This window comes from Motacilla alba, chromosome 1, assembly GCF_015832195.1.
Source record: "Motacilla alba alba isolate MOTALB_02 chromosome 1, Motacilla_alba_V1.0_pri, whole genome shotgun sequence".
NCBI lineage: Eukaryota > Metazoa > Chordata > Aves > Passeriformes > Motacillidae > Motacilla > Motacilla alba.
In genome coordinates this window covers 5596873-5741051 of record NC_052016.1, presented here as the reverse complement: position 1 = coordinate 5741051, position 144179 = coordinate 5596873, and the positions used below count along the sequence as shown (strand labels likewise).

Here is a 144179-nt window from a genome sequence, read left to right as displayed (position 1 = left end):
TAAACAATTTTTAAATTCAAAAAATAAAGAAAACAGCAGATAGTACATTTCTGGATCATTCAGTCTTCAGTTTTCATGTTCAAGGAGTCTTCCTAATTGTCTGATTTTGCAAAGCAGAGTGTAAGAACAGAACATGTACTGTATCTGTCACATCTTTATAACCCAGAGGAATGAGAACAAGACTAAGAGGAGGCATTTCAGAGCCTCCCTCATGGGTCTGACAATGCCTGTATCATCAGGGACAAGTGTCATTCCTTCTCTTTTCTCCTTTCTCATTTCCAAAATTAAGGCAATAATACAAAGCTGTAGATATCTGCATTAGAAGGGGGAAAAAAATTCAAATGGAGGTGATCGAGCTGCTTTTCACCAGCAGTAATTGGCTGCATTCAAAGCTATGGGTAAAACTGAAATAACTGTGACAGCATCGTGGTACCTTGTGCTTTTACCTGCCCTATTTTTACCCAGCAGGGAGCTCGTCCTGCATTCCCATGGCTGAGCTGGCAGCTGCATGTTGCTGGCTTGGTCACTCAAGCTCAGAAAATGTGCTCCAAAAACACTCAAACCCACAGGCCAGACAAGAGCTCGACACACCCCGAGTAAAATCCTGGTCTGAGTGAAATCTGTGGCAAACTTTCTGTGGGTGAAGGGATGTTCCTTACTGCCCTGCTTAGCATGGGGTCACCAGGAAACACCGCCTGTCCCTGCACTATCAGCTCTCAAGCTGTCCTGGGAAACAAAGGCATGGAAAATAGAAACCTTGGACACTGCAGAGAGGTGTTGGCTCTTTGTATGGGTGCTCCAGAGACGCAGGGAGAAGGAATTCTATGTGTAATGCCTTTGTTAGCTAATTATCTGGAAATGATCGGGAAATGAACTGTGATTCTAAGTTCATTAAAATACTTACCTGGGAAAAAAAATCTGGAACAGATAACAGGAATTTCAAAGGTTCATAAAGACATGAGTGATAAAGAAATTAAAGTAAATTACACCCCATTGTCTTCCAAGGAGCTCAAAGTCACAGGGCCTTCTTGCTAAATCATGCTAACCTGCATTTACACCATGTTCCTTTGGTGCCTCCTACAGCTGTTTCTTTTCAAATCCAAATCTTCTCGCCCCCTCCCCAAAGGTTGCTGATCTCTAACTTCATTTAAGAGGCAGTTTCAACACTCCTATCCACAAATTATTGACAGCCCTCTTCTTCCCTCAAATGGCGATGCCTCTTCACTTAACCAGGTACCCCCTGATGGACTGGGCTGGGCAATTAAAAAACCACTGATGTGGCAAGGAATAAAACTTCTCTTTTCCTCACCTCATCTACTTCTGATGAAGCAGTGAATATCAGCATGAAGCTGTTCAGCATTTAAACTTCATCCCCTATCAATGTGAAAATGGACAGCAGCTCCTGCTACAGGCATACAAGAGAGATTTATAGATACAGCTTGTTACTGGCCCCTGACTGAGACCAAATACAGCAATAAGGGGTCTGAGGCCACTGGATCTCAACCCCTCCTTTCATGGGGTGCTGTGAACAATGTGAAGGGCAGAAAAGGTGAAAAAATTTGAATTAATTGTATTTTCCTCTAAAAGTGATCATAGGGCAGATCAGTTCCTGAGGGTAAGGAGTCATATATTCCTTTTGATAAAGCCCATCTGAGGTTACTGTTTCCAAATGCAGGCCCTAACAATGATTTAACTCAGATGTAGGAAAAAAAAGAGAAAAATTGTACAGCTACCTATCCATCTCTGTTGGGGAAAATCCTCAGTTAAAGTCTCAAGCAGCGGAGATCATGTGTCTTTCACAGCTTGAAATCCTGGCAAAAAGGAACTTGAGGAATTTCAGCTATTCCACATGACACTGGGCTCGCCTTGCTACTTCCTTCTGAGCAATCTGCCCCTCCAAAGGAAAATCTGAAGCAGTGTGGCAATGGTGATTTTGGTGTTGCAGAGGTGGATTTGCACCAGAGAGCTGCTCCTTTTTTAGGGAGCAATGCCAGCTGTCCTGGCTATTGTTCCCACCAAGCAGGACAATGTGCAGCCTGCAGCAGGGACAGTGTTGCCTTGCATTATTGTTTTCCCTGAGAGAACACCACAACCAGGATATGTGCTACTCTTTCCTGCTCTCCACAGACATATCTGCCTCCAAAAAAAAAAAAAAAAAAAAAAAAAAAAAAAGTGGCCATTCTGGTTCAAATCCAAGAGGTTTGGCCTGCAACATAAACAGAAAAGTCTCACAGCTTGAAGCACTTCACTTGGCTGCTGCCCCCAACCCCCTCCCACCCTCACCAGAGACCTGACAGGCATTGAGTGCAGCCAGAGGTGAGGGAGGTCCCTGGTGCAGTGCCAGTGGCCATTTTCTGTAAAATCCAGAAATTCACCTGCCTTGATTTGCTGGTACAGAGTAGCAGGAGAGGAAGGAATTGACAGGGGGAGGGAAGGAAAAGCAAACCAGATCTGGGACTGATGACCAGGTGACAGGGAGGAGCCAGGGCAGGGAGGGAGGGAAGAATCTGGCACAAACTGTGGAGGAACCACAGCATCATCCTCTGCCTAAGTGACAGGCACCTCCCCAACAGGGCTGCAGACAACCCTCACTGGAGTTATTTTCTCCAGCAAATATTACTTTAGGCGATTTAAACCAGAGCTGTTTCCATCCACATTCCCCTTATGCCAGAAACATCCCTTTGGGAAAATACCCACCACCCTGACTCTCTGCCTGGTAAAGCTCAGCACTTGCTGTGGGCCAGAGACAACTTTTTGTGAGGGCTGGTGTCTGTGTGGGTACTGTGCTGCCAGGTGCTGTCTCAAAGCCACTGAACACAGAAAAATCTGCACTCGCTCCTCACTCCTCAACATTTCCTCTACAGGGCTGGTGGAGCAGTGGCCGAAGGGATTGGCTGTGGCAGCCCCATGTGGAGCCTGTTCCAGGGCCACATCACCCAACCACTGCTGCTCCTCTTGCTCCTGTCACCGGCAAACTGGCCCCAGAGACAAAGAAATAGCTCAAGTATTTGGCAAACTTGGGATGAATCTGAAAATCAAACATTTCTAGACACCTGAGGGTGATGTGTGGACCTCAGGCATAGCTGACCCCTCGGAGCTGTCCTCTTTGGAGGCCAGCTTCTCTTTTTTGTGGTCCTCTGAGGGAGAATGCCTTGGAACAGCCTGCACCTGCTGGCTGGCACCTGGCAAACAGGGCCATTTCTGCTGCCATGGGACGAGTTGAGCTCTGAAGAGACTCACCTTTCCCATTAGTTGCTGGGTGTCCACGCTGTCCACCTTTTTATCGGTTTACAAAATTGAGACGTGGAATAGTTTAGTTGAAAAACAGCTTTTCCCCCTTTTCCTGAAGGCTTTCTTCCTCTTTATGGAAAGATTTTCTATTGTCAGTCACACCTTCAGGGTGAATAGATACATATATTTTGCCAAGGTGCAAACTAGAGCACCCAGAGCTGTTGGGGTTTTATGGAGCTCTTTACCTAGTACTGAACAATTTGTCTTACATGTGTCTGTTGCCAAGCCTGAGCAGCTCCTTGTGTGTAGGAAGGGGTCTGGGTAAATATAAAGCAGCATAAAAATGAGGTCTTGAGAAAGAATGAGACACTTGACCCTGCTGGAGAACTGGTTCAAGGATCCTGATGCTGGAAAAGCTGCATCCTCTGTCCCTTCCCTCCCCTTCTCCCCTCCAAAGACTCAGAAACATTTTTCAGCCTTCTGTTTTTCAATGGAAGACAGATGTCCAAAAACATGTGTTCAGGTGTAACGTGACTGAAGCTTCATATGGAGAAGCTTTCACTGGACGTTTAAGGACTTCTGGTGTCCCCCTGCAGCCAGAGGAGGCTCCCCTGGAAGACGAAGGGAAACATGACCCATCCTGGGTGCTCTGGGGCTCAGAGCTCACCCAGCATTAAGGATGCTTTTCCCAGATCACCGAGGACATGATGTGGAGCTATTCAGTGATTCTCATCAGCACAGGGCAGAAAGAGGATTTTGTCTTTTTTCCCCACTAGTTCCTCTGTTACAGCTAAGCCAAATGAATTCCTGTGCGATCCAATATTCTCAACTGATTTTGAAACCACCATTCTTACTGCTTTTAATGATGCTCCTTCAGTCACAGGAGGTTCTTTGTGTTTCCAGGAATGTCATCTGCCTTCATCCTGCTACATTCACCTGTTGTTATGTAGAATACTGAATTAAGGAATCTTTTTCCTTTTATTTGGTAATAGGAACAAAAAGCTCCTAATTAAGACTAGATCTGAGCAGTAAATAGGCCTGACTTTGCTCAGTGTTCCACAGCCTCTGTGTTGCCCTTTCCCAAGAATGGTATCAACCTGTAGGAGCAATCTCAAGAAAAATTGCTTAATTCATCAAGACATGAGGTTACATACTGATCTCTTCTGCAGATTCAGCTCAAGTTGAGCTATTTCTTTGTCTCTGGGACCAGTTTGCTACTGACAGGATCAAGAGGTGCATGAAGTCCTGCTGAGGTCAGCAGTGTTCCTCACATCCATGAAACGAAGAGCTGACTTCAGTCCTTCACTGAACCACCACCGGGCCAGAGCTGCCACAACCATCCTATCCATCAGAGGGAACATTCCCTGATCCTCTCAAGCAATGATCATCCAAAACCGGCTTTCAGTCTGCTGGAAGAAAGAGGAAAATTCAGCAGTACAAATATTCCCTCTTTTAGAAAGGTCAAACGCACAAAAAAGACATTTTTGAAGGAATGTCGGATGACCCCCAGAGCCTCTGACAGGCAATTTTCCTGTCCCTGCACTGCTTGGAGTTTTAATTGCCTCTTTGGGGAGGTGCTAGAAGCCGCCTGAGAGTGCAGTCACAATCCAGCAATTTGGCACACGTGACTTCTTCAAATATGGGAGCAATTAGCAAAAAGTGATATGGTGAATGGTAGCATAAGCACTGGATTCTGGACAGCATTCAGACAAGAAATCTAAGCCAGAGCAGAGTGGGGCAGACAGAAATCCAAACAAGCTTTCACAGAAATAAAAAAGCATTGGCTACACTTAGATAATGAGAGCCCAACATCAGGAGATTGAATTCAAAGTCACCATTGCACTCCGAAAACTCGCTGACTGAACGGGTTGGAGGAGAAAGTGCAAGTTCACTAAAGCAGTTTGTGAGAAAAAAAAAATCCAAAAATGTTTAGTAGAAATAGCTTTAAAGACTTCTGGGAGAATTAAGTGAACTCAGATTGGACAATGAGCACAGCAGTTCACAGAGGAGAGAGGAAACAAATCTGTATTCTAGGCATCAGCTAAGATTTGTGTGTACCCACAGGAGCTAATTTCCTAGATAATTTTTTCTTATATTGTTCATACAGCATTCTTTTTAGTAACCTGCAGGATGCCATGAAGCATTAGCAGTGGGTTTAAGACATCAGCTAGTGAGCAGTTCCTGTCTTAGGAACAGAAAATCCCCAAGTCATCAAACCCTTCCCTTTTCAAACAACTCCAAGCAGCATTTGTCCTAAATAATGTCTCCCCAGTCCAGCTATGTTTGCTTTAACAACTGGAAATTAATCATTTGCAGCCAGGACGATGCTATGCCCTGGGAATCATCACACTTCAAACAGGTTTTGCTCTGTCAGTGAGGTCCCCACTCTGTCCAGCACCTGAACGTGGTGCCCAGCTGGGTCCCCTCTGTCTGGGGGCAGTGGCTGTGCCCCAGTGGGGACTGGGCTGCTCCACTGCTGAGACAAAGAGTGAGCAACAGCTGAGAAAGGACAGAAAGAGAAATGGAAATTGGGCAGGAACAAAAAAGGGAGGAGGGCTGATATAACGAAGAAGAAGGTAAATATGGTAGCTGGAAAAGCAAGAAATGTGCAAGAAATTTCTATGAGTAGCTGATCGATGAAATAGCAAGAAATAATTAATTAGTGAGCAAAACCAGAGGGCAATGAAATTAAATGGTTAATTATGCAATGGAGCAAACAGCAAATTAATTAAATGTGTGTGGATCTACCAGGTGCTCTGATTATTTAAGGCAAAACATGGTTAGTGAAACTATTCATTCTCTGGTATTTCAGTTATTCATGGTATCTCTGGCCATGGGGATTAGAGCCTGTTTAAATGCAAGGTCCAGCCTTGTATATCTAAAAATCATTTATCTTGATAGTGCAAGTGAGATGAACAGGACAGTGATGGAAAGGAGCAGGGACACAGCTGTTCTGAATAAAACTTTAAAGAAGATGCCTTTAAACAAGAAAATATATAATGTGTTGCTTTATTTTTATTTTCTTTTTAAAATTCTTTGGACTAATCAATTTGAATTGTTACAGCCGAGAACAGAAGCTGGAAATGTTTGGCTCTTGCTGCCCTGACAATGGAAACTCGACTATGTCTGAAGCAAGGTAATTCAAATAGATACAATTGCTTATTCTTTGGTTAACTTTAAACTGCTGGAGGAAGCCAGGATTTTTGAAAATGAATGATTAACAAGCTATTACAATAATGTCTAATGATTTAAAAAAAATCATCTCCTGCTTACCTGTTGATTAAAGTCTTGATAAACCTACTGTACTGTCTAAAATAATTCTGGGTTACTTTGTAACTTCTCTTCTCAGGTATGGCAATGTTCTCCTACAGTCTGATCTGCTTGTATTGCCTGGTTGGTTTTTTTGTTGTTTTTTTTTTTTTCCCCCCAGTGGGAGTTTCCTCTTTATTTTTGGAATTTTGGTTGGGTAAATATTTTCTAATTTCCTCTCTGTTAAGTAGATTTTGATCTCAGGTGTGATTGTGTAAAATTGAAGTCATTCCTTTTCTCTTATAAAGTGTTCCTGATGAACACAATCGGCCCATGTGATCGTTCTTGGGAATATTTATAAGTGGTATGAAGAATTTTCTTGCATGAATAGCCAGAACACACACTGAATACTTTGAGGACTCCGCCAGGAGTTCCTCACAGCATTTAAAAGTGGTTTTCTGACCTAGGAGGTCATGGGTAGCAGTTGTCTGTATTTGGAAAGTAATAGAAAATGTAGTAGTGCCTGTATCGTTCATTTATTCCCATCACCTGCACATAAATGTTTCCCTCACCTAGTACTTCATAGCTCTACAGGACACATTTATTGTCTCAAATGTGTAGAGCTGTAGCAGAATAAGGACTTAAATAAACCACAGGTGTGAAAAATTCCAACTGGCAACTTCAAACTAAACACCATGAAGCATAAAAAGGCGCTTGTCAGAGGTGGAAGGAGCACTTTGATTAAATCATTGCTTCAGCCCAGACATGTTGGGCCTAATTCTCCCCTCCCACAGCTGACTCACATGGAGCGTGGGCAGTGGCACTGCTGTAAGACTGGAGTGGTGGCACTTGGACTCTGGAGCTCTCATTATGCCTGTCTGACACCACAGAGCTGAAGTGTGCAGCAGAACAGATTTATGCTGCTACACTCGTCAGAGGTGAAGGACTGCTCCTACTCATGGTCTGGGATCACTAAACTGAGGTGGGGAGAATTTTAGTAGCCAACTTTGTCCCAGTACTGAAAGCAACAAAACCTGGCTGAGCTGCTGGTGAGGCAGGCAAGAGATGGATCTTCCTTTTACTGTGTTTTTCTTGCTGCCAGTTGCCAGGGAGGAGCCAGCGTGGCATCATTGTGAAGTACTGCAATTGAAAGCTCCACTGCCATCAAATTTTATGGCCCCATCCTCTGCTCCCTGTCACTTTGGCAAGTGTCCTCACCTGGAATCCCCTCCTGGCAAGAGCCTCTCATCGTTTGGAGCAGGGCAGGACCAGGCAATTGCAAAGCAAGCACCTCCCTCTCCTGATTTGACTTTTAGGGAAGAGAAGGTATGGCAGCCGTATTAGGCGTGCCAAGCACAGTGCCTCCAGCGATCAGGTTGGAGAACTGAATCCTCCTTAGAATTGCTTTTAAAGATCATGGCAAATGGGGGTGACCAGAGCCCTTTCTAGCCTCAGCACAGCAGTGGCCAGCTGGAGAATACGGGTGCTGCATTGCTGCCCACATGAGCAGGGAAAAGAGGGATTTGTTTTTTAAAGTGTGAAATGCACCAGTGCATAAGTGTTAGCTTATTTGAAAACCATCAGCATGAATAGTTAGGATTACATTGCTTTGAGTACTAATGAGGAAAGTGTTTGCCATTTTTCCGTGTTAGTGAAAACCACACGATCCACTTTATTCTTATGTTCGTATTATTGCAGTTACAAGAGACAATTTGCAAATGCCTGGCTGCTTCATAAGAGCTAAAGTACTTGGATTCACAGCAGGTACTAATTTTGTGTGCATCTGCTGAGCTGTGCATGGCATCAACCTGTTTTTAATTACACCTGCATGTCAGGCTCAAAATGCATCTGCGAACAGGAAAGATGAAAGGTAGACAGAACAGGATGTCATGTATTTCCCATCACCTTTCACTGGCTGGCTGCCCACAGAAGTAAGAGGAAATTCCCTTCTTTCATAGTGAAAATGTAAAGATTTACTAAGCTTTGCACTGCCAACAGCAAGGTGTAATCACTCCTTTAAGGAAGCATGCATGTGTTAACAGGGGTGAGCAGGGGGAGCTCCAAATAGCTTTCCACACCTTCCCTACCACTGATCTGTAAAGGGCAATAAGTAGCTCTTGCTTTGTTATATTTTGTTTGCATTAAAATGTGTAAGTTGGTTGATTTAATATCCCAACTTCATTGTGAAATAAAATATGTGAAAGCAGGAGTGACCAGGGCCTTTCAATGGCTGGAGTAACAAAGACAAAAGTTAACACTTCTGTCTCCTGTTATTTCACCCAAGAGTAGAAAAAAAATTGGTTTTAGAAATAAAATAATTCTGACTACAGCTAGGGATGGCCATGACTCTTGAAACACTGGACAAGGTGATTCAAAAACTGCTAGATAGTCAGAAGAAATGTTTTTCATGAAGAAATTCCCTCTAAATAAGAAGTACTAAGCCATTTGTGATTGCACCTTCAAGCCATTCCTTTAATTTATTCCTGTCATTTGGAATTGTTTCTTTTTCTAATTGCATTAAAAATTGTGCACTTTAAAGGCTGCAGTGTGTGCCAAGAATGTGTATGTGTAGTCAGTGCATAAAACAGGGGAACAGGGAAAGAACAATTGCAATTTTTATTCTGGAATCCAGTCAGACTTTAAAAGCCACTGCAACTACTTTGCTTCAAAAAACAGCAATGAAAATCAATAATGGTAACACAAGTTTAAAAGATAAAGAAGTTATTCACAGCCCCCTTGTATTTTAACATAAGTGCAAGTTGTTGAAACTTTTTGATCCTATTGCTTGTTCCTGCAGTATTTCTTGGCAAATTGGGGAGTCTCAATAGACCCTACATGAATTAACCAGTGATAAAAAGCACCCATGAGCTCAGTCCATCTGGCAGGCTGGTGTGCAGGTAGCCCCGAGCCCCTGGCTTTGGTAACCAGGTCTGGGCTCTGCATAGTCCAGGTTGATGCAGGAGGGCATCCCTGCCTCATGCCCAGGGTGGTCACCCCTCTGGCAGCCCCAGGGGCTGGGGGAACTCCCTGATGTCTGCCAGAGTTAGGGGAGGAGAAGGGAACAGGGCCAATGCATCTCCCTGCTTAATTTTTGTGTCCAAGTTTTAATGAGTTTAGTCAGAGGCCTTGGAAACCGTAGACCTGAATTCCTGCTTTCCTCAGTCAGGCACTGATCCAGTAGAAGCTGTGGTTGTAACTGCCCTGGCACCATCTTTGCTCTCCTGGAGTGTGATATGAAAAACAAAACAAAACAACTCTTTTTCAGTAGAGGGAAGGGACTTTCAGTATATTTCAAACTTGAGGTGAGAGAAAGCAAAATAAACCAGAAATGAGGCTGACATCCAAAGACTCCAGAAGGTCTCTGCCCCCAAGCTTTCCCTCCTTTGCAGCCCCATGATCCAAATATTCCCTGGATTTTTTGCATGCCTTTTCCATTTATGCCACCAGCTGTAATTCCAGTTTCATGGTAACCAGGAAAAATCTCACCATTTTCAGCAGGGCCCTGCCAGGTTCTACTCTTTATGAGCCCTAAAGTTCACAGAGGTGGTACCTTTACCTCCTTCCATGGCTGCTGAGCAGATGCATTTGTTTCTGAAGGGTAAAAGCTCATTGCTGGTTTTAAAGTTGTATCCTATTAACTTATTTCATCTGTCAGTGGCTGTAAGTCTTACATAACACAACACCTTTTTTCTTCCTTTAGTGAAACCACAGTTTTAATACAACACTTTCTTTGTTACCTGAATACACTTTTCTTTCTGTGCACTTTTGTGCAGGCTGCAGGAATCCAGACAAACAAGTGTTAATTCCCCATGATGTTTTCCAGCTGACAGGCCTAATTGATTTGATTTCCACTGTTTTCACAAGTGACCCCCCTCAACCCGTCATCACCACTTCTTTTGATACCTGAGCTTTACTTTCTACTCTCACATTCCACTTCAACAACTAATAAAGAGCTTATTAGGAAGGAAGAAACTCATTACTTGTTTTCCAAACTCTGCTTCTTGCAGCAGATTCAGTGGGTTATAGCCCTGTATTATTAATCAATACAGAACATTTGCTTCCATTAGGTTACCAGCATCTTTTATCATCAGGCTGAGGGCAGGAACCTGTTTCTTTGTATTCTGCTACCCACGCTCCAGCTAGACTAGACAGAGATAAAAGACAGCTGAGTAATATTTTCCTGAGATCCCTGATGATGCACACAGATGGCCTGTAACAAATGAAATATGCAAGGTGACGGCTGGAGTTCTCCTCACTCCAAGTTCAACTTTTACGGCTTAGAGAGTATTTCAGTCCCTACACCACAGCTTCATGGTAGAGAGAGATTTATTTTCTTATCTGTAACAGGGTTTGTGAGTCTTTGCCTACCATGGCCATTAATGGTTGCAGTAGGAAGTAGCCAAGTGCTCTTACTGTACTTCTTGCCTTATTAAAAAACAGCTGGGGAAAAAATGTATTGAAAAAAGCAGTGCAGCCGTGTGGAGCTTGAGAAATCTAAAGGGAAGCATTGGAGAACTTTGTTATCTACATGGAATGAAATACAAGGCTGAAGAATCCCATTAAGGGATGTAGCATATGTAAAAGCAAACAAACAAACAATATCAAACACATATTAAGTCAAGTGAAAGATTACATGTGGGTAGCACAGGAAAAAAAAGCCCTTTGCAATAAAGTAAACACAGATCTGTTTACAGTGCCTGAAAGAAACAATTTTTTTTTTTTGGCCTGTTACTGTGTCTTCTCTGTGACTGCCTTATCAGATCACAGTCCAGCTGGTGGCTGTGTCCATCAAATTCACTTTTGCTAATGTATGAAATAATCTGACCATAATGCCTGACTGTGGATCATAGTCTGGTGAGCAGGAATTCATCCAATTTGAACTGAACGCAGTTTTAAACACGTAGCTCCTAACCTTCCTGACTCCTGGAGTCCCAGCTTAGTGGAAGATCATCTTAAAACAATCCAAATATCTTCTGCAAGATTTTCGAGTCCAAAAGTGACTTAGCTCTGTTGAACTGCAGAACAGCTCTGATAAAGCAGGGATTCCTTGACTTCTTAAGCAGCCTGGACTGAGCTGCTGCCTGGGAACTGTGCCCCTCTCAGGAAAGGTTTTTTTTTGTGTGTGTTGTTCCCCTGGGGAAGGGGTGGCTACAGACAATACGTGGCTGTGCAGAAAAGTGCTCTGCTATGGACACACCCCACTCCTGAGGAATGTAGAGCACCTTCTTCCAATCCAGAGGCAGAAGAGGACAGTGGACAGCTCCAGCCAAAAGGGGTGGCAGGTAGCCAGGGAATATGGGACTGGAGAACTCCACAGCCCTGAGCCAGAATGGGAGCCAGCCCCCCTGGTTTTGGTGCCAGTAAGAACAAAAACTGCTGTCCCATTAGGAGCTGTGGGATGAAGGGGTGGTGAGAAGATACAACTGTGAGAAGATACTGTAGGAATCAACTAGGACTGTAAGCTGGGACACACAGATGCTGAACAGAGCAGATTTGGTGGCTCTGAGCGACTGCTGAATGGCACATGACCCTCACACCATGCGTGTCATGCCCTCAGTCTGATGGCAAGGAATCCCACTTAAAGTTTCCAGATTTGTCTTTTCTGGGCTGCACTGAAGTATTTACATAGGTGTGTATCAATTTTGCAGCTTCAGCCAATTATGGTGACAGTTTTTTAATAAATCAATACATTATGTATGCATATAAAATAGACTGTATTTCTATATATAAACCTAAGCCATTTCCTGTCTATGTGGAAAGTATGGGTATTGTCTGCTGTGTGAAAAAAGAAAAGAAAAAAGGATATGCTCCACTTTTTCCATTTATCGTCCAGAACATACCCTCATATCAAATGGTTTCTGATTGAAAACAGCCTCTTAATGCATTACAAGTAAAAATAACCCATTATTGTGTAATATATGATATACCCTTTCCTCTTTTAGGCAAAGCAGTCCCTGCAAATATGTCTAGACAGAGTGATGGAAAAGCACAAATTGGCCTCTAACTGTTGCCACCCACTTATCAGACAAACCTGCAAAAAAAATTTAAGATATTGCAGTCTCACTCGTTGCACGACACCCATAAGGCAGAAAGTCTCTCTGAGGCTTCGTGGCTTTCTGCAAAGCAGAAGTGTCAGAAACTTTGTGAACAGGAGCATGACTAACTTGCCTTCATGGCCTGATGAGAATTGCCAAGTGACTGAAGTAGGCCAGGGTGTCCTGTGAGCAGTGGAATATCCCTTGTCTGGACGGTGTTAAAAGTCTTCTTCCCATGCTGCAGATCAATCAGTCACCTGCTGACACTGCAGACACGATCAGAATTCAGAATCTATTTGCCACATTTTGGAGGAAAGCTTTTAAGTCCTGACCTAATCCTTCTGCCCTGCACCTGATCATTTTTTTAAAAGCAGCTTTTAAACTCTCTTGAGTTTATGTCTGGTAATAAAGTTGTCTTGGACAAGGTTCTCTTTGTAAAAAGATCATTTTCCTCCTCTGGCACACCTCCCTACTACCTTGTTGTGGCAGGAAATCAACATTGTTTGTACTTGTGGTGAGGACTCTCAGGATGCAGTGTACATAGTGGATAACTGTCTTTGCGTTTGGCTGTTCTTCTGTTCTCCTCCTCACCTTTAAAAAGAATGACAGGGTGGCAATGCTAATGGAAAGAAAGAATTGCAGAAGGACAAGAGAAATCAATTGTTCAAGAGTTTTCATCTGATGCCACTTGTTTCCCACTTGCAAAATACTTGTGTCTTGTTATTCAGAAAGTGTTAGTCTTCCCTGTGGTGAAAAGAGAAATGGTGAATCAACAAAGTGGGTGATTTTTGTATAAAGGGTGTGCAGGATGATGTTTGCAAGCACCTGCATGTTTTCATCTGTGTATGTATAAAGTGTTGGTGTGTAGGAAAATGATTGACTCTGGTCCCAGAGAAGTTACAGAAGCCTTGGCACATTCTCATGTTTGAAAACACCATGATGGTGAAAGCCAGGCATGGGTTGGGATGTACAAGCCCTATGTAGGAGTGGGGCACTGTAATAACACACTGCTACTTGCTTTAGGGCCCTGTTCTTTAGTGTTTTGGCTTCTTCATCTCCACAATTGTGGAATTCCAGAAGGTAAGGGGCTAATGTGGATGTCTCAAACATTGAGGGAGAATCCAAGCTTGGCAGGTGGTTTGTCTGGATGGAAGAAACACCAAATAACTTTGCAGTCACCTGTAATCTCTGAGTCAGCTCTGAAGAAAAGGCTCTCCTATACACACATGAGCACACTCCCCCTATACCATATACCTGCAGACATGCACACAGCTGAGATGTAGCCTAAACAGCTCCTTTTTTCCCTTTTATTTTGGGAAGCCAATATAAGGTTTCTCCTCATGGCATAAACAAGGAAAACAGCACACACAAAACTACCATCTTCACCCAGACAAGCAAAATGCTGATGGGCTTTGCAAACATCACAACAGTTTTGACACAGATGTCCCCATAAATTGAGCCAAGCTGTTCCCTGTGCACCAGAAATGGTCTTGTGTTTGAGCTTCAAATTCACCTCTTTGTGTAAGTGAGGTTGCAGCTGCAGCTTTGCTGCAGAGACAGGCAGAAACTCAACCCAGGCAGTAATCTGCAAGACAAACATCAGGAGGAAGCACTTTCCAGTCGAGCTTTGAAGTTACAGCCTTTCTACCAATGTGCTTTGGATTTGCTCCGCTATTTTTAAACCAGAAGAGATGTCCAAGCCTCTGCCCAGCCCTCCCCTTATGTTTGGTGCACTTATCGAGGTTGGCATCCTGTCTGAGGCAGCAGATCAGTCAGGAAGTTAACCAGGAGTCCAGATGCTGGTCTTGGAAAGGCTCCTGCCAGAGCCAGGCTTCCACGGGTTTCAGCTGCCAAATTCCCTCCACACAAATGTCCACAGTTCCTGGCTCTCACACTGGGGTAGTTAGAGGAAAAGCTTGAAGAAGAATGTTTTCTACTCTACAATTAATGGGGAGGAGCCGTGCCAGGGGAGAAATACTGCTGACATAGGTTGGCATGCCTTGCATTTCAAGTTACTGTTTTCCAGCCAGAGAAAGTTCTTGTCCATGAAGATTTGCACACGTGATGGGACAGGCAGCAGACTCCTGCTCTGCCCTGAGGCTGGACTGCTTTCCCCTTACAGGTTGCACTGAGATATAAATGTCTACACAAGTTTATATGATAGATAAATATTGCAGTCCCTATCTCCCCACACCATCCTAGGAAAGACACCAATTTTTCAATAGCTGCTTACACTGTAGACCATGGCTTCTACAAAGCCATGACTTCATTTTCCTTCAGGCTTCTGAAATCCCAATCCCATAGAAAGTTAGGACTGTACCTCAGGCTCTGTATAACAGAAAATTTCACATGCTAGTAATGTGTTTTTTTTCCTAAATGGGGTTTTGGTTAAGCAGATCTGTCTGTGATGCTCTTGCTGACATCTCTGTGGTGGGGAGCACACCCACCTTTTACTGAAGGTCTGGCTCTGCAGGTACTGAAAGGGTTTTTCTTCAGACACCCTGCTTGAAGGCTGGAGCTGCTTTTGGTGAGCATACACTACACTACCAGCTCATAAAAAACAGCAGTGGAAAGCCAAACCTGCAAACAGGTGTACATGGTGATTTCAAGTCATGATTCATCATCATGCTTCAACTAATTTGTCCCCTAATTTTATACCACTGACATGAAGGTGTCTGAGACTGCAGGATCCACGAGCACTGTCAGAATGGGGCATCATTTCCTTGGACCAAACCTAAGGGTCAGTAGAGAGCACACATGCATGTGTCCCTCCTGGGACAAGAGAGTGTGAGATTTCAAATCCACAGTCACATTAGCACTTTCCAGGATGTTAATGCTTTTAACACGCTGAACCTGGGAGTTTTTTCCTTCCAATTTTAGATTACTCATTGAAATCTCTATTGCAACTGTGGACCATGAGTCCATAAAAGGTGATGTGGGTAATGAACCCTTATAGATTCAGTTGTTGCCTGAGGCTTGATTTTGTTTCACAGGTCTTGCTCGCATACCTCTGGGCTGTGTAGTTTGTTAGTTTTAAGCTAGGCTAGGGCTGAGTTTCAAATTACAGCTTAGGGATATCCAAACAAGTAGGAAAAACAAAAAAACCCCACGATTATTCAATCTAACATGGATTCTTTTACCAGGAAGTGATAAAAGCAAACGTGACAATTGTAATCACAAAAGGAATTGCTTCCAAAAGTTTTGAGCAGCTAAAAATATAGCAGAGAGGAGAAGGAGGAAGGATTTAGGACAAAAGCTGGAATTCAGCCTTAAGTATAACAATGAGTATCTACATTTACTGTCATAAAGATCTCATCAAAAGCATGTGCTAAAAGTGCCTGGGCACACAGCAAACTGCACTATTTTAACTGGTCTATTTTGGGCCCACTTCATAAGGACCCATTGGTCACAGTTGCAGGACTCACTTTTTGCTCATATCTCTATATGAAGAGACAGCAGTTCTCACAAATGACAGTAAAGGCCAGGGTATTTCATCCAAGATTTTATCTTTTGTTTAGTGGCATTTTGGCTTCAGTTTCACTATGCTGTTGACAGAGACATTTGAACATTTTTATTGATTCAGAAATCTGGGCATTAAGACTCATCTTTATAGTTCACTTAAAAGTAAATGTTTCAAAATGTAAAACTCCTCATGCAGCTTTTAAACTTTATTGGCTGAAGACTGAGTGCTGTAAAATGATTTTTTCTTCAGTAATGGAAGTTCTATTTTACAGAAACTGGTAACCATTAACTCTGCTTGCTGGGAGCAAATGAACAAAATCAGACCTGCTCTATGGAAAAGGAGAATCTGGTCACCATAATAAAAGTATAAATTTTTCATATCCTCTGTTTTTTCAAGACCTGCTCATTCCTAACTCCTGGGTTTTACTACACAGTCATTTGTTAACAGAGGAATCATTTTGCTCATTTTAAATGCAGCTGGAATGAAAAGTGATACAGGCAGAAACAGGAATGAACGAAGGACAACTTGGAAAATAGTTCCTTCCTCTTCAGCTTGTGTACTACGTGGAAGGAACTCAGGAGGTTATCCATGGTAGCATCAGCTACATCCTTGTTCTTCCTGGCTGCTTTTTTTCTACTCTTAAAAGCATCCAGTCTGGAGACCCAGAATTTCTCCAGTCAATCCATCACAGGGATTCATAATCTTACTATCACAAAGATTGTTTTTTTTTTTCCTTGGTGTCTAATAAGAATCTTCCCTATTCCAGCTGAAGCCTCTCCTTACCTCTCTATCTCACCACAGGATCTGTGTTTGCTAATAGTAGTAACCCTTCAGATATTTAAAAACATTCTCAACATTCACTCCTATCTTTTTTTTTTTTTTTTTTTTTTTTTTACAGTAAGCAGATGCAGTTTGTTCAGTCCTTCCCCCACAGGTAATTTTTGTTGTGCCTGTGGGGATTGCAACAGTGCTCTGGATCCTCATCAGATTATCAGCATCTTTCTTATGTGCTGTGACCAAACTGAACTAAATGGGGCTGGATTCATAGATGGACAACATACCTGCAGCACCCAGGGTCCCGTGGCTCCTGAGTGTCTTTTCTAGCATGGGTACTGGGCACACCACAGTGCCCAGACTCTGTGACCTGCATTTGGCATCTGCATGATCCCAGACATGCTCCAACAGCTCCTAGCACATACCTGGCATCCCTTCAAAGAGAACTAAAGGCATCTTGCCTCCACTTTTTATAATGATGGTGTTTTCAGTGAGAACCAGGACCTGAATTAATCTTTGTTCACCTTTTCAGTCCCAAACCTCACAAGAATGTGCCTTGTCACTTCTTGAGCTCTCCTTGTCTGCAGAACACAAAATTCTTCACATGAGGGAACAGCATGTGGGAAGGTTTGAGAATTTAGCAAGTTCTCCTCACATAAATCATCTAACATCTCTCACAGTGCCCTTCAGATGCTCAAGAAGTTATTATCCCCGTCCTGCTTTACGTCATGCTATTCCTACAGCTTTCTTGAGAAATTTCCTATACTGAACACCTATGAAGTAGCTGCTTGGTCATCTGTGTCATCTTTGCCTCTGTCTCTAGACTTGATGGAATCGTTGAGAAAATGGTTTTTGGCAGTGGCTTCTTGTAACAGACTTGAGCCTCATCACAAAACAAAACAGCATGGGCACTATCAGACACATGCAATCACTAGAAGAAGGGAAAACAGTTGTGCACTGTCCCCCAATGACAGCTCTTCACATGTGTCTGTTCTTTCTCTCTGGCTGTAAAGTTTGGCTGCAGGAATTGCTTGAAGGACTGGGAGAGAGCTGGTTGTGGCTGATGGAAGCTTTTGCAGGGGTAACAAAGTTGTGCTGTTCTGCGTGGGTGCAGCTGCAGAAAGCTCAGGGTTCAGGACTTCAGGTTAGGGTGAGCTAGACACATATACAACTTCTCAGAGGGCAAGGTATAGGAAAAGGTAAATAAATTTCTTTGGACCGTTTAGTAATAGTTGAACTTGTGTGAACATGGAACAAAGGCAGGGCAGACAGGGTCTGAGACTGCTCACACATGGGATGCTCCAGAATGCCTCTAAATCCACATGGGGTTGGCATTTTTGTGGCTGTACCCACCACTGACTGTCAAATGGCCTGAACTCAGCCCTTCTCTGACATTCAGGCTGTTCTTCAGCATGGACATGGCCTAAAAGCATCTTTCATTGCTTCAGACTTCCCTTAATCTTGCTCAGTCCTGGAGGTTAAGTAACCAGGATGGCCAGAGCTCAGCTCATGGTGTGCTGAACACACAAGCAGACTTGTGCAAGTAGACCAGACAGGCACAAGAGCACAGAGCTGGGACAGGATGAGTTGTCAAAATACTTATCCAACATGCTGGCAGGAGTTTTCAGCTATTGCTGGTGTTCGCACAGATGAATTTAATGCTAGTTTAGAAATTCCTTCCAGAGCAGCACTCACACCCATGAAGCAGAGACGTGTTTTGGGAGGGAATAAGACACTCGAGTGGTACCTCCCTCTTTTTCCTCAGGGATATGCTGCTTCCAGCTCACCCTGGCCCTCCCTCAGATGGCAGTCCTTGTTCCTGCTGTGCAAACCTACCCAGCATGTCCCTTCAAAGCCCCAACACTGCCACAGGAAGGGATGTCAAAGCCAATATTCTCTTCCCAGGATAATAGGAAAAACAACAGCCCTTCACCTTGCATTTAAACTCCCTAAAATAAGTGCTAAATAAGCTTGAAGCTTCCTGGTTCATGGAGCCCATCTGGGAGCAGGGAGCTGCCGGGGGAGGTCTGGCTGACACAGGGGAGCACCTCCCTTCCTGGGCTGACCTGGCCAGTCCTCCCAGGGATCTCCCAGCACCCGCTCCCTGGCGGGATGGCATTCCCTCATGAAGGAGTGATCGCATTACCCAGGCCCCTTGTGTAATTCTGGTTCCCAGCAATTGTTTTCTGGTGACCTTTTATTGTTAACAATTAGCGCTGGACCTGGAGCACGACTGGTGTAAGCATATTTTACATCCTCCTCAAGCAAACAAAAAAGCTGGGTGGGCACGGTCTTGTTTCCTGGTTCACACCCATGACTCCTTTGTGTCTCAGATCTCCTCCCACCATGTGTCATAGTCAGCAAACCCACTCCCTTACCTTTTGGCTCCCAGATAGAGTGACGTCTTCGAGGGATGCGTAGGCATGCTCAGTGTATCCCATTATTTCCTTTCACATCCTATAAGAACACTGCCTCTCCCTACTACTCAGTCTTTCCTTATCCATGAGGCCAGAAATGTAAATCCCTATGCAACAGAGTGCAAAAAGTGAGTTTGAAGGATGGTTTCTATTTATTTAAATGTACAGGCTATAAACACCGCCCTCCTACACTATGTTTTGGGTTCTTGCATGTATTTCCATACAGTAAATATCTTGACAGTTCCCTCTGCTCGACCTCAGTGATATACACACATCCCTGGAGGCACAAACACATCAACAGTCTGCTAATCTTCACAAGTAATAGCATCGATTTTTCTTCTCTCTCTTCACTTTATTAAACTACATTTGGGGAGAAAAGGCGCAGTCGGCCACCTGCTCCAAACCAGTCGTGGTAGCCCAGGAATATGCCCAGTTCCTGAGCTGAGGACTCTTCCCAGATGGGTACTTTGCCAGTAAGTCTTTGTCTTTCCTGTGGGGAAGAAGGGAAGATGGGAAGGCAGAAGATCAGGGAAAGACACTCCAAACTGATCTTGTTTCCTGCATCACGGTTTGTGCGTGTGAGGGGGTGTGCGGTGGGCAGAGGGGGGACACTGCATTAATCAAATCAGGATTCTTTTAGGGTACAATAGGCAATTAAAAACAACAACTTGAATTTCTCCTGCAGCCTGCTGGCAGCTAACACACAACTCATTCTTTCTGCGGATAGCTTTACTTAGCAGCTCTGTGCCATGACTAATGAAGCCATCTCTCCGCTAGCGCGCTAATTCCAGACCTTTTGGGAAGGAGCCCGGCTGCAGCTCGCTGCGTGGCCCTCCCCTCCTCGCAGGCTCCTTATGGCCACCCTGCAGGTCCCTCCCACTGCCTGCGCTGCGCTCGGGAAAAGTGTGAGAAAATATTTCTCCCTCAAATCTGCTTTCAGGAGAGCACTGCCTCGCGATGACATTTAAGGACAGATTTTTCTGGGGCGCTTCTCGTTTTATCCGAAACATTTGAAAGCCGCTTCCTTGGCAATCTTGCCTGCTCCTCGGTGGCATGTTATCTGATCTCTCCATCCCCACTGGCTGTGGGGAGAGGCACGCGTTTCACCGGTAAAGTCATAGTTAAACTAAACAGTAAACTGTCCAAGAACTGACTTCCTCGACAGCTCTGATTCAGGCTCCCAAAAATGCTCTGCGCAGTGAATCATGCTTCCTTCTGGAAATGACAGAACTTCCTCATCATGGTGTTCTAACTTGCCCTCTCCTTGTCTCCGGTGCTATCAGGAAAGGATTGAATTGCATGCCACATTTTTTCCGTGGTCGGCAGGGAGATGCATCCTTTTTGAAGGGGAAGAATTCCTATGAGTCAAAGGATGACAAACTGAAAATTAGTACCAGCCGCAGAAATAAATGACAAACAACAACATAAAGCCCTGTAGAGGTGGCCAGTGGGTGTTTATTGGCTATTTGCCTTTCTAGCAACTTGAGTAGCCTAATTGTTGAGAGGCAAACTTGCTTTTCGCCACTGAAAGCAGGAGCAAAGTTGAAACCACCAGGATTAGCTCTCTGATTGTCTTTCCTGTGCTTGGTTTGACAGGTCTTGTCTACTCAAAAGTCAGGTAAGGTGGGGCAGTCCATGAAAGGTCCGAGAGTCCATCCCAGCTCTGAAGGACACACAGCAAGAGTGTAGGAAGGGGGAGGATCAAGGACAGTGTTTTTGGGGGCTTGTTCCAATCAGACTCCCACAGCAGACTGGTTCACAGGCATTGTGGTGACAGCAATTTAGAGACAGTTTGATGCACAGGACTTTGAAATCAAAACAACAACCCCCTGCTTCAGCCCCACCCCACACAAACCTCTAGGATTGCTGAACAACATGGAGTAGAGGTAAATACCTGACCATATGGTAAATGATGACTTGCACTGGAAATCAAAATTTTCACAGCTCTTTTTGCTTTGTATACAAAATTTTAACTCCTGCAGAACCGGAGCAGGTGGAAGCCCAAGATGCACAGTCATTATTAGTTGCCAGGATCTGGGCATTTCTGGGATGAAATCCTGTTCCAAACCAAATCACTAGCAAATTCCCAAAGGAATAGATTTTCAGCCTCATTTAGACATAATATAGTAGGAGGGCCTGGACACTAAAAACTGGAGAGTGGTTGAATGGAAATAGAGGGGCAATTACTGTGCTTCCCTTAGAACAAATTTACTTTCTTTCCCTAGACATAGTCCATAATCAGAAAAGAACTATGTATTCAATAGGGAAGAAGAGTAAATAATACCAAAATATGTAAACTTTCATGCATTTTAGGCAGATGAAATGCATTTTTTCAATACTAATTTAGGAGCATTTATTGCCTTTGAGACTTCAGTTTATATTCCTGCCCTTTACATTGTCCCTGAGAAATGGTATTGTTTGTGTATTGACATTTCATTATTTCAATGTGATTCACTCTTGCTGTTCATAGCAGATGAAATACATCAGAAAGAGGCATGAAAAAAAGGAAACAAAATTAATGCTTAATGCATCTGAGCCTGTTTGTGGCTCCCTGTTGCACCAAGTAGGGCTAAAGCACACCTAAGGTGGAAGTCAGGGAGTGCAGAAGTGGAAGAAAACTCCTGAACCACCATATTCAGTCACAGGCAGGACAGACATAGGGTGCTGTTCATCAATGGGTCAAGTTCTACCCTGAAAAGAACACAACTTATTGCTTCTTGAAAGGCTACCCCACATCTTACTCCTCCAGGTTATCTTTTATGATTTCCTCCACATGCTTCTTTGTGGCCAGAACAATCTTGGTGGCATCTGTTTTAGCTCAAGACCCACTAGTGACAACAATCCATTACTTAAATATAACACTTCCAGGCAGCAGCTTATTCAATCACAGGAATAAAAAAATACGCTTAATAATAACTAACAGTCAGGTCCTTCAAATGCATGTATTAGAGACCAGGATAGAACACAGAATAAAAGTACCCACTCATTCTTGACCCTGAAACCATGATCCCTTAGCAGACTGATCTGGAGCTGCAAGGCAGGGGGTAAGTATTGAATCCCAAGGACTGATCATGCTCAGCAGTTTTGCAATCAGATAGGACCTTGCCAATTTGCTGACTCATTTCCTTTGGTCCCTCAGATGAAAAAATGAGAGGTCTCATCCCACTGCCACTGTATGCCTCATTGATGGAGTCCAAACCAAAGCAATCTGAACCTAATGGGAAAATTCACACATCAAAAGTATGTAGACTCATGGAAATGTAATTGCAACAACACTCAGAAAGAACATTTCAGGGTTTTTTTAAATTTCGTTAGTTTAAAAACTGTAGTCTTAATGCAGAAAGGCTTATTTTAAACCACAAAGAGAGCTGTGGGAATTAGAAATTATCTATTTTCAGCAGCAGTGTCTGTTGCATTTTTTATTCATCTGTCTTTCAGATGAGAGTTTGAGCCCAATTTTGTACAGCTGTTGGCAAATCTCCCCTTGACTGCAGTGGAAGTGGCCAATTGTTCATGTTTGGAAGATGCTTCAGATGTCTTCTGTCACACAACAAACACATGCAAGAAGAACTTGTTCAAGTTGGATAGGCTGCAACTCCAAGGTCTCATACCCAGGAAAGGGAAGACTTGGTTTACAGGAGGGTGCAAGGTTTCAATGGACAGGAGAAGAACACCAAGGTTAAAGGGGCATTTTGAACAGGGGAAAAAGCAACAGATCTGTATCAGGTCCTGTCTCTATGGCTGCAAACCGACAACCTGAAGGAAATAGTGGTGGCCAGAAGTTTTGGAGTTGGAGAAGTCAGGCTGGAGTGGAGTGGAGGACATACTCCTGGCATCAAAATGTCTCCTTATAGCTCTGATGGGTCATATGAAAATGCTCTGTGTTTGGGTAACACTTGGTTGGTTGTACAACGCACTGTACTTATCAATGGTGACATTCATGAATGTAATTGCTCAGAGTGATTATGGATTTAGGGGGCCTGTTCGCTCTGCTCCCACCTCCCTTCATATCTGTGAATACCACAGTGAGCAGAAAAATACCATAAAAATTCACAGAAAGGCTTTTCTCAAAGTTCTAGCCTGGAAAAGAAATAATGCAGCTCCTCTGTGAACAGCACAAGAAGCCATAAGCTATCTTCAGAAAAACTGTCAAAAACAAAACTGCAAAACTTTCCCATCACTTCCAGTCCACAAGCTGGTCTCTTTTTTCTACCCATGTGTACAAACACATAACCATGGTTATGAGCTCTCTTTCCAAACAACTCTGCCCCCTACTCACCCCCTTTTCTTCTGCCCTGTCCACATGCACAAGATCTGGCTCTTTGCTCTTGTGCTCACAGACAGACTGCCCGCCCTTGCACACTCACAGGTGGAAAACAAAGTGAAAACCCAGGGCCAGCAGGGCTTCTCCATGCCCAGCCAGCTTCTGCCACCCAAGGTGACTCAGGGAAGAAGCTCCTGCCATCCCTCAGCTCCTCCTGGCTATCAGGGTGCTGCTGACCCCTTGGCTGTGGACTCATCCACTGCAGTCCTGTCATTCCCCACTGGCTCTGCAGGGCTGGAGCAGCTCACCACGTGCCTTCAGAGGGCTGTGGCCGTGACTGTGTGCTCCTGGTGACTCACTAGGAGGTCACCAAATGAGCCGGATCCTGAACACTGAGAAACTCTGCCAGCCCTGTGTGAATGGGAGAAAAAGAAGGAAGGAAGTTCTGTTCTTGCATTTTTTCGTGGTGATCAGTGCTGAGTCAAAAAAAGGGCTCCAGGATTAGAGGGGAGAAAAGCTAAAATCATTAGAGAAATAGAATTTAAAAGGATAAGCTAGCTGGATAGGAGTGGGAGCCCAAAAGATACCATATTCTTCTCACTGTAGATGATGGCTGTGAGAAAAATCAGAGAAGGGAGTGACAAGTGGGTGGTGATAATCTTCACTGCTAGAGTATGACCTGATTTTTTTCTCATCCTGGTCTCTCACTAATCCAACCAATTATTCCCTGTGGGAAGACAGAGGGAGAAGGCAACATTGGGCAGGTCCAGTTGAGTCTGCTCTCCCTAAGGAATGTCTCTGGAGCACTGAGGTTGATTTCTGCTCAGCCTTCCATGAGCTGTTCTCAGTCACTTGTACTGACATGGAGCTGGTGACCAGGGTGTTCCCCATATTAAGCAGAGCTAAAGCTCACACAGACTGCAAGCTTGGGTGAACTCTTAGCCCTTTGCCAAGGTAAAGTTGCCAGGTTTTACACACTAGAACTGAGGAAAAATAACTCTAGTACAGCATGATTGCCCTTCTAATAGTGTGGGCTAACTACTTTGCTGGAGAAGTGAGCACTGTTCCAAAAGTACCAGAAAATTACTGGCTACATGGTTTTTCACAGAGGATGCAGGACATGCTCATATTATATAGGATGTTCACCAATTCCAGTAATACACCAAATATATGCCCAGAATTTAGTTTCTGAGATATTTACATTTTAAGCAAGAATCCTTTCAAAATATTTCCTCAGGCACCCAGTAGTGTAGGGCTGAAGAGTTTATCTTGGTTAATTCCAACTGATTTAAAAGGAAAAAGATTGTGGGGATCAGCTCATTAGCAGTTGTAAACTGGCACTGGTCCAGCAACCTAAGTAAACTTCTGAGTTCATAAACTGGCTGGAGAGAGTCTGGCCCTATTCTGCAACTATTTAATCCCTTAGTATAACCCTTAGTATGGCAAGGGTTTTACCCCACTGTACTGGCAAGAACCAGGTTGGTTGGAATGAAGAAATACTTCATGTTTTTCAGCTCTCTCTTATTGTCAAGCTGCTGAAATCTGAACACTGCTTGTGATCCTCTGTATGGTCAGTGCTTGACATCTACTAGAATGGATTTCTCAAGCTGATAGATGAGACTGATGTAGAAATGTTAATTTTTGTGTCTACACCTATTAAATAAATGTCCTGCTTCTGGGCAACAGCTTGGCCCTGTGTACATTCTTTATGGATATTATTTTCTGCACCTTTTCCAAATCTATTAATATGGTGGAAACTATGTAAGATCTTTAATGCCAAATGCTTTGCTTAGGCTGTGTTTCCTCCAGTTGACTGGGAAAGAAAAAGTGGGATAAAGAGCTGCTAGTAAAACAATTTCCAGGATTGCCTGTTTTCCTTGCTTGTAAAAAGGTTCACTTCAATTTAATGTTAGTTACTAATGAATGCTCAGCATAGAAGACTAGTGCCTTGATTTATGCTCCCTTGGGATATACTTTTGGCAATTGTCCAAAATGCTTTTTTTCCTTAGGGTTTCATTGATTAATAAGGATGCAAATTGGTAAAATAAGTGAATTGATACTGAGAAGTCAGAAATGCTGCATTTGGTGTCTTCAGTTTGCACTTGCAAATTTGTATTCCTGAAATGCATCATCCTTTTGAAAGCCAGCCTTGCTAAGTCTGTATTTATTAATGTTAATTATAGAGGCAAAGCTCATGACTTTGAAGCCTGATGTGATTTTGGTGCTTTAAAAAGGAATTAAACCATTTAATTATTTTTGAAGAATGTAAAACAACCCTCCATAATCTGCAGCACTTGTTATATACAGAATAAATCTTCTGAAAATTGGTATAGCAAAGTATGAATTAGTGTGATTAAAAAAATTAATAAAGACAGACTTTAATAACTTTTTTTCCATCTCCATCAACCTGTGAGAACCTGACTCATATAATTCACTCAGAACTACCATATGGTTGTAACTCTTTCAAAAGCCATTCCTTCTTTTATTGGAAGGTGTCTCTTCCCAAAGAGTTAAATATGCCAGAGATTGCCACAAATATCCTTCCTCTTTGCAAATAGCTGTTGCTACTATTATTGCCAATGCCAGCACAGCAGAGGAAACTACCCTCTGTCACAATGATCCCTATTCAGAGTCCAGTGGAAACCAAACTGCCCCAGGAGGACGCTGCCATTAGGGACCACATTCTCAAGAAGACCAAAATGGTGTGCTCTTTGGGAGCTATGCAAAACGAAAAAGTTGTGGATATTTTATATACAGCCCCATATGTGCAGTGGAGGGGCTGGCTGGCTGGGAAGATGCCTAAGTAGATTTGCAAGGAATTGTGGAATTAACATTAAAAGAAAAGACTGCTGTCTGGACAGCACTAAAGTTACAGGACACTGCTGCATGATGAGGCAACAAGGATGGCCACAGAGGAGTCTGTGTTTGGGGATGCAGAAGTAGGGTATGGACTCCTAAATGCCTGGACTCTTCATGGCTTTGTTTTTATTTTCAGTTTTCATGCTAACTGTGGCACATATAGAATTATTTTAACATACAACATAAGAATTTTTATTTGTCTGAATAATAAAGCACCATATGTGAATGCATCTGTTCTTCACTGTGTTACATTTATTATTTGTACTATGGTGGGGCCTCAAGTTTCCACCTCAGATCAGAGTTCCAACTTGCTAGGCAATGCACAAACACATAATGGGAAACACTCCCTGCCTTGAGAAAAACATATTCTAAATTGACAAAAACAGCTCAGGGTGGGAAAGGAAAACAGCCGGAGCACCGTTCCAATGGCAGCTTAACCTCATCTAAACTGAAGCTGCCACAGTCCCGCACCTCCAACCCAGAACTCAAATTGTCCATTCAGTGACTTCAACTGGCTCACAATTTGAGTAGCTCCACTCCAGTAAGGAGAAAAGCAACTCTTATCTGAAATTAGTCCTCTTTTTCCCTTGGTAAGGTTGGTGTAGCAGAGTTAGCTCCCTGAAGTTTTTCCCAGTGCTGCACTACAGGCACCAGTGCTGGCACGAGGGAAGGGCCATGGCAGGACAGTGGAAGAGCAAAAGCCATCCCCTAGGCTGGTGTAAGCTGCTGTGGAAGCTCCCAAAAAGAAGTGGGACACCCAGGATTGGAGAGGTCAGGCACGGAGTAAAAGCTCTGGCACTTGCTAGAAAGTGGAGTTTTCTCAACTTTTCCCACTTTGTCCAATTTTTCCCACTTCTTCTCTCCTGTGTGGGCATTTTTGCACACACACAGGCTCACACAATGGTCCAGAGGGTGAGGAGCAGCATAGGATGGTCAGCACTTCTGGATCTTCAGAGCAGAAGGCTCCTGGGGCTATGCTGAGTTTGCCAGGACATGGTCAGGAGATCCTGTGTATGAACCCTTTGATGTCAAGTGATATGCCACTAACAAGCAGTGTGCATTACATATGCTCACGTCACAAAAAACCAATAGGAATGGTTTTCATCCTCGGATCCGTGTGTGCTTTCTGCTCCTTTCATTTTCAATTTGCACTTTTGTTTTTAAAAGTCCACTGGGGCTTGCTCCATCTCAGCATTTGGTTTCTTTCTTTGTCCTCCTACTGCAATCTGTTACCTCTTGTTATCTACCATTATGCCTTTCTTTACTCCTTTATGTGGTTTTACATGGTTGCTGCTGCCTCTAGGAACAAGCTGCCTGCCTCTGAGGGCATATCTTATTTATTTATTTTTTTTAAAAAACTTCTCATTTGAAAACACATGTTTTTCCTGTATTTATGATGCAAAATTGTTCTGTCCTTCTCTGCTATGGGCCATGAAGAATGCCTGCTTTAATTTACCCTACATGCTGTGCTGTTCATTCTTCTTGTCTGTAATTTATGCCACATACTGTGCACTCCCTTGTATTATACAACATAAAGTTGCCAGATGGGTGAGTGCAATGCATGCTTTACAATGAAGGCTTTTAGGCAACTGCTTAATCCGAAGCTGCAGAAGAAGCCAACTTGAAAAAAAGAAAGAGCATTTGAAAATATACCCAAACAGGTCAGTGGTTATTATGTGGGGCTAACACTCTGAGAACACTTGCTAATTAGCATATCATGTTTTTAACTTATCCTTGACATTTATTTTTTTCCTGCTTGGTTTTCATGGTGTGTGATGGCAGAAGATGGAGCCAAGAGCAGAGCATTAATGGGAAAGAAGGATATTTGGTCCTAAAACAGGAGCAGCCACTCTTCAGAATGAATTGGTGCCCAGCACCTGGAGACTTGTCTGGCTGTGGCCAGTGGGTCAGCATGGCAGCACATTTTGCCAGGCTATGGGGGATTCTGTAGAAGATGCTCAGCATATGGGAGGGGTTGTTGCTCTTGATGTCTTGCATTCCTTTCCTGGCAAAGGCCATGTTATATCTCCTTAGGGTTTATTTTATGCACTGTGGGCTGAATAAAAGGAGCTCCACCTGCCAGGCACCACTGCTGTACACCCTGCATGGTTCCTGGGGCATGGGCTGCAATGGCCCTCACCTTCCTTGCTTAGCCCTCATCTTCCTTCCCCCAGTCCTATCACCAGGAGGGCCACATCCAGCTGCTGATCTGCAAAATTTGCTGTGCTGTTGCTGCCCTGAACCACTGTACTGGGTTTGTGTGGCCAGGTTTTGGTAGTGGAGGGGGGTACAGAGGTGGTTTCTGTGAGAAGCTGCTGCAAACTTCCCCCATGTCCAGCAGATCCAATCCCTGGCAGCTCCAGGACGGACCCACTGCTGGCCAGGGCTGGGCTGGTTGGAAAAGGTGGCAACACCTCTGGGATAACAAATTTAGGAAGGAAAAAAAGCTACAGTGCAGATGTAATTGCAGCCAGAGAAGAACAGGGTGAGAATGTGTGAGAGGCAGAGCCCTGCAGACACCAAGGTCAGGGCAGGGGAGGGGCAGGAGCTGCTCCAGGGGCTGGAGCTGGGATTCCCCTGCAGCCCATGGTGAGACCCTGGTGGGGCAGGAGCAGCCCAGGAGGGCACAGGGGTGCAGAGATCACCTGCAGCCCAGGGAGGAGACCCAAAACGGGGCACAGGACTGACCCTGTGGAAGAATAACCCACAGTGAAGCAATTTCTAGAGAACTGTTTCCCATGGGATCAACACACCTTGGAGAAGTTCATGCCTTCTCCAGTCTCCTCTGGGAAGGATCCCATGCTGGAGCAGTGGCAGAAATAATGTGTGATAACCTGACTGTAAACCCCAGTCCACATCTCCCTGTACTACTGGAGGGGAGAAGGTAGAGCTGGGAAGGAGGGAGGGATGGGGGCAAAGTCTTATTTTCTTATTTTCAAAGAAAAATGTCAAGGTCTTATTTTACTTCTCATTATACTGCTCTGATTTTTGTGAGTAATAAATTCAAGTAATATCTCTAATTTGAGTCTGTTTTGGCCATGATGGTAATTGGTGAGTGATCTCTCCCTGTCCTTATCTCAACTCATCAACCTTCATTATATTTTCTCTCCCCTGTCCAGCTGCAGAGAGGGGTGACAGAGTGGCTTTGGTGGGTGTCTGGCATCCAGCCAGGGTCAACTTTCCACAACCAGGCAACTCAAGACTTGGGTGCAGTGCTTGAGGACTGGTTTGTGCCTGGAGACAGCTGGTGTGGTCATGGAGGGCCAGTCCTACCACCTACCAAGGGATTACATGAGCACTTATGCAACCCTTTGTGGGGGAAGCAGGGATATCCTGGGTGACGTCTGGGCTCTGTGGAAGCTGACAGAAACTCTGCAAGCTTTGGCTGTGAAACAAGACCTTCTCCCCACACCCTGATGTGCTCAGAGAGGCTGTGGTTGCTGACACCAGCACGAAGCGAGGTGGCTCGCTCAGGCAGCACTCCAGCAAAAGGAAAGGGTGGAAGTAACCATGCATTTCAGGTGGGCTATTGGAAACCAGGCTGGGATTGCTAAACAGATGGTGCAACACTGGGCTTCAGCACCACCACTCCCTGCAATGAGTGTTTTCAAAGAAAAACGTGAGGATGGGGAGAAAAATATGTTAGGGTGTGACAGAATCCTACTGTGTTATGGAAGGGCCAGTGGGAGGAAGGGAGATGTGGAATGAATCTATCTACATTTAAAGTGAAGGCACAGCATGTCTGTGCCAGCCAGCACTGAAGGCAGCAATGAAGATGTACCAGCATGGGTTTTTAACACACTCTTCACCACCACAATGCAAGTTCTCATCATTCTGCTCTGATGGCAGCTTGTGCCGTAGCCTGTGTGCCTCATCCTGGTGTCCTTGCAGCTCTGGGTAGGGAGCTTCAGCTACGTGGCCAAGCTAATGCACACCCCAGTAACACCTCAGCAGGAAACGTGCTGCATGGAGCAAGGGCAAAAAGCTGCCAAGAGGAGCTGTGCTCTCTAAGTCTAGACAAAAAATTGTTCTGTGAGCTCACAGCTAAGAAATGAAGGTGCCAGGACCATGATTTGGCTTCTGCTTTATCTGTCCACTTACCAAGGCTGAAGCTGATAAATGCAGCTGTTGCATACCCAGAGCTAGATTCTATTTTTCAAATGGTTCCTCCAGTCCCACCTGGTGTAGCCTTAATTGCTTTAACTATGAAATTGGCACCAGAAAGATGAGGAATGAAAAAAAAAATCATATTGCTTACACTGAGAGAGCAAATGTAGCATTACAGGGCAAGGTTGGTGCTGTGAACTACTTCTATGCTCTCCTACACAGAGTGACACATCATCAGGCACACATTTTCTAAGGACACATATCTCTAGAGGACACTGAGGTGCTTAGAGGTATTCCAAGACCATTTCATTATCATTTACATTCAAATGTTTTAATTGTAAGTCACAGAGCAAAGCTCACTAACATAGGTATTTGGCATTTCAAGTTTCCTTCTCAATTTTTAAAAAGTTCTTCACCTCTCTGGAAGATGATGGATCGTGGTTTTACTCCAGATTACTAAAAAAACCAAAAACATGAAGAGTTTGTCTCTGATACAATGAACTTCCTATTGACACTAAACTGGCAGTGCAATGTAACTGATAAGTGCATTTCACACTTAGTTTAACATGCCTTAAAACAATCAGGTTAAAGGACCTAGAGTAAGCACGGATGTCTAAAATAGCTGCTGATATTTCCCTTTGCTTTCTATAAGGCTTGACTTTCTAATAATCAACCCATTTCTCCCATGCGTTTTCATGTGCTTCAGTGAGTTGGACACAATCCAGGCATTGACTGACTGCTTTGCAGCACTTGCTAAGTTTCTATTTCTTCTAGAGGAAAAAGAAACTCAAGAAAGAGAAACTTTGTGCGATAATGCCTGAAAAAGGTATTACATCACGGGGCCTGAAAATAACCAATATGAGCCTGTTTGTCATGGGTTTGTTTCCCCTTTCTGTTTGACTGCCATTAATGGGCCATGCCAGTACAGCCAGAACAGGAGCTTCCTCTCTGAGGTTATGTATACATGTCATGTATCTGCACACATATTTAGCTTCTATTCAGGGCTTAGTCTTTATCAGTCCATCCTTTCTGTTGCAACTCAGTTGTGTTATTTGGGAATCAGACGCCACTGGACTGATTTGTTGTTATTGAACCTCTGATTCTCATCTCACAGCACAAGGCTTCAAGAGCAAGAAATCAGAGCAGTGTTTGCCAAGTCCCAAAATAATTTTTCCGGGCTTCTCTAAACACTTTATTGCCTCTCACAGTCAAAAATTCTGCACTGTGTCAGATGCTCCAGAATTGGCATTTCCCAGCGTGAAGCATGCTGGAAGACCTCAGACACTCCAGAGCAGAGAGAACAAAACCTTCTCTTTGGAGCTCCTGGCTCCCTTCACCAGGCCTGCTCTGACATCCCATGCAATGTTTTTCTTCTCTGTTGTAGTGGTCTGAGGATAGTGTGTGTTTCCTCCAAACTTTTCATTCTTTTGGTTTGGGTGTTTGCACTGTCATCAAGAAGGATTGAGGTTGATATGTTCATTTTCATATCACTAGGACATAGTTTTCAAGAGACAGATCTGTCATATGGTGGGAGAGGGAAGGACACAAACTGCCTTATTCAAGATTAAAAACTTCTGTTAATGTGACTAAGAGTTAGTCACATACCTGGGACACGGTTCTACATTAGACTTAAAATTCATGTGAAGGGAACGTCCATAGTTTTGGCAGGGCTGGGTATTCACTGCATTTTTCAGGGATGAAACTTAGAAGAACAAAGAAGGTCAGTTTAACCTTGTGGTTGTGGTTATGAATGAGCAAGGAAGTTTAAATTACACTGAAGGACAGCTCCTTTAGTCACAGGAGCCCATAGTGCACTCTAGATCCTACACGAGTAAATATGAGCACTTTTGTGTTTTTACAGCAATAAGCAAAATGCTAAGACACAATGATTAGATTGTTCTTATTTAACTTTGCTGATGGTGAAGTTCCTTATTGGCTGCTGAAGATTACAGCTATGGAGCAGGCTATAAACAGAACAGCCAGGCATTTTTCACAAGTGTAACACAGTGGGCTTTTAGCAGAGCTCTCTCCTGCTTCCTCATCATTTTAAATGACAGGCATCAAGCACAAGAGAAAAAGCTAATTACATTTGTGTTTAATCCATCCAACCACTCATTTGGAATAGGATGGATTGTTTCACATGTCTGGCTGAATTCAGCAAAAGAAGTGGGTTCCTTCATAAGTCCCTGATACATCATGCACAGGATTGCTTGGGCATTGATCTCTGCAATTTTTCCTGTGACCTTTTCTATTTCAGATGTGTGAACACTGATGGCTGAGATTCCTTGCTGCACTGCTCCTGGTTCACTTTGGGATCAGCTACACTTCTGATTGTTCCTGCTGCTTCCAAAGCCCATCTCTTGCCCCATAGCCAAGACTGCAGTTCTGTCTCACAAAATGCCTGTTCAGAGAAATCCCCAGATGTGGTTTAGAGCTACTCCTGCCACTGTGGTGCTTTTCTGGCTGATGCAGGTTGGCTGTATGTGCTTGCTCAGCCATAGTGGGACCATCCAAACCTCCTGGGGTTCCTCCGTCAACTTTTTCTAAATTGCTCCAGGAGCCTTTGACTGACTCACTGAAGGCCTGTTTAGTGAATAATAGGACATTTCCCACTGCTTTACCTGGCATCTGCTTTCATTAGGTAATATTAAATTTTTCCTAAGTAATTTAATCAGAGTTTTAAAAAGCCCGAAGTCAGTAATGCTCCTACTGATTTATGTCACCAGTTGTAACAAAGATCTGAATCAGACCTTTAATCTTTATTAGCCAGGTGATTAAGTACAAAATTACCTTCTGGGACTAAGAGCAGATGTCCAAGACACATTTACCAAAACTTAGGAAGAAAACACACTTCTGTTTCAAATGGCACCTCATATTATAGGTGGAAATTTACCAAAACATGTAACTGTACAACATTGAAATGATGGGGCCACCCTTTAATAAATAATGTGCAAAAAAAGGCCTTTTGTGAAGAGAAACTGCACTTTGGGCATATTCTTATTATTACTTAAACCTGAAGTCAACCAAAAGAGAAAACTCTTGCTGCCAACTGTGACAGACTGCAGCACTGCACTAACAGGAAGGCTATTTTAGGTCTGAATTGGGAACTGAATTGGGATTACTTATTCAAATAGTAGTTTTCAAAACTGCAAGACTGTGTTCTTGTTCCCTTTGCAGCACGTTTCCAACTGTATTCTATTCATTTCACAGTTTCAAAGGACTGTACCTTTGCTGTATATATATATATACACACAGCACCTTGGCTTCTGAAATTGGTTTCCCCCAGTTTCTGGCTGGTTTGAACAACCATGACTTGTTTCCCATGCATCTATTTCAATAACATCCCAGCAGATGACAGCAGGCAGCTTGGACCAGGCTTCAGATCAGCCTTCGGAACAGCTGCCAGGAAAAGGACAATATTTCTGAGCTACAGATGGGTACACTTAGCATGTGTGTCACAGTTAGGTTCATGCTACAGTACCACAGATACCTTTGGAGATTTCCACGAGCTTTGGGTTTCCTATCTGGGTTTGCTGAAGTCACTGGGAGTTGTGCTACCAACTTCCTAATGAGTGGTGTATCTTGGATTACCAGTACAGACATTCCTTCTTTTGTGGAGAAGGAAAGTATTCTGCTGCTGAAGAAAATCCTTTAGTAAAAGGATCTCTGTCTATGGGGAAAATAAAATTGCAATAGGGCATAAGCTAATCAATAGAGAGGTAATTTAGATGCTGCTTTACAAGGCAAATATTAAAGGGGCTTTTGCCATTTGAGCTGCAGTTGGGAGCAGAATGAGGTGTGGGGGTAGTGAGACAGAGTCTACTTTGAACCTCTTGGATGGCAAGGGCAGCCAGCCAGTTCCTCCCAGCTGCTGGAGAGGTATAGGTGCTTCCTCTCCATAGGGAGGATGTATTCTCCCACATCAGGAGAAACATGGTCAGGTCCTTGAAGAGCAACAGAAAAAATTCCACTCACATAACACAACATAGAGTTGTGTTACACAATATAGAGTGAAGGTTGCTGCCATTTGTATTTCAGTGTCTCTAGAACAGCGGGCACTGAAGCTGAGCAGCCTTGGCATGATGGAAATTGTCTGTTTGAGAGGCTGTCTGTTCATGGCTGTCTGTCCATGGCTGCAGATCCAAAGCACTCCTCAGTCTTCCACTGCCCTGCCTTGTGAGGATAATCCTTGGGGGAAAGTTCTGCTGCACTTAAATGAAACTTGACTTGCACATTACTTGTTCAGACAAACTACAAGTACAAATGACTCATCATTTCCCTACTTTGTTTTGCCTGTTAGGCAGCCATCAACATTTACATCACAATTGATCATAAAAGAGTAGAAGCAAAGTAGCAGTTCCAGCTTCGCCCCTTGTGAGTTACTACAGGAAATTTGCAGCCCTCCCCAAAATTCTCCACCTTAATGTCCTCACTTTGATTATTCAAGGAGAAATTATATTTTGAGAGCTCTACATTTCTAGGCATTTCTTGCCTGTGACTTTTTCTCTGTTCTGTGGTATTCTTTGGCTTACAGTCCTTATTCTCACAGTTTTGGGGGAATAACAAACATGATGATGTGCTGTGATGGGCAGACTAGCACAAAAGAAAAAAGTTTATAAAACTTAAACCAATGTTGAAGCGGACAGAAACCTCAATGCACACACACAAATGCTCTTTCATGCGGCTTCAACCTGACCCAAGAGCTCCAAGTACAGCATCATTCTGCAGCCAAGTGGCACCGTGATACAAAGATGGCACAGAGGAGTGAGACAACAAATTAGCTTTAATTGCAGCAGTTCACCAAGGTCAGCTGTGTAACCCTGGCAGCATTTCACCTTGTTTTTGTCCTGTCTGCTAGAACCATCCTGTTCAGTGAACTGCAGCCAAAGCACAACCACAGTAAGGCTGAGACATGAGAGCCCATTCTGGGTTTGGCAGTGCAAGAGCTGGCGCCGCAGAACACTCTGAGCACAGACTGCTGTAGTTCTGCCTCTTTTTTGGGAAAAGAAAATTCACTGGTAAACACAACCTAAACAACTTGGATGCGAACTCAGATTGGAGTGGCAGGAGGCAGGGGATGAGGGACTGATTTGCAACCTGCAGACACAAGGAGCCCTGTATGCATTTCACACTGCGCAGTACAAATGGTCTGACTGCAGCCCTCTTTGTAGAAATCTTGATTCATTTATTTGCCTCCCTGTGTTTCTCAATACATTTTAAGATAAATTGTTATAATTTGAAGGGGGTTTTTCTGGTTTCATGTCTCAGAAGGACAAAAAAAAAAAAAAAAAAAAAAAAAAAAAAAAAAAAAGCTTGTTCCTGGTTTACAATCCCAAGGGCTCAAAGCATGATTTTCTTCAAAATTTTGATTTGAGAGATTTTATGTTAAGACAACTACAGGTGCCAGACTTTTAATGCACATACTGTACAGGAATTAAGTGCTGGCTATCCTGTGCAGATGCTCCTCAGCTTCCGCTGTCACACAGCACACATGCATTGGTGATACCTGGATGGATAAATATATGCACACCCACACCACTGGAGCACTGCGCCTGATTTGCACCCAATTTGTCAAGAAACCCAGAAAAAAAGCTGACAGAAAGTGCCAGCATCTTGCCACAAACAGCAGCTGAGGAGGGAAAGAGAAGCTCTGGTCACAAATGAGAAATCCCAGCAGTGGCTTCGCTTTCTGTTGACAATGAGTTGGTGCCTTAAGAATATCCCTGTGCAGGGGAGGCACAGGTGAGAGATTAAAAGGGACAGAAGGCATCAGACCTGAAAGACGAAAAGTAGATGTCACAGAAACTGGAGATGTCTGGAAATCATACGATTTATTAATTTTAAAGCCAGGTCTAGAGCAGAGTTGAGTGGACTGTGAGTTCCTGTTATGGACTGTGTCACAGTCCATGTCTTTGTTAAACTCTGACTTAGGACGCCTTGCTAGGAGGCAGCTGTCTCAGCAGGCTCCTGCAGCCTTAGGAGTGTCCATCCCCACCTGCTTCCTCCTTCCATCTCACCTCAAGCCAGCATCCCTCTCTCCCAGGGGCAGGTTGGGAGGGTATCCCCTGGGCTGACTCACTGCCGTGTCTCTGCAGTGCTCTAGCAAAACGTTTGGGAGCTACTGAACAAAACAGAAGTGCAAGTGAAACACCAGGAGCATGTTCCTGACTTTAGTGACTGTGAGCAGTAAAATATGATAATGCTATCAGTGACAATGCATTTCTGTGCATTTGCTACTGTAATTTTTCCTAATTAAACAAGTTAATTAAATGTGCAAAAAAAAAAAAAGGCATTTTACTCATTTTCCATCACAAATGATCATTGCCCGTACTGAATGGCCTTGGAAAAAAGCCACTAAAGAAAAGAAGAAAATTGTGTGTGGGCAATGCTGTAATATTCCATCCCTGGGTTTGCTTCCTCTTCTTTTTTTTAAATTTTTTTTTCTCTGAACAGCAAAAATTTAGCATTTTCATTTCTTTAAATAATCCTTCTCGCTGTTGGGACAACTCCCTTTTAAGGCCAGCTTTTTGCTCAGAGGGAATGTTGACTGCACTTATAAACACCCACTTCCTAGGGTTTAGAATAGTAACAGCAACATAACCTGAACTATAGTTTCAGCAGCATGCAGCAAACACATTCAGGCTAAGGCTGGCCTACCAGCTTTTCCAGAAACGCTTCAGAAGTGTTGGCAATGCCACTGGGGTTTTATTTGCTATCCTCACAAATTCACATCTTTGAAAAACTCCTATATTTCTCCTTTCTTCTTTGAAAGTGTAACCTTGTGGTTCTTCCAGCTCCCAAATACACAGTGAGAGTTTTTGGATGGGGCAGTAAACACTGAGGCAGGAAAATGCTGCCCTCTTTATAACTCAGGAGTTTTAGGTGGGTGCAAACTGTGATCATCAGGAAGATTTCCAAGAACTACACTGAGGACCAGATTTCACCATATGTGTATTCTTCCCAAAATAACCATTTTATCTCCAGGGAAGGTTGCAAAAAAGCCTAATGACTTTTCAGCTGCTAGACTGTCATCCCCAGTGTAATTCACTGAAACCTGGTTAATTAGCCTTGTACTTTGGAAAAAGATCTGGTTTAACATCATAAAAATAATTTCCACTTCAACACTGCAGTTAAAAAAAAAAAAAAAGTCCAAGAAGATCAGACATCAGAAATACAACCTCCAGAAGTACCAGTGACTTCCAAATATACCCTGGGCTTATATGGCATTAACACTGAGCCAGGGAACAAAACTGGTGTCTGATCTTCCCTGGCCCCACAGGTTACTGCAGATACCTCAACCTTTCCAGTCACGCAGGTTTGGAATTGCTACGTGGTATTTAAGCTGTTGCCTGTGGATTTGTGCCACCTCTCCATATTTCACACCATGATTCCCCTTTGCCTGGAGCAGGATGTGTAATTCCAGTGCTGCACCAGCTGAGCAGATCCCAGGGGACTGATGCTGAACTTGTTTCACGTGGTGATAAATTAGGAGCAACTCCACTGCTGGTGGTGACACTGAAACACACAAGCCTGGACTCGGGTTCTTCATACCTATTGCAGGGTTTGGTTTCCCAGTGGATGGCTGGAAGGCTAAATGTAAAATGATCCACCCTCACCCTCCTGAAAAAAAAAAAAACACAAAAAAAATTTAAAAAACCAAAACAAAACCCCAACACATGGAAACACATCAAAAACGTGTAGGGATAGGGGGGAGGGGGAATCCTTGCTGAACACAAAACAATCTTGTGCCAAATGAGTTGTCATGGCTTTACTATAACATTCCCACAAAAAGGAACAGAATTTTCTTTATTGTGAAATCTTCGTTGTGAGTCTTGCTGCTCCTGGGAAAAGTCATATGTCAGAATAGAACAGTGTTTCCAAATATGACTAGTCTGAACAGATAAACAATGAATGTCAACACAGCACTCAAGGAAGTATCTAACTGTGGTTAAATCCCTTTCTGAGAGTTTATATTCCTGTTCTGAGAGTATTACACATAATGAACACCCATAGAGGTGCTTGTCTTTGTACACCAGATCCTAATAAACTCCAATTAGAGTTCCTGGAGTCCCACTTATGGACAGCCAAAGCACCAGCTGTGTCCGAGAGCACGCTGCAGCATTATCTGCTGAGGTCTGAACTTTATATTCCATTTTCTTGAGGCTGTGTGGTGTGTAAGAGTTGGACAAAATTAATACTGTTGTCACTTAGGTTTTTTAACTGACTAAAAATCTGATGAATTTTCAGGTTTAGTCTCTTGTACCTCCCACATTTGGAGGGGAGAGGGGAACAGTCCTACTCCCACTTTGGTTGTTCTGGGGCAGGGAGTAAGTAGCAAAGTTCAGAGAACCATGAGAAAGCAGAAGGAAAGATTCCAGTCCTGTGCCCTCTCATTACAAACACTGGGACCAAGTTCATCTTGTCCTTTAACAGGGGTGAAAACAAAATGCACTGTTAGGAGGAGGTCCTTGAGAAGCAAAACACCACTGTAACAGCCCTGCTCCTAGGTCTGCTGCAGCCAGGAGCTCTTTAATAAACATTTAAGGAGCAGGTTTCCTACCTCAAGCCACCCTTTATTTCAGTCCTGTCTGTTTGACCACTAAATCACAAATGTGTTTCTACTTTTTGGGTGTATGAACTTCCACTTCTTTGAAGCAGAGCAATGTTACTTTATTAGGGGAATGCACCCCCCTGCTGCCCATCAGTCTAAAACTTAGGGGTCAGGACAATCCACAGGTAATAAATTTGGGTCTGCCACTTCCTTGGGTTATATTCATATTTATATAGGCTGTGTCAGTAAAGACAAGAACTCTCTCTTCTGATCAGCATTCAAAGCCTTCCAAAGCTCAGATCCTCTCCTCTGCCTTCCAACTTCTCTTAAATAAAAACAGCAAAGACTTTCGGTTCTCTGCAGGTTTTTCCCTCAGGGCTGAGAAGCTACTCAGGAGATGCAGCATTTCAGACTTCATTCAAACCTGATTTTCACATGAAGAAGGAGGGAGAAAGACTGGCTTTTAATTTCACTATGCCCAAACTCTGCATCTGAGAAACAGGGATGTTACAGGGCAGATGAAGATCTGACACACTTAAAACATGCATTCTTGGACAGCAAATTTCTTTTGTGGTCCCACAACACAGCAGAAGTTTGAATCCAAGAGAACACATTAAATCACACTGTCCTTGTTGTTAGGGGAGAACTGAAGGGAGTTTGGCCACTGGAATGGTTTTGTTTTTCGTAACACTGCTAAACACAAAGAAACCCAGGATCTTGGCAGCCTATTCCACCATGTAAATCCATGTCTTTCTAAATTACCAGAAAGTTCACTTGAGGTCAAAATCCTCCATGAAAATTTGGCTTCTGAAATACCTCCTACATCAGTACCTCAAATCCTTCTTTTAGCATTATTCACAACAGGTGAAGGAAAAAATTGAGTACACCAGCCTTTGAGAAGGGTATAAAAGTTTCAGGGGACTGATAATGAGGCCAGTGTAGCAATAAGTGAGAGCTGTTAAAACATCCATCAGCAGCAAGTCACACCCGGGGTGGCTGTCACAGCCAGGAGGAATTGGGTGGCAGAGAGGATCAAGAACCTTCTGCAGAGCACTGCAGATTTTGGCCATTCAACAACAGGTAGGGCTCACTCTCACATCTTTAGCCAGCTAATCTGTCTGTAAGTAAATAGAGGGAGACATTAGGAAGGGTTTTTGCAATTCCTAATCCTACACCTCCTGAGTCAGTTCTGTCGTAACCATGACAAACGCTGCCACGGTGCTTTGCAGCAGTTGCCTGGGCTCACAGAGGTTACAAAACACAGTGGCAGGTTTGTTTATGTTCACATTCATTCATTTTTGGCTTATTTGTTGCTGCAGCTACAAAGTTCTGGTAGTTTTGGCTGTGCTGCTGTGATTATAATGTCTTTTATGTGGATGTTTTGCATGTAATTGCAGTTATCTAGAGTTCTCCATGGAAGGGTACAGGACACTGCTGTGTGAAGTCCATGAAACAGAGAAGGTGTACTCAAGGAAAGAACAGCAGCTCCTGGCCTCAGCATAATCAGTGCCCTGTTCAGGTGTTGATATTCTTCTCAAAACTGGCTCAGCCCACCTGCCTAGACTATACAAGCAACCAGGGAACACTCACAGGCAAACAGGAAGAAAAATACTTGAAGCGTCTGGTATAGCACACATGTCCAGTGGAACAGTATACTGAATTCCTAGAGGTGGGGAAAGAGAAAGCGCAGAGCCAATCCTTCCTTCTACAAGATAAAACAGGTTAAAAGAAAGGGAAAGTTTCCTACACTCTCCATCTTCCCTCACATCTTCATGATGCCTGCCCCCTCTAAAGTCCTCAGCACCTGCCAGTCAGTGGTCAGCCAGCCTTGGAGCACAGGAAATTACCTACCTAATGATTCAGTCCAGGTCCCTTCTGACCTCCACACTCTAAAAATCTTCAGCTTTAAATGATATGTTATCACCATAATGAATAAATTGATAAAAGTGGGCCCCCTGCAATTTACTTCTCTTTCTGGAATTAGTGTGCAAGTATTTCAGAAGATACTGTTTTCTTGCAGCTGAAAGGAACTGGAGATTCACCATATTAGTGATTCTGCAAGTGCCTTTAGATGGGAGAATTAACACCTACAGCAGGCAACATGATTGACTTGTATCACGGCACCACTACCTTTCAGGAGCTTGACAGACACTAATTTTGGAAAGGTGTTTTGCATGGAAGACTGGCATTCAGAGCACATGGAAAATTAAATACGTGCGGGTGTTACTTAGCAACCCACAGAACAAGACTTTCAGAGTGGATAGAAAAATCACCAACTTGAAAGGATAAAGTTTGCTAACGTGTAGGAGCAGCAACTGCTCTTCAAAGCCTTTGAACTAAAACTCGCTGCTGTACACAGGGACAGCCAGTCAGAGCCACCCCACTGCCTTGGAGCAGTCTCCTAAAACAATTCAGCATTTTCTGTGGGCTACAACTAGGAACTGTAAAGCACACAGTAGGAGAAAAATGTCAGCATTGAACTGGATTCTCAAGGCTTTCCACAGTTTTGGAAAGCTGCTTTTACAAGGAGCTGGCTAGCCAGGGACAGGACAGATTCAGAAATTGCAGGGCTCTCCAATGCCAAGGACCACTTGAGCTAAACACCTCTTCAGCAGAGGTTTGTTTTGCAAACACCCACAACCAAGGTCTCGTTTTTCAGTTTATTGTACAAAGCAACACATCACAGCACAAACAACCCCACAGGCAGAGAGGCTCTGCAGCACTGCACACAAGCAGTTCTATGCCACAGGATTTGTGCCACGACCGTCCATGAGAGGCCCAGAGACACGCGATCGAGGAGCCAGGGCTGTTCATCTTGCCTGGAACACCACTTCAGGAGACCGGTGGGAGATTTACAGAGTAAAAATGCATGAGCACACAGACATCATTCAAGTCAGACACCAAAGCACATTGTGAAGAGGGCACTTCTGGTGAGGAGTCCCAGGTGTGTTTATGCCTTTGGAAAATGCTCGCTCATGCTGAGGGAAAGAAAATGTGCCTGCTGGAAGGTCTCCAAAAGACCGCTCTAAAACCCTCAACACCTTCCTTCTGCCCTGACCTTCCATAGGAAACTCCTCAGGGAATTCCTTCGTGCTGAGTGGAGCTGGGAAAAGAGCCACAGCCACACAGTCCCCAAAAGCAGCAGCACACAAGACACAAAATCTGCTCAATTACCCAGGACAGCAACAGAAGTCCAAATTACAGGTTTCCATAGTTTAATTACAAGCCACATATTCAACGGATGGAGCTCTCCCATTAGGAATGGCTGTTCACACTTTTGGGCAATTAAAGCAGCCCAGTCATTATTCTGTTCTACAAAAATCATAGTTTTGAGTTTTGGCGTCCCTGTCTCAGGTTTTATACTGGTTATTGCCATTTCAGAAACTTAATGACTGCAGGGTTGTTTGGATTTTTTTCTTTAAGAAACTTACAGAATGTATTTTTGCTGCCATGTACTGATATGGAAGGATATGCTGCAAGTACAGCAAGGTTGGGCTAAATGTACCCTCTTGATTTGCATAGAAAGAATAAACATAGCCAAGAAAACAAAGCTTAGAGTTCTGTATTTGTCACAGAATGGAGAAATAGTAGGCAGCAAGGCTTTCCTAGCAGTTATCTGGAGCCAGAAAGTAAAAATATTGTTCTTCCTGCTGTTAAGATTTAAATAGATATTCAAGTCAATTCTAAAAGCGAGTCAGAGGATGGGAAGAAATATCAGTGTGGGAAGATATTACATAAACTGAGATGCAACTGAAAGTGGAAAATTAGGAAAGTACTGTGATCCTCTTTGATCTACAGGTCAAACAGACCCAACTGCCACTATTATCTTAGTTCCCATTATTTGCTTGGGCAGGAAAGAGGGGGCATTTGGGGGAAATCAAGTCTGAATGCCAAACTCCAAGCTCTGCATTTTGAAGGGAGATAACCAAGATTTTTAGCAGTTGTGTTCTCACTATTTACTACCTCAAATATCATCCTAATCCACCCCCTGACCGTGGGCAGGGACACCTTCCCCTATCCTAGGTGGCTCAGAGCTTCTTCCAACCTGGCTTTGAACACTTCCAGGGATGGGGAACCCAAAACTTGTCTCACCCACCTATGCCAGGGCCTCACCCTCCTCACAGCAAACAGAGGGACAGCTCTGGCCGGGCAAGAGCCTTGGTCTCACTTTCCTGTCTGAGGAACAACCTTCACCTTAGTCAGGTCTCACACTGGTGAGCATCGCAGCAGAGAAACATCGTGAAAATATTGCCATGGGTGTTGTCGGGAGTGAAAGCACAAAGAAAATGCAAACTCTGAGAATCTCACTAAGGTTGAACAGGTGGAAAAATGTTATGTCACAGGATCCAGTTTCTTTCATTGAAGCTGAAGAAGGCCTTGTGGCTACCATCAGCAGCAGTTTAACCAGGAGTAGTAAAGGCACCCTCAGCAGGGGAGAGGAAGGAAGAGTCATGCATTTCTGCCAGTTTCACTGAAATCCATACAGAAGGAACAAAGAACTAAAAACAGAAAAAAAATAAATATCACCGTAGGAAGAATAACCACTTTTACATGCTTCCATTAGCAATGCTAGACACTGAAAACAAAGAACATTAGGGTAAGGTAACAGAGCAAAGTGTGGGTTTTTTTTTCCTTTTTTAAAAATTTATTTTAAAGGTGTCCATATACAAAACCAAGTAGCATGACAGAAAAATAAGAGGAACCAGAAGTACCTGCCCACAAAGGGGATTTCAACATGGTAAAGTTTAACTGAAACACAGTGGGGAACTGAAACTGAATAGGAGAGGGGCTTGATGCTAAACATTATGTTGATTTGCTCTCCAATCCTTTATGGTGCTTGTCATACACACAGTTGGGGCAGACATACCTTATTCTGACACAAGTCCTTAAGGGTCGAGGTGAACAACCATCAACAGAGGAACAAAGCTATGCTATAAAAGCTGCTGATACCTTAATGCTGCTGAAGCTAAATGAGCCACAAAACCACCGCAGAGAGTAACTTATTACCACTTTTAGGAACAGTTGTGCATATGCTGCTCAGGACTCGGGAGGTTCTATGGAATGAAACATCACTAACACCTCTGAGAATGTGCCAGGTAATTTAAGAAAAACACTCAACTCTATCAAAGTCCCTACCAATTCTGCAATATCAGATGCAGATGCCAACAGGCTGGCACCGAGGAAAACAACATAAAGCAAAGGATAAATAGTTGTTCAGCCATAACGAGCAGTTTTCAAGCTATCTAGACAATCCACAGTTATTTCAATAGGGAGTGATTAGTTGTGCCAAGTACTGGCTGTTGGTAATTGTCTGTACATTTTAACTTAAAGTACAAATCCATAAGTGAATGTGTATTTTTTGAGAACAGTCAGGCTGACAAGTATTGAGGGGCTGTCTACATTAGTCATTGTAATGAAAAGCTTTGTAGTCCCTTTACAGGTCTGAACAACCTAGTGAAAACCTAAGTTTGATATAAAAAACAAGAAAAGGCACACAGTTCTTTGCATGAGAATTTTTATTTGTTTTAATAAAACACACAGTTTTTAGCAGGAACAATCACTCAGGAGCCCTTCAGCCTCCTGAGTATTGCCCTTCCAGAGGAAGGGTTTTGGATACCTGCTGATCTAAAACCACATTTTGTAAAGTCCAGACAAGCTTAGCCAAACCATCCATTCCTTCACACCAAGCAGCCATCACAACTGTCCTGATTTCCATGGGGAAATGGCCCAGAGCTCACCAGTGAAGGGTTAACAGCACAGACATGTGATGTACAAGCTTCCCCATTTACTGCTGTGACTGCAGACTAGGTCTGGAAGGACAAGAGTCCCCTGCTATTCCAGGCTAATGTTCTCAAACTGAAACTGCCCTTTTCTCACTGTGTGGTGGATATGATGCACAAGCGAAGCATATTAGGTTTGGTACCACTAAATGACAAGAGATCCAGCTGGAATCAGCACTCAAGACATTGTCTTATTCCTCCCCAATTATTTCTAGGCACTTTCTGTGTATAAGTCACACTATACACAGCATACTTCCAAAAAAAAAAAAAAAAAAAAAAAAAGTCAGGCCTATAAATAGCTCCCCACTACTCCCTTCTTCAAAAAGCATTCCACAACTGCACAGCACACACATATATAGCTTTCCATCTGAAGATTTTTGAAAGAAAAAAAGTGAAGCACCATTACCAAGGGAAACTAATGGTTACTCAGAAAGCAGGCATTAGCTTCTGCCTGACATCTACTCATGCTCAGGTGCCTCCACACTTCAATTCCTTCAGGTTTTATCCTCTTAACTAATTTCAGATCTACCCTGTCTCCAAGTTCTAGTTGACACCAGCTGGATCCCTTTTGTGAGAAGAGAGGGGAGGCAGCAACTGGACATGAATTGCACTGTCTTCCTCAGAGACATAAGGGAGGTAACTTGACCAAAAAAAGAAAAAAATTGTAGATGACCCTCCACTTTGTATTTCCAGGCAGCTGGAAACCCAGCAGACAATGTAGCTGTTGCTTAACAAACACAGAAATCTACATTGTATGCCAGGTTCATGCCCCAAACCTGGACAGTCTTCACACAGAACTGATAAAAACCAGCTGTGCACACCCAGTTCACAGTACAGATTCCTCCCCTAGCACATGGGAGGTATGCAATCAGCAAAGGTGTTTCAATATCTTCCCTTTGCAGGAGAGGCTACAGATCCTTCACTGAAAAAAAGTGAAGTGCATCTATCTTCTTAGCTCAAATTTGCAAATATTCTCATGGGTTTTGACTACTGTAACCCCCAGGACTAGGCTACAGAAAAGGCTGTTGCTTTCCAAGCCACAACATCCAGGTATTTAATCTGATTCCCACTGTGAAGCAGATCCAACAGATATCCAATCCTTTATTTGGGGCCACACCTCAGGCGTTAGCTTGTTTGCACTGTGAACTTGCTCTGCACCCAGGAGAGAAGACACAAATCCAACAAAAAGTCTAGACAGGAGGTAGGAGATGTCATCAGAGACCCAGTAGCCAGATGTAGCTGCTGATTGTAAAGACAGAATCTACACTGACTACTGAGCGACTGATGGGCAACTACAAGTTCTGGGTTGATTGATCCACAGCATTTAATCCAAAACGACCTGCAGAAACAATCAGGAAAAGAAATTAAGATCAGTATGTGAAAGAGTTCTATAGATTAGCCTTCATAAATAAAGAATTTTCCACCATTGGTATCACACAGACTTCTTGTGGACAGCAAACAGAAAAGTGTGTTGCCAGAGCAGTGACCTCAGGTATGCAGTCATTGGCTTTTAAACACTACTCAGAGTGTTCTTACACCATTATTCTGAAATAAACTGTTTCATCCCCATGTATTACTAAAGACCTGCCCCCAAAAAGCAAATAATAAGAACTGCTCACAAACATGAAGTAGAATAATAGCAGAACCAATGTCACGTTAAGTTTCTTCTTAATCCTCCAACAATATTGTACAAAATGACATGAAAAAACCCATGAATTATGCAAAACCAGCCTGTTCTTAGTCTGTCAGAAAGGGCATTCGGTAAATAAAAGTAAATTTATAGGCATGGAGGCAATTCTAGAATGAGAAAACATATCCCACGTGGCAGTGGGGAAATAAGTACAACTCTAGAAGACTCTTAGAGTCGGTTTCCATTAGAAATCAGTCCAGCTCATCAAGTGTTTGCATAAAAATCTCCCATTCATGGTGGTTGGAAATTCTTCTATCTCTGTTGTTAAATGAAGAAATCCTGGCTCCTCTCTGCGAGCTCAGGAACTGCCCCAGCACAGTGCAGCACATCTGAGACAAACCCCAGTGGATTCATGCCCAGCTTGGCCTTTCAGTGGTGGCTGAAATGTACTCCAGGTAACTCCTTGAACTCTTGCCCATGTTAAGATTTCCATTGCAAGAAATGTCATTATTGGTAAAAACAAACAAAAAATGCCCACCCAATTACAACTGCTCATTAAATATTTCAAGTATTTGTTTAAATAAAACATTTATCTGGGAACTGGGAAGACTTTCAACTTCAATGACAGAGTATTTTAATAGCCATCAGCCTGCCAAGCATTTTTTCCCCTTCTTTTTAAGCACAGAACCAAAATTGACTGTAAGAATTTTCATGTATATTTAATAATTTTTGAGCACTTTTACCACTAATGTTTGATTAGATTATAGCAATATCAGCAGTGATTCAAGACTGGTCAATTGCAAAGGAAATAAGAGAACAGCTTGCTGTCAGATACTTCTGGAAAAGAGTGGTAGTCACTACACCCCCATTGTAATACAACCATGCAGGCACTGCTGAACTCTTTTCCACAATAGGGTTTCACAAACAGCATTTATTAATGATGAACAAACATTATTCAGCCATATGTACCAATGCCAACCTCTGGAGCTTGCAGAACAGGGAGGTGTCCCAGGAAAAGATACCAGAGGCACAAGAGCAGTGGCACTCAAGCTGGGAATTGGAAACTTCTCTGCTGGAGCAGAGATTTGCACAACTCATTCACTGCAACCTGTCTACTTCTCCCTCCTTCTGCAGGCAATAATCCCACCCTTCCCTGGCTTCAGTTCTCCTCAAGAGAAGCCAACATAACCCACTCAGAACTGCCACCATGCTACAAGCTCAGCTAAAGTCATTTCCAACCCCCAGCTTCCCTCTCAGCCAGGGCCCAGCAGCATCCAGGAGGCAAAGGATCATCCCTCCTGGAACAAGGAGACACAGCTTTTCCTCCACAGGCACTTTGGGCTTGGAGCCACTCAGCAGAAATATCTCCCCTCCCATCCTCAGTCAAGCAGGTTCTGGAACAAGCCAGAACAGCACAGTCACTGTGTCTTCAAGGAGAGGCCAAGAGGCTCAGACAGCAGCTTTGAAAGACTTCTGGTGGTACAAGTGTTATTTTTAAATTAGAAATTTTTATTTTAATGAAAAAAACTTTTGATTTGTTACATTATTCTGTCATTTGTGAGTTTTAGCCAGAGCCCCTGCAACTGTAAGAGGAAAAGTGAGGTGAGGGAATGGGCAGAGCCTTGAACCCAGGTATCACCCTCTGTTTTAGGACAGGTGATGCTGAGGGGCAGCTGCTGAGTAGTTTTGAAAGGACCTCCAGACTTCTGAAGTTCCCCCAGTGCACTGCACTCAACTTTATCCCACAACTACCCAGGCCAGCAGGAAAAAGTCCAGACCCCTCAGGTGACAAAGGGCTGGGCCACTTCAAATTCACAGCTCCTGCAGGAAGGGAAAGGGGGGAGGTCTGTGAACATCTCAGAGATGCAGGAGCTCTGTGCACATATGTAACCTGAAGCCTCGAGCTGTACCATAATCCTGAGCAGTGCCTGGGTTTGGGATTTGTGCAGACAGGAGTCTCGCTGCTTCATGAAAGCAAAAAATACCAAGTTGCTGAAAAAAGCCCACCATCTGTCATCATCCAAACCCAACAGGCAAAGCTTTTGACACTGGTGAACTGTTCTAATATAAAGGTTTATTGCCAAAAAAAGCAAGACACAACTGAGCCCGTCACCAGATCATGCTAAAATTAGAAAAAACCAACTGGATGTGTGTTGTGCATTAAACACAAAGGCATGTGATCAGAAAACTTGTGAATTACCTCCTAACAGACTCACACCTTTACTTGCTGAATCCAGGTATGTTTAATGTCATTGAATGATCTTCAAGTGCATCAGTCAGGGCTGGAAACACAACAGATGCTTAGGCCACCGTTGTTTTTCTGGTTTGGATTAAACATGTAACTTTTAAACATGTAAAATCAAAGGTCTAGATGTGGAATTGATAGGAAAGGGAACAGTCAGGCTCTCGTCAAACAGCTCTGCTGTGAGACTCACATCATGGGCTAATACATTGTAAGCATAGGGATGGCACTGACAAGCATTAAAATCTGTAATGAAGCAGGGGAAAGCTATTCAGTACAAATATTTTGGTGGGTGGGGAAAGGAAGAAGGGAAATACCAATTACTTGTGTTTGGACAATAGCTCTTCCCATGAAGCTACTGAATCTGGTAAAATGCTTTTGTCCTGGACAGCACAGCCACTGGTGTCAAGCGAACTGAACACAAAGAAATAGGTGCCATTTTACTGGTTTGTTTAGAATCTATACTGTGATATTTATAAGTGGGGAAGCTGGATACTTTCAATAAAAATAGTTTTTTAAAAATCATTACCTGGATGCCAGCTTCAGTAACTTCCCAAACAAAAGCAAGGCAGCATCCCTGCGAGTCCAGAGCTGACAGTTTCACTGAGATTTAATAAAGACATCACCAATGACAGCCAAAATACATAATTTAGTGCACTGGCACTGCAGTTGAAGAAATATTTCCCCATGCCTAATGCACAACACAATGGAATTTCAGCATTTACCAAGCATGCCAAGAACTTCTAATTACCTAATATGAACTTAGGCAAAGAGCCATTCTGTCTTAAGTTCTGAATTCAGTGAAACAGATCAGTGCATTGTTTCAAGCGAGTAGGCACAGAGTTTATAAAGGAGATGCATAATCGTGGAGCTCAGCTCTGCACTGCAATACACTCCACTTAACAAAATGGCAAAGTTAATCAAGGCAGCAACTTTTCTTTCTTAAAAGCCCACAGTAATGAAACAGAAGGTGAAACATTAAATACAGGTGTCCAATTAAAACTCATTCTCACACACATGAATTCCTCTGCAGTTACATAATTACAGCGGAGCCAAGATATCTCTGCAGCAAAGCATGTTTTCAGTGATCCCAGCTCCTGCATACCTCAGACCCTGTGACTGTAGTGGTCAAACCCATTCAGACCAGCTGATGGTCACTTGACTCTCTGCACTATTTATACATTGCTCTATTAAGTGAAGCTTCTGATTGGGCTGAATGGATTTATGAAAATCCTGCCCAAGACACTTCTTAAATTGCTTTGCCAGAGAGCACTAGTATGAGCAAGCCTAGGAAGGTACAGAGTTGGCACAGCCTTCTAAAACAGCTTCCTAAAGGCAAAACCACTCTCATTCTCAAATAACTTGTTTTTAAATTTTGATTGCTGATAAATGCAAACAGTTACCTTTAACCAGGACCTAATTTTTGCATTGACCTCACAGACATGGTTCTTTGAAGGATTTGATACACATAACAAACTGACTTAGCTGCAAAAATCCATAAAGGATGCTGTAAATAATTACTTATTTGAGCATGCAAAAAATGACCAAGCCAAGCTGTAATTCAACATACATTAGTTCAACATACGTTTTACAGCCATAATAAAATAGGTCTCATAAGGAGTTAAGCAAACTGTTCACGAAATTGATGGAATTATGAAACCTGCAGCTTTGAAGAGTGGCACAAAACTTCCATGGAAGGGTATAAGCATGAGTTAAGGTCCCTCAGCTAACTGCTTCTGTATGCTAGGATGTAATGAGCTAAATTTCTATAATGCCTGCATTAGGACCACACTGTTCTGCAAGTGAGCAACATTCAGTTGTCAGCTATTGTTAGTGCATGCTCATACCCCAGTGTATTGTAACTGTCCTCTGGATGGCAATAGAATGTGAGAAACTGAATTAACTTATTCATCAAACCACGATTTTATGAGCAGTAAGGTAGAATTTTATATAAAGGCAGCAAACAGTGCCAGTGAAGTTTCTGTTTAGGCACACAGTGTTAAACAAACACCTTGCCAGAGGATTCCAGCTCTGTTTTTTACAAGACATATGGAAGGTAGCACTGTGCACACGAAAGGTATTAGAGAAACACCCACAGCCAGACCTGCTTGCATGGACACAAACCAAACATTTCTAAGCATGAGGCAGGGTTACAGTGCAGGAGGCTGCCGAAGCACAGAAAGGTGAAAAAAGAGTGAAAAAACCTGTGCGTCCTGGATTCCTCTCAGCAGTCACAGCCCCTGTGCCACTAGGGTTTGCCAGACTCACTGCCCAGGAGCATTTTGGGCACACATCAGGGTGTAGAACATGTGCAGAACAGACCCACCCAGCCATTCAAGAAGCAAACAGCTGGTACTCACAGCACATCAATATTGTTGTAGTAGAGATGTCAAGGATTCAACAGCAATCAAAGAATTATTTTATCAGTTTCTTAGCTAGCTTGATTCTCTTTTTCTAAACAGCATGCATGCACCTTGCGACAGCACATCCCCAGCCAAATATCAACAATTTGACTAGCAGTGCAGCTGAAACATGAGCAGAAACTAAATGGGTAATCACAAAAGATTGTATTTTAGTGCAGATATTATTCAGCTGAAGTTAGGACTAAATACTAATAAATTCTGATGCTGGGTAAAATTACTCATGCAAGCCTCTCTCAATACCCCTACAGCACATAATCTTTGATGGCTGGGCTCTGAAAGCCCTGCTATGTCCTTGCCATGCAATTCAATTCAAGCTATCACACAGTTCCACCCTCTATAGTACCCAGTCTATGTGGAAAACAGGGGCCCTCATCTTTAATAACACTTATTTATTCATGCTGGATGCTTAATGTGCAGAAAATACCAGGGAAAGAAAATATCAGCATGAAATGGCAAGCACCTAGTAAACAAGTGAAAGCATACCAGGGATGAGACCAGTTTGATCCAGAAGTTGGGTTACAAGCCAAGTGCCAGCAATTTCTAAGACTAACTCTCAGCACTGAAGTGTAATCCTTCTGTATCCTTCTCAAGGACCTACTTAAAAGATAATTACTCTTTTAAGTGCAGTTAGTACTTATTTCAGAGGAGAACAGCATTTGTGTTACTTGAACTTCACAAAACAAGGCACTTAATTAGTCAATTATGAAGGTGATGTTACAAAGCCACCTGGTCCTGTATCACACTCTAACATGCAACAGGAGGGTGGTGAATAAAAATTCATCCACTGTCCTGTTGCCCACCATCTCCTACCTTTCTTCCTGTGAATTCAGCTAGGGGAGGTAAACACACCCTCTCTCCCCCCCACTTTCAGCCAAGTGTGATATGAAACTTAAAACAAACTTAAAACGTCTATGCTGTGAACTTAAAATGTTTCTAATCCTAAAATCCTTAAAAAGTTCCCTGTGCTATAGGGAAAGTAACTCTGGCCTCCAGGCAGACCTGGGCAAGTGGGGAAAGAAAATAAAGTAACTGCCTAGATAAGTGTTTTAAACCATTTTATCCTGTAGGATTATGAATCTGGACTAGAAGCATGGTTTGGGCATTGTTCTGCCTTATGACTCAGAGATAACCCAATTTATCCCTCCAAGCCATGCAGTTTAGATGACAGCCACCTTTCTTCCCTTGGTAGGTGCAAGAACCACCCCAAAAAACAGAGCAAGTCCACACAAGGTATCCCAGTTATCTTACACAGCAGCAACCTTTACCCTGGAAACACAAGGGGGCAAATTACAAGCGTGTCAAAGAAAATGCAGAGTCTACAACTTCAACAAAAATGCACATGTAGTCTTAAGGTGGAGGCCAAAAAAATCATCAGGGGACATTAAAGCACTCAGAAGTTTGGAAATCTGAACATAATGCCCAGACTACAGCACAGATACAGTTAGGGTCTTCAAAAAAATTTGAAACTAAAACAGAATTGGTGTTTTAGATAAGTGTTCTGCAAATTACTTAGAAGATGAAGCACCTTTCAACAACCAAAAATGAAGTTTGCAACCCTTCAAGTGTTAAGAAAGATTTGCAAGAGACATCTGAAAGCCAAGGACACATTTTATCTTGCCTGAAGATTATCACATGACAACAGCATGCTACTGTGCCACAGAGACCTAAATGTGTGTTTATCCCACAGCTCACATGACTTTGCTTCCTTTAGACCATAAACAGTGAAGAGAAATAGGTTTAGCAGAAAAGCAACAGGTACAATGTACTAAGAAGTTTCCTAAAATAGGCATCTATTCTATAGGACCCAGGGTAGTATTTACTGGTATTAAATCTGCATAAAGTAATGGTCACCAGCAAGTCACACACAGGTTACAAACACCAATTCATGCAGCTCCAGATAGGCAATATTCTACATTTAACTGAGGAGAAAGCAGGAATAGTGATGTGTAAGGGACAGTGGCATCAATGATTTCAAAGTTAGTAAGATTCTTACTCCAAACTGGTGCTCCCAGGAACTGTGGGAGAAGTCACACAGTTCTAGCTTTACAAGTTGACCAACAGAGGAGTTTTAAAGTATACAGAGAATTAAGGTTCCCTAGGGAAAAAAAGATTATTGTGTTCTACTGAAACAACCATTTAAATGAAGATCCCCTGCTCCTTCCACATAAATACACACCCACGCTTCACTGGAGTATTCAGGTAAATAAGGACACAAGTGCCTTGGCAGGGGAGATGGATGGCTGTCAGTGCTGCTTTACCTTTATTTAAGCATTTCAGCAGAAATTCCTGTTTGCATCTGGGACTGTACGACATGGGCCACCAGCTGAGCTGTGTCATAAGGCCACTAACTGAGTGACACATGTAAGTCAAAGCCAGGCTGCCCTCTCAGGCTTGGCATCATACAGATAATTAAGAGGGAGCCAAAACACGGGGCTGCATCCATCAGTGCAAAAGCAGTTTGTACACAGTGAGAGCTAAATCACTAAACTTCTAGAAAATATCACAGTAACCATGCTAAAAAGGCACAAAACTCTGGGGAAGGTTTTAAATGGGATCCTGAAGAAAAACCACAAACCCACAACCTTAGTAGGTCAAAAAATTCATGTGAACACACTATGATATTAAAATTTAACTTTGACTTTATCCCTTTTTTCAAAAGGGGAAATACAGAACTTGGAAGAGAAGACTGAACTTTTAGAAATATTTTGTGCAAGTGATGTAACTCCCACAAAACAGAATAGAGGAGGCACCAGCTGGAGAAGCATCTTCTCTCATGGTAGATACAATCTCTGGGCTGTTTTACCCACTCAGAATCTTGCCAAGATTATCTTTTAGTTTTTCCATAACATGGACTGTTTTTAGACCATCTCCAAGAAAAAGACAAAAAATTAGCCCAGGACTGTTGTGGAAGATGTGACTGGAAAGAACAGAAAAGTAACTCACTCAAGTATCCAATTAATTGGGATACCTCAAGAATCTCAGGAATACTCAAAAAAATCAAAAGTATATCCAGGACAAACAGGAAGAAATATTGTCCTTCACCAAGGAGACCTTAAAATGAAGAAGGCAGATTTATTCAGGGCAGGCAGTGACTATGGTGACAGGAGTTCAAAATACTGAGAAAAAGAATAAGAACAAGAATACCAGTGGGTTTCAGCAAGGCCTCTTGAAGGGAAATTCTGGCTAGTATGGAATATCAGTAATATCTAATCTTGTGTGGATTGCTAATAGATTCAGGCTATGACAAAACAGCAGACCACAGCAATCATAAGGTGGTCTCAACTTTTGAGCTGTGCATTAAGCAGTATCTGCTACCAAAGCTTTGAGATTAACACCCCACTACAACAGTGTGTAGCAGTGGACAGTGATTAAACTCATCCTGCAATTTGAGAAGGTCTCTTGGAGAGTTATGGACACTGTGTTACAACAGCAGATTTAACTGGAGCTTCTCATGACATTCCTGATGTGGCCTGAACAAGTGCTGCTTCAGGAGTATGTTATTACAGGTTCCAAGTGGGGAACTCCACTGAAAAGCCATTATTCCTGGTTCCCAACATCTTAAAACACCAACTCAAAGCAGACTGAATCACAGAAACCCAGGCTATACCTGCCCTATTTCACCCAGTTTGACTTACTGCAATGCCCACTCATTAGCCACTGTTAAATTCAGCTAATTAATAGGACATCTATTCTAAATGCAAGCATTATCTATTCTAACTCCTAGAAACAACTTTGCAGAGCAGGAGCAAGTCCTAGTTATTCCTCTGAGAAGTTTACAGGATTCTGTGGGGTTGTTTGCTTTTTTTATTCCAAGTAATTTTAAGGTATTCAAGTACTGAATTAGCCACAGTACACTAGAATAAACAAGAGCATTTTTGAATCAGATCTACTCCAACTCAACTTTCTTCCCAAAAGGGTTTTTTCATAATCAGAGATGCAGCATGAACAGATGACAGCAGAATATTCTCTTAAAGGTAGGGTTTTAAACACCAGGACAGCAACGATGATCAAAGAACCCAAAGACTTAGGGTACATCAGAACACTCACTACAAGCATTTCAAAAGGGCAAAACTCAAAGCCAACTTAACTATGAATCAGCAAGAAGAGGATGCAGCCCAACCATTTCAGGTGGTTGCATCAGTGTTGTAAATGAAGACTTGCACTGCAGAAAGGGGATTTGTTTCACAAGTGAAGTGGTCTCCATCTCTCTACAGCTGCAAGACACACTGACATAAATGTGTCACTCTGTGTTTTATTGGTCTAAAAAGAGAAATATCAGCAGCAATCTCTGCAATAAGCACAGAGGATAAGTGGCAGAGAGTTCTATATTTATGCACAGTAGTTTATCTAAATGCAAGGTTACCTGGACAAGGAAAGTAACATTCACTGCAAAGTACTGTACAACAGTCAGGAATGTGTCAGATGCATTGCTGCAATTAACTTTAATCTTTGAAGCAAAGCCTTTAGAACTGGATTCCTACTACAGGTCAAGATGACATTGAGAAAACTTAAATTTAACAGAACTGAAACGTGGCCATATCAAATTCAAATCACACACTGTATACTTTTATTCTTAATATCAGATGAAGGAAATATTGCCTTTGTAGCATAACAGCTGTTAAAAATTCTAAATATTAACAAAACATATTTAAAAGACATCAGGTTAATTTATACTGATAAATCATTAGGTAAAGTCTAGTTAAGCCTGATAGCTTGTAAGGCATAACAGTAACACAAGAACAACTATCCAAAAGCCAGTCTCATTCATCCTCACTCCTTTCTGTGGGGAGTGAGGATGAATGAGATGGGGATGAGTGGGGAAACCCAAACAAAAACACATGCATGAATATTTCTGATAGGCAGCAAGGATGACAGGCACTCTTGACTGTCCATTCTGTGTCTGCTAATGGCATGGTCAGCTTCAAAGTCTTTTTATCTCTCTGCCCATAAGAGATTCAAAACTACTGATATGAACACCAAGTAATGCAACAAAATTCCTTTTTCCTGTCAAATGTAAGGAAGGCTCAATGCTTTACTAATAAAGCAGAGTCACTCACAAGCTCTAGGGTTATGGATAACCCAGCCTTTCCACTCTAATTGTTTTGTACCTATACAGCACAGTCAGCACTGTAAATATTGCACAGATTTCCAAAGAGACCTGAGAATTCTACACTCCAGCACAGGTTCAAAGCATTTTCCCATCATCTGGTAGCAGTATTTTCCTCTAAATGAAGAGTATGTTCCCATTTGGAGACTTGCTTTGCCATCCCACTGTAGCAGCCTTCCAAAGGCTCCCAGGGGAAGCATCTCCCTGCTCTTGGCAGAATGCCTCACACAGCATTACTGGATAGCTGGGAAATCCAGTGCACTGCAAGAGCACAAACCTCAGCACAAGGTGACAATTAGATGGCAGAGCTGCACTTATCAGCAAATTAAGGGAAGTACATTAAAACAGTAATTTTGGAGATAATGCCATTCAGAGCCTAGATCCTGGTGCACATAAACACAAACATTATATGTAAAAAAAAACAAAACAAAAAAACCCTCCAAAAACAACCACAAAAAAAAACAAGCAAAAAAATCCCCACCAAAACAAAACCACAAGAAAAACCAAGAAATCCATGGCATAAGGCAAGAAGACTCTGGTAAAGTTGTTTAAAGAGAAGTCATTCTAAATAGACAGAGATTCATAGTACAAGGCAGATATTTTCAGTGAAAAGTAATCCCTCTGACATTTCAAAAAAGAGACTCTTAATAATTGATGCCTTCAAGAGAACTTACTTAGCTGAAGCTATATATTAAACCCCAGGAGATGCAGTACAAGTGTTTTTCACCACATTCTGCCTTAAGAACTAAGAAATAACACTACAGGTTCTAATGACTTTAACTGCTTTCAATGCTAAAATGTGGTGAAGAACTAAATATGACCCAAAGTTTGTCAGAAGCTGTTTCTAACTACACGTGTAGTGCCACCAGTGATCAGTCATACACAGATATGCTATAGGAAATGCTCCTGAAGAATAATCAGGCACTTAATCTAAATGGCAAGAAGTGCAAATTGTGAGGAAAGATGTAGTTGGAAGCAAACCAGCCTTCCTATCCAGCACTGCCTGAGCTCTGACAGTGGCAGGACAGAGGAGTTAAAAGGTCACTTTCGCAGTTGATGTGGGTTTCCTTTAAGATGCCTGGAAAATGACTGTGTTGACCACATCCACATTCTGAAATACTTTTTTGAGAACTCCTAACGAAGCTCCAGCCAAAGGAACAGGAACTGACTCATTTGTACAGTACCCATGCAGTGCACAGTCACACTCAGATGTGTGCCCGAGGTGCACGTGGGCAGGGAGAAAGCAGGCAAAGTTCACATGGAATTTGAGAGACTCCAGCCTGGGATTCTGCCTTGACACACCAGCGCTCAGCATGAAGGTGTGCTCACACACATCTTTATCACTGCAGCCTGCCACTCACTGTCAGCCTCAGCTCTACTGTTCCTGCTTCTGAACACAAATTTATGCACAGAACTGAAGGACTGCAAGCTGAGCTCCAGACCGGGAGCTGCCCGCAGTATTTTACTGTTTGCAACTCAAACTAGCCATGAACAAGGAGATAAAGATAAATAAGCTGTTATGCTATTACAGCCTGTGTGTAGGGCAGGGAAAAAAGAAAAAAAAACAACCTAAACCAAGTGTATCTTTTAAAATGGACTTGGCTGTGTATACTGTGTGTGAATCAACTCAGCCCTAGCCACGTCTTACTGCAAGATTCTTACTGTGAATCAACCCAGCCCTAGCCATGTCTTACAGTTCTGAAAGCGAAACTTGAAGGATCCAACAAATCATTTCAATATTACCAATTCACTTGGCAGCTTTCAAAGCATGGGAAAATAGAATGCAGTGAGGGGAGCTCTGTACAGGACATATATACTACTGAGTATCACCTTGCAGCTGTTAGCTATGTATAGACTTGTAGAAAACAGGCATCCCATTTAAAACTCTCCTTTTACAAAATAGGTGTGCCACTAGGCCATTGTTTAAACCCACTGAAACTGCACTGAATCATTTCCCTGAATAGCATCACAATGAAGTGGGTGTGTTGTTTTTGAATCAAGGTGTCTGCTAAGCAAGTTCTTTTAACAATTTTTGATTATCAGCACATCCCAGAAGCATAAGACCCATCTCTGAAATTCCATAGAAATTACACTTACAAGCATAAGATGCCAAAGAAGCAATTCTGCACCAAATATATCAGGGAAAGTAAAGGTGGGATTCCAGGAAGAAAACACCTTTGGTCTAACTACAGAACTGTGCTGCTCAGGATATCCATCAGAACCTTCACTGCTCCACTGAATGCAACCCTTTAAAAGCAGATTTACCTGACATCCCAGGAATAGCCTGGAGAGCCAAACCCATGGGGAAAACTATCACAAAGAAGCAATTTTATCTACAACATACAAACTTTTTGTTTGGGGTTTCCCCCCCCCCCTCCCCTAAATGAATATTTGACTAAGCATCCTTGCCCATATCTAGGCACCTTTTAATTGAAGTGTATTTCTGTGGTATTGAATTGCACACTGCTCCTCCACAACAGCACTTCTTTTAACCTCAGCCACAAAATAAGAAAGCTACAGTAGGCAAATTTATCAGGCAGCAAAAGCATATTGGAAGTGTTCAAAGCAAACAAGTCAATCCCTAAGGTTACAAATTATTGAGGGGCATTCTGCCTATAATATGCAGAAAATCCTGGGGAAAATACAGCACTCATCTTGCTAATACAGTTTTTTTTCCCTCCCTCTCCCTACCAGATCAGGTAACCAAGAAGATGAATCCTAACAGAAAAGCAAGACATGCCATGGTACTCCAAACTTAAGAGGCAGTTAAAGACTTCTAATTAAAATATATTTCCACCTTCTGTACTCATTTTCTAGAGTATGATCCACATATGTTTTCAGGGGAATTTTTGTTATATAATAATGATACTAAAACACATCATTAAGAGACACCTAGATAGGATAACAGTCATAAGAGCTTTCTTTTGTGGTGTAAGAAACAAGTGGTACATTTCAGTTTCTTCTTACATAAAGGCTTCTCCTACCTTGCTGCTATTACTGACACAGCTAGTGGAAGACATCACCTTCCACATTCAGGAAAGAGCCATTCCTCCCCATCATTCAGCCTACTGAAAAACAGCTGAACAAAACAAATAAGGCAGCTGCAATCTGGAGCATCACCCTGACACCAGCACACCTTCAGTAAGTTTGTACATGGATTTCAGAGCCTCAAAGCTTCATTCTTCCTACAGCCATAAGCCAGTGGGGAAGAAAGCACTTTGATTTTCTGAATGTGGCAGAAGATTTTTGCCTTCTCCAGCTGCAGTACTAAAGAAGGTTTTAGTGAGACCTGCCTGATATTGCTCAACAGTTTCTGAGCAGTTCCAGACAGTCAGGAGATCTCCCAGGTAAAGTGGTGCCACTAGTAAGAGACAAGCTCACACTACACCTGCCTGACAAAGGGCAGCATTTTAATGTTCTGTATGTGAAGATTGGGTATCATGAGTCATTTCAACTTCTCAGCCATCTGAGCATCACAAAGCAGAGCCACACTCCTGCAGCTGACACAGTGGAGGAGACTGGACCACTACAGCACTCAAGCGAGCAACTCCTCTACAAGACACATAAATCACAGACAGCTTCCGCCAAAAGATTGCCTGGGCTAAGCAGCAGAGTGGAAACAAAGCAGCCACTCAACTTCCAGTTCCTCTCCCCAGCCACAAGGCACATCCTCCTGTCTGCTTGCACCAACAGATGCTCCCAAGACACTGCACTGCAGCTCAGTTGAGCTGGCACCTACTAAAGGAAGGCCAAAAATCTTCTAAGGATGCTCAGAATATCTTAAGCAAGGATCAGTTCCCTGATAAAGCAGCTTAATACCTTCACAGTCCATACTGTGGTTGCTCCTGAGAGCACTGAGTTTCCAACACCTCACTCTCCTCGTGCCCTACTCAGGCTTTCCCTATCACAACTGCAAACACTATTATGCAATGTACGTGAGTGCTACATTTCCTATAGTTTCCGGGAGAAAGAATAAACATTGGATTTCATCCTCATTCCACAGCTGCTTGTGGGGAGGGAGGCCTCCCGTCCACTCCTTCCTCCCCTGAGGAATTTCGGAGGAGGCGCGGAGCTCTCCCGGCCGGGGCTCCAGCTCAGCCCCTGCTTCAGCTGCTGCCCACCAAACCCTGGCACTTCATCCCTGTGCCACTGCTCAGGGCAAAATACCTGCCTGCTTAGGGAGCTGGCACCCTGGAGGCTGATCTTGCTGTTAGAGGTAAATTGGAAGCACTAATTATTGATGGTAATCTCATTTTTTTCACTCACTAGGGACTATGTCAAGAGCAGGCTCCCAAAAAGAACTCTATTTGTAAACACAGTGCAAATTGATTACTATTAGCACACATAAAACACGTCCAGCAGAACACTTTTACCCTCATTTATTTATTGAGAAGTCAGTGCTTTATCAGGCACCTAAACATGCTCAAGCTTTACAAGAGACATGCTAAACTGATTCTAAAAGACTTGTGCACTGATAAGTAATTAGTGATGCTACAAACATAAGTCATTAATGATGAATATTTACATATTCATTTATTCATTCAGAAGATTAACCAAAGCCATAGGTCTGAGGAGTTAAATATTTGCTGATGCTACATGAGGATCTCCTCCATTCAAAGGCTGTCATCTTACTAATTAGTGAATTTGGATACCACTTGCAAGATTTGCCTGAAAGTTGACCCTTCCCACATGTTAAATGAATGAAGGAAATAGTTCAAAACCCATCAATTTTTCAATTCCTTTAATTTCCACAGATTCCTCCTGAAACAATCAGAATGGTCAACTCTCATCTCCTCATATTCCCAAATTTTTCACCCATTTTTTCCCTAACTTGCTAGCACACAAGCTTCCCCTTTGTATCTGCAGGTAGATACTGGCAAATACATCCAGTTTTTACACAAAACCAAGAATGATATCACATGATCACATTCACATGACCATCTCCCATTCAAAGCACTCAAATCCCATTCAGTAAAAGCACACCTCCAAATGCTGAGCCCTCCTTATCACAATATCATCATTCTTAACTCAACCTGAAATTTAAAGTAGTATTGGGTATAAGCATTATAATTGTCTGCTCTTTTAAAGGTTTTATTCAAGGTTTTAATATCTGTTCCCTCCCTCCCCAAATAAAGATTAAAAGGACAAAGCAAAATGGGTCTCTCAAATGAACAGCTACTCCAAGTATTTGCAACGAAGGTAGAGAATAGAAACTGTTGTCAATAGAGATAATTTCAGGTGTATTGCCCAACCCCACACTTGTTAGACAAGGGCACCAAAAGATTAGTAAAATACAAATATTGAATTATTCACAAGCCATCCAGACTTGCGATGTTTTCCTTAAGGTGTGAACAGCTGGCTACAAAATTTAGACCAGATGTTGCTCTTAAAATGAGCACTGATTTATAAACACACAGTTTCACCATGACCAAGACAGCTACAAAACTGTACTACAGCACTATGCACATATTTATAGGAGATATTTCTGATGGTGAAGAAAAGTGAAACATCTGGTTCAAGATGATTGTAAAACAGACAAATCTCATCACATAATAACTACAGAGCATAACTTTTCAAGAGCACAAACTGATGTGCAAAAAGGAACCCAAAATTCTGCAGAAAGGTACTTGCACATGTAGTAGGCAGAAATATTGTAAGGATGGAGTGCAGAGTGACCATTAGAAGGCCAAAATAATTTTTTCAGGATGCTGACTTTGATACCTCATTATGCGGGGAATATCTCCAGTCTGCAGATTCACTAGGAGGCTTGCATCACTGTCTAGTACTAAAAGCAAACATGTACTGTTGTAACACAAGTAAAAGCTGACATACTCAAAATGAAGGGGGTTTTGTTCTCCCTCATCTACAAAAATCTTTGGGGACAGCCAGAAACTTTCAACATAGACACAGCCACAAGTAAGAGCTTGGCCTAGAAAACTTACTTCTTGACGGCTGAGATGTTCTAGAGTTCACTTGTGCTCTCACAGAGAAATAAAGCACATTTTAGAAGTAGGGAAGAATCTGAACAGGGCTATACAAAAAGTCAGCGAGTATTTCCATTTGAGAAACACGCTGCTTGTGCAGTGTTTCCAGGCAATAATTCTGTCAGATCATTAGTTTCCCTGGCTCAATACCTCATCTTATAATACATACTATGAGCTGTGCCAATGTAGTATATTTTTTTAAAAGAACAGCTACAGCTTCTTCCCCAAACTTGGACGCTTACAACAGCATATTACAATGTTGCATATTATAGTCAAAGACAGACGTTTTTACCTTTTTAAAAAAAACAGACTCAAAAAAAGAATAATTTCTAGGAGAGCGTGTTCTCCTGTGCACCACACCCAGTCCCACCTTTTCAAATCTCTGTTTAGGCAACACAATGATGTGACTTTTGAGATACTGTGGGGGTATAATAGTACACAAACTTGAAAAGGAGGTTTAAACTGTTCTTCTTGGACAAATAGTTTCAGTTCAAATTTATCGCCAGGAATAGTCAGATTCAGCAGCATCTGTATTGTTAGGCAAGCCTAGACAAGGCAAGCTTTTCTGCTGGGAGTTGCACAACAGGGCCGTGTCAGTTATCTCTGAGAACAAGTCAGAAGCACAGCTATCAGGATCTGCTTGAAAACTGTCAGCCTAACCATTTGGGCAGGATGCTGGTCCAGAGAATCTCCTATGTGCCAGACAGAAGGTGCGAAAGTGAAAGAACAATTTGTGGGTCATCACTCCATCATCATCAACTTCAAAGTCATCCAGCAACTCCGTAAGGTTGCTTGAGTCAATTCATTCTTGAACTTTACATCATCCAGCTGAACCATAAAAGCAGATTTTCTGTCCCGGGACTGTTGAACTTTTAAGATACTGCTATTTGTACCAGTAAATCACTTATTTAAATCTCTATTGCTCATCAGCCTTTATGAGCAATACTAGATCTTCACAGAAATGAGTTGATGATGATGTTCTGGCATTATGAACTGAAACCCATGATAAATCATATTTATCATATGTGGGAGACAGGAGAATTTAGATATGCACTCCACCTCTGTCTGTCCATGCAGCAGCTTAGGTTTAAGTTATTTTTATTGGTGTTGAGGATTTTCAACAGGACATTTAAAGAAATATTAACAGCCTATCACAAGCCTATAAAATTTCTACATCTCTTACACATATCTTTTTAAAGATGTCTCACCTTTCTCACAAATCCCAAGCAAATAAGTAATACCAACTCAACTTTTCAGCTGTGTCAAGTAATTTGTAAGAACAAATCAAACATAACCCCCAAAGAAAACTACTTCAATCACGTTACACTGCATTTCTAACAAGTATAGGGCCAGAAGAACTATCTGCAGTACTAATATTACAGAGAGATGAACTAAGTGTTTCTGCATTTGTAGAGAACAGATTCTACATAATGAAACCAGTTTTCAAACTTCAATACAACTAGAATATAAAGGGGGAAAATTTGCTCAAAGGACTGCAGTGAAGAAAAATAATGTAAAGGGCAACTCCTTCCTTTGCCACGTAATAAATGTAATGTATCTTCAGGGACTGGAAACAAGCATCCTTGCCTATTAAAATCTTTCCCTTGCCTATTAAAATCTTTCCCTAAGTTAAGGCTAACTAGAAGTGCAGTAGTTAACCCAGCCCTCAATTCCTGGGCAGGGGAAAAAGTAATGTCTAAGAGACAGGGAACCATGGTACTGCCAGGAGCAATGCCTCGCTGCCACACTTGGGAGTGTGGATGTGTGCTATTCAGACACTGAAATGACCCACGGAATCCAACCTGTTCAAGATGCTACAGCATGAGGGTGGTACACACCACACATGTGAAGTTTCCATGGCTCACTGTAGCTATTATAACAATTTCTGATCTCTCACTCAAAAAATCCGTTTAGTCTCAAAAGGTTATTGATATCCAGGAGGTCGGTGTGTGTTATGTGTGAGAGAGGAGAGGAATGTGACAGGCACCAGCACATGGTCTAAGAACATCCAAATTAATGAGTCTGGAAGTTGCTGCTGTCTAACAAGCCTGGGCATCACCATGCAGTGCTGCTCTACCACACACGTGGAGGTATCTCCACACTGTCTTGCTGTCCACATAATCAAAATATTGTACAGAATCCACACACTGCTGAAGTGCTACCAAACAACTGAATAAATCAGGGAAGGAGGAGAACCAGCCATCTAACCTTTTCAGCATCTAAGCTGACACAGAACTACAACAATCCCTCCCCCCCAGAAAAGCTAATTTTATGCATTCCTCATGTTTCCCATGTTTGCCCTTCTCTACATCAGTCAGGCAACACCACTAGCAATAATCAGTAAGAACTGTTATTATGACACATAACAAAACTTACTTGTTGCAGTTAAAATTTCAGATTCCCCCAAAGCATTTTGTAATTCCAGGCATTTTCTTTTTTAAAACAAATATTTTCATTACATATGCTCACAGAAATCAGACAGCAAAAACTTACTAACAGAATGGGAGTAAAATGTGGTTTTGCATGAGATCATATACTACAAAATGTAAGGGGTTTTTTTAATGAATAAACTGGAACAGTCAACAGTATGACACAAACCAAAGTACAAGTAACAGACATGATCTAAACAGAATTTGACTGGAACATGTTTATTTAATTCTCAAAATTTCAGCTTATGCTTAAATCAGTCAGCCCTCACCTCATACAAGTATTTCAAAATAGGTGAGCGAAATCCAGTGGGAGGGGACTGATCATTTTAATAATAGACAACAAATCGACTAGAGTTAAGGTTTTTTTCAAGCACTGACTACTTAAACAGAGTAGTATGTGCTTTTTATTTTTGGGAGAGTGGGGGGAAGGGAGCAGGGGGACCTCTGGGAAGAATGCTAACCTTATGAATTCTTCCTCTGGAATTTTAATTGGTAAATCTATAAGTAAAAACGTACCCAGCTGCAGGGAGCTGCTCCCCAGCCCCAGCTCAATCCCAGAACCTCAGAGCCGTGTGCTCAAGCCTGAAAACAGAACATTTCCCTCAGATGGTGCCCAGTCACACCTGAGCTGAGGAGATTCCGACAGCACAAGCTGGATTACGCTCTTCTCGAATGGTGCAGCCAGAGTGCCTCTGGAAGACACGCTTATCTCACCATCTATTCTTTTTATTGCTGCTCTTATTAGACATTTCCTACTCGTTTTTGCAATAAATTTAGCTACACAACAACCTTGAGCTCTATTTTTATACACGGCATTGTTCAAAGAGCTTCCGAAAATTGTATTAGGAAAGAGAGAAAGGCCTTTGAACAACTAAGACAAGCTTCATAACAGAAATGTAATCTCAACACGAGCTAGTTTCTTTTTCCCCTTTTTGGAAAAATCTTCACATAGGGATCCCAGACAGATGAAAGCAAGAGATTTAGAATAAGAAGTAGCGTTTTATGCATCAGAACCAACAGGGAAGACCATACTCTGCACGACACCTTTTAACCTGTAACCAAAGAGCTTCCCAAGTGCATGTTGAATAAGTTACAGCTCAAAAAGAAAGTAAAAATAAAGCTTACAAAGTTTTCACAGCAAATTTGAAACACAGGTTACAACTTCCACATAATATATCCATTCTTTACTTATTGACCTAACGCAAGGTCTACAATGTATTACAGGCACTACTGTTTCCCATCTGACTTGCAGGCAGTTTTCAATGTAGCAATTAGTGTTCAGCATTTAAAAATAATGGAAATAAAGGGTTTTTTATACGCACTCACACAGTAACATGGTTCTTAGGATCACACTATATTCGGAAGTCTTGTAAAAACCAACATTCGGAACGTCTATATGTATCTATACACCACTATATTTCAGCTTGTATCTCTGAAGTCCATTACTTTTTTCCCCCCCCTCTAAACACCGAGAGGATATTAAGTAACAGGCACGTGGGAAGTTATATCTAGTTTTAACACGCAGAACGCAACGCGATCACGCTTAGCTCGTGATTTAAAGCCACTTCAGTTTCCACACGCGAAAAACAATGGCAAAGCAAACTTCCAGCGCCCGCAGCCCCAGCCTCCCCCTGCGGCAGGACCCCCGCACCCCGGGGACCCCCCTTCGCCCGCCACCACCCGCACCTGAACGCCGCGCTCCAGCTCCCACCCCGGCCAAGGAGAAAGGAGTTCCCCCGCCACAAGGAAGTCGCAGACACACGTGCTAGGGGTACTTTTATCCAGGCGGCGTTCCGAGAAACCTCCGAGGAACTTCCCCCTCGGCCACAGCGGGAGGGGAGGAGGAGGGGGGGAGAGCAGCCGGCAGCACCCGCGGCGCTCCCCCCGCGCCCCACAGGTGCGCCCCTTCCTTCCCCAGCACTCACCGAGCCCGGCGGCGCTCCCCGCTGACAGGCGGCTCCCGGCAGCCCGGGGGCGGTGAGGGAGGGAAGAAGGAGGGAAGGAAGGAGGGAGGGAGGGAGGGAGGGAGGGAGGGAGGCCGGGCGGCCGCAGCGCGGGGCCCGGCGGGGCCGCGGGAGCGGCGCGGAGCAGCGCCCGCCGCCGCCGCGCTCCGCTCTTATAGCGACCCGCCAATTAAGGGCGGCCAATCGGCGGGCGGCGGCCACGTGACGGGGCAGTTCCAATTACGGCGGAGAATTTTCTGAATTAGCGGGGTTACACAAAGGACACTCATTGAGGGGGAAGGAAAAAAAAAAAAAAAGAAAAAAAAAAAAAAAAAAAAAAAAGGGCAGCGAGCGGGAGCGGGAACGCCCAGCCGGAGCCTGCTCGGTGATTTAAAGCAGGAAACTCCCTCGCCTCACACAGACACGGCCGCATTCAGCACCGGCCAGCATCTCCGCGGGAGGAATGTCTGGCGCACATTACGCTAATCCTCGCCCCCGAGCTGGGGTTTACACAGCCACCGCGGCCATCGCCTCGCCCGCTTCCCCCTCGCCCAGGGCAGAGGCGCAAAGCGGCACCTCCCGCCTCTCCGGGAAAGAAGCCCTGTCTGTTACCTATACACACACACACACACATATATACAGATATATTTTCTAGGATAAGCTGGAAGCGGCTCGCAAAGCAGAGGCTGATGGTGAGCGATGTGCCGGCGCTGCCCTGAAAAACTTCTGCGCGCGGCGGATGACACGAGTCAATAAAAACCGGAATTAGTGAAAGGCATTACCGAGCGATTAGCAATTAACAGCCCCCCGTGCCAGAAAAGGCTCCCGCAAGAGAAACGCGCCCGTGCTAATTAGTGCTTTACGTTTTAATCGTGAGGAACTGCTGCGAGAAGAGACGAACGGCGTGTAAAACCAGGCTCGCTCAAAAGCAATGCTGAAAACCTCACCTGCCCGCGAACCCGTATGGAAGACAGGCCAACACCTCCTGGCGCCCGCCCGAGATGCCACCGAGCCACGCCGCATCCTCGCTTTCCTGCCCTGCAGAAACACGTGCGGCCGCGGGCATCGCACCGCAGCAAACGCCGTCCGAGGCACAGCCGGAACAACGGCCAGGCTGCCTGCCACCGACAGACCCTGCCAATCCCAATTTATGGGCAGGAAACGTATGCCAGGACAAACCAGCCGAGATGACTCAAGTCGCCTCTCCCCCACCCTCCTGTTCCGCAGAACAACAGCCCTCTTTAGCAGCGGGGAGTAGGATCTCTTAGAGGAATGACTCAAAGTTGCTCTCAGGGGTAGGGGAAAAACCCCCACAGAACAGAAAACACCCAATTGCCTCCCCACCCCCTCCTCTTTTTCACATTGTATTAATTAAACGCACAACAACTGTCTTGAGGTAACAAATACACTAAAGAGAAATCTAGTTGGACCACAAGATAAGTTTACTGAGGTCAAACCCAAAGGAAAACTAATCTAACCACATTTTCAAATTTTTTGGACTATTCCATAGACCAATAAAACCATAAAATGACAAAAACATCCTATCCTAGAATAGCATGAGGATAGCAAAAAATGTTATGTTTAATTAAAGGCAGATGACTTAATAAAAATTTCACACTGTGTACATACAAAACTCAGTATCACTTTTTCATCTACTGTAATTTTTTTTAAAGAAAATGATCACATGTTTTAGGCTTTTGGGGGGAACTTTTTATCTTTGATTTAAAGTTATTTGATTAGAATAAAGAGATCAGAATACTTGTCTATGCACATTACGCCAGTAAGTAATTTTAAATAATGGATAGATCAGTTTAGGGAGAATAACATGTTCCATCTTCTTAGCAGACAGTGAATAAATCTCTCTTAAAATAGCCATGGGTTTTCTATTAACATAAAAAATGGGAGAGGCACTGTCCACCTTCATTGGAAGTTTAGTGATAGATCTCAGCATTGAATATGAGAGCTAAGAAAACAGGTGGAGATGCAGAAATCAGGAACTGGAAAGCAAACCAGCCAACACCTCCCTGAGGACTCTAGAAATGTGACTGTATCCCCATCTTGAAAAATATTCCAGCTTCCTCACAGCTCCTGCAATTGAAATGTTGTTCCAGAAGTCGCTTCTGATGGTTTGGACCTTCATTTTTTTTCAAAATTTCCATCTTAAACTTATTCGGGGCCAGCTGCTGGCACACCATGAAGTGATCTGCATTGTCCTCTCTTTGCTAGAACAGTGCTTTTCCTTTTCCTGTGCTGTACCACAAATGCCCCCATTCTTCCATTCTGCAGCTCGCTGGTAGGCAGCAGTCATATCTGCCTTCGACTCTGATGAGATATTTTATGCTAACAATTTTATCATGCTCCATCTCTGAGTTCTCCCCAAAGCATTTATTATGAGGTTCTTCATGAAAATAATTTAGATTTAAACAATCAGTCCTTTTTGAATGGAAACCATGACTCAGATGAGCCAAACACAGAATATTCCACCAAAGTATTCTATATATAGCATTTGTGTGAATTCGTGTGGCTGAAGCCAGCCAAATAACATAAGTACTCCATAATGGAAAAGCTGATTAACCATTATAAATACTTCAGAAGTACATTTTAAGGTAAATCCTCATAATATCCCTGTGAAATGGTAGTCTTTAGTCTCCTTTTGAAAATGAGAGGCATTAAATACTTAAAATGTCTTGACCAACATCACAGAAGTTTCCATCAGGAAGTGAGCTGCACCTAAGGAGCTCTTGGCTGCCTGTGCCATGCCACATCTCCTGGAGCACACTGTGCATCTCATTCCAACCTAGTGCTGAGCTGGATCACCTACAGTCACCTTCTATGTGGCAAAAACAGAACACTGAAAAATTATAGCAGCTGGTCTCTAATGGGGTAAGATGTGCTTTCATCATTGTCCTCATTGTTGAGAAATACTCTTTTTGGTAAAGTCAGTATAATTGGTGGTGGTGGCATTTTTTGGGTGTTTTTTTTTTTGAGGGTCAGAGGCTGAGACTTTTGTCCTACTGCAGAGTGAGAATGCAGAAAGGTGCATCACTGAGTTGCTGGCAGTGATGGTGTAATTCCAGCAGCTTGGCCGTTCAGACATGACTGAAGTTCATCTGGATTCCCTGCGGTGTTCTCTGGGTGTTTTAACACAGAAACCCAACTAGAGCAGGAAGGCAGAGAGTAAGGAATGTGCAAGGGAAGGCACTGTTTTCTTCACCCTGCTCTGTGCACCCTCACAGACAAAATCTCCCACCTATTCTCCCTCTCCTGACCATTCCCTCAGGAGACCTGTTTCCCTTTTGTTTGGCCAGTGATGTTTCCTACTGTAGTCAGCAATTGTCCTCTCCCAAATATTTTTCTCTTCTGACTTTCTCACCTTTGTGTCTGGGTCCAAACACGATGGATAAATTGCCTGATTGCTTTTGAGATGTTTATCATTGGTGTTGGACACGGGCAAGACAACACTGGTAGTGGACACTGGTCACTGGTACTGGACACAGGGGCAGAACAGCACTGGTATTGGATAGTGGTCATTGGTGTTAGACACGGGCAGGACAACACTGCTACTGGACATTGGTCACTGGTATTGGACACAGGCGACATCCAGCTGACAACATGGGCGAGAGGGACTGATCCTGTCAAGATTTCAGCACTCCACAGTGCTGCCAGAGGCCACCACCCACCGCACCTCAGGGACTCCTGCTCCCCAGGGGAGTTACACAGCCCAAGCTAGACAGTTCCCATCTCACATAAAGCCATGAGGCAGGAGAGGGAGAGGAAAAGGCAGCACAGGGACCACATGTGCAAAACCACTTGTCACTCTAGGTCAGCTTTATTTGCAGCAGTACTTTGTGACCAGGACTGAAGATGTGGAAGATCTGAAGATCTCAGGACTGGGGAAAAAGCAGACACTTGTGTTTCCCTGAGGAAGGGCGGGAGGTCCCCAGTAAAGTGACACCACCCTCAATGCTAATTGCACTGAAGGCCCTCCTTTGCTGGAGGGGAAGAGCCCGGCCCACGGGGAAGCTCCCAGCACCACTGGGACGTGTGAACCAGGAAAAGTCACAGACCACACATGCATGTAAATGTATGTATCATTTCTTTATAGCGCCATGCAGAAGCAGAGGATGTTAGGAAGAAGAGAAATAAATGAATTTTCCCTTTTCTCTCCTAAAGATCCCTTTCCCTGTCGATATTATTGAAAAAATAAAGCTTGTAAGCACAGATACAAAGAAACATGCATCATTTAACTAGAAAGTGAGCAAGTCCATGTTTGTTTATTTTTCCTTTGGGTAAACAAGTGATCTAGGCTCTGAGAACCTTTTCATTTAAAAAAGCCAAACAAAACACACACACAAACAAACAAACAAACAAACAAACAGCTCCTAAAATTGAATCCTCTTTGTTATTCACCCTTAAGGTATCCCTTATTTGTCTGTTTCAGTGAAAGTGGAAGGGCTGTATTAGCATGCTTGGCTGAAAATGTACTTTTTCCCACCAGCTTATGCAAGTTATGGTACCTGCTGTGAGTGATTCACAGCATCAGTGTGCAGGAAGTCCCTCCGTGCTCAGTGTTATATACATAACACACGTCAGTTTTCAGAGGCACTGAGCCGCTCCTAATTTCCACTGGGATTGTTGGACTGCATCACCTCTACATTCCAGCTCTCTGTAAACATCTCTTTTTCATGTATAAAACATCTCCTTTGAATGCTGGCAGTGTCTGATCACAGAACCTGAGCTGCGCTCAGCATTCAGCTCTCAGGGAACACGGCTTGTCAGATACGTTGATGGGCAGAACTGTAACATTTGTGTTTCCAGCGGTGGGTGAGGACAGGAGCTTTCCACCACCCATCCACAATGGAATCTGGCACAAGCCTGTAGGAAACACGGCACGCTGCTCCACGTTTGTGTAATGAAAGAGCTGCAGCTTTTATCTCTTCTTGGGGAAAAGCTTGTTAAGGATACAAAATTAAGACTAATTAAGGAACAAATAATATTAAAGTAAGGTCTTCTGGTGTTCCACTTCAACAAAGAAATCCCTATATATGGTTTTCTCAAATAAATACTTTTTTTCAAAGATAGACTCACAAGTACAAGAACCTGACCAGTTTTAGCATCGCTTGCTGCAGCTCTGCTGAGCTGCTAAAAGCAAACGGGACTCAAGACCAATGCAGTGCTGTTGTCTGCTAAAGCAACAAGAAAACCAGAGTACTGCTGCTGCCTCTATGGCACTTGAGAAAGGGAAGCCTTGTTACACTCTTATCAACATCAGTAAAGCAGCAGCTTGAAGAAGGATTTCATTTGCTCCATTTCTAAATCAACTTTTTCAGACTACGGTGACATAAATATACAGTGGGTGAGGGTGGGGGAGGTTTGGGTGGGAGAAGGGGAGGATGGAGGAGGACAGGGTTTTATGCCAAGAGCTGAATCATAACCATGTGAGTAATTTTGTTGGGTTGTGTTTTTTTTTTTTTTTTTCGTAAGGGTATGAATCAAATTAAATTTGTTTTGCTGTGGGTGAAGGAAGAGAGAATATAATAGCATGAATCAGAGCTATCATCAAATATGTGGCACAGACTAAAAATTAATTACAATTACTGCGTTCTTGTAAAAAGTTTCTGCTGTAAGATGCAGTAATTTTGTTAATCGATATAATCCATTTAAAAATTCAGAGGAATTAAAACCTTTCAATTACTTTCCTCTTCTTTTTTTTCCCTATTATAACAAGGAAAACATGAGCATCTCTGAACAAAATCTTTCTTCGTCTGTTAGATGCCCTTTTGCTCCAGTAGTAAAAAGACTGCTGCTAATAATGAAAATTAGATATTAGACCACATGTAGCCTCTTCAGTCAGGACTAGCTCAAGGATGCAAGTCCACCTTAGCACAGATGCTTTATTAGGCATTCTAATAAAGACAACTTATTTAGTGAATAAGCCAAACAGAAAAAACACTTAATATCTCTTTGTCTTTTCCTGTATGAGTGAGATAAGGTCATGGCAAAATGAGTGTTGAACACTGGGTTTTTTACACTTTGGAATAGCCATTTAACTATGAGATACTGGGTAATAGAATAAAGAGCTTAGACCATAAAACCTCTTTTAAAGAGGCCAATACAAATACTTGGGAACAAACCTATGCATTATTAATTACTAATTACATAGATAACTAAGGATATATGTATTTTTCTACTAGTAAGGAACCATTGATTTTGATAACTAAAAAGTTTGCCTCCAAGTTTCTAGTATGGAGAAAATGCTATTTAATTCCCTGTCTGAAAAACACAATAAAGCCTCAGCAAGGCATCATTTGGAATCAATTCCTCCCCCTAAACAACTCCAGATCTTTCCCATAGTAATTCTCTTGCACGTGCCCAGTAAAACCCTCTGTATAAAGGACGGGTGTACAGCATGTTCAGGAATTCAGCTGAACCACGAGCCTTAAGGACGCGACTCCCAGACAGACAGAAAACTTCTGTCGAGCCCACTGCAGCTGCTGTGACTCTCCAGGGCTGTGTGTGCGGGGGAAGGAAGAAAATGGAAGACAATTCACTCAGCCATTCTGGGAAAGCCCCTTTGACCATCTCAAACACGAAGCTGCTGGCCCAACAACCTCCTTGCTGCCTCGTGGAAGCTGCTCCCCGTGTTTTATCAGCATCACTCAGCACCCAGGTTCACCAAGCCTCTGCCAGGTAGGACAAAAGCCCAGGCAGCTTACAGTGCTTGCAAAGAGGCAGATTCAAAACATCCCATGTGGATTATCCCAGCCTTACAGCACCTCAGAGTCTCACCTCACTTGCAGGACATGTAAGGGGGAACAAAATCACTCAGAAAATGCCTTAGACATAACCACCCAGGACTGCAGGATTGCTAGACAACACTGTACACGCTGGAATCACTCTCTAGAACACAGCAACTGAAACTCTCCAACAATCCTACAAAATCCCTCAAAACACAGCAATAGAAATTCTCCTGCAAAGAGGTCAGTGTCACTGTGGCAACCAGTATTTTGAGATGGTCTGGTAGTATATTAAAAATATACAATTTTTTTTCCTTTATATTCACAACCTCAAAGAAGGCCAATTCCCCCTCACTTACCTCAAGACAAAAATCACTGATGTTTCCTAATTTTACTTGCAATGAAGAATAAGCTCCAAGCAGAAATAAAACTTGCAAGTTGCCAGAAGTTAACCAGAGAAGATGCTTAACATCTCTTCCTGAAGGATAAATCAGCATTTTTACCATAGCTGTGGTCATCTTTATTTATTACACAATAGATTACCACAGGCCGTGGGTTGTTGGGCTTTTTTACATTTCTGGTTAAAATTATTTCTCAACTACTGTGGAGAAACCAAACTTCTCAAATGCCCATCCTCCTTATTTTGGCATACAATGGCAGAGCTCAGTAGGGACTTTTATAGGACTGTCCTATATGCACTGCCTGGTAAAGTTAATTCCCAGCTCTCCATGGCAAATAGCTGCCATTTCTTGCAGTTGTTACAAAGGTAGAGAAAGGAACATTTTTCTTTGGCAAAAAATACCAATATTGATCAAAGCAGTAACAATCTCAGTCACTAAACAGAAAAGCTCTTACACCTCAGTGCCAGTTATTAATCATGTTTTAAATATTATTATTATTATTATATGCAATATAATTTTGTATATTTTAGCTCTGAGGTTTTTAAGTAGCTGCTAGAACATATCTTTTCTACCAGCTCTTCTCAACCATGTCAGTGACAAATTCCAAAGAGAGCATTCTATCTAGGCTATTGGCTACAAAACCATATTAAGGGTAGAGAGTAATTTCCATCCAGGTACAGAAATTAATATACTTATGCACTTAGCAAAATCATTAGGGATTTATCTAAACATTACAGATTTTTGTAGAAAACCTCCTGTAAATGCAATGGCTTTAAATTAGTACACATATTACTACTATTTGTTCACTTTAACGGCTTAAGAAATATTTCTGAAAGTAGCCTTTGAAAACTGAAATTCTGTTTTGGTTTCAGAAAAGTCCACGCATCCTTCACATTTTCAGAATTGCTGGAACAGTTCAAGAAAAGACGATGGGAGATTCCATTTGAAAATACCAACACTTGCAAATACAATTTAAAGCATGTGATGGGAACATCATCAAGAACAAAGAACAAATATTTCTCCACAATTACACATTTTGTTTCTCCAATCCTATGAAGAAAAGTTATAGGAAGGGGAAGTGTGTGGGGATGTGAGGAAATGGCAATTGTAGTCAGGAACATAACACACATCTCATCATAAAATATAGAACTTCTTTCTTTCAAAACCCATAGGCACGGTGTGGCCATGGGCACAAACCATTGCTTGCCCTCCAGCGCGTTTTTTATTCCTGCCCTGTTAAATTTAAAAGGCAGTCCAGGATTATGAGTTTTGGTGACTTCATAATGGATGCACATGTGAGCTTTTAAATTAGCCTGCGATTCCTGAAACCCATTATTTCAAATTTGTTCCGAGGCATGCTTCAGGAGAGAGAAGTCTTAGCACAGACAATCCCGATCTGGCACCTTCTACAGAGCTAACAGGAGGCATTTGATTTGCATGGATTAGTGGAGCCAGTGCAGGCTGATGCTTGTGCCTACAACAGCTTCTGCACCCCAGAACTGCATCCAGAGGAGGGTCTCAATACTAATAGACACAAAATTAATTTCACACCTCCTAAATTACAAGGCAAGTCTTATCAGTGCTAGACTGCAAGCTTCTAGGGGCAGAGACAGCCTTGCCTGTCTCTCTTGCAGAGCATTAATCATGCTGTGGGTGCTCACAGCTAATAAGACACACATAAATCTACTCTGATGTGGTTTTTTGCCACTTCAGACTCGAGGAGAGTCACACACACACAGACATAATCTTACCTCTCCACCTAAAGATACACTAATGCACCTAATTGAAAAAACAAGTCTTGATAGGAACAGAAAGGCTTTGTTTTTGTTTATGCCACCCAGACAGAGTCTGTGGCTATACAATGCAAAATAGTTGGCAAAACCTAAACCGCAAGTATGCAGCAGCACTGTGAGTAATAAAGATAATGTTTGTATTTTGTTTATGAAAAGCTCTAACCAAACACTAAAGCAAGCGTACCGAAACCAAACAACACTCAGATCTTTAGAAAGACTTCAGAGGATCCAAATAATATAATTTAATCACTTTGTTCTTTAACAATCTAAACATCACTTAAAATTTACAAGCAGCAATTCTGTGTAAGTTCTCTGAGCTGAAAAATGGGATGTAGCCAGTTGCCTTTTTCTACCCCAATTATTAAAGTTCAAACAAATGAAGCTCTATTGCTGAGGGAAAAAGAAAAGAAACACCTTACAAAATTCCCTTGCCCCTAAGGTTGAGAAATGCTGTATTGCTCAGCCAGCATGGAATTCCTCCATCTCTGGAATCATGTGAAAGTATGTTGCAGTTACTTCACTGTGCTGAATAATCTGCATATAACTTTAACAACACACCTGAGCTTCTGTGTGGAGTGCACGTAAGAAATGTATAAGAACGGATAAGAAATGTTTACTACACTTAAAAAAAAAAAAAAAGGGAAAAAAAAAGAAATGCTGAGGTAAGACTTCTTGCTGAAAGATAAAAGACAGATGGAAAACCTAGGATCCAACTGGTTCCTTCCCACAGGGTGCACCAGAGGCAGCCTGGACAGCTGTGCACGACTGTCCCTGAAAGATGTTGAGCAAAACTGCCAACATGTACCTTAAAAAGCAGAGTCTGGTCCGTAATTCCACTCTTTCCAACCCCTGTGTGTGACAAAATTGATCAAAAGAGCCAGCACAATCAACCCTGGAAGGAACTACCCGACAAAACATGGGGAGCCTGGAGAAGTCCCAGTAAGACTTCACCTGGAATTGAGATGTAAAACAAAGCAAGAGTCAGCTCCTCCTGCACCGAGCTGAGACACTTCATTTCCTGACTCATGGTTCTGAGCTTCCCCAGGCAGCCCAGACCCCTCTGCTGATGCTGCCAAGCAAGGTTCAAAACCAGGGTTGACAGGTGACCCAGACCTGCCCAGCAATCAGGTGCTTAAGCAGGGACAATGATGATCTCCTGTTACCTGCCTGAATGGCCAGGTCTGGTTACATCACCCCATTTTAAGGTAAATGCTTTTTGCATTCACCTTGGCTGCTATGACATGACTGTGACCAAGTCTGCTTGGGCAGAACCTTTTCACTAGCAAAAAATGACCACAAATGACATCTTGAAGAACTACTCAGCACACATATGGAGAAGATCAACAGAAACATTCTCTTCCAAACAAAAAGCACTCCAGCAATACTAAATCTTCTGCTCTAAGATTGCTATCTTGTCCTAAGGAAAATCTTCTAGTGATCTGGCTAGGCAGGACTTGGAGAAAGAGCAGAGATTGCCTTCTCCTCATGTTATCCCCCCTGAAATCACCACGGTATGAGAGGTTGTGTTGGCTGAGTCTTTGCTTACAGGGTTTCTCAGGGAGAGCCTTGGCAAATATGGCACTGGGAGATAATATCCCTTGTCTGATTATCACCCCCACACACTTAGGGACGATTGTGAAACACTCCTGTGGAAATCCTATCAACCTGTAGCTGGAGAGGAAAGACCAGCATGGGATATGTGTGTGTGTGTGTAGGAAGGATCATCAACAGCAGAGCAGCAGCTAAAGGGCAAAAAAAAAACCAAACCAAAACCAAATAAAACCCTAAACCAAAACAAAAACAAACCCACCCCAAAAAAGAAAGCACCACGAGTAGTTGACAGGTTCACAAGGATGGTTTCCCTCCTTCTATACCCCCAACACTTCCTTTCTCTTCTGCACCCACCTGCTTTGTAAAGGGAGCTACATCACAGCCTCTACTACAATTAAATGGGCAGACTGGGAGCTCTGCACAATCTTTTCAGTGTTTGTCTGGCCAATACTCCCAAAAGTGGCACCTTGGTAGCTCCTTATCAAAGCTCTTTAAGCTCCCTGTTTGCTCAACAGCCTAAAGATCCCATTCATAGATCTCTGCTGGTAAAACACATGTGAACAGCTACTCAAACCCTCCAAGAGCAGACAAAAAGTGATCAGCACATCTTCCTTCCTTCATGTCACAGACAACATCAGCTCTGTCACTGAATGTCCCTTGCCCCAACACCCAAATCGCTCCATTTCACAAGGAGAATCCTTTGGTTAAACTCTTCCCAAAGCCAAAGTGTCCCTGCACACGGAGTTTCAGCACTCCCAGGGCACTCTGGCTACACATGCAGAATCTACAGATAAGGGAAGGTAGCACATTTAGGTATTCCTGGAGCTCTGCTTGCACCTTCCTGCCCCACTGCAGTCCTCCCATGACATAGATGCAGCAAATTTTGACAGGATTATTATACCCCATGCCCAGGAATCTTTTGATTTCCTGCAGGCTCCGAGTGTCCTGCACTTCAGTCCAGGACAGCTAACCACATAGATGCCTCCACAATTAAATGTTCTGGGAAGCAGGTTAGGTTAAAAATACACTGTAACAAACATCTTAAAATATGTCTGCTCAGTCAAGTCTGAAAGGCAAGTGGTGCTGGTACATTAAAGTATTCCTGTTCACAGGGTAGCTTAAAAATACCTGATTTATTGCTCTTTGGCAATGCTGTGTCTAGAGATAATCAACCAGTCTGACCTCTCCTACACTGAACAGACTGCACAATATCATTCTCAGGGAAATACTGCTTCACTTTCAGATATCTTGTTCAAAGTATGAATGGTTAGGTTATTTTCTCATCTTAATAAATGATGTAAAACCTCCGGACATATGGTAGCATTTGTGAGCTTTTAGGCAAGCAGTGATAACTTTCAAATGTTACTTCCCCTCCTCCTCCTCCACTACATGAAACAAATATACTGGAACCCATTTAAATCTTAGTGACAAACACATTTAAGAGAGACTAATTCCAGTTAAAGTTTCCAAATGTCAGATGAACACGTTAAATAATTACACCAAAAAAAATGAGGAGCAGATGAATTCTCATTCTCATCATTGGTTGAAAAAGTGCCTGTATATTTCCAATAAGGATTGCACAACTTTATGAGACAATGCTTGTGCCTAAATTAGCAAGGAACAAACAAGTGTCAGCTCATACTTACAGGGACATCTGACAAGTATCATTCATGCTAACTCAACACTACCAGATTAGAGGATTGCTGCTGTCTCATTCAGTTTTTGAATATCAATCCACAACTGCTTCATTTTTTTTTCTAGTTTAAGATCCATAGCAGAGCTCATTTCTGAATAATGGCTACAAACTGTCTGTGGACTAAGGCTTAGGTTTCTCAGAAGCAGAAAGTCACACAATTCATAAATGAAGGTATGGCATCACACATGTCAAGGCACTTAATTAGGAGGAGAAGTCATCTCCAGGAAGAACGTGGACCTGTTTCAGCAAGTACAGAGGAGGCCACGAAGATGATTATGAGGGCGGAGCACTTCTCCTATAAGGAAAAGTGGAGAGAATTGGGATTGTTCAGCCTGGAAAAGAGAAGACTTTGAGGTGACCCAATTGTGGCATTACAGTGAGGGGAGCCACAATTGTGGCATTACAGTGAGGGGAGCCACAATATAGATGGAGAGGGACTATTCACAAGGACCTGGAGTGACAGGAGAAGGTGGAATGGATTCAGACTGAAAGAGAGGAGGGTTAGATCCAATATTAGGAAGAAAGTTTTGACTGTGAGGGTGGTGAGGCCCTCACACAGGTTGCCCAGAAGCTGCCCTGGAGCTGGAAAGGGCTCTGAGAAACCTGGTCTAAGTGGAAGATGTCCCTGTTGGGGATGTTGGGACTAGATGATCTTTCAGGTCCCTTCCAATCAAACCCTTTCTGTGATTCTATGATGCTAAGCCTTTGCCTGCTGTGTTCTTTGGAAAAAACAAAGGTGCATTTCCCCAGGAGCTTTTTGCATTTACCAGATTCTCTCCTATTATCAAGAAACGCACATGCCCTCCCCAAAGCACGTAGCAGAGTCGCACTGGAGTGGCTCAGGCGTCCTCTCTGATTGAATGCTGTACTGTCATCCATTATTACTCAAGGCCACTCATAGCATGCATTAACATTTGTAACGTTGGAATCTATTCAGCCTGTCCACCCAATAGCTGACAAACTGGATGTTATTACTTGAAAAATAAATCTCACAAAAAGGGAAAACAAAATAACCTGGGTACACAGAATAACCTATTCTATGCCTGCATTTTCTCTAACACAAGCATTACTAATACTGAATAAGTGGACAAACATTTAATCTGTAACAGCTTCTCACAGAACAAGAAGAATGAAGACTATGCACCTAATATTATTTTGCACTTCCATAACTGAAATGAAAACCAAATAGGCAAATACTTTCCACTAGTTAACTAGTAACAGGGGTTAACTAGTTAGCTGGTTAACTTATTGCTATTCCTTTAAATTAAAAAAGGTGCTGTGTGCTTCAGGGGGAAACAGGCACCAGTAGTAACAAGCTGTTCAGCACTTGGTGCCAAATGCTCTCAAGAATACTGAACACAGAGCACATCCAGAGCTGCGGCAAGTCAGGCTCAGGAAACCTAAAGGTGGAAGAAACACATCTTTCACCACCGCGACGGAAATTAGAGAGAGTAAACCTTACCCCAAAATGTTGCTTACAAGGGCTTTGCTTGCAACAAATGCAATGTAAATTTGCTTGACGTTAATTGGAAACCAATAAAGGCTGCACTCCTGCACGGGAGCTGGGCGATGTCGGGTTAATGGGCTGAACCTATAGGCGCTGCCCAGAATGATCCCTGCTCCTGGAGCTCGGCGGGCTCCGCACGCCGTGTCCCGGGCTGTGACTTCAAAAGGGGTCGGAGGAAGCGGGGCCGGGATCCCGCAATCCCCCCCCCGCCCCCGGAGCCGCCCCATCCCATCCCATCCCATCCCATCCCATCGCACCCCGTCCCGTCCCGTATCTCCCCCTCCGCCGCCTCCGCTCCCTCCCGGCGCGTCCCCGCTCGGTACTCGAGGTCCTTCCTTCCCGTGGGTTTGGTGCACAGGCAGGGCTTGCGTTCAAACCTCTTCCAGTTAAAGACCTAAGCCAAATAACCCGCAAAAGCACACAGCAGCCGCCACCGCCCCCAGGCAGTAAATCCCCATCCTGATTCGCTGGGCTGAACTCTCCCTCCAGACAGAGAGGTTTTTTTGAGGGGGATTCCCCCCCGTTCTCAGGAAACATTTACATCAGTGTCTACAAAGCATTCTTCAGAGACTGATGAGAAGTTCTAAAAAGAGCTTTGTCTTCAATTATGAAGAATATTCAGCTTTAGCACGTAATGTATGTCCCATATCAGCCAACGCTTTGCACAAGCGACCACAGAACAAAATGTTCACTGAAAAAGCTTCAAGCTATGGCTTGTTTTTTTCAGAGGAATTTGGTGTGATGGTGAACAGGTTGGGCTATAGGAAAGGCTCATTACATCTTCAGAATTCTCACAACAGTTAAGATTTCTAATTTCACAACAGTGAGACTTCTTCATTTTAGTGAACCCCAGCAATTATTTTCTTCAATATTCTTTTTTAACACTGTCCTATACGTTTTTCAGATGGAGTGGTCAATAAGAGATCCCACATAGCCATTGCTCAGAACCACGAATACAATTTGAGCATGCACTGATTAAAATACAATTAAAACCATAGTTGCCTGTTTGCAAGATTTATTGCAACACTTCAGATCTGGCCACTCCTTAGGAGCAAACTTCCTGAGAATGTTATACCCTGCTCCAAAAATCAGCAATTCCCACCCAGTAGGAAGCAGTGGGCAGTCTTGGAAAAAAAGCAATGAATTTGTATCACAGATTAAATGTAGAGATTAGAGGATTAAAATTTTCTATCATGTAGTGCACACTCGGGTATTTAATAATTACATAAATGAGGAGAAAACAGTTGGAAAAGCAGGGCTTGAACTTCTCTTGTTATGACACACAAAATGTGCCATCAAAATAGGTCTCTGTTTTTAAGGGGAAAAAAATTCTAATGAAAACAATACCTTGAGTAGTGGCACTGTGCAGTAGAAACTACATTAACTTGTCATAATATGTTGCTTCTGTTGGTATGACTTTCAATTAAATAACAAAATAAACCTGAGCTTCAGAATACACAGCACTACTGAGGTGCCTGGAATGCAACACATGGGAAGCACCCCTAACGTGGATTTTCTGATTCCTCTTAAGATGTCAATGATTGCCAGCCTCAGCTGCAGGTCACTTTTTTGGGGTTTACCCATATTCTTGTCTTACAAATGACAAATCATGACACTATTTTTAAAAATGCACACACACAAATTAATTCCTCAGAAAAGGTGATTCAACATAAAGCCAGCTATGATCTGAATGAATGGGGGGAAAACCCTAAAACCCCCAAAACTTATTAAGATGTCATTTGCTTCATTTAAATTGCAGCCTTTTTCTTCTTCTTCTTCTTCATTTCAGTCATATTCTGCTTTCTGTGAGCAGGTACTGAGTCCTGACTTTGCTGAAGAATTTCAGACATCATTAGCATCACTGACTAACTCTTTTCATAGTTCCCCATCTTTTGCCATTTTTATAGTATAGGACATTTATGATGCTTGCTGTGGCACCTTCTGTGCTCAGGCTCACAGAAATCCTCATCAGCTTCCACAGAGGGCAATCTGCTGTTGCTGCTGCTGGTCCAAGTGGTGCACATGGTGAGAGAAAAGATGGCAAAAGCTGCCAGGGACAAACCCCATGCAAGCAGCTCCACATGCCTGGTCCTCCCATCTCTCTGAGCATCCCCTTTATTCTTAAGATGCTCCGAAGCACAGAGACATGTTCAGATCAAGGAGAGTTCCTTGCCTGTGCCTTTTCCTCAGTGAACTGAGTTTGTGGAACTGAGGTTTGGAGTACTTGGTGCAGTGACAGCTCTCAAATGAAATGTGTTCTGTGGCAGGACTTCTGAATAATCATTCATCACAAAGAGTGATTAAGTGTCAGAGCTCATGACTCTTTTAGAAGCTTATTACTACTATCAGTGCATGTAGCAGTGAGGGAATGTTTTGGTTTTCTTTTTCTTCTCGACTCCTAAGATTTGGAGTTGAGAAGAAATTGATTTGGGAAGTAGCTCATGTATACTGATATTAAGTATTAACATGAAACACTTGATTTAGAAAGCTTTGGGTATTTCCAACATTTTGTTACAGTCCAAAAGATTATGCAAAGTTCACAAACAGCCTTTTCAATTGATCCAGACACGTAAATAATCATGCTGCTTTTGCAGCGAGGCTAAATCTGCTTTGCTAACTTTAATGTCACATTTCAGTAAACAGAGACTTCTGAAGATTCTTTTTTTAGTGTTTCAGCATATTATCAATTTTCATTGAGGTGAGTATTTTTAATATATCTCTGTAGAGTTAATCACCATTTACAATGTATTGTATCACACAACCTGCACCAATACCTGCACCAAAAAAATGCATAAAACCATAGAATTATAGAATGGTCTGGGCTGGAAGGGACCTTAAAGACCAAATAATTCCAACACCCTGCCATGAGCAGGGACACCTTCCACTAGACCACATTGCTCAGAGCCTCACCCAACCATGCCTTGAACACCTCTGGGGATGGGGCAGCCACAACTTCCATGGGCAGCTTGTGCCAGTGCCTCACCACCCTCACAGTAAAGAATTTCTTCCTAACACCTAATCCAAACTCTCTTTCGGCTGGAATCCATTCCCCCTCGTCCTGTCTCTACACGCCCTTGCAAAAAGTCCCTCTCCATCATATCAGGGAAAAGCGAGAAACGCTGAACTTGCTGGAGCTGCCTCTAACAGCCTCTTTTTGCCTCGAACCGTCTCTTTTTTTCATTTTCTGCGGGTGAATAAATAAAAAAGGCGGAGAGGGGATGGAGTTCATCAATCGTTTCTCCAGCTGCGCTTCCCCCCGGCCAGCGGAGCGGTGCAGTACCGCGTTCTGCCGCGGGGGGGCGACACCCCCGCTGCCCCGCCCGTTTCCCGGCCCCGCGCCGAACGGAGCCAAAACGGCCCCAAAACCACCAAAAAACCACCCAAAAAACCACCAAAAAAACCCTCTGGGAGCACCCCGAAGGCGCCAGGAGGATTCCACCAGGCCACAGCGAAACCTGGCGGGGTTGTCCGAGCGTTAGTATGCAAGGGGAGCCCTGAGAGATTCGTGTGAATAATACCAAGAAGGTCTAAGCCTCTTAGTGCTGCGGGAGTGGAAAATCCCATTTCAGGCGTTTGTGCTCATAACGAGGAAAGAGGGGAATGAAGGGTTTTGGTTCTAAGCAGCTAAAGCGCTGTCCAACTGCAAGACAAGTGGGATGTAGCACTCAAGTAATGACTGTTTTGGTGTCAAGTTAAGCCCTAAAATGTACAGAGATCTTACTAAATGAGTAACAATGGGGTCTGCCCTCTATCTAGCAAAAAAAAAGCAAAACAAAACAAAAAATCATTTTCCAAAGTTAGTAATAACAATCTATGATAAAAGGTATAGTAAACCAGTTTATTATAATAAATATTTCACTAAAATATTGTGATTCAACTTTCTCAAGATTTTTTTGGACATTCTTAGACCAGTTTTATTTATGAAAGTAAGCATCTCTGTATTTAAAGGTGTTAAGAGCTCATGTTCTTGCAAGTTTACTCAGGACAGCTGTTAAACTCTTAATTCTCCTTCCACTGCTCTAAGGAAAATTAAATGCTGCAGATGTTATCCTTTATAATGCCATATATACAGAATCAGTTCCTCATTTGCAGGGCAAGTTATTTATTTTTTCCTAGTGATCTTCAAGGCAATCATGATCATTAGGCATTGCCAGGGTTAAATAAACATGACCTAAAGTGATCACAAGTCAGAAGTTATGTGAAAGAGATATTCTCATGTCAATAAGTGGAAATCTAGGAACTGCACTTGAAATATTTCAAACAAATCCGTCTCTTCAGACAAAAACGTATTAAGAACACAAGCGAAAAGGCAGAAATAGACCTGAAACTAAAACATTTCCTGTCTCTGAGATATATTTGAACTAGACAGTCTACATTATTAAAGATGCTAGTGGTCGCAGATAATCAATAGGTTAAACTTCATAAAATAAAGGAAGGAAAACCCAAAAACCAAAATGGCAACAACAACACAAAAAAAAACAAAAAAAAAAAACCAACAACAACAAAAAAAACCCCAAGGAAGCAAGCAAACAAACAAACAAAAAAAGACAAAATAAGAGAAGAAAATAAATTAATACTGTTACACTCTCTGAAAGTTTTACCCATTCCAGTTCCACATGTCTGACCCCCTTCCACTCCACAGCAACAGCCCTGAGTGAGGACATGAACCCCTGGTGTGCCCTGGCAGCATTTCTGCAGCTGCAGCCTGGACAAGCCCACCTGCCAGGAATTCCCCTAAGGACAACTGCAAGGAGCTTAAGAAGATTTGCATCCATTCGTAAAAGATCACTTTGCTTAAGATGAAGCCTATGTGGAACTTGCAGGAACCTGGGGTATTTTGGGGCTATTGCTAAATTTCCAGACCCCCAAGCCCATGCAATTCCCAGTTCTTGGGGGGAAGGGGGGCACTGAGCACCAAGTGCCTCAAGGTTGGCCCTCCTGGCAAGCAGAGGAGCCACTTCAGAGCAGTCCCTGCTGTCCAGAGCCATTATTGCCTGACATTGTTTCACTCCACCAAGCTTTCCTCACCTCCTGAAACCTCTCCTCCTCCCATCCCACCGAAAGGGAAAAGCACATCTCTAAAACCTTCAGTGGAGAACTATTGCCAGGGATTATTTGAAACTGAAGAGCGCTCTCTGTGCCATGATTGGTGCAAAACCCACCTTCACAGCTCTTATCCCGTGCTGTAAATCCACTGTTACCCTCAACCTCTCTGATGCTTCCTGTGCTTTTGCAATTGCCCTCCCAGATTTCCACTCAAACCTGGGTTTTTCCTCAGGCTTGCACACAGAAAGGTCCACTGAAGCCAACAGAAATGCTCCTCCACCTATCCCACAACCCCATTCCAGGGTCTCCTCCAGAATCAAACCTCAGGTTATCTGAGCCTCTAAGAAAAAGTTGTTGTTACAAGACAATGCCAACATCCCACAGCCAGCTTGTCACAAGCAGAGACTTTTTAACAATGAGAAAAAGAGAAACATCATGGAATTAAACAAAAAACTGGAAAGCCACGCATCTTTATTTTTCTTGTGTATAGCACCAGCCTCTTAGAAAAGGGTATGGCTCAAACAGTTTTATTTAAATACTGCAAATTAGTGAGCAGGAGCAATGCCACCAGTAAAACATGGAAATTTGTATGACAGGTTTTCAATATAGAGTTTTCAACCCTAGACCATGAGGAGTTCTTCAGAGCTCCAGGTGGGAGGTGGGAACACTTGCCTGACTTTTTCATCTTAAAAAACTCTGAGCACATCTTTAAACAGGAGCCATTCAGAACTTCAGAGAGTATCTGAGCTCTTCTAGTAAGGAAAAACAACAGTAAGGAAGAAAATTTTGCATAGTTGTGTTTAAAGAGAAGGGAGTGTGGCAGAGTAGCCACACATAAAACCAGTTAAACCCCACTTTTATCTGTCACACTCACCAGGAATTTTTATTCTGTCCTCTTTCATTTATAGTAAGTGCACTTATTACTGGTTTTGAGTCTGTTTCCTTGCTAAGACATTTTATAGCTGGAATTAAGGAGTCAGAGCTCTTTGAAGCATCCTCAGCAGATAAGAAGACTCATTCACCAGGTTGTTAGACACAATGAAAGAAAAGATGCATGAAACCAAGAGCACTTGCACAATCCTCCTCCCCAGTCATCTGTTTCCTCTCTGCCACCTATCTTCCAGGTTATGGTCAGCAGAGTTTAAAGAGCTTCAGCTTTGTGAATCTTTGGGGGTTTTTTTAAGACATATTTTACTACCAACGTGTACAGAAGCAGCCACCCAAAGCAGAATGGAGTTTTTATCCTGAGCTGTTGTACTGGTCCTTTAACTTTTTATGACTCATAGTTCAAGTATTTGGGAATTCCCCTCTAAATATGAGTTTGACACACTTGCATTATGGAAAGTTATTTTATTCAAAAAAGTAACAAAATGCAATATTCATGCAATACCCAGGTCTGTATTTAACACCACACAATTGGGTTTTTCTTTTTCTTTTTTTTTGCAATAAAGCTTCTAATTAAAGACAGATTCCAAAAAAAATCGAGAACAAGACTGAATAGCAGAAGTAGCAGCATTGAAAGACACAATCACAGTGTTACACATCCAAGCAAGTCAGAATTTTTTTTAACTATTCAAACAATGTTAGAGCTGTTTACCTCCTCCCCCGGACCCCCCCAGCTGCATGTAAGAGTACACAGCTTCTCTCTTACCTGTGTGCTCAAGTCCCTTCTTGGTGGGCTGGCTACTCATCAGGGATCACCTGACTAAAGCCTGGAAAGAAATTAAAATACAATCAGCTGACCACCCTTGCTCACTGCCTTCCAGCTTAAATACTCCTCTCCACAGCACTTTGGTCATGTGAGGCAGGACATAACCAGCTGTCATTGCTTCAGAAAAAAAGGGAAATGGGCCCCTCTGTTTCCACCTCCTTCCTTCCTCCTGGCTCACTCTTTCCTATCTGTCCCTGCCTCCGACCTCCTCCCTTTCTCATTCTTCCACTTTGCTCATTCACTGCCCGCCTGGCTGGGGTCTCCCAGGGGAAGCCGCATTCCACAACGCACAAGCATTTCCCCTGCATCCCGAGGTTTCTCAACAAGCTGCCTACACGTTTGTACTGGAGGGGGGAAGAAAAAAAAAATTAAAAGAAGAGGGAAGAAAACAAAAAAAAAAAAAAAAAAAAAAAAAAAAAAAGGAAGAAAAAAATAAATCAGAAAAAAGGCACCACATTCCACAACCCTCAGTCAGCCCTGGCAGACTCGGAGACATTTTCAGTCACACAGCACAAAATGCATTAGTCAGAGCTGAAAGACCACACACTTTGTACCACTACCATGCTAACAGAGAATGGTCTGAGCAGAGCTACAGGAAAAAGGAAAGGAGGGGTTCCTATTGGTGCTTCCATTTTACACGGGGTGGTCACTTAAATATATGAAAAATCCGCAGGAAAAGGCCCAAAGTTGACATTCCCAGCAGGAACAATGTGGACGTGGGCAGCGGGGAAAGCTCTCCGCTGGCGGAGCGCGACCTTTGCCGAAAGGACTCCCCCTCCAGCAGGATGCGTTATCCCAAAGGCTGCAAGACATGATCTCAATCAGAACCTCTATCTCCCCAATGGTTCGTTCATAGGAAATACGAGCCTAGAAAAAGTGAAAGTAATACTGCGTGATTCAGATTCCCCGAAACCACATATACTTTCAGTTCAGACTTCTCTCTTCTTCGCTGCTCCTTAACAGCTCTGCAGCTTTATCCATCTACGGAGTTTTGTTTCCTCTACTTACGCAGTTTCAGCCCTCCGTGGTCGCAGGGAATCTGATCAGCAAGAAACGAGAAGGGAGCTCGGCGTAAAAAAAAAAAAAAAACAAAAAAACCCCTCCGTCCTCATCCCAATGACCTAATCACTCATCTATCTGCTCACTGCTTCCGTCCCCCACACGCACTTATCTCTCGCTTGAAGGCATTTTGGGAGTGAGGACGCGGCTTGGGAGAAAAACAGCGCTTCTAAAATCACATCAGAGAGGGACAGCGCTGCGAGGAGCGCGCGTTTGTGTCACTGGGAACAGCACCACGGAGCCCCCAGCCCCAAATTCCCGCTACCGGCTCCAAATTCCCTGCTCCCCTCCTCAAATTCCCCGCTCCCCTCCTCAAATTCCAGGCTCCCCCTCTCAAATTCCCTGCTTCCAGCCCCAAATTCCCTGCTCCCAGCCCCAAATTCCCTGCTCCCAGCCCCAAATTTCTGGCTCCCCCCCTCAAATTCCCTGCTCCCAGCCCCAAATTCCCTTCTCCCAGCTCCAAATGTCCTGCTCCCAGCCCCAAATTCCCTGCTCCCGGCTCCAAATGCCCTCCTCCCCTCCACAAATTCCCTGCTCCCAGCCCCAAATTTCCGGCTCCCCTCCTCAAATTCCCTGCTCCCAGCTCCAAATGCCCTGCTCCCAGCCCCAAATGCCCTGCTGCCAGCCCAAATTCCCTGCTCCCAGCCCCAAATTCCCTGCTCCTCCCGGGGCTGTCCCTAACACACTCTGCCAAGACCCAGGGGCTTAACCCAGCGTCAGGGAAGTGTAGGGAGGCGGGGGGAAGATGGGGAGAGCCCTCAAGCGCCTGCACTGGAATTTCTCTTCAGGAAAGTCCATGCTTTAATGAAAGACTGATACTAGATACCACAAAGAAACTTTTATTTCTCTACGCACATGACTCAGATGCATTTTCTATGTGGCTTATGCGGTTGTGTTATGTTTCATCTTAAAAAACTGTTTCAAAGAGACCTTTAAACATTAGTTTTAAGAAAAACTCGATGTGTTTATGCATAGTGAGTGTTTTTAAACTGCCTTTTATTGCACGATGCTGTATAAAGCAGAGACACTAATGTCTGTTTTCATTATAGACATAATTTGAATCTAATACCAAACACAATAATCTGTAAAAATATTTATTTGAAGTTACATCCCTAAATAGTTCCCAGAAAAGTAAACAAACTGAACCCTTCAACAAAGCAGATCCCCTTAGTTACTATATTGTTATCTGTCCTCTTTTCTCATGTTCTGGATTTTGAAAATACATTTACTCACTGTGTTATTGACTTAGATGCATTAGTTTATAAAATAAATGGTAGCTGCTGCTGTGCAGTATTTCAGCAGAGGGAGGCTGTCCAGAACTGCCTCAGAGACTGAACACTGTCGCCATTATAACAAAAGCATTAAAATGAATAATTCATGAGCAAAGGAAGTACCCTACCATTAAAAGGCACCGAGTATTTAATGAATTGTCCAAAAGCTACCCCTTTTACTGCCCAGTTCCTCTTACTACTTAATTATGCTACATTTTTCTAAAATGGCATAGAGTAGTAATCAGCAGAAACACACAGATCACTTGTAGGAGACTTTCCTGAGGAGTAAGAAATAAAAGCTAAAAAATGAACCAGAGAGAAGGAGGGGGGGAAAAGTGTTTATGTCTGATGATGGATATATTAAGGAAATGAGACTTCAGACTTGAAGGCTTTTCCAAATTGTGCTTTTGAAACTTGAAAAGGAAGAACATCGACAAATATTCTTTGCAAAAATAAAGGCAATCAGTTCTTTGCCTTTATCTGGTACCTTCTTTTTCAGGACCCCAAGGCATCGTGAAAATGCTCGGGAATTCAAAAGCCCCATTAGTGAGGACTTTCAGAACTTTCCTCCTGTTTATAAGGTCTCAAGAAGACTAAATTATTTTCTCCAGGTCACACAGGAAGGCTTGGAGACTGAGGCAAGAATAGAGCTTCACCCCCTGGTTACCAGTCCTGTGCCCAACAAAAAGAGCAACTTCCTTGCTTTATGCTAAACAAGCATCAAAAAGTTCAACAGTCCTGCAGGTTTTAACCTAATAAAATAAACAGTGGTGGACAGGCATTTTCTGCAGGGATAGCAGAAAATTCCAAACTATTAATCCCACATTACACCAGAATTATGTGCAACCTTAAGTTTTGAATAACATATTTAAAGGAGTTTGGCCTAGAGTGGTATTTGCTGGTGTTTCTTTTATCTGCTGCAGGAAACACACAGACAGTGCCTGGAAAGAAATTTATTTCTAACATACACTTTCAAACTTTTCAAGATATTCAAAATTGGTACACTAACATTAATAAACCTCTCAGATTTAATTTGAACCAACATCCAGTTCTTAAAATTGAAGAAATTACATCTCTAAGACATTTTGCCAATGGGACAGCCTTCCATAATGTCAAGCAAAAGCCATCCTAAATATCTTTACTTACATGGGTCACTTTTTAGCTGCCCTACTCTCTTACACTCTTGGGAAGAACTCAAACACAATTCTCATTCCAAGGCTCTCATTGCAACAAGTTCACCAATTATGAGGCAGCAAGCCCACTAATGCTGAGATACAAAAAGATATCCCCAAGGCATCATGGATGGAATGAAAACATGAGGTGTTACATTGCAAAATCAGACACTGCCACTGGTCAACGCTGACGCTCCTGGGCTTTTTATTTTTAAACCAGTTGGTTTCTTTGCAGAGCATTGGTAAGCACTTTTTGGATTGTGACTCGCCAATGTCTAGGTATTTTTTCACTTTTTAAAAAATTTCAATAGCATCTATTTGAGAGGGATGCTCTTTTGATCTGGTATTAGATGGATGACTTCCATCTGCCAAAAAAAATTTGCCCTTCAGTCAACTCAGAGCTGCTCCCACAGCAAGTCCTTACAGGAATAAGGAAATGCTCTTTAACAGTTAGAACAATCTGTACAGTTAAAAATATTTTTAGTCTTCAGTCCCCAAGGAACTGTGAGTAGAACTGAACTGCAAAACAAATATTAAAAAACCCCGTAATTTTTTGTTAGATATAATTAATATAGCCCAGCTCACAGCAAGCAAGTTTATTGTAACTGATAGACTATTTCAGTACAAATGACCATTAATGGTTTGATAACTTGTGGCAGGAAGAAAGAGGAGGAAAACCCACAAAATATTTATGATAACTCTTCCAAAGATGGAAGAAGTTATCTTTTTTAAAATTGCACCAAAAAACCCCCAAGAAACCAATTAAAGAAAGAAATGCTATGAACACTTCAAGTTTATCGCCTTCAAAATATTTATCTTGAGTCTACATTACAGGAGAAATTCTGTGTTGACATAAACCAGTATGAGTGTGTCCACCAAACCAGCAACCTCCACCACAGCACCCAGACTACTGAGTCACTACCTAAACACAAGTGTTCCAGAGAACAAATAGCATCAAATAAATTACTCCAGAGAAAACAATGGGAAAGATCACCACTACTTCTACTTGGAAGTAGGTGGGAAAAAAAAAAGAAAAAAAAAAAAAAGGAAGGAAAGGAAACAAAAAGTCATCACGTCTGTAATCAGAGCAAAATTTCCAAGTGAAAGGAACTCAATCAGCGTTTTGCTACTTGGACAAGAGGGAGAGGGGATGGGAAGAGACAGGAGAGACTTGCAGAGTCGTAACAGTCAGATTGGTACATTGTTCAGTATGCCCAGCTGTCTCCAAACTACATTATGGCTGCAAGCAAGAATGAATGGAATTATATGTATCAGTGTAATGATAAGGTGACAACCAAGTGCTAAAGAAAAAATAATAAGAAATCAAAGGTGAAGGAAGCGTTCAGCTATGCAAGAATAACCCATCTGATCTCAGTATGCCAAAAGTGTGGTCAGATAATGTATACAAATTTATGTCTAGGAGCTTAGATATGTTTAGAGAGTTTTGATATTTGTTCTACCTCCAGTGAGTGAATTTATGTTCCACAGAGCGGTGGTGTTTACCACACTGTTGTTTACTTCTATCAGCAGAGTTGTGTAGACTGTGCAGTGAACTACTCAGACCTTTCAGTGCTACAGAGGAGCAGAACTTATTACCTAAGCATTCTAAAATAAAAAACAGTTTTCAGCCATTATTATAAATTCATTTTCCACATCAAAAAACAACTTTTAGAGGACATTTTGAGGGCTAAATAAACAGATGCAGATGCAAGAGTAATGAAGGTGATTTCCACCTTCTTTATTGCAAAGAAATACCTCAGAGGAGATATGTCAGCACATCTACAAGATCACAAAATAATTTAGGTTGGAAAAAACCTCTAAAGGTCATCTAGTCCAACCCCTATGCTCAAACAGGGGCACCTGCAGACCATTGCCTGGGGCCACCTTCAGAGAGCTTTCAAACACCTCCAAGGACAGAGACTCTACAATCTCTCTGGGCAACCCATCACACAGTGCTCCATCACCCTCACAGCATAAAAGTGATTCCTAATGTTCAGATGGAGCCTCTTGCCTCAGTTTGGGGCCACTGTCTCTGTTCCTGTCACTGTGCAGCACTGAGAACTGGTTCTGTCTGCTTTGGAACAACCCTTCAGGTATTTAAACTCATTTGTGCTCCTCCCTCAAAACCTTCTTTTCTCCAGGCACAACAGCCCCAGCTCTCTCAGCCTTTGCTCACAGGTGAGATGCTCCAGACCCTTCATCACTTTTTGTCCCTTCACTTGAAGGGAAGTCCCTAGTAGCTCCATCTCTCTTTCACTGGGGAATCCAAAACAGGACCCAGCACTGCAGATCAACAGGGCGGCGCAGAGAGGAAGGATCACCTTAGATCACCCAGGAATCCCCTTCCTTCACCTGCTGGGCAGCACTCCTAGCACAGCCCAGGATGCAATCAGCCCTTTTCAAGGCAAGGGCACACTGCTGGCTTCTGCTCAGCTTGGTGTCCACCAGCCCCCCGGGGCTTTTCTGGAGAGCTGTTCCCAGCTGCTCATCCCTGGATGGTGCCAGGACTGTTCCTCCCCAGGCAGGACTTGGTGCTTGCCTCTGCAGGTCCTCCAGGTGTACAGGTCTTTGAGGAAAGGAAAAGTTGCATACCTGGGCTAAGGTGCACACTGCTTTCATTGACACCATTATTTCTTTCTTTCAGATGCAGGCTGGGCTTCCTGAAACAGATTTTGTTTTCCTTGCCTTCCCCCCCTGACAAGGAATCCCTCAGCCTCACTATTCTCTTCCTCTCTCTCTCAAATACTAGGTATTCCCTGGAGTAAAAAAGGTAAGATTTTAGTGACAGTTCATTTCTGTTACCTTGACATTTTCTGCCTCTTCCACAGTTTTCCAGCATTTTGAGAGAGTGGGTTTAGAACAGAGAACTTAGAAAGGAAATATATGTAAAACATTTCCATAATTAAAAGTAGTAAAGTCGCTCAGGTATTTCTTTGCGGGATGTTCTCATGGTGTTTTCCAACAGAACTAAAGCAGCAAAAGCTCTCTGAGTTTGATGAACTGGTAGAGTCCCACTGCAGTCTCTGAAATGTCAAACTGTCATAGGAAGGACAGCAGAAAATGTTTTCTTTTGGGTCTTATCAGACAATCTACTGCCTAAGTGGTAGCTACCAAACAGCTTCTCTGACACAAATACAGTAACCACAAATTCTCTTCAGATTTCACAGGTGCAATTCAGCTCTTCCAGTCCAGTTTTCTGGTGCCATCTCTCCCCTGACCTCCTGCAGCCAGTTCTCCCAACTCCAGAGGGCTCAGGATCTGCCCCAGGGCTGCACACCCCGTGCAAAGGCCTGGGACACACTGCAGCACCTCAAAGAGCACTGAACAACGATGTGCAGGCACCAAAACCCACCCTAAGCACCCCAAATTACAATGTGAGTCCTTTTCATGCTCATATTTGAATCCTTTGGCCAAGCCGTGTGTCCAAGACCCTAAATCTCTTTATCACATGAATGTATACATTGTCTGTCCCAAAGTAAGAGCAATTATACTCAGCTATAAACTAGAAACTACTTATACATTCAACAAGACACTGAGGGAAATCTAGGCCACCTTACCACAGCATAAAAAGGGGAACAAACTGGTTTGTTTCCAGAATAGAAGAGAAAGTGATTTTTCTTACAGCACAAAGTTCACCAAGAGCCCCTCAGATATTGCCAGCACAAAAAAAACCCCAAAAAATTCAGCCAAAACAGAACAGTCCTGCACCTGTGCTTCATATTCCCAATGAAATTTCATACACTCTGTCCCACAAAAACAATGACACTGGATTTTCCTCACATCTTTTCCAGTGACTTCCATATTTTCAAATCCAGTTTTATGCTCTGAAATATTTACAGACCCATGATCTTTCTAATTAAGGGAAAAGAAAAAAAAATAAGAAGAGGAAAGGTATCTTCAAATATTTCTTCTTTGCTATTAATACACTTCTGAAAACATTTAAAAGCTTCTCCAGACCAACATTTCTAAGAAAAATATGAACTCAATCACTTGGCTCAGAAAGGTGCAGCGATATTGTAGCTCTGAGCTGGCTCCTCAGGGACCAGCACCAGTTTAAGCATATTGATATTCATTCAGCTTCCTCAGAGAGGCCAATAAAGCCAATCAAGGAACACAGCACCAATAATTACTCTCATTTCTACTGCAGTATTTTCAGGTGCTGCAGTTTCAGGCTTTGGTGCTGACTTCTTTTGTTTGATACACAATAAAAATTTGGGGATTTTGCTGTGAATGGACACCCATTTTGGGGCTCAATGGCTGCAATGTGACATGCTGTGAATAATCTCACTGTGCTGGATGCAGGCACACAAACAGGAGGGCTGTAACAGCTCCCTCACACCTGGACTGTTCCTGTACAAGTGAATTTTGTCCCATGTATACAAAACCAGGAAGAATATTCATTGCATGTGTCTATAGAAGCATCTGCTCAGTATTTATCAGCATACTTGTATCTTGTTACATCATCTCAAGCAATGATTACACTCAAAATGAAGAGTCCTGCAGGGATTCCTAGCAGAAAGGAAGGAGGAAGATTTCATTGTTATTTTCCAGTTCTATCTCACTGGGCTTATTCAGGACATCAAAAACTTATCATTATAAACAAGACTGATGATCAGTGGTCAGCACCCTGCTCTCTGTTCTGTTCTACCAAGCTGTTTTATAAACAATCAAAGCTATAATTAATAAGCAGTGACATTCATCAAGAACTGCACTTGCTTTCAGTGATCAAAAAATTTAAGCATGTTACATATTATCAAAAAATATTCATTTTGGTTAGGTTTTTTAATAATTTTCAATAGAGAAGAAATGAGAGTTGAAGTTCTCTGGTCTTTGAGAAACTGTCATTATTTTGTTCTGGTTTAAAAAGTTTCAACAGCTTATTAAAAAAATTTATCCTGTACAAATGTGAGGTATTAATTAAAATTCAAATAGCTTATTCGCAGTTTTTATGGCTAGAAGCCTAATTCTTTTCTATAGCATGTCATTATTTAAATCAAGTCTTATTTGAGAACCATGGGAAAACAAAAGATAGGAGAGGACCTTGCCAAACTGAATGAATGTCAGATTTCAAGGAAGAGTGGAGAGCAAGAACAGGACAGAGAGAAAGAAGAGGCAATTTCAAGTCCTAAGGAATGTTAAATTTGCTTATCCAAGTCCTTAAATATAATATCCATTGCACCTAAACAATAGGACTGAAAGCCATGATTTTGAAGGAAATTATCTCAGTGATTTTCTGAATCTGTCTTTCAGGTTGTGAGCCAGATGGAGGCACATGTGGGCTTGCCAAGTGACCAGCCTTTTAGAACTCTTCTTAGCTACTTATCTTAGGAAAACTTTATTGCTGAATTAGTATTCCCTGTTCCTTAATGCTTTCACAGAATCATTAAGGAGGTAAAAAGGCACACAGGTCTGTAAAGCATTACCGCTTCTAAAAATGTACATTGCACAAAAAGAGATCTGAACCAGTGTGAAGCTGAGCACTCAAAAGGCAGATGGGGCCAGACTGAAGGACCCTTGAGCACCTGTAAATATATCTTGTTTTGTGTGTGCACACACCACAATAAAAATCCTCAGCTATTACTCAAAACCTAGATTTCTTTTTCTTTTTTTTTTTTTTATTTTTGAACAGGTCCATCCCAGTCAGTGCACAAGATCATTGGCTGTTTGCTCAACAAGCAAAGGGATATTCCAGTTTACTCTGCCATTCAGCAGATGGCCACAGACTTTCCTGCCATCTCCTATTTAACTCCAGCTCTGAGACTTCAAATTTCTTCATGGATTCATCACCACCATATGGACACTGGCAAAAGGAATTCCACAATACTTGTAAGCACCACCTACTCATGAAAAAAAGGGAGAAGGACTATTTTAATTTCACACCTGGGGAACTGAGGTGTAAAGACAGCAAGGCTTGGATGACTGTAGTCATCCAGCTTAAGCAGCAGCAAAGAAAATGAGAAATGGTGCCAGGTGACCATCACAGGCTGAGCTGTACTGAAATGGTTCAGCTGCTTCCAAACCACCCCAACCATGCCCACAGCAAGACCCTCCCACAGACCTGGGCTGGGGGCAACCACGTCTGACTAAGGTGTCTCCAACCAGGAGCCAGAGACCTTCAAAAGGCAGCAGCCACTGACCTCTCTGAAGGACAGGAGGCTGTTCAGCAATGCCAACAATCAAGCAGTCAGATGTTCTGAAAATGGGATAAAGGAGGAGGGAAAAGAGCTTTCCAGCAGTGGTGAGGGACTGGACAGTCCCACAGACCTCTGGGAGAGTCCCTGGGCAGCCCTCAGCTGTCCTTAAGGGAGTTGTTCTTGCTTTGCAAACTTCTCTCCTTCACAACACATCTCTCAGAATCTATAGCTCTAAAGTCAAATTTTGATGTACCCCCATGCAAATTCACCTGAGCTAGTGAGTGCAAGAAGAAAGTCCTGTGGAATAAATATCTTGTGAACATGTAATTAGATCCTCTAACATGGCTAAATAATCGGAACTAGAGTGAGCTAAGACAGCATGGGAAAAATTGATTCCAACTTTGGACAATCTTTAGCACCTACCTTCTTATTTTACTACCTTATTATGCAATGTGTTTTTATTCAGTATATTTTATAAAACCCCAGGAAAAATGTAAAACAAATGCTCATAGAGAAATGGCCCAATGTGGAACAGCTGAATCCACACTACATTTGTCTCTGTCAATTATTCCCCAATGATGGAGGGAATAATTACAGCTGTGAGACGCTCTCATCCATGCAAGCCACCGTTTTGACATGGGTTAGCTACACAGGACATCTAGGAAAAGAAAGGAGCCTCTGCTCAGAAATCTTTGGCTCTTCACTGCAAGGAGCAGTGCACCTGAGTTGCACGCAACTTTTGACCCATTTCCTCAGCCTTGACATTTTCTGCTCCTCTACTCTTCATTTCATTCCTTCCAGGACTTGTTCTTCATCCACTTTTAAGCTTCCAAGCACTGGCCCTCATCATTATCCTGTTTTCCCAGTGCCCCCAGCTCCTCATTTTGTTTTATCTAGTCTAGTTCTCCTTTCTCTCTTAATACTTCCCTCTTAAATTCCCTATTTTCCTGACAAAATGGCCATTCCTTATCTCCTCAGCTGACCTCATTTCCCTTGCTTCTCCCCCATCTCAGATCTTTGTTCTGGACTTGTCAGGACCCTTGTCTCAGTGTTTTTATACAGAAGTCCAGCCCTGGTATAATCAGTTCCCATCAGGACCATTCCTTCCCCACTCTGTACTCCACAGTCTGTCTTATGTGTCCACTCCAAAAACCCAGAAATTTGCTGGAAAGACTACAAAATTAACTTGAGGAGGGTCGTTGATGTCAGTCTCAATATCCAGGGTCTGCACTGCTATGTACAGCAGGTTATTTCCATGTTTAATTACACTTGTCAAAGGGATGTTGCCTCACCTCCAAGTTTCAAATCCCTACCCACAGTACAGGCAAAATGGCACTAAAGCAACAGAAAACAGCCACGAACAGCTGAACATATTTCAGCTGACAATTTAATTCCTCCTCCTCAACTTCAACAAATTGTGCCCAAGGCAGAGATGTGATGAACAATTGATGTGGTGTGGTGGAGTCACGCTCTGAAGGAGAGCAGGCTCTCGAGCACAGAGAAACTGTCCATTTATTCTCTTTCCATCCTTTACTCCCCAGCACAATAAATTCTCCTCCACGTCCCTGGACAAGGAATTAGGCTGACGCATGAGCCGTGGTCGGGTGCAGACCTTCAGCACAGTTACACAGCTCAGGAGCTGCATCTGGTTCCATCAACCACACCCCAGTGAGGTGCAGTGGTGGCCTCGAGGAGCAGCTGAACAAGGCACCATTCCAAGGCACGGATGTCAGAGTGAAGGACAAACAGCAGAGTAGCCACAGGAAACAACAATGAAAAAAAGTCCACTCCTTACAATTTCCCTTTTGCTGGTCCTGGAGCACAGATCTGTCCTGTCCCTCCCACCAGGCTGCTCCTGCAGTCACTGGTGAGTGATTCCTCCCTGTCCTCAACTCATGAGCCTTTCTTTATTATTTCTCTCCCTTATCCACTTGAGGAGAGGATGAGAGAGTGGCTCTGGTGGCCACCTGGAATGCAGCCCAGGTCACCCCAGCCCAGTGCCCAGCCCCACCTTTCCCAGCAGGGCACTTGTGGGCAGCATGAGGTGGGCATGGCTCAGCCCATGCCATCAGACACAGCTCTGAGCTGCACAGAGGTCCTCTGCTTCCTGATTTTCAGGCTCAAACCCACAGAGGTGATTACAATTAAATCTTGCAGGACATCTACAAATGAAATCAGGATGCTTCCCAGATGAATTTTTTAGTTCAGATTTACAGCACCACTTAAAGCAGGCTTTTATAACTTATTATAATTTTTATTGTATTTTGTAATGACTTTATATCACATATATCTTTTGCAAAACTCAGTTCTTTTATAGTTTTTAATGTTCTGAAAGCCTGTTTTAAAAGTTTATATGAACCAAATTATTTGTGTATAATTACACTTTTATTATTTTTAAAAGAACTCTTAATCTCCTTGACAAAAAAAAAATCTTTTTTGTTTTAAAAAACAAAGAGACTGAGCCAAAATATGCAAGGTATTGTGCTGGCATTCCACTTATAAAAAATAAAAGCCAAGGATACTTTCCTAACAAAGCTTTCACAAATTATTCCTCCTTTAATTAAATCCCTCTTTGCTGGAAACTAACAAAATGCCATTAAGAGCAGAAGACAGTTATTATCTTTCAGTCGTTTTCCTTTTGTACAATACATTATTACCTAAGTTTCAGTGATTCTTGCTGTGTTATCCACCTCTCCTTAAAGAAAATACTCTGTAACCATAGCAATCCTTTCCCACCCTGGTATTATTTCCCGCTGGTTTGTTCTAGGCTTTTTGCACATAGCAACCACAGCAATCCTTGGTCCAGGCTGTCAACTTCTTCTTGGCAACTTTTAGCAAAATTGGTGGATCTCTAAACTACCAAATATGCAGCTTCGCGTTTTCAAAACAAGATCAGCACCTATCTTCTAAATAAAGTGAATCTTTAAAACTGTATCTCTTCTTTGCATGGCATTTCTAGTGCCACGAATGTGAGATTTTGGTATTGTAGATGCTGCCTTCTAGTTCTATCACTTTCTGCAGAGCAGTGCAGCAATCCCTCCTTAGGCAAGGCTGTGACATCTCGCTGTAATTCACCAAACTTGCAACAAAACTTTAGGATCCTGCTTCAGACCTGCCCCATTTTTCACTGAATTCGCACAGGGGAACACCAGGTGTACCACCTACACCTCACCAGCTGGGCTTCAGCTTCACAAAGGCAGCACCACTGCTGCAAGGCCTGAGACACAAACACTTAGAATCCAACATCTAAGCACTCAGAAGTCACAGAACAGAGGGCAGATATTGGCCATGTGCATAAATGTTTAATAAATTCCTGGTATTATGTCACTACTCGTCATGCAATGCCATTAAGGTTCTCGAGTCTTAGCAGACTATCAATGCACTTCTCAATCTCCTCTTCACTGTGGATTTGAACTGAAGACAAATTATTTTTTTCCTCTACAGAAGTAAAAGCACTTGAGAGGAAAAAAGTGCTAAACTCCCCCCCCCCCCCCCCCCCCAATTTAAAACTAATCAAGCTTGATTTTGTTCAACACCTTTTTCATAGTATTTTAAGTTGCTGCCTAATAAGGATAACAGAAGCACTAGTAAATTTTGAGATTTAGCTGAATTTTGCTACTAGTTGAGTAAGTTTTCACAAGCTGCATACTAAGGTAGAGTCAGCGAACTGTGGTGAAGCAGCACAAATTATGTTTGGGAACAACAAACAAAGTAATTTAAACCATTGGTGTTTTACTGTGAATCCTCTCATCCCACTGGAGTCACCAGGGCTTTTGTCATTTAACTTCTCTGTCAAAATCTTACCCCCACTCATCATTTTTTCCTGTGAATCACCCAGGGATATTCCCTTCATGTGCTCTCTGGAGGGGGAGTTCCAGAAGTGGAACTAGATGTGCAGGACAGCTTCATTTGCAAATCACCTGCTGAGAGAGGTGATTTTCTTCCTTTGAAGAAAAAAACCCCATTTGTCTCAGTCACAATGATAGAAACAGCCCAAGGAAGTTGGGCAGGTATTAAATACATGTGTGTGTGTGTGTATATGCACACACCCCCATGTATTTTTATTTATGTATATGTACAGCCCATGTTTTTATATATGTACAAACCCCTCCCATATTTATATATATATACATAAATAAAACAGAAGGGATATATATCAAACAAAAATTCAGATGACATACCATATTTGTGAGGGCCAACAAAAAATAGAAATAAAAAAAGAAACTCACTAAGGCAGTATCAGCTAGCTAGGTTGGTTTGGGGGTTTTTTTTTTAGAGTCTAAAATGCTACAGAAGAAAACTATGGTGAAAAGAATTTTTATAGAACAATTATTCCAGGAGGGAGAGGAAAGACTACAGATTACCCTACTGTTTTAGATGTTGCTGGGTTAAAGCACAGTCTTGTTTATATTCTAATTTATGGATGCATCAGATATCCAGACACACAAAATTCCTCTACAACCATGACCCAGTTGGGGCTACACACCAGAGAAATATACACTACCCAGATGGGCCAAAATAGGAATCTGGAAACACATTCCTGATTAAAAAAAATTAAATCTTTACATCAGCATTGCCTGTGGTTTTGTTGTCTTTTTGTAGAATGGAGTTAGACCTTTATGCATGCAGAAAGAGAGCGAGAGCCCAGATGTGGAAATAAAAGAGGAAACAAAGGTATGTCATAACTTTTCCCAATAAGATCTAAAGAGAAGGACAAAAAGTTATATGTTGCTATTCTGGTATTTTGCCTAGCAGAGACACATATTTATGAGTAACTTACATAAAATTTACCATGTTTTTATTTTTAAAGAAAAAGGTGGAAATTTGGAAGTAGGGGTTCCTATGATTTAGCTGTGTTCACTGAAAGATGAGCATAAATACAGAAAATAGGAGTAATTGTGTCACCAAAGCACTTCAAAATTAAGACTTAAAACTAGCAAAGTGCCCTACCACTGTACACTAAAACAGTACCTTGTATTTTATCAGCTGTTGTGCTCAATTTGTAGGAGAATTTCCAGACAGAACCTTTCAATTGATGATCAGAAATAAGAAAAAAAAAAAAGGAGACATTTTCTTTTTCCATAAATGAAGGTGGTAATAGTTTTATTAAATTCTAATTCAAATTATGTTATTTTAACATGCTGATCAAATGCATCATGAAAACCAAACATTATTTGCTTCATTTAGTTTTATGAGGGTACAATGGGAAATTCCATTCTCTCCAATCTCAGCTTTTCTGAATGTATCCACTTCACCAGTCTCTTAACAACAAATGCAATTACATTTTACTGTAAAATAATCAAATATTCACTTCCTTGCACATAACAGCTATTTTGTTTTGGATGTAAACACTTTGGTTAAATTTTCTATTATCTAAAAGATGCTATTTTCTAGAAGGCAGCATTCTCATTTAGAAAACTCTGGCATTTCTGACTCTTGATTCGATTTAAAGAGAGACCTAAAGGAAATGCAATCACTGAGAATTATTTTAAATTATAACTCAATCCACAATGCTAAAGAAAATGTACTCTAAAAAAATTTATTACTATTTCCTACAAACTAATGAAGGATTTACAACATTTTAAATAACATTTTGCCAAGGTGCTCTTGCCCAAAGTCACAGGAAATAACTTTGAAAAGTTTTTCAGGAATTAAATGCAAAATTAAGTCAATATTTTTTCAATGAATTGTCAGGCTAAAACAATGTGTCTTTTAATTTAATTTCTGTTTATAATGGTTCATGTTGACATGACTTTAACAAGACTTCAAAAATCTGCCTAATGTTTTAGGTACATCTTGTGCCCCTTACGTAGACAGGTCCTGGATTGCACTCCTTATTCCTAGCAAGAAGTTTACTTCTCTTGTTCTTACTTCATATGTTTTGGAAACTTTTAAAATTTATCCCTTCTTTTAAGAGGACCATTGTTCAAAATTCTACCTTCTGGAAGTCGTGGAAGCCTTAGCCTTAGTGTTTTTGTGGTTTTGTGTTTGGTATTTTTACCTAGCAAAGAGTGTCTTTTTTTAAATTGTAAAGGTATCGTCACAGTTACCTTCCAGATGCAATTTACATATTTCTCCATAAAATAAGAATAAGCATTGTTTTAATGCTGGTCTACTGAAAGAATGTTTGGTTTTTTTCCTTCCGATTTCCTGAAGCCTCAGAACCCTCTTTCAGAAAACCTTCTGCAACTGGATCTCATTCAGGGACATCAAATGGTCTAATACCCACCAGAAAAGTAAAGAAATGTTAAAGGAATCAAAGCAGGAGTGAGGTCTGTGACAGATAGCAGGTATTTTGAGAAGTTAAAGAATGTCCTTTGCTTATAAATCCATCACTTCAAAAGGAAAAAAAAAAATCATTTTCATCTCATTCTTACTGGAAAAGCGTGAACCAAACCCACAAATAACCCAGCTTTAAATTGCAACCCTGAATCTGAGCAGAAGGAAGAGCACAGCCCTGTTTGGGACATCCACATTAACCGCTGTGGATGCAGTGCTCCTATTAGGATATATTGTCACACAGTATCCAAGTTTATCAATGCTGGCCTCAATTCAAATATGCCGTTAGATGCCTCACTAAGTGCTTCACTAAACTGAGCCTTTAATGCTATTTAAAACTAACTTAATATAGAAAAGAGCTATAGATTAACTGACACATCTATTGCCTTTTTTGTTCCAATCACTTCTGTTTAAGTGCACTGCACTCTGGGGAACATAAAAACTTGGTGGGGGGGAGGAGGGGAACCCCAGCAAGTTATGTTTGACCTGGAATTGAAAATTCAAACACCAAACCATTCCAGACCTCAGGCTGTCTGATTCTTCCAGTCTCACGTAATCTATTCAATAGTTAAGCCTCACTCCCTATTACCCCTTAATAGTGGTTGTGCCTTTTATTGAATTCCTCAGAGCAAATCATCTAAAACTGGCTTTGAATGACCATGTGGCTCCTGGAGTTGATTTGGAAATCCAGAAAACAAGACACGTACCAGTATTTGAGCAGCTGGCCACAAAATGACAGCCTCAGGCAGGAGCTCTGTGGTACAGGCAGCAATGCCAGAATCCAGCTCCCTCTCACACCACCTGATGCCTCAGCCAGGAGACCCTTCTCTGTCCTTGTGCCTTGTCAGTCACACTTTCCCACTCTTGTGACAAGGAGAGATTCAGAGATGAGATGTTCTCCGAACACACCATTAGCGGGATGTTGGCTGCCTCAAAGCTATAAATGAAGGCTGCCTGCAGAGCCCAGCACCTCCTCTGGACAAGGGCTCAAAGCAGGGAACCCCCTCCCTCCTCCAGGGGTTTCCAGCAAGTCCCAGAGGCTGCTGCTGCCATGAGTAAGAGGGGAGTTGCGCACAGAGGCAGGTGGCAGGAACCCCTGGGAAGAGAAGATTGCCAAGGGCAAATGTCTGTCACAGCTTTGTGCAGAAAAAAATCATCTCAGAAATATCTGTGGGCATCTCGTTGAGTGCCTATCCCTGATTCATCCCATAAACACCATAGTTTTATCACAGGTGTGTTTCTTCCAGGAAAAACAAACAAGCAAACAAACAAACAAAACCCCAAGGAAACCTCCAATACTTACCATTTCTTTAGATTTTGCTACACCACACACATTCATGAAAACAGAATTAAAGTAACACATGCAACTTTGATTTCAGCATTTCCCAGTTCTGGTGGCCAGGCTTTGTCACTTCAGCAAGATTTTTAAAGTTCATGGTGCACATGCACAATTTCCTCAAACTTATGGGAGAGAAAAAAAAAATCAAACCGGCAAATTCCTTTTTTTTTTTTTCCCCTTTTGGATCAACCTGTTGACAACTGCACACCTGAGAGACAGGGTGAGAGCATTAACACCCAGTGCTGTTGCTTGAGTCAAGCACGAAGCCAAAACCAGGGTCTATCTTACTTTGCAGTGCCCCAGGCTAGGTGAGAAAGCAGAGCCCAGAAATCCTGTGTTTCAGGCAGTGTTCTGGGGAGCAGCAGCATCCAAGCTCCCCGTGGTTGCCCCTCATCTTCTTCCATCTTGCCCTCTTTACTCGTCTGACTTAGTATTTCCCTTTCCTATGCTCACAACAAGTCTGGCCCTGTTTCTTGCCTGTTTTACAGCTTCTACTGCACATGAATCAGAACTGCTTCCCACCTTCATCCACCATCTTCCTCTGCTGCTTGGAGCTTTGGAGACTTGGCCTGCCTTATCCATCTGTCCCATCCTCCAACTGAATCAAATAAATGGGACGTGAGGCTGCACTTGAGGTAAGATGTGCTAATGCACAGAAATATCCCAAATACATTGGTATACCCAGTCCTTCTTCAGCCTCATGTTTTACTACACCTAAAGGGGCATAACTCCCTTCTTTTTACCCTTTTTTCTGCCCCTCTCTGCCAATCAGAAGACATTTTCACAATCCATATTCCCCAACATACAGCCTGGGGTTTGTTTTGAGCCAGAACAAAAGAAATAACTTCTTCCAAGTGGTGCACAGTGCAGTTCTGGAGTCGAAGCAATTAGGCCTAAAACTGTCTAAAGAAAATGACTTCACATCCCAACTGAAGAGAGCATATGGAACAAAATGTAATGGAAGAATGACACAGCTGAAAACAAAACAAAGACGTGCCATATTTCATAACAATGCAGATGTTAAGATATTGAAAATATTTTTAGCATGTACCAGGGAACACAAAAAAGAAAAAACCCATTGGGAATAAGAGTTCAGATCTACATTGTTCCCCTGCTTTCATGACGTTTACAATAGTACTATTCCCTCCCCACCCGCCACGAATTTAAACAGCTCCAAAACAAGCTCTTCATTTTGCCAAAAAAACATCAACATATTCATTATTTTTAAGTCTATTCTAGTGAATACTACCTGAAACAACCCATTCAACTCTCCGCAGCTGGTTTTCTGCCTTCACAGGCCCTAATTTTCTCTACATGGACCTCACCTTAGTCACAACCACGTTGGACCTTTCAACTCCCCCTCCATTTTTAGTTTTGAGTTCCAGTATGCTGTACACTTAATCCCCAGAATCTCAAATTAACTTAACTCAAAGGGTATATATTTTATTTCAAAGTCAATTTAACACTGGAGGAGTTGTTCATGTACACTCACTCCACTGTGTCTTATCATCCTTTTCCACTGCCCTCTCCTCTAGAAATTCAATTTTTCTTCGTCTGGGTAACCTACGCATCCTTCAGCTGCTGGCAAAGGTAATTTCTCCTTTCCTTTTGCCCATGACCTGCCCTTCTGCAGGCACACAGATAAACCCTACAGTAAGAGGAAGACCCAGCACACCATGACAGAGCTGCTGTGGTCCCCACTCACAGCAGGTCACCTTGTGCCCTCCTCAGGGTGACTCTGGGCTGTCTCACCTGAACATCCCTGCACGATGCAGCTCTGGGGGCCACTGGTCTTTGTGCCTCCCCAGCTCCCAATGACAGGACCAATTCCTTGCTTTGCCTTTCTCCAAAGGGTGAAAACAAAGCACAAATGCAGCCAGTGTGGGGGTTGTGAATTGCCCCACCTACCCAAAAAAAAATGGTTTGCTGGAGTAGGCAACTTGATGTCACAGGGGGACACAGAAGGGAGTCAGAGTTTTCTCCTATAACTCGATTCTCCAGTTTCCAAGAACCAGCATTCATGGTGACCTCACAAACTGGACCAGCTGACGAGCAAAAACTCCAGCCCCTCAAAGCTCCACACCAAAAAGGTGCCAAACACCACGAGGTTATACCTCCTTTCTCAGCCTCACGAACATCCTGTGAGATGTACAACACCCTTCATTTGCACTGAGGGCTCTGCACATCCCAGCAGCACAAATTCCCACAAGAACAACACAGCCAGTGCAAATCCTGGATGCTTTCTCAAAGCTTCAGACTTTCTGAACTTATGTTACACAACACAGTCTGAAACCCCACCTGCCCTCTGGGATGGGAAGTCAATGTCCAGGAGTGGGTAATTCCTGCCTGGATAATTCACTCCACTCATAAGCAGCCTCAGTTATCCCCCAGCAACAATTTAGACATGGAAGGGACCCACACAAACTGAATTATGCTGGTGGTGACAACCCATGTGCAGCCACAGTGTTTCCAGAGGAGAAATAGAGAGAGTGACAACAGAGGGGGTGCAGGGAAAGCAGCAGCAATTAACAGGGTGGTGGTTCCACGTCCAGAGTCTGCACTGAGGAAACCTTTGGGCAGGACCACATATGGCTTTCAGTAGCCAAGCAGCCCAAGTCTAGTTTATATTGGACAGGAATAGAGAGTAAGTTTGGAAAAAAAGTCTTTAGGCTGAAGCTCCACAGTGCTTTTCCTGGTAGCTCCCCTTGTTACAGGGAGCCACCACACACCAGGAATTCCTGGTGGCTGGCAAAGCTGACCATTACTGAAACACGTAAATGGACAAAAAAGCTCATGTGAAGGCAGCCAAACAGCTCTGTGACCACCTTCACTTGTCAGTTGCCCAAAACAAATAAATAATTCCAACTTTATTCATGGAAAAGCCAACATTTCACTTCATTGTCAGGAAAGAAATGCTGCTTGCTTCTCCCCTCCCAAATTTCTCAGGCAGCTCTGCCTCCACTTCAAGGACATTGCACAGTTAAGAGTCCCCAGGACCTATTTACCTGCCACTGCCACCATCCATGACACGGAGCCAGAGGGTTACACCAGACTATTTACACAAGAGGAGCAGCTTCGGAAAGCCTGGTTTAGTCTGCCTGTCTTTAGCTACAAACTACCAGACACAGGTTTCAGAAAGATCTGCCAAGAAATTAAAATCTATCTTGTCAGAAAGGCAGAAACAGATTGCAGAAGGGCAAGCTGGAAACAGGGGAGTTCCCAAGAGGTCTTAGAGTTTGTTGAAAAAAAAAAGTAACATTTTTCTAGTTTTTCCCTACGTAAGAGGAAAGTACAGTTTGACTTAATTGCAAAGCATAATGATAAGCCAGCATATATGCACATGACTCATTTTCAAATAATTACAAAATGCAAGGAGATACAGAAGACACAATTTAGGACTGTTCTCTTAAGACTCACACAGTAGAATCAGGCCTACAGTAGCGTTACAAGACTCAGACAGCCTATACAAGCAGATTTATCTCCAGTTAGGCCTGGTATTTCCCCAAAATCCCATCTGCAGACACAAATTACACCCAGTGAAGGCAAACTCTAATGCTAGTGCAAGGCCATACTGCTCTGAGAGCACACAAAGCTGGTGCACATCTGACACCTGGGAGCACAGCCTGGGCTGACGCCGCTCTCGTGGAGGTGCAGGATCACTGAACAAATCACTCAACACGTGCCTGGCAGGCAGTGCTGTGGAAAAGAAGGATTAGGGCAGTCCTCAGACACCCAACAGACACAAGCTGACCAATCTTGCTCTTTCTCTGCATGGCGAGATCAATACTAGGATGCACAGGCATTGGAACTGAATGCAGAAGGTGCTAAATAAAAGTGGAGAAGAAATAGAAGAAGCCTCGGGTGATTTAAGGGATAAAACCAAAGTGTCTCCAAGTGAGACTTGAGGATTTAAGTCTGTATAAATTATCAGCAAGGATAATTTGCTTGAACAGAGTACCAGGCTAAGTGATGGATTCTCTCTCATCCCCTTAAGTTTTTGCAAGATACTGAACACAGCAGAATCATTGCAGAATGTATTTCTGTGTCCTTTGGCATGCAGGATGTTTTAAAAGACAGCATGAGGATCTTTCTGGCCTTGAAAACAAAATTCTGAGGGCTGTGCTAAAGCTGAAGACTGAAATCTAAAAAAAAATAAATATTTAATGCTTTAAACAAATAATATGTTTCTTATTTAAATAAAACCACTTTCAGACAGTAAGCATTACGAGTGGGGAAAGCACAAGCATTTACAAATGCCAAGTCAGCTTGACATAAATTTTAAGAAATAATTTAATTTCTATGAAATATTTTCTGCTCATTCTCTAACTGGGGAAAATGTCAGTCTCGCCTCCTACCAATTATGACCAAAATATTGCCTTTTACTTCCCATCAGTGACACACCAAGCACTGGCATTTTTATTTCAAAATTTGTATGTGAGGACGAAGTTAACATATCAGTAAAAGGCTGTGGTTAGTTAGGTAAACTCCCCGTGGTAAATTTAGTTATTTCCTGATGTCACAACTTAGTAAGACAGGAAAGTCTTCTGCCAGTCTCCACCTTCTCGACTACAGCAACTCATTTCAAACCAAGAGGAGATACAAAAAGCTCCCCTTTTGCAATAAAGCAATTAATCACTGTCTGCTAACTTTCTTTCCTGCTTTTGTGCCACTTTTTAAAGGAATTCCCCCCATTCTTCTTCCAAACATAGATTTTAGGTATAGCATTAAGCACATTACTAACATCAAATAAACCATTTCATTCTATACCTCTCAAGGCCATGGCTCTTTGCATATCTTCACATCCTTTTTTCATCCTCTATTCCCTCCCAGTAGGTGTAGAAAATGAAAACATTAAAAAACATTAAAAAAAATAAAAAAGAAGAAAATGCATGTAGAAATGTGGCAGCAAAAATATATGTAAAGGAAGTGCAAGGTCAAGAAGTGCAAACATTAAACCCACTCACATTAAAAACTGAGAAATGTAATTAAGTTAATCAATCATTCAGGTTTCATCAAAGGGTTTCTACTTGAATTACATGAGAGACAAGTAAATATTACAAATTTGAGTTTGGAATTTAGCTTTAAAATACACAATTTTATGCATAAAATACACATTTTTATGCAAACCTTCTGAACGAGATTAGACAGTGAACATGATAAGAAAGAGAAAACAATGAATTAAGAGAGAGCAAAAGAATACACAGCACAGGCTTTGTCTGTTGTCTAGTGTCTTATTCTACCAAAAGCTGCCTGAGACCAGAGAGGCCCTTCGCTTCTACAGGTCCCAAAATCCATGCCTTGTGAAGCACCATGGATATCCTCAGCAGCAAACATTAACTTTTGATTTAATAGAGTCTGGAGCCACTCAAAGGGATGAGGAGTATGGCCCTCAAGGTCTCAAAGCCAGCTTTGTCTCCATAGAAGTCTCATTTTTTTCCAGAACAAGAACAAGAAATAGGGACATGCTACAAGAACAGAAATTCTTGAGTTGTAATTAATTCATTAGTGACAACTTTGTAAAAGCAGCACGTAATATTTTAACCATGTATCAGCTTCAAAAATCTCCACAATTCAGGCAAGATAAAAAGCACAGTTTTCTACATGGCAGAGCAGGACAAGTTCTACAGAACTGTGATGAAAATTAATGACTATATTATGAAGCAAATTATACCAGCCACCAATTATTTGCAGCTCAACTAAATGAGAGGCGCCCTGAGAAAATTCCAGCTAAGCTGTTTGGATTCTGCACTTTGCAACAGCCACTGAAAGTGGAAACACAACTCAAGCACTGAAACCCTTGTAGGGTACATTTTGTATCAGGCGTACACAGTTTAAGCCAACCCAGATCCTGTAACATAACAAAAAGGTGTAATTCCCAATCATTCATCTTATTTTTCCTCTCCAGATGCACTGAGCTACCTTGGGCAGGGAGATCCAGCTCCTCACCAGTGACCATCAAACGCAGCCCTGCTGCAGCTGGAGGAGTCAGTGGCCTTCTCTGGAGGGCAATTCAGAAAAAAAAACCAAAAAAACCCCAACTTGGAAACTCAGAATTGCCCTGGAAACCCCAATCATTTTCCACTAGCCAGTGAGGAAACAGCCAGTGCTCCCTCTAGACTGAGGACAGCCTTCGTGAATGCCCCACGAAAGTCATCAAAGCTAATGCCCTCAAACTAACACTCCAGCAGAGAATAGTGCTGCCTAAAAGAGGGGCAGAGGGAGGGGAAGCCTTGCCTGACAAAGCAAGAGCATAAAATGGATTTATCAGAGTGGGAGGAAACGGGTGATAATGAAGAACATTTCAGTGAGACCAGCTTGAGTGAGATTAACATTCAGTGTAAAAAAAAAAAAAAAAAAAGGTCTAGAGGAAAAAAAATCACAGTAAAGTGACTGCCTTGGGAGAGAAAAATGTGCTAGATCTTCAAGGTGCCATGCTGGCCACATGTCTTTACCAGCAGAGCTGGTGGAAAACCCAAGTGACTAAAAGGTAACTGCAATCAGCTTGTAAAATAAGAAGATTCTTCACAAGGGTCTTAGACTAAAACAGCATGGAGATGGCAAGAGTAAAAGAATATTTGAGATAATTAGAGCAGGCAACAGAACCATCTATGAACTTTAACAAGAAGGCAGAAGTGTTTCTTTCCCCATATAACCAAGAAAACACACAGCTGCCACTCAAGGAAAGTCCTGTGCTATTTCAGAAACATTTGGTCTAAGAGATGAAACTTTTTATCTTCAGATACACTTCTGCATAAAATACCAAATGTAAGGGTTGAAGATCTATAACATTTTCAGAATAAAATATTCCCCAGTTCAAATGTGGAAAATTAGATGGACGTATTTTGAACACATGACCACTGAGGAATAATAGGAAAATCATCTTCAGCAAGCAGGTAGCAGTCAAAATTCAGATGTAAAACTGGAATCGTGTAACAAGACATTTGACAAAATGATTTTTTAAGTGGACTTTTTAAATAACACCTGTTTAGTTATTCAGCCATTACATCTTTTGCCTGGCCTGTTTGGTTCTTTATTCCCTAAACCTTCTGATAAATTTTTGTCCTAACCTCTGACTGCATTAAATGTGAAGAGCCTGATGGACATGAAATCTAGGCACACATTCCTCTTTTCCACTGAACAATTTCTACTCTTATTGCTAATTACAAAATTCTGGCCTGAGTGCCACTGCTCACTAAGTTACTTAATGTCTGTGCTTTTTAGAACAGCTACATATTTTTCTAAAACTTCATTTTTTTTACACCATACTACTCCCCAAAAGGTAAGTTTGATTTAATTCTAACTAAGAATTTTCCATCTTCCCAGCTTTACATCACCCATAGGTTTGATCACCTACCTCCTCACTGTAAGACATTAATTAATGAGATATAAAACACAAGGAAATTTCTGTGGGACAAACTTTCTTCTCTCTTGAATCATTAAAATGAAATAAAACCTAAATTAATTGTTGAACCAGTCATAAATCAGCAATCTATTTAATTAAGTAATCCCCCTGGCTTCAAATTCTTACGAGTTGTCTAGGTTTTGCTGAATCAAAGGAACTACAACAGACTTCTTGGAAGGACTGCTACCTTCTAAAGGTTTGAAAAGTCATTACAAGCACTCCTTCCACTCTCCTCCATTCCCCAGCCTCAGAAATACAAAGCAATTCTATTTTAGGCTGGGATTTCCAGGTCTGTTTACAGGGGAGCGGAGATGGGGGGAGGAAAATGTTTCTTTCAACAGCCTTTGTTAAATAAAAGATTTACAAGATATTTTTGCAAGAACTTAATAGAATAATAGAATTGTTTAGGCTGGAAAAACCTTTAAGGCTATCAAATACAACCATCAACCCAGCACTGCCAATCCACCACTCAAATATGTGTCTGCATGTCTTAAATATCTGCAGGGACAGAGACTCCACCCCTTCCCTGGGCAGCCTGTTCCAGTGTCTGGCCACTCTTCCCATTATATTTTTTTTTCTAATATCCAATCTAAACCTCCCCTGGTGCAACTTGAGGCCATTTCCTCTTGTCTTGTCACTGTTACCTGGGAGAAGAGACCAACCCCACCAGGCTACAGCCTCCTTTCAGGGGCTTGTAGAAAGCATTAAGGTCCCCCGGCCTTCCTTTTCTTTGGAAGTTAAAAGTAGGAAAATCAGGGTTGATGAAGAGGGATGAGGAAACATTGTCCCAGAGCAGCTGCTGTGTCTGGATGCTGCAGCTCCTTGAAATTCCACAAACCATACAACAGGACCCCCCTGCCCAAAAGCATCTTCACCACAGTCAACAAAATCTTACACCTTTACAGACTGAAAAATTTAACAGGCAAATGCCTGCATGGGAAAGCATTTGAGGAAACAGAGTTTAAGAGGTTGTCAGTTGGTCTCTGTAAAGGATAATATGAATGTTTATCTGGTGAGGTAAAAGAGATTAAATTGAATAACCCTCTCAAGGCATTTGCCACCAGCAAGCTGGCACAGCACACCACCACTTAGGGTAGCCCAGCTTGCTCGGACTGAACAAAATAAAAAACTTCTTCAAACTTCATAAAATAACCCAGTCTGGGTCAATGGAGACAGCATTGTTATGTCTGTATGTTTGATGTGCTGTTAAATATTCATTCCAATTAGAAATTATTTGTGCATGGGGTAAAGCAACCACAGAGATTATGCTTACATGTGTCAGGAAGCACCAAGACAGATCAAACTTTTAAAAAAACTCCACCTATAAGTTTGATGATTAAAGGTAAAACTGCTGTGAAGCAAAGAAAAAAACAAACCAAACAGAAAAACAAAACAAGAAAAGAAGGCCTATCTAAAAGTTGAAAAAGCAAATTGGCAATAGTTTCAGGGTCTGAAATGAGAGGACCTGGAATTTCTGTGCATTCTCAGGAGGCAGCAGGATGCAAGGCTGAAGGAGGTGATGTCAGAAGTGTGTCTGTGCCTCGCCACTGGGCTCAGGAGAGACCTGATAAGCAATTTCTGGTTTGCTTTGGGCCCTGGCTTCCATTTTATCAAAGGTTTCAGAAGAGTTTACAACTTTCTTTGTGAGCAACACAGACTTCTTACAACCAAAATCTGAATCAAAGGCAGCATGTGACTTTCATTTTGACTTCAGAATTATTATTATTTTCATTGTATAGTGCACAACCACCTCAATTATCAGGAACACTAAGAACTATCCAGATAAAAACTAACATGTACAATCAACTATTTGTAAGGCAACAGAGAATAATTACAGTGCCTGACACCCCCCCCCCAAAAAAAATGAAAAATACAAGTGTAGTTGATAATAAAAAGGAAAATAAAAAAAAAGGGGGTATGCATGCACAAGCTTTATAATACTGAAATAAGCAACCAGTTTTCTCAGAGGATCTTGTATTAGAAAAATATAACTGAAAAAGTTTCCAAATAACTGATTCCACTCAATTAAAAAGAAAAACAAAAGCATACAGCAGCATCCACTTTCTAAAATATCACTGGAATAAATAATTGCTTGGGAAATATGCTACGGCTGCGCATCCCCTCAGCCACTTAAGACCACACACTAGAGTTTAAAGTATGATTTTAAATAGATTTGAAAGCCTAACCCTCTGACTGTGTTACTAGTGAAGTTCAGTTCTACAGTGCCTGGTAACAAATTCTTTTCAGAGAACAATCAAACCTTGCTGCTATCTGTGCTGACCCAAATCTCCTTTAGTGTCTGACTGCCAGTGGTTCAGCTTCATTACCTCACTATATTAATTACTGGATAAAGAGAAAACCAAGAGCTTTTTCCCATACTTTTTCTTTCCTTTAGTATAGCATTCCACTATAGAAAATTAAAATCAAGAAATTACTCTAAGAAGCCTGTTTTGTTGTTGTTGAACAGATAGGGAAACTGAAAAGCAATCAAGAGAATCGTCAAAATAACTGAGCTAATGACAGGACTGATTCTTCTCCCATTCGTGAGAGAGATGAGTGTCTTAGGTGGGGTAAATAATTAACCCTTTCTTTCAAACAGGCTCTATCACCTTAATTTTGTAATTTACAAAAACTCCATATAATCTTTTTGCATGATTCTTCATTTTATTTCATAAAAATCTTTGATTTTATTTTTCTTTCCTTAAACAGAAGGCTATTTGGGTCTTGTATTTTAATATGGTTCTCAGCTTAATAAGCATCTATGGAAAATTGTGGGACAATCTCCACTTTAGTAGGAAACAGACACTCCTCCATTAAACTCTTAAAAATGGGTTTAGCTGGTATTGTCTTTTCATGTATTTTTATCTTAGTACCACTGGGGAAAAGAAAGTGACCTACAAAAACCTCTAGAAAAATCAGATCTGACAGCAACATATAGAATGGGTATATTCAAAGGCCAGCTTTGACTGAGGGAGGCCAGCCTGCTTTGTTTCCCTTGTCAGTCTGTGGCCAGGGTGGACACACAGAACCTCCTGCAGCAGGTAATTCAGAGCAGAAACCAGCTTGGGGTGCTCCTCATCACCCACTGGGGAAGCTGAATTATTGTACCAGCCCCAGGAACCCAAGGAGACAAATATTCCTGGCTTAGATGAACCTTTGTGCTCCCTGCACCATCCACTCCTGTGACTCCTTGTAGGGCGCAGCGCAGCGTTTGTGCTGATTCTGCTGTGTTCACACCAAGATCTACCACTGGGAGACTCTTCCTTGATTTCATTTACTACTGGGTTGGAAGGCTACACAAGCCTGGCTTCATAACTTCCAAATACTTTTAATATTTAAATGCCATTCTCATGTCTCATGGTCAAGTTGTTATTTATTCTGAATAACCTATTCTCTCCAAGCTCTTACTCAGATCAAGCCTAAAATAGCTTTAGTCCTACATTTGGGTAAGTAACAAGCCTAGGTGTAACCTCACCATTTTTACAGGAAAAGAGATTTCATCTTCCATGCTCAAAACATGTATTTTTCATTTTATTATATTGATAAGCATTTCATCCTGAACCAAAATTCTCCAGTTTATTTTTGCATATGGGTTTTTAGTTCAGTCCATCTGAAGATAAACTGCAAGGGATAACAAGTGTCCAACTTACTTTGAACAAGGACAGAAGTAAAGCTGAATACTGGTACTCCAGAACTAAGAATCTTAACTCCCTTGTATGGGCATTAAACTCCACATATCACACAATCATAAAGGCAGAAAAAGACCTCCAAGATCAGAGAGTCCAGCCTTCAGCCAATCATCACCATTATCAACTAAACCACAGCACTAAAATGTGGTATAGCAAAGACTGGTAAATTCTTCAAAGAAAACTGAACTTTTTTTGCTTTGGGAAGCCATCAGGCCCAAGAAAAGAATAAATCGGTTCTTCTCAACAAGTTTTCCTCACCAATATTTCTGTTATGCATCTGGAGTGGCATTTGGTCAGCATTTTCTGTATGGGATAGCAATTTTTCTTTGTTTTACATATTAATAACCACATTCAATTAGGCCAAAGATACACCTACCCTCATATTGTGTCTTTAGCAAAGGCTGAGAGCAGAGGTCTGGGAAGAGCACCAGGACAAGAAAAGCACACAGGGATGGACTTTGGGATCCCTCTGCAGCCTTCAGGGACTGGGCTCTGTGTTCTTCTAAGCAAGAGTTGGTGCTTTTGCACTGACAGTCCACACCTAGATAATCCTGCAGTATGTGCAGTGGCTCACAGCTAAACTATGCACTACGAAAAAAATACCACCTCTTACTTGTTCTGAATCTGTCACTTGATAATTTTATTTGATCCCCTCTGGGTCTTGTACTACAAGAGACACTTAATGAACTTTCCCTGTTCATTTTTTTCCATTACACTCCTATATAGATTTTTATCATTTTCATCTTTTGCTGTTTCTTCACCAGGCTGAAGGTTCTCAATCTATTTAATTGCTCTTTATCATCCCTGCCACCCATTTCTAATTCTGTTATCTCCCCTTTTTTTCCCCCCCTCATTCTTCCTTGAAATCCAGGGCTCGGAACAGCACTCTGAGGTCAAGACAAAAGGACAGTTTACAAACTGGCATAGCAGACTTCTGCTCTGTGAGCCATTTTTCCCTTTTTTTTTTTTTGACCAATCCAGAACACTTGATCAGTGCTTGGATTTGGCATGATAAACTCTCTACAACATCACTTCCTTCCATGCTAATAATCTCAACAATGGCAGGATTGTTCTCCTCCACATGCATTAATTCATAGCACCAGCAGCAAGCTACAACCCCAGTTACTAAGCATGACAAGCTCCCACTTGGGGTCTTCATAATTGGCTTTCATTTATGCTGCTCTCATTAACTTAGAATCATTCTGCACTCTCCCTTCCAGATCACCAATGCATACTGGTGTTAAACTTCGCACAGATCCATGAGTAACTCTATCCATCCCTTCTGTCAAACAGGACATTTATTCATCTTCTGGCCAGCAGTCCAGGACAAAAAAATTCCTCTTATGTCAGAGCAGTTTCGTTTTGCTCAGCACCTTTGGTGAGTCGTTCTCACAAGACTCCCTGAAACCCCAGTGCACTGCATCAGCTAAATCACACTTACTCACAACCTCAGCAGTGCCTTCAAAGAACTCCACCAGACCTGTGAGATTGTTCTGACTCTTTCCTGGTACATCAAACTGTCCACGAATGCTTCAGTTTTCTTCCCCATGGTATTTACCAGAAAACTGGCTGGTAGGAATGCCAGTCATACTTGTCCTGTTCTTTCCCACAGGCTTTCTGGAAGCCTTTTAAAAAATGGGCATCACCTTTGGCACCCTCAGCTTCACTGCTACTGTGAACATTATTATCTCACATGCCTTTAGCTACAGGTGCAGTATGCTTTGAGCTCTTTCAGATCTTAGTTATCTATTGGACCATTGGCCATCCCATTTCTGAATGTTTTGAAAGCACTTATGACAAGTTTCTCTGCTTTTTACAAATTACATATCGGGCCTTAACTTGTTCTACTGTAATTTCATGTTTCTTTTGCATGAATTTCATCTTTTTTAAAATTTTTGAACATGTTTTTGCAGAGTATCTTTCTGTTCTTTACATCTTGCTCAACCATGCTAAACATCCCTCAAAACTTTTTTAAAGAGTCAGAGATGCAGTTTTTAGACAATAGATGTTTTTTTCCTGAGTCTCTTCACCATGGCTGGAAGCATTTTATTCTCTTGACAGGTCCTCTTACCAGGCTGTCCACAGGAACCCTAATCAGTGTCCTGCTTGATACCTTCTCAGTGGCAGATGTGGCCTGTCAATAACTCACTGCAGATCTAAGCCATCAATCCCTCCATTTTCTATTCCATTCTTCCAACATTTGCATGGAAACATTCCCATTTTGGTCTGCCTGCCTGTCCTTCTGTGCTCCTGTCCAAATAGGACCTAATTTTTCCAGCAGTCCTTGACTGTTCTTTAAATGACCTTCATCAACTTCTGCCCCACACACTTCAGCCACAGCCAATGTCACCTTGGCCTGTGTGCCTTTCCTGCTTGCCCTCATGCAGAACATTGGGATTACACTGCAGACTGATGCTGCACAGCTCTTCATCCTTCACCTTTCATCCAGCAACTCATGTGCTGCTTCCAGCACTCCTTTGGCAGCCTTTATGTCACCAGCACTTCTCCACCATGAGAAAACAACCTTCCTAACAGGAAGGTTACCAAATGCTCCCTTCCAGCACTGGTTACACTCCACAGCAGGAGATGTCTCTGCATCACCTGGAACCAACATTATGCAATGGAATTCTTGGAGCAAAAGGATACTTGGCCATCACCTGACAGCAAGGTCTCATCTACAGGATGAGATTTTTTTGGAGGTAATTTCAGGGTCATTTCTCCTTTGCAGGATTGACGTCCTCCCGCATTACAGCTCCTCGTGGAATCCCAGTGGCAGCCTCCCTGGAGACAGAGGTGGGAATACCTGCCTGGAGGTTTGCTTTACACATTTGCTAATTGAGAATATTTTCCTTACACTTTGCATGTTGTGACTTTCACAAGAGTTCAGTTGCATTAATCTGCAATGAGCATCTTGCAGTGTCATAACTATCCCTTTGGTTTAACAGCTGCATTAATACTGTTGAGGGCAAGTAAATGCTTCTTCTCATTTTTTTTTTCCAACTGGAAATCTGATATCAACCTCTAGCCAAAGGGTTCAGGCTAAATGGCCTCAGACACGCTCCTTGTGTTTTAGGCTTACTCTCATTGTATTCCATTGAACTTTTCACTCTGTGTCTTTCCCTCCAGAGACTTTGATTCAGACTGTCCTCATCCTCCTGGAAGACATTGGTTTTCTAAAAATCTAAAACCATTCTAGTGGTTTTCTAAAAATCCATTTTTAATACTGGACTGGTGAATGTGTGAAGTATTTATTTATTTTGTGAAATGTTAATAATTTCTCTGCCTTCCATTCAGCATCTTTAAGCCATTCCTCAGGTTCCCACAAAACACTTTCAAGACAATCCTATGAAAGTAAAGAGGAGTAAGAAAGTTTAATTTTTCTTGTGTAACACTCTGGTATCATTAACAGACATTTCCCATAACTGCTGGGCAATCATGCTTTATAATCTAACAGATCACAGCCACTTTATGATAGCATGAAAGGACTGATTGTGCAAGCCCTTAAACACTGCTTCCCTAAGACAACAGAACACACAACCAGCCACAACTTTTAGCTCAAAACAGAAGCACAGAACTGGTTTTTTTAAGATGCAGCCTCTTCTGCACTGTTGAGGGGAGCTGTACTTTCAAACACACCCTTCACCAAATCAAAGAGTATTCTACATAACCAAGACTTGCTGATTCAAAGTGGGACCTCACGTGTTTAGATTCCAAATTTAGATTTCTTACTATGAATCCTACTTTCAATTACACCAAGTCTGCTGCATTTTGTTGGCTCTGATGTACACAGCTTTCGACACAAAAGAAGTCTTGAGAGCTTCCACACACACACAGTCACTGCTGTATTTATAGGGAAGATGCTCAAACATTTGCATTTTATTGTAAGGGGTAAATTGTGCCATACAGTGCAGAAAAATTCTATACTGATTCACAAAACAGGCCTGATTTTTCAGTTGATAGAAAATGGTTCTAGCTCCCTTTCCACCATCAAATCTAATTTAAAGTAACCCACTGTAGTGCAAATACATCAGATACTTAGTAATCTCCTGTAATGGCAGGGAAATTCATCACAAATTGCTGAATGTTATGAATCATCTCGTGAACACATAACTGCCATACACTGAAAAAGGCGCTTTAACAAGTGATTTCATTCATTTGTGTCAATACTTCATAATTAGCACAGAGAAGTGTCTGTAAATTGAACTCTTGAGCATCATACTGCTTAGTTACCATTTTTTTTACAATATTTTCAGTACTCGATGTAATGGAAGACCCCATTAAAATTTTGTGCCAATGACAAATGACATTTTCATTTTCTCTTCTAAATGTGTTAGCACAAACTAATGAACTCAATGTTCAACAAAGCCATAAGCATATGCTGACCTATACTACATAAACAGTTCAACTGACTTTATCAGGGATATTAATGTGAGTTTTTGATGGATATTTAAACCCTGTTGCTCAACAACATATAATAATAAAAGAGCTACTGGTTTATATGGAAGTTAGTGCTGATGCTCACTCAGAAGTAACAGCTGACAAGGAAAACATGACAGCCAGATGCTTAGAAGAGCTCTCTTCTGCACACCAGCCTGAAGACCTAGATTTAGCACTTTTTCATTCTTAATTGAAGAACTTTGAAAGCTTTGCAGGGTATTCTATCCAAGGCACAGAGTATTTGGAAAGCATTATGATGTACCCAAAACCAGAGATCAGAGTGTTATTATTCCCCAACAGCTTTTCTACAGACCTTACAATTTCAGGGCTTGAGTGCCCACAAAGCCATACCTGAACTGTGGTTTCCTGGTCACTACTTTAAGCACTGGGTGGAAATAATTAAACATTTCTCCTTGGATTCCATAATCTCAAGATGCCAAGTCACTGTGAGTTAACAGTTTAGTTGTGACAGCTGGTTGGTTGCACCTATTGGGTGCACAGTCTTAGCCCATTTCAACAGCAAAATAAATCATTCTCTATGCAGCTTCCTTTGCAACTGGGCATAACTCAAGCCATGCCAAAGGCCAGTTCCTGCAGAGGGCTGACACAAGGTGACTTGGTCACCCATGGGAATTTGCGACAGAACCACATTCTCTCAGGAGCAGCTGAAAGGTTTAGACAAACTGCTCTCCTAGACCAGAAAAGGAAGTGCAAGACTATAAATATATCCATGATCACAGTGATAATTCCACTTTGACGCTTCTTACCAGGATAACTTCCCACTCATCAGTTCTAAAAAATCCTCAAGCCCCAGCTTTGAGTTTGTCTCATCCTCCACGGCTTCCCAGGAATCCAGGAACGCAGACCCATGGACTAATTTCCACGGGCTGTGCACACCAAGGTAAACATCCAAGAAAAGCTTTGCCTTACTCTAATGTTGCTAATTAATGACCAAATAATTATTAAAATAATCTAGTATTTCCCTGTGCTTTGAAATAGGAGACCTAATCTTGAGCTCTTATTACATACTGCTTACTTTTACTTTTATTTCTTAATTGAAAACAGTGTTGTCTTTTTTTTTTTTTAAATTTTACAAGATTTAACCCTTAACAAGGTATACATATCTCCACTGGACACTTATTTAAATTACATGTAATTCTTGATTACATCTTCTTAATTCTGTGATTTTCCTCACACTTTCAATCCTTCAGTGCTCATTAAAAAACTTTACTGATAATACATCCAAAACATCCAGACATGCAAACTTGTCTCTTGCATCTAAAGTTTCTCCTTTTCAAGGATATCCAGGCCTGTAACTGCTGCTAGGTTTATCAATATAAAATGTATTTATTTAAAGGGATTAGAAAAAAAAAAAAAAAACCAAAACCCAACTTCAGGCCACTTAGTGTTCCAATTCTCAATAGTTACAATAAACCTTAAAAAGTAGGAAAATCCCACCTCTCCTTCCATGCTGCCTTCAAAGTATTTTTGCTCCTTTCAGTAGTCAAATATAGATTTTTTTTTCCATGACATTTTGATTAGGCTCTTACTGTGAACACATTAAGTGATAATTGGTCCAAAAATACTTATTGAGCCAGGAATACCAGAATACAGTAAATACCCGGAGCACCATAGGCAGCTGTATGAATCACTTCACATACCTGTGGTTTTCCAGGTTCCTGTGCTTAGTCATGAGTACACTCTTCATATTCTTGTACACTGAACACAATTTCTGCCAATTTTTGTTCTTGGCTTCTACACTGCCACCTGTAGTCATACAAGAGAAATTAGCAATATTTTATGCTGCAAATCCTATTAGCACAATGTTTCAGCTCACTTGTTTTTCTAGACAAACATTCTAAAGCATCCCCTTTTGTAAAAGGTGCATTTCAATATTCAAACCAAGTTATCTACATTTTTCTCTTTAACACATTTGAAGAAAAACAAAAGAAGAATTACCACCAAACAATCCCAATTCATTTTAAACCAAGAGCACATTTAAAACTCTCAGACTCTTTGCAGATTTTTATTGTATCCTCGTTGCTTGGTGGGCACATCATAACCTTGACAGAGCAAAATGACTTCTGAAGTGGCAATGCAAAAACATCTGCACCTAATTACTTGGTAAATACAAAAAACCTAAGTGGATTTGTTATTCCATCTGAAAATGAACATACTTTTTACAGAAACATAATATCCATGCTCAGCTTAGTTACTTTACATAGGTTATAAGGAAATGTATGCAAATAAAAATTGCTAGTATTTGAAAGATTATCTCATAGAAATAACAGTGATCTTGAACTTTTTTATGCAATGAATACCATTCAGTTTATTCCAGGCTTACTGCACTTTGAGCAATATGCCACAGATCCTGCCAAATTAACAATTTACAACAAAATAAGATCTAAACACAGTATACCCGGAGCCCTCACGTTAATCCTTCCCTGAAAATGTGAAAAAAACAGAAAATTCATGCCTTCCTAGAAAAACCAAAGCTTCCTGGTGCTCAGAACACGGGCTTCACCGAATAGCGAAGTTTCGGAGTACAAGCTCTGGGGGGGGGGGGGAACCTGGCTTTTGCACGCACATGCCTTCTCCTTTCCTCCAGCTAAGAGCTGCTCACCATCCCTGCGAGCGGGCGCCCGAACGCTCCCGCCACGCGTCTCCCTGGAAAAACGCTCCGGAGTCAGGAGCGGGCAGAAAGAAAACTCGTGTCCCCGCAGCACGGCAGGCTCCGGGCACCCGCACCCTGCGCTGCCCTACGGCGGCGACACCCGCAGCCGCCAGCAGAAACCCCACACCGGATAGAATAGAAACCGAAATCGAACGCGATTTCCAAGAACAAGTTGGTCTTAGAAAAAAACAAACAAACAAAAAAAAAAACCCAAAAAACAAACCTGAAGATGATATAATAAAGAAATAAAATCCCCACGCGCCGGCGAGGCTGCCCGCGTCCCGACGCACACGTCCAGGTAACCCTCTCGCCTTCCGGACGGGAGAGGCTCCCCCGGGAGCCAGCCACCATCCCAGCCCGGCTGCGGCGGCTCAGGTGCGCCGGGCACCGCCCCGCTGCCCGCGGCCCCCGCCGCCGCCTCCCGGCGCCCCGAGCCGCCCCCAGCCCACAGACCCCACGGACCCCTCGTCCTCTCGCCCCCCGAGCCGCCCCAGCCGCACACGGGCGCCGGCGGCTCCGCCGGGACGCTGCCGGGACGAGGGGTCACCGCTCCGGCCGCGGGCGCTGCGCACCCACCTGCGCTGGCCGGGCCGGTGCCGCAGGATGAGGCGGCGGCTCCTCCTCGCCAGCGCGGCTCCAGCGCGGCTCCCCCGCTCGCTCCGCTGCCGCGTCCCAGCCCAGGGGGAGCCGCGCGTCCCGGTGCCGCCGCGCCGCGCGGGATTCCTGCGGGAGGGAGGGCGGGCGGCAGCGAGCGAGCGAGGGAGGCGGCTCATCGCTGGGCACAGCCCCCCCGCTCCCCCCGCCGGCTCAGCCTGCCTCTATCCCCTCCGGGCACGTTCTGCCGCACGGCGCCCGGGCGGACCCGCAGCGCGCACCTCCGGCCCCTTCCCTTTTTATCGCGGGGCCGGGGCTCCCGCCGCCGCCGCCGCCGTGCGGGGGGCTCGGCATCCGCGCCGCCGCCTGCGCACGGCCGGTCCGCCCCCGCCGCCGCCGCCGCGCTCGCACCGCCCGCCACCCACCTGTCCGCGCCCCGGCCCCGCCGGAGCCGCCCCCGCTCCGGCCCCGCTCGCCGCAGCGGCCTCCGCCAGCGCGGGGCTCTGCGGATCCCGCCGGAGCCGCCCGCGGGCTCGGGCTCTGCGGGCTGGGGCTCTGCGGAGGAAGGGAGGAGGCGGCGGTGACGCTCCCGCGGTGGCCGCGCTGCTACGGCGGGGCCGCGTCCCACCTGCGCCCGCAGCCCCCGAGATGTTCGCCGGGATGTTCGCCGCCCCCGCGGCGGGGAGGCGTTTGCCGGGCGCTGGAGGAGCTCCGAGTGCCTCCCCGCTCTGCCGCCCAAACAAACGAGGAGTCTTGGCCGCTACAAATAATTTACGTGCTCAGGAACGTGCTGGAAGCCCAGTTGTTGATGGGTCTCTGACAGCTGGCGTTGAGGCATAGCCTAGCGGGAGGTGGTAGGCTCTTAAAAATTTGAGTTGCGATGCTTAAAAAATTCGAGAAAAGCAGCAGGTAAATACAGAAAAGTGCTAGGAAAATGTCTGTGTTGTAACTAAAACTGCAGCTCAACTTGAGGCTGTGCACATGCCGACAGAGCTCTCGCACTGGTGGAAGAACAGCTCATCCTCATGAACGCTTCTCTCATTCTCTGTCTTTTGCCTTGGGTATTTGCATCTTGGGTATTTGCATCTAAATATGATGTATTTAAATTCTTGAGTTTGTATCTTTTTGTTCAAATGGGTGATGTTGGCACTGAACGTGGCACAGCCCAGTAAAGGAGCGTTGGGAGGAGTTGAGTGCATTGATGCAGCGTCACACCAACTGATACCATCTTCAAATTTGTGTAACAAAAATGTACTGCATTCATTCTTCCCACAGCAATGGATCCCCCTTTGTTTAAGACAATCTTTACCTTTCCCAAATGTTTTATTCTAATCCTAATATTTTGGGACCCAACCTTTTCAAGGTAAGGCAGAAATCCATACAGTCATGTTACAAACTGTGATATCACCCTGTAGTCTAGACATATTAAGAAGTAAGCTATAAAAATAAAATCACTTTTCTTCATCTAGTCTTCTGCAGAATTAAGGCTATTTTCAGTTCCTCTTCTTACATCTCATAAGTGAGACGCCAGACTACCTGAATATTTAATGAGTAGTAAACCAGAAATCTGTAAAAGTAGCAAATATAACACACACATTTTGATAGCAACATAGACAGGTACTGATCTGAGAAAAGTTTCTGTCATTTAATTCCACTAGATTAATTAACAGCATTTATATCTAATCATATCTCCAGCCATTCCTAATGCAAAAATATCAAAATCAAACAAAGCTTACACTAAAAAAAGTATAAATTAACTCAATAATGATGAGGATAAGAATTGATACAGGCATGTAGAAATTGTTTTGTAATCTACTCCATCCAAGAAAACACTCCTGGTCTTTCCCTTCAAAACCTGACGACCTAGAGGCACACTAGTGCAATAATTCAGAAAACAATGTGAATATTTAAAATGGTTGTGTCATAGCTCTGCTTAAAAAGGCATTTGTTAAACATACAGAACAAGCTTTTACAGATGATAAGTAATAAATTTTATTTTGTCTCTAGACTGTGTGCTTATCCTCTTTCTTTTGAGCTTATGGTGCATGAGACAGAAAATTGTTAAGGTTTTCAGTTTTACCTCCTCACCTACATTTCAATTAAAAGCAACTATCAATAAAACAAGAGTTACCAACTGGTGAATATCATATGAAATTCCATAGATATCTACAGTGAGGTCTGCCCATGACTTCAAGGACTGTGTCTCTTCAAAGAGTACCTCAGCAATAGTAACCACAGGGACATGCCTCCAGTGCAGAAGAATTAACTCTCCACTAAGCCCTTCATAAACATAATGTTTTGTCAACAGGTGTCTTTCCTATAACTGTTACAAATGTATTAAATGCTAGTAGCAAGTTCTGGTCTTTTCACTGAAGCATGGCCAGTGCACAGACTGTTCCCTCTGCAAAAAGAGTCATTGTTCCTTTCAGGTCTTACACAACACTGCTGTTAAATCTAGCCCATCACAGGAGAAATGCCCTCTCAATTCTTATTTTCAAACCAAGAAAATAAGCATTTGGTCACTTAATAACAACTACTAATCAGACACTATCATACTTGCCTTGAGTGTGTGAGATGAAGAAAATTAGATCAGTCATGCACAGACCCTTTCTTTCACCTCTTCTCCTCTATACCACCCACCTCCCAAACAACTCTGCTTTTTCTTCTTCAGCAATTCAGGCTTGGAAGAATAAATTCCATTGTAACAATGATTCAGAAACAAACTGAAAGCCAAGTGAAATATTGTTCTCCCAAATCTGACAGGAAAACTTAAAGGATGGAAACACCCAGAAGATAAAACCCAGTTCTCTCATAATATGCTCCAGAAAGCATTACTTATCACTGTCCCCCCATTCCCAAAATATATACATCAACTAATGTGTTGCTGCGGTACTGAAAATTTCCAGTTCTCCAGATGATGAGCTGTGACTCAGTACTCCTACTGATACATCTCAATGCACCATCCATTTATTTTATGTGCTGGTAAATCATCTCTCCCTTTCCTTCCACCAGAACTTACTAAGAACCCTCCTGTGTCTGCAGGTCTAGTTTGCCACACCATGTCCTGCCCCGTCCATCTGAGAGCAGATCAGGTTAAAGCTCTTCTACTCCAATATTTTTCCGGTCTAGATCCTTGTTTCAGTTGCCACCAAGTGTGCTTACAGCTCTAAGAACATGCAGGTCATCAGATCATGATCTTAAACTTTCCAGGCTGGACTACACCCTTGTTTATTGTCTAGGGAAATCTGAATGGTAGGCACAGAGATCTTTCACTTTGTGTAAAGGGAGTTTATAGAAACCACTTTGGAGAAAATATGTTTTGTTTTCTATACGTGCAAAATCCCTTCTAAGAGTCAGTGAGGTGATGAAGCAAATTTTGATCCATTTATAGTCAAAAGAATGACTTCAGTCTACTCTAAGGAAACCAGAATTTGGCATAATAAATCCAACAGCTGGTTGAGGAAGAATAACAGTGTGAGCTCTTTGATGTTCACAGATGAACGCAAACAATCATAGACTGAGTTAGGATAGCACATGATGTTTCTGAGTAGTAGTAAGGAGATAAAACTGTTTCATAAGCCCATTTATCAAGAACCAATTTTCTTATAGGAAAACCATCCATTGCCTGTAATAGTGGCAAAAAAATACCCTATAAAACATTTAACATGCAAGAATATTGTGCTAATGAGAAATCTGTGTTAAACAGTCATTAGGAACTATGCAAAATGTAGTGCAAGCAGCTGGAAAGTTATCCTAATTTCAGGGAGTCCTCTTGCCTCAATTTGCTATGGACACTGAGCACCAGCACAGAGCAATGAGGGTATTTTAATATCTTCAACTTCTGTCAAAGCTCTGCAATATTCCCAATGGCCATCAGAGACAAAAACAGGCAGAGCTATAGAGTAAAAAAGTTCTAGTTAAAACTATTGATTTAATTCTAGTTCTAGTTAAAACTATTGATTTAATTTTAGCATCTGCTTAGAGACATCCATTAGCCAGTGAGCACTGAAATTTACACCAGAGAACTTCAGAACTGGAGAGGAGATTAAATGCCCTGACATGGGATTCAGAAGAGCAAAGGAAATGAGCTGGCAGTGGGAAGGAATTGCTCATGGTGGTAGTGGGAGATGTGTGGCCAGACTTCTGCAAGGGTAAGGAAATGTTCTAATCCTGCACACTACATCTAAGCAAACAGAACTACAAAGGCTCTGTCTCCAGCCAAGCCAGAAAATCCAGGAGGCAGCTGATCAGCTCCCCTAGAACAAGTTCTCCCTCCAAGAATCTGCTTTAGCTGAAATCATTGGGAATGAATAAGAGTTGCCTATAACAACAACCAATTTCCTCACGTTACATCTTTCCTCCCCAGTTAAATTATCATCCTTCTAATAATAGGACCATCAAGAGCCTTTTTCTCCTTCTTTGGAAAAGAATAGCTGAGAGTTATGTTCAGTCATAAAATGTTAACAAAACCTGGACAGCATTTTAAGGCAATAGGCTGTTTCAATTTGATGGTGCTACAATCATTCCAAACTCCTTGTTTTGGAGTTACAAAATCTCCAAGCATCAGGACAAGAAAATGAGATTTTCCTTCACATCAGTTTATTCGTTACCAGCTATTTCTGGTCTCTACTCAATGAATATGATAATGCCAGCAACCATCTAGCTTGAGCGAAGTAAGGCTTGAGTGTCAATTCCATGGAAACACAATCATTTAATGAAACTCTCGTACTTCATCTACTGTGCTTTAAAGTGTTTCCCTTGCCGTCTCTGTAACAGGTTCATGATCCGTGCTGCTTGTTAGCTAAACACATAGAGCAGAATCAGTCTTGTTTCTTAGGATGGTCTTCACCACAAGTCTGCCCAAACCCTTTCCTTGTTCTTCTCCAAGTGGATTTCAGTAGATCTCAAGTCACTTTTCCCCATCCCCCGCCAAAGAATACATTGGTTGCTGAAACTCTCTTCAAGGAGAAGCCAAAAAGCAATACAGTTTACATTTAGATTCCAATACAGGTAAAAAAAAAAAAAAAAAACTGTATTTTTCATCTAAAATAGAAGAGCTCTGTTCCAACAGACTGGGAAATAATTACAAATTTTTATCTGCTTTTAAACGGATTGTAGCTAATATGGGCCTAGAAATTAGATGTCCATGACCACATAACTCCCTGGGAAATATATCCCTTTTTGTCTACATCAACCATTGAAGCCATTCATTAATCTGTTTTCTAATGCAACCATTTCCCTGGACCAAACCTATTTAGAGACACCACTGGTTATTAAAAGCATTTGCAATGAAACTGACATGCATTTCTAAGAACAGCTGCGGAAATCAATATAATTTCTTAATTGGTTAACCAAATAGCTGCCACGCTAATGAGTCACACAGAATCACAGAGAATCACACAGAATCACTGGGTTGGAAGAGACCTTCAAGATCATGGAGTCCAATCCAGCCCCAACACCTCAACTAGCAGAGTAACTGCAATTCTCTGCCAGCATCTCTTTCTGCCTGATTACACTTCTTCAACCACTACACATCTGCACTGGAGGAAAAGTTCCAGTGTCCTTTTTTTCTGCTCCCTACAGTCATTTCAGCTCATAACATGGACTGTTCATTTTCCAGTAGTTTGGATCTCTTTAGAATATATTATTGAAACTTATTTGTAAGGGCTCTGTCTCTAACTACCCATGCAATATATACATTTCTAAAGTGAGGGGTTTATAACAGCAATAAACAGATGACTGGCTGCCTAAAGAAGAATTGTAGAATATCCTGGAGAGAAAGCACTGGAGAGATCACAAATTTTATATATGCAAATGCCAAACTTAATTATGGGTCAATTTGATGTAAATAAACTCCAAGATCTTTCCATGATAATACTCTGAACTCACAGGTTGTGAGATTGAGTTAACTCCAATGCAGCGTTATCACTTGTGAGAGCACTAAACACTTATTGAAGAGACACCTTCCAAGATATGAGCATCTGATGCTCCTAAATGATAAGAATAAATATAAAACATTGAGCTAGACAATCTAATAGAACTCTTGCAGCTGGGGCTGCATTTCAAATGATGAAATACAGCCTCCTCACCAGCAATTGCTTCAGTTAGTGGAAAGAGTTTTGTCAAATATATAGTGTTTTGCCAAAAAGAAAAGGCACTGATACATTTCTATAGTTTCCTACCTGGTAATTTGCCGCTGTTTGAGGCAACACAGTATATATCTGCATTGTCCTCTCCCCTCTGTCAATTCAACCTCCTGTACTGGGTTTTAAGTTTTAATGTAGCCCGTTCAAGAAGGAAGAGTCAGCCACAAAGTTCAGATTGTGACTTGGGTCACAGTTTGCCCAGAGTCTGCTGAATGAAGTACCTTTGGTTTGGGATCCTCTTTAGACTTCCTTTCTGCTAGTCACAGTCAGGACAGGGCACGGGGAGGGTGGTAACTCCTATTTTGCTTCTGATCAGGTCGAGCCAGGGTTGCATTCCAATTCCCTGCTTATTTTGAGAGCTGCATCCGTGAAGAAAATTGACAGAGCTATGGAAAATTGTATAGCAATGCTACCTAAACACAATCTGGACTTCAGATTTAAGAGGAGTGGCCCTTTGCCAGTCATGGATTTTTTTCTTTACTTCTCCATGCTGAAGGGGTGTATCTCAAATCTGTTAATACAGAGGTTATTCTTCATGCGAGTAATTTCATCCTTAGGTCTAATAGAGGGTTGGAGTTACTTTCCTACCTACATTTAATCACGGGCTCATATGCCCCAATTACTTCACAGGTGCACAAAAATGTCAGGATGAATAAAATTCCCTACATGTGGTTCAGCATCTTTTTTCAACACATCCCCATGCTGAGTGTTCATTTGCTGTTAGCAATGACTGATTTTTAAGCAGTATGAGATGGAACATTTTATTGCCAATTATAAGATGAATTAATGATTCCTGAAAGCAAGTTGGCGAAGTTAGCAGTCACTAACCAATAACTTTTTCATCAAATAAGAAAATTAATCCACAAAAAAAAAAAAAAAAAAAAAAAAAAAAAAGAAAAAAAGAAAAAAAAGAGAAAAAAAAAAAGCCCAGCAAAAAAAAACCCTGAACAAACAAACTCAAAAAAGCCCCCACAAAAAGACCCAAACATAGCACAATGAAAAAAAATTCTGAAAAGAAAAAAAACCAAACAAACAAACCAAAGCAAAAACAACACAGGAAGAGCAAGAACTTCACTTGCTCTTGCAAATTGAAAGTCTTAAAAATAAAATCTTCAGATTAATTTTCATAAAGGTTAAATCAATACCATCAGGGGAACAAAATAAAAGCCAGACAAAGAATGCCATCACCCTTTCTGTTTCTCAGAGTTGCTGTGGATCATCTATTTATTGTCCCAAGCAGTGTAGGAGAAGTGAGATTCTGGATGCCATGGGAATGTCTGGGGGTCTGTTCTGGTCCCTCGACACAAAAGGAAGCCATTCCCCAAAGCCCCTGAGCTATTACTACAGTGAACTTTATTAATAACAGCTAATAATGCACAAAGATGACCTGGTAAGGGACATGTACAAAGGAGCTTAATGTCATCAGAATAAAGCATCATAACTGCCCTTTTTGGTTTTATTCTCCATAAGAGAGTTGAGAACCCAATTTCATGAGCCTGCTGCCATGCAGGGCCTTTAGAAAATGTTGGAAATTCAGCATTCACTCACAAGGATTTCCTGAGAGAATCTTTTCTGTGGTCAAAACTCTGTTTTCCCAGAGTCATGGAGTGGTTGGGGTTGGAAGGGACATCTGGAGCCGCACTGCTGCTGGTAGCTCCATCCTATGGATTATTTAAAAAAAAATTCTGGGACATGAGGGAAAATGTTTCTATTTACACTTAACAGATGAGAAGATTTTGAAAAGCACTAACAACTTCAGCACAGGGAATTTTCAGGGAAATTAATGACTAGCCAAGGTTAATGGCCCTCAGCTTCACATTGGCCCATCAACTCTCCCAGTCAGTCATTAATTCCCAGGAAATACCTTGTGCCTTGATTGTTATTGCTTTAATACATTAAATTCAACTTAAAGGCTTGACTTAATGTTTAGCCACTATAAAGTGAAAATACAAGGAAAGGTTCCCCCTGGACATACTCACTGTCAAATGTATTTTTGTTTACCTTTTTCTCTGTAGGCATTCAAAGAAAGGAATTGAATACTCATTGACCAATTTGCTTTGGTTTTACTACTCACAGTAGTACTCCAATCTTCTTTGTCATTTAGTTTATATTTCATTAAAGATAGCTTATCTGGCTTCAAATTTGATTGACTGCGCCAAATATAAAATATTACATTTAACAATAAGATGAATAAACTAAAATTTGATCAGAAGTAGTTCTGTTGTAGCGGATTAGTGCCACACTAATGAAAAAAACCTGCAGACAAAAAAGACACTATGGCTATTTACAACCTCCAGAAGAAAGTGAAAAATCAATTACTATTTTGGCCCTAAACCAATTGAAAGGTGGAAATGTGCTGGTGCCAGTTTTCCTTGTGAAATTTCTGCCATCATGACCTCCACCTCAGGGAAAAATGCTGTGGACAGGATGATGCCAGTTGTCCTTGTGAAATTTCTGCCATCATGACCTTCCCCACAGGGAAAAATGCTGTGGACAGGAATTTTTTCTGCCGTGTTCTGATAAACCTGAGTTGGATTTAAATTTTTTTTAAAAGCCAAACCAAAAAAGTCCCACTATCTGGATTTAGTGTGAATTCTGGTTTGAAAGCATGGCTCCCAGCAATGCTGAAAATGTCCTGGTATTTTTTTTTTCTTGAGACATTTTATATGTTACTCATCACATATGCTTGGCCACATATTTAAACACAGCCAGTTCATTTTCCTTCAACACATGAAGAAAAAAACTGCTTTCCTCAACATCACACTCAGACTGTCAGTGCTTCTATTTCATTCACTGGCTGAATAATGTACTTCTTGCCACTGTGGAAAACAGTTGCACATGGACTGAAAAGGCTGTTCCTGAAACTTGCTTTAACATTTCACAGCCAAACCTCGTTTCTGGTGCCGCTCCATTGGAGCCAACAGAGTTATGACGGGGATAAAGCTGACATTGTAATGTGCCTGTGTACTAAGGTGAGCTTTGATTTGATGTGCACATAAAAGCACATCAGAATCACCACTGGATTCCTGTATTAAGTTTTCAGGAGTCTGGGAAATGTCATGCAGTCACTGTCATGCATTGCTGAAGACAGTATTCACTTAAAAGTCCTTGGGATGTGAGATGATGCTAAGTCAGGCCAAAATATGAGACAAAAGCAGCTTATAAAGGGATTCAGGCTATTTAGCCTCTATTTTGACTGATACTTGCTGGATGAGTGACATTGTATAAGTCACCTTATCTCTGCATCAGTTTTGCCAGACTTAAAAATGAGAAATGCTCATAAAGTAAAAGAAAAAAAATATGTTATTGTCACTTTTAATTTGATACTCCACACTAGAAAGCCTGCCAAGACAATGCTTGTAGTGTAACTCTGGGCTTCAATCAATTCCCCCTTCCCTGGGATCAGGGGCTGGAAAGATGCAGGAATTGGAAGCACAGGGTGGAGATATCCATGGTCATGCCATGGTTCCACTGTTCATCCATGGTCAGCTTTGAGCTGGAGTGAGGAGACCAGCCAGAACCCCAGGGGTTCATGCTGGGCATCTCTTCACCCCACAGTCTGGATGGTTGACCTTGCACAATAACGGGCTGGCTGCAATGGTAATGTGGTTAAATCTCCCAAAAGGCCCAACCCAGCCCTGGTGAAATGCACACAAAATCTGGGCAGTCTGTTCTCATCCCACCCCAGCAGAAGGGGAACTACAAAAGAAAAGCTACAGAGAAAGAAGAGTGTCAGGCATCCTGAATGAAGAGGTTTTGCAGCCCCCCTGAGAGCTCTGCACAGCTCTGCCTGCAGGTTTGGGGAGATCCATCCATCCTCTGGCTCCTGTGAGCATGACACCTTCACAACTGCATCTAGAGCACTTAGACTGGGTGTGAGCCAGGGAGTGACTTCAGAGATGATGCACAAATGTGAGGTAACCTACAAAAACCTGTGTTCCAGGTTGAGCTATCTCCCCATGCAGGACAGAACTGCTCCAAATTTTCCATTCTTGAAACCAGAGTTTCTTGCCTTCTCCTGATGAAACCTTTGAGGTGTATTGGGTAATCTGCCTGGGCACTGGCACTGCTGGTGTCAGCTTTACAAAACTGCCAGCTCTGCCTTGAATGTGCCACCTTCCCCTCTCTCAGCTGGCTGCTCTTCCCCCTCCTTCAGTGTCACCCTTGTCACCGGTGTCTTGCTCAACCAGGGGACATGGTCATGGAAATGCCAGGGTGGAACTGGAGTGGCTCAGGGCAAAAAAGAGACAAAAATTCCTGTCTGTGTGTCTGTCACACCCTCAGCAGGTCCTGTACCAGAGCCAGCAGCCTCACAGGGCTCTGAAGCAGGACAGGGCTCTGGTGTGGCCCACGTGCAACAAGATGTGGAAACAAAGAAAGTCTGGGAATAGAGAGAACAGGAGAGGAAGGGTGAGAAAGCTTCCAGTGAGTGTGGGGCAGAAGCTGACAACAGGAGGCCATGGGTCTCACCTGAAGAAATGCAGTGAATGCAAGCAGCCGTCACAGCTCTCAGTGAAATTGTTGAAATTGGCTTGCAGTGGGAAAAAGTGGGGCTGTCCTGGGAACTAAACCATGATTTCCTGCCTGTTTGGGGATGGAAGCAACCTTCCAAACACTGGGTGAACAGGAGAGCAGCACAGGGAGCCATGCCCAGCTCTTCGGAGAGCCTGGAGCCAGGGCGCTCTGTGTGGTTGTAAACTGATTCCATCCCTCTCAGCGGGGTGCTCAGGCTGAGGGCTAATGATGGTAATTGAAATGTCGACCTTAACAGTTTAATTGCACAGCAAACAAATATCATTCAGCTCTACAGCACTTTTACATTTGTAGAAAGAAATCGTTTTAGCTACCGTGGTAGATAGATGCAGAGCCAACCAACTGCTAGAGCTGCTACAGATCTTCACCTCAAAACCATGTCTGAATCAAGGTATTGCTTAGTTTGTCTTAAAAAAATCCTCAATTTTCCTATAGATACCGCTAATATAAACATTTCACAGCTGCTAATATTGCTTGGTCTCCCTCAGCCAGCTGCAGAAGTATCTACATTTAATATGTTTTCAACAATTGGTCATTACTTATTAAAATATTATATAAGAAATTTTAATAATTTATCCTATAATAATTTACTTTATAATAATTTCTACTATATATTGAAATTTTCCTCAGTACAAATAACGGTGTCAAAACAGAGACTGAAACACAGAGGGACTCTGAGGTAAGTTGCATTGAAACTAATAAAAGCTAATGACAATAATAAACAAACAGCACAGCTACTCTCTGAAGGCACTGGATTGCGTAAAGAACTATGAAAAAAAGCAATATATGAGGGCCTTTCTTGTAATTTTTCAGGTTCTGTTAATATAAGCCATAGCCAGTGTGTCGCCAGGTTTTTCAAACAATACTACTGTGCCTCATTAAAGCACGGTCCTGGTGAATCCAAAGCTATTTCTCAGATGATTTCTGAGAAAACTGTTCCAGAGATTACTTCTCTGGAGCCACAGGGCACCATGACCACTCAATCTCTGCCCATGGCAGGGAGGCTGGATCTGGAGGATCTTTGAGGTCCCTTCCAACCCACATCTGTGATTATTTTCCTGCTTTGTGGGAGCAAACTCCGTGCCAGAGGTGTGAAACTATTCCAGGGCTTGTGGTGGAAGTTTTGAAGCCAGGCCACTGTGATGCTCCCAAGGCTCTCATCTTCAGCATCTCACCTGGGACGTCCACCCTGTATCCCTCTTATCCCAACAGCTGTGATGGGACCTGATGGGCTGCAGGTGGGACTGGCTTCTCTTCTGTCTTCCTTTAGCTCAGGAAGGATATCACCAGCATGTGAGTCCTTTTTGCAAACATTTTATTATTACAATTTAAAAACAACTACCACAACCCACTCATCCCTCCCCCCTGCAGCAACACACCATCAGACACCTTTCACACACTCCCTCTCTTTTCATCCAGTCTAAGTTTTTCCAAAAGATCAAAAACTGCTTAGACTGCTGGCCAAGTCATATTTTCCTCTTGTCAGCTAGTACTATTTTCTTAGCAGACACATAGGATTATAGCTGCCTCTTTATTTTTTTAATTCAGTTTTGTTTTGGTTTTGTTTTTTGGTTTTGGGGGGTGGTTTTTTTTTTTTTGTTTGTTTGTTTCAAATGCAACTTTGCTAAACACGGGCTGAAATTGTAAATAACTTGCTGGAAAGCTATAGCAAGCAGTTCAAAAGAGCATTCTGGCAGTAAAATTATTTCTAGCCAATTAAATTCTCTGTCTCTCTCATCATTGCCACTGCTCTTTAAGCAAGCTGCCTGTTAACATTTGAGAAGGAGCTCGCAGAGGCCTTGATGTGGTTTCATGTGCTCCTTGCCTTCTAAGGACTCTACGTGCAGGTTTGTTTCATGCATCTCTCCTTAGGCTGGGTCACGCAACACCAGGGCGCTGCACAGCTCACCCAAAAGCCTAATAGACATTTTTATGTAGTTTTGAATTATATTTTTTAGCCTGCAGCCCATTGCTGTCTGCCCACCTTTCTTAATATCAGTAATCAACCAACACCTAGGCAAGGGGTTTCTGAGGATGTCGATGCAGCACGGTTGAAATCTACCTTGACAGATCACCCTGAACAGAGAGTTTGTCTTCTAGGATCCATTAAATGAAGGAAAAATAATTATAACATGTGCCCTTTCTAGGTGTCCAATACTCTCTTTATTTATTTGGCCTCTTGAGCTTCTCCTCTGTACCACAGCTCTGCCTGCAGCCTCCTCACGCTGTGCTGCACTTTGGCCAAATCCAGGTCTGATTTCCCTGGTCTGGGAAGCTCAGCCCACAGGGCTTGTGCATGGGGAGCCCACCTCCCTGGTGAAATTCAGTTCCATCCACAACCTCTTTTCATATGTTCATATTTATACAAAGGCAGCCTTCATGCTCTTGACTCCATTTAATCTTCCACATTTCCCCTCCAAACAGCTCAGCTCCTTTTTATTCAAAACCTCCCCAGATTCACTTCCATTGTGCATTGTAGATGCAGTCCCTTGGCGTAATGAACTCCCTCACAGCTGTAGCAACTATTGTTGAATTGTCAGTTCTATTTAAAATGTCAGGATTAACTGTTACCCAGCTGGTCATCTGAGCAGGAAGAACATGGGCTCATCTGCTGCTGCCTGGTACATGGGAGACGTGAGGGATTTCTGCAGGGCAGCACCACGGCTTGGTGGGTTCAGAGTGAAAAACTCTGGTCTCTTTCTTCCCTAATTAAATGCCACCTCTGCCCTACAAATGTCTAAAAGAGACAACACAAAATTGAGTCTAATTATAATTTTCCATTAATAAGTCAAGGCCATGTTTTGTACAGAATAAAAAAGTTCATGCTTCAGTGCTGGAAATAGTTTGTTAATCAAAAATAAAGTGGCTGAGGCTCTCGAGCCTCAGGATCTGTGCCTCTTCAAAACAAATATTGCAGTTTCACAATACTTGCAACACAGCCTGATCAATGCTAGCACGCAGCTTCGTGGATGGATCACTGGTGCTGGAAGTGCTCTCCATGGAAATTTTGATCCAGTTCTACTCAAAGTCCATAAAATGCATAGAGAATCAGAAATTTGAGACCAAATATTTCCGAAGCACAGACTTCTGGTTTGGATCCATACTCAGCCTAGAAAGAACTTACTTGCTTGAAATGGATTGACTGATTTGACATTAAGATGTTACAGACTCCCTGCATAAGTTCTACAAATCCTATCATTTTATCCACTGTCAGTCTTACTTTAACATTTCCTCTCCTAGACAAGAGATCATGGCTTTGAGACATTTGTCTCAATTAGTTTGCTTGCCAGTTTAAACACTTGTCCCAATTTAAGATAATTACGTATCATTTGAAAATAAATTCACATAAAAAGGCCTCATTAGAATTGTTTGCAATCAATTTAAATAATTAGCCAGAGTTATTATAACATTTTAGACTGATGGTACTGCATATGAGATCAATTTATCATTTCTTGATCATGATTCAAAACATAGGTAAAATACCAAGAAATTGCAATCCAACCTTGAAAGCATAAAATTGTATTTTTACAAATTGAACTGGAGGGGAGCGCTGGGATTTGACTGCCTGAACTTAATTCTGGGAAAAATATCAGCCAGAAACCATAGCTGGGAAACTCAGATGTTGCTTGCTTTCACTTATTTTATGTAACACAAGAACACAGAACAGATATTAGCCTGATATGAATGTGGGAGAGTCTTAAAGTCAAGAAGCCTCCTCTACTTCCAGTGAAAACATTATTTATGATCCTCTGGGAAGAGCAGCACCAGGTTACATTCAGCAAACTGTCCAGTGAGGAATGTTGGGCTCAGACACCTCTGCAAATTACTAGAGGCAATTTTGTATTTTGTAGGGCCAGGACAGCCTTTTGCTGATACATTGCCTTTGTGAAGGAATATAAATATTGGACTAAAAATAAAACCAAAGACTGAAATGAAAGTTTCATATTTTTATACTTAAATGGAAATATAATTTCTTTGTGCATCCCTAAGTGCAATTTCTTCTAACTGGCCTGAGAAGTGACACAGAGTAGATTGCTAAAATACCTTTTTCATTTATGCATATAAAATAGAAATTCTATTTAGTCTTTCCCAGTTTGTAAGACTTTACAGGCTAAATAGGAACTGTAACTTTTAAGTGCTCCTTTTGTTGTCCTTCCAATGTCATGTTCTGCTGGCTAGGAAGGAACACCCTTCATGATGACGTTGGGGTGCAGCAAATCCCATCATTTTTATGCAATATTGGAAGGGGACAGAGTGCCCTGCACTTTAGGGTACCAAAGTGTCCTCTAAAAGATCTTTTCCAGATGTTTGTTTCTCTCAGAACTTTTTGTTTTCAAAACGTAGCTTTCCAAGTTTGCTCTTGGATGTGTTTTGTTTTAAGGAGAGTAAAAGTTGTCAGATACATGCTCTCAATATCAGATGTTGGGAAGTTTTGGTAAATCTTGTCAGCAAGGTACACTTAAATTATAGCTGATCCTAATTTCCCATCTCTTTGGAACACCAGGAAAACAGTGAAATTGATACTGATTTTTTTTTCTATTACTGCCTTTCCTGATTCATCCAGTGACCTTCCAGACCAAGAGCAGGTCTCCTGATACCCAAAAGTATAAAATTCCCTCAGTTTTGTACCTGGGTGTTAATTTTGGTTCACAGCTTCTCTCTTCTCTCATCTTCTGGACAAAGAGGAATAAATTCTCTTTCCATTTCATCCAGTTGCAAAACACCTGCCAAGGTCAACAGGGCCAGAATTTCACCCAGAAATTTCATTCCATGCTAACTGTGAGGTTCCTGATGGTGATGGCACCTCCCCTGCTGCACTTCCAGAGCTCTGCAGGATCCCACTGGGATCACATCCAGAGGGTGAAGGGCAGGGCATGCCCTGAAGGGATTTTAGTTCTCTAACCAGTAAATGGACGTAACTCAGGGGAGTTTCTACAGCAATACCTATTGCAGCTTCTCTCTGCTTTCCTTTCCTTTAACAAGGCAAACCTAAATACAGCTATTATTATTAGTAGTAGTAGTAGTAGTAGTGTTAGTATTAGTATTAGTATTACTACTATGACTATTATTACTATTACTATTACTATTACCATTACTATTATTATTATTACTATTATTTAACATGTATCTCTTTATAATATATAAACATATATCTAATATATATAATATATAATCATATATACATCATATATAAAATGTATATAATATAAATGTATTATTTAACATGTATTTGTTTATAACATACTTCTCCAAGTATAACAATTAAGTACAAACTCTTGCTTATCTGCTATGTCACATGTTTATGTATTTTACTGCTCTTGAAGAAAAAAAGGGAGATGGACTTGTGTGATTTAGTTTTTTAGTATAAGAAAATGAAATTAAATATAACTGTATTGAAGAGTGCAATACTGTTGTTTATACACACATATATATATTTCTAGCTATTCATATATGTATATAAATTAAAAAAAATATGTACGTATATAAGGACATACACATGTGATTTTAGTTTGCCTGGCCAAACACTAAATTGCAGCCTATCCCTCTGGAGATAAAGCTATTTTTTTGACCTTTTTTATCTGAGGAGGACACAGCCTTCCCATGGCTGTTGAACTGAGGAATGTAGCAGCAGTGTTAAGTCTGTGTCATGCCTCCATCATGGGACTTTGAGTGTCATTCAACCCACAAGAATAGCTCACTATATACTCTACACAGAAAAAAAAAATAAATATGAATATGACTGCACTGAATCAGTGGATTTAAAAAATCTCTGTGTGTCAAAAATTCACTTTTGATGGCAGTCCAGCCAAGTATAGTCTCATGGTCATATGCCTCTCACAGTCAACTTCCACCTTGAGAGAGTCATGAAACCCTGCTGAAAATGAGACATTCTGTGGTTTAAGAATGCATTCAGAATTTAGGCTGAGTATTGTCAGATCCATTATTTAGGATTTTTGAATTCTGGGAAGGCATCAGTTCCCCTGCAGCTCCATTCATACTTTGCCTAGGCACAGCAAAGTCCTTTTCAGGAGCAACACTGCAGTCCAGAGGAATCTGGGCACCTGCACGGGGCAGCACTTGGGTGTAGAGATGGACGTGTCATGCCCTGAACTGTGATCCTCTTTTAGCTCTCCTTTCCTCCACCAAGAGAGAGTGAACTGTATTTACAAATACCAGAATTAGCTGTACCATGTGATTAGTTAAGCCCTTTTTTAAAAACATGTGGGCCGGCCCCCTCTCCACCACAAGCCTTATAAATAACTTGCTTCCTGGCTGTTGTGTTGACAAACTGAGCTCCTTCCACCACCCCTGCCACCCCCACCTTCTCCCTTCACCAACACATGCTACTTCTCCCAGGACTTCAAAGTTTATTTATCAACCATTTTTGGGGGGTGGGAGGTGAGCAGGAGGGAGGAAAGAGGAATCTGATTGTTCCAAAAATTAAAACCATCAATTAAAACCAAATCCTTTCTTGTTGCATGTTGGGACACACGGGAGCTAAGCCCCAACGTATTTTGAAAGTAACACAAAGGTTAGCACGGAGTTGCTCAGGAAATCTTGAACTTCAGAAATCCTTCAGGACTTTTCAGGTGGCACTGAATGGACTGAAATCCACCCAGGTGCTGCACAGAGCCAGACACTTCCAGCCCTGTCCTGCTTGTCTGGCTCAGTGATGCTCACTCAAACTCCCATTCCCAGGCTTTGCAATCTTATTTAAAGTCATTAGCTGGCCTCCTGGAAATCCCTCTTCAGTGCCAATGATTTAATCTTCAGGCTATTAAAAATTAAAATATCCCCCAATTTAAATGCAAAAGCCCTACTGCATGCACAAATCTAAAATACCTTCCAGTAAGTGCCTCACGTCCAGTGCGTTACACACAGGGCTGAAGTTTTTTTGGGTTTTTTTTCTGCCAGAGTCATCAGGATCCAGGAATAAGTAACAAGAAGTTTCAAATGACCCACCACAAGTGTGTGAAATGCACAAACTTAGAGGTGAGGGGTTATCTCTGTCTCTTGTTCGGGAGTCTCCCAAATGCTGACTTGTTTTTTTTACCTATACGAGGCATCTGATGTCACTCCCGTGTGTGGGTGGAAAATGCTGTACAAAGGTTAAACAAGTTCTTTCATCCTTGCTCATGAAAGTAGGCTCATATTGCATTTCCAGTAACTAAGTGCATTACTATAACAGGTTGGGGATTTACTTTCTGCGTGCGTCTGTACCTCTGGTGACTAACTGGCCATGTGCTCTCCCCACTCATGATGATGTTGCTTAAATTATTGCTTAATCTGAATGCTCTTTTGGCCAGAGTTTAGAAAGGTACTGCAGCCAACATTTCCCGCTATCAGCGAGCAGCCTTTCAGGCACAGCACCACAGAACCTGCTCTGCAGCTGTAGAAATGAACTTTTTAGAAATAAAGTGTAAAGACTGCATCCCATAAAACAGCTTGTTTCTTCAGCCAAGTACTCAAACAGAAAAATGTCACTGAGTTTGACATAGGAGCATGCATTTTTGCGTGTGAGCACAGGAAAAATCCTACTGGTGGTAGCTTACTATTAAGCAAAAGTTTATGAATTTTCTTCGATGGAGGCCTGAAAGAATCTAGAATCACTGGAGTTACCTCAGTGGATATTATGCAATAGAACTATACAAAAGCCTCTGATAAAGAGGGTTTTTTTTTTTCCCCCAGAAAGGCTGTTCAACACATGGCAGCCCAGGATGCTGGAGAAACCCTCCTCATGGCTGAACTATGCAGGCCGTGCACAAGCTGCGCTCCAAGGTGCAGCTGGAGGCTGAGGAGCTTTACGTGAGTCATTTTTTGCCAGCGTAGCTCCCATGCTGCAGGAGGGGAGGTGTATCAGCTACAGAGATCATCACAGCTACCTCAGGGAAGCTCTCAGCCTCCCACACTGCTGCCAGCTCCACCTGGGCCAGCCAGTTCAGAGGAGCTCAGATGAGCCTGCACGAGCCCCATGCCAGCTCTGCGCTGAGAGCTGGAGCACAGCACAGAGGTGTGAGGTGAAGAGTAAGAACAAAAAACCCAGATGGCCTGGCAGAAACTGAGCTGGGGTGTCTCGTGTCTTCTAGCAGGGCTACTGATGGAAATGAACCTGAGAAAGGGATGTGTGATCATGTGGGAGCATCTGCAGATAATGTGGGAGCATCTGTGGAACACACACATGCAGAACCATAGAAAAGGTGTCAGTTTCAACTGTTAACGCAGCACTTCCAGATCTACCAGCAAGCCATGTCCCTCAGTGCCATGCTTACACTTTCATATAAAAATAATTAATATATTATACAGTAGACCAATTTTTGGTATTTTACATACCTTCAGGGTTGGTGACTCCACCACTTCTCTGGGCAGCCTGTTTCAATGCTTGACAACTGTTTCTGTGAAGACATATTTCCTGATATCCAATCTGAACCTCCCCTTTCTTCTCTCATCCTCTAATTTTTTTCTTGAGAGAAGAGACCGATGGCTACTTGCTCAAAACCTCCTCTCAGGGAGTTTTAGAGATTGATAAAGAGCCACCTGAGCCTCCTTTTATCCAGGCTAAATGCCCCCAACTCCCTCAGCCACCGACCATGAGATTTGTACTCCATCCCCTTCCCCGCTCCATTGCCCTTCTCTGGACACACTCCAGAGCCTCAAAGTCTTTATTGTTGTGAGGGGTCAGAACTGAACATTATTGGCTGAAATTGAAGAAAAACATGGTGACAACCCTAACCAGGCCAGGTGAATGGCAGCCCAGTACATGCTGGTAAGTGAGAAGCATTGACAATGAGTAAGAAGAATTTGGAGAGTCAAGGGCACTTTATTGACTTATAAACTGCTACACTCTGGAAAAGGCTTGGTTCACTCCTGACGACAGCTCTGCAGGAAAGCTTCTGCAGAGTGTGGAATCTGTGGGAAAAAAATGACAAATTGTGTATTATGAGGTGTAAGACGGAGTGGAAAACATTATAAACAACATAATGTGATAGGTAAATGAATAATGCACTGCCAACAGGGACACTGTGTTCAATTTTGGTCAGTGCTTTTAGAGGAGATAATACAACAACAGAGGGGATTCAGATAAAAATAATTAAAATAAATGGAGGAATGAAGAATTTTCTATGTGAAAAGATAAAAAGGATTAGGTCCATTTAATTTAAAGACAAAATAAGAAGAAATATATTAGAGGTTTCAGTATGATAAGTCTAATACAAATGAAATATCCTGTGCTCCTATTCAATGTTTCTCTCATTCAAAAAGGTGGAAACGTTAAATAATAAAAATCCATAAGGGGTGATAAAAGACTGCATTTTTGCTCCCAACACCAATACAAAACTATTCTCTAAATTCTTTGTTCTAGCAAAATTAAAATGGACTGAATGCACAGGAAGAAAACTGGAATATGCAAATTCATGGAGTTCAAGAAACATTTTTTGAGAAGTTGTAAACACCATCTCTAGATTAAAGAGATCCTGCTCTGATATCATACCAATTCCAGCATACATTCAGGAGAGGGAAGAGAAAGCATGGGAGGCAGGGTGCCATGAAAATGGTTTTTCTATAACAAATGGCATTATGACTTTGGATATCTCATGCCCTGTTAATACTACGCCTGAGTTGTTCATGAGGGCAAGATTAATCCTTTTCCAATGGCAAAGCTTCTGGCCCAATCCTTGCACTGCTGTAAGCCAATGGTCTTTAAACTCTGTATGTTTGAGTGTGGAAAACTCACTGCCAGTGCAGACCCAAATCATGCCTGCCCAGTGCCTCAGGCTGGGATAATACACAGGAGAAAATTTACGTCTGGTGTAAAAGGGAAAAATATATTAGCCTGACAAATTATTTAAAAGCAAATAATAATACTGGGAGCTATTTGTAACTGGAAAAAAACTAACAAGTCCCAGCAGAGACAGACTGGCAGGCAGAGAGTGGAGAAAACATTGCAGAGCTAATTAATTTATTACATAAAAAAAAAAAAAAAAAAAAAAGGAACATTAGAGCTTTCAGGAGCATCAACCAGCATCCTTTTGGGAGGGTAGGACCCGTGCAGTATGAAACCTTCAGGAATGAGTGGCTCATGACACACTGCATGTAGTGGCCAGATTTTTCCAAAAGCAGAAGCTCTTCCTTCCCCATAACTTAAAAAGCCAACAAAACAAACCAAACTCCAAAAATCTCCAAGCCCACATGCAGTACAATGAGAGAGAGAGAGAGAGTAAAAAAAAAAAATTAAAAAAAATTAAACCCCCTGGTCTTCGTAACCCAGTTCCTCCTACATGCATTTCCCACAAACTGTCAACATCCCACAGGAATCTACCCACGTTACACATCACAGCACAATGCTCCCAACAAAGGCAGCTCAACCCATGATGTTCCAGGCAGCCTTTCAAACCGCCTTCAGTGTAAGCTCACCAGCTCTGTAATTAGGTGTTAAGTTTGATCAATCTGGGAATTTTTTGCAGGCAGAGGATTCTTTGGCTGTTCAGAGTGATTTGTGCCTGCATGGTCTGGCTGGAAGGAAC

General features: G+C 42.3%; 1 long non-coding RNA gene across 1 annotated transcript; it reads right to left on the bottom strand.

Annotated features, from left to right (window-relative positions):
• Positions 1-44448: 44448 nt before the first annotated feature.
• On the bottom strand, positions 44449-122945 carry LOC119698934. Its single transcript, XR_005256309.1, has 4 exons — positions 122610-122945; positions 121374-121479; positions 86871-86931; positions 44449-46069 (listed from the first exon to the last, which is right to left on the bottom strand). It is a non-coding gene; the product is annotated as an uncharacterized LOC119698934 (long non-coding RNA).
• Positions 122946-144179: the final 21234 nt, after the last annotated feature.